Below are 136,769 nucleotides of genomic sequence, written 5' to 3'. Positions count from 1 at the left end.
TTACTTTACATCAGCACAATTTTGGAACCAAAATTTTTATTTGTTAGTAAGATATAAGGGTTAAAAGTTGACCAGCGATTTCTCATTTTTACAACATCATTTTATTTTTAGGACCACTTCACATTTGAAGCCACTTTGAGGGGTCTATATGATAGAAAATACCCAAAAGTGACACCATTCTAAAAACTGCACCCCTTTAGGTGCTTAAAACCACATTCAAGGAGTTTATTAACCCTTCAGGTGCGTCACAGGAATTTTTTGAATATTTAAAAAAAATTAACATTTAACTTTTTTTCACAAAAAAAATTACTTCAGGTTCAATTTTTTTATTTTACCAAGTGTAACAGGAGAAATTGGACAGCAAAAATTATTGTGCAATTTGTCCTGAGCACGCTGATACCTGATATGTGGGGGGGAACCACTGTTTCGGCGCATGGCAGAGCTCAGAAGGGAAGGAGCGCCGTTTGACTTTTTCAATGCAAAATTGGCTGGAATTCTGATCGGACGCCATGTTGCGTTTGGAGAGCCCCTGATGTACCTAAACAGTGGAAACCCCCACAAGTGACCCCATTTTTGAAACTAGACCCCACAAGGAACTTATTTAGATATGTGGTGAGAACTTTGAACCCACAAGGGCTTCACAGAAGTTTATAATGTACAGCGGTACAAATAAAAAATCATATTTTTTCCACAAAATGATCTTTTCACCCCCAATTTTTATTTTCCCAAGGGTAACAGGACCCTAAAAGTTATTGTGCAATTTGTCCTGAGTACGCTGATACCCCACATGTGGGGGTAAATGACTATTTGGGCGCATGGCAGAGCTCGGAAGGGAAGCAGCGTCATTTGACTTTTTTGGCTGGAATTGAGATCGGACACCATGTCGCGTTTGGAAAGCCCCTGATGTACCAAAACAGTGGAAACCCCCCACAAATGACCCCATTTTGGAAACTAGACCCACCCAAGGAACTTATCTAGATGTGTGGTGAGAACTTTGAACCCCCAAGTGCTTCACAGAAGTTTATAACGCCCAGGCGTGAAAATAACAAAAAAAATTTTTTCCACAAAAATGATATTTTTGCCCCCAAATTTTTATTTTCCTAAGGGCAACAGGAGAAATAGGACCCCAAAAGTTGTTTTGCAAATTGTCCTGAGTAGGCTGATACCCCATATGAGGGGGTAAAACACTGTTTGGGCGCATGGCAGAGCTTGGAAGGGAAGGAGCACCATTTGACTTTTTCAACGCAGAATTGGCTGGAATTGAGATCAGACGCCATGTTGCGTTTGGAGAGCACCTGATGTGCGCAAATAGTGGAAACCCCCAATTCTAACCCTAACCCTAGCCCTAACCCTAGCCCTAACCCTAGCCCTAACCCTAATCTCAGCCCTAACCCTAACCCTAGCCCTAATGGGAAAATGGAAATAAATACATTTTTTTAATTTTATTATTTTTCCCTAACTAAGGGGGTGATAATGGGGGGTTTGATTTACTATTTATGGCGGTTTTTATGTTTGGCAGCTGTCGCACGCTAAAAGACGCTTTTTATTGTAAAAATAGTTTTTGCATCACCACATATTGAGAGCTATAATTTTTCCGTATTTTGACCCACCGAGTCATGTGAGGTCTTATTTTTTGCAGGACGAGTTGACGCTTTTATTGGTATCATGTTCGGGCATGTGACATTTTTTGATCGCTTCTTATTTCGTTTTTTGGGACGCAGAATTTACAAAAACCAGCGTTTCATGAATCTCTTTTGGGTGGTGCGTTTACGCCGTTCCGAGTGCGGTAAAATTTATAAGGCGGTTTTATTCTTCGGGTCAGTACGGTTACAGCGATACCTCATTTAGGTCGTTTTTTTATGTTTTGGCGCTTTTATGCAATGAAAACAATTTTATAAAAAAAATAATTATTTTTGCATCACTTTATTCTGCGAGCTATAACTTTTTATTTTTTCGCTGATGACGCTGTGTGGCAGCTCGTTTTTTGCGGGACAAGATGACGTTTTCAGCGGTACCATGGATATTTATATGCGTCATTTTGATCGCGCGTTATTTCACTTTTTGTTCGGCGGTATGATAATAAATCATTATTGTTTGCTTCGTTTTTTATTTTTATTTTTTAAGGGGTTCGCTTAAGGGGTTAACTATTGGGACAGTTTTATAGGGCGGGTCGTTACGGACGCGGCGATACCAAATATGTGTACTTTTATTGGTTTTTTTTTTATTATTTCCAAAAAATGAATTTATTGGGGAATATTTTTTTTTTTTTTTTTTTTTTAATTTATTTGGCGATTTTTAAAAAATTATTTTTACACTTTTTTTTTTTTACTTTATTACAATGTCCCAGGGGGGACATAACTGTCCTGTGACAGATCGCTGATCTGTCACATCACAGATCACTGTGACAGATCAGCGATCTGTCACAGGCACTGCACAGGCTTCCTCATGCCTGCGCTTTGCAGGCACTGAGGAAGCCAGCTCCCTGCAGGCCCCCGGAGGTCCCCGTCGCCATATTGGATCCGGGGACCTGCAGGAAAGGAGTCCCCCGCAGCAGCGCTGCACATTGCGCTACCGTGGGGGGGCTCAGGGAAGCACGGAGGGAGCCCCCTCCCTGCCGATGCTTCCCTTTAACCCCCGGTACACCGCGATCGTGTTTGATCGCGGTGTGCAAGGGGTTAACGTGTCGGGGGCGGTCCGTGACCGCCCCTGACACATTGTGCCGGGTGTCAGCTATGATAATTAGCTGACACTCGGCCGCGATCAGCGGCGCTCACCACGTGGGCGCCGCTGATCGCGATGACGTAATATTCCGTCCATGGTAATTAGGTCCATGGTCACATGGACGGAATATTACGTCAATTGTAGGTAAGGGGTTAAACAGTTTTTTTGGTAGAGGAGTCACAAGACATGCTCAGGTGAAGGGGAGGAGTTATTATTCACACATGTGTTTTATTTGCATTACCTGTATTCTGAGCACAGGACCTGTTGAAGTGTATTGAGCGCGAAACGGCTGTTGTCCGTCTTCCAGCACATTGCTCCCGTGCCGATGCCTTGTGTATGTGAAATAAAGTGATTTGATTCACATGAACGGTGAGTGCCATCCTATTTTTTCTTTCTCTTCACAATGAATTCTTCCTGAACATGATTGCAAACACAAATTATTTGGTATTATTATCTTCATTTAATTTGTCTTAAATGAAAAAACACAAAAGAGAATGAAGCAAAAAGCAAAACATTGATCATTTCACACAAAACTCCAAAAATAGGCCGGACAAAAGTATTGGCACCCTCAGCCTAATACTTGGTTGCACAACCTTTAGCCAAAATAACTGCGACCAACCGCTTCCGGTAACCATCAATGGTTTCTTACAATGCTCTGCTGGAATTTTAGACCATTCTTCTTTGGCAAACTGCTCCAGGTCCCTGATATTTGAAGGGTGCCTTCTCCAAACTGCCATTTTTAGATCTCTCCACAGGTGTTCTATGGGATTCAGGTCTGGTCTCATTGCTGGCCACCTTAGAAGTCTCCAGTGCTTTCTCTCAAACCATTTTCTAGTGCTTTTTGAAGTGTGTTTTGGGTCATTGTCCTGCTGGAAGACCCATGACCTCTGAGGGAGACCCAGCTTTCTCACACTGGGCCCTACATTATGCTGCAAAATTTGTTGGTAGTCTTCAGACTTCATAATGCCATGCACACAGTCAAGCAGTCTAGTGCCAGAGGCAGCAAAGCAACCCCAAAACATCAGGGAACCTCTGCCATGTTTGACTGTAGGGACCGTGTTCTTTTCTTTGAATGCCTCTTTTTTTCTCCTGTAAATTCTATGTTTATGCCTTTGCCCAAAAAGCTCTACTTTTGTCTCATCTGACCAGAGAACATTCTTCCAAAAAGTTTTAGTCTTTTTCAGGTAAGTTTTGGCAAACTCCAGCCTGGCTTTTTTATGTCTCGGGGTAAGAAGTGGGGTCTTCCTGGGTCTCCTACCATACAGTCCCTTTTCATTCAGACGCCGACGGATAGTACGGGTTGACACTGTTGTACCCTCGGACTGCAGGGCAGCTTGAACTTGTTTGGATGTTAGTCGAGGTTCTTTATCCAACATCCGCACAATCTTGCGTTGAAATCTCTTGTCAATTTTTCTTTTCCGTCCACATCTAGGGAGGTTAGCCACAGTGCCGAGGGCTTTAAACTTCTTGATGACCCTGCACACGGTAGACCCAGGAACATTCAGGTCTTTGGAGATGGATTTGTAGCCTTGAGATTGCTCATGCTTCCTCACAATTTGGTTTCTCAAGTCCTCAGACAGTTCTTTGGTCTTCTTTCTTTTCTCCATGCTCAATGTGGTACACACAAGGACACAGGACAGAGGTTGAGTCAACTTTAATCCATGTCAGCTGGCTGCAAGTGTGATTTAGTTATTGCCAACACCTGTTAGGTGCCACAGGTAAGTTACAGGTGCTGTTAATTACACAAATTAGAGAAGCATCACATGATTTTTCGAACAGTGCCAATACCTTTGTCCACCCTCTTTTTTATGTTTGGTGTGGAATTATATCCAATTTGGCTTTAGGACAATTCTTTTTGTGTTTTTTCCTTTAAGACAAATTAATTGAAGATAATAATACCAAAGAATTTGTGTTTGCAATCATTTTCAGGAAGAAACTGAGTATTATCTGACAGAATTGCAGGGGTGTCAATACTTTTGGCCACAACTGTAGCTGCACCAGTAGCATAGCTGCCAGGGGGGCAGAGAGTGAGGCCGCCCCTGGCCCCACGCTCTGAGGGGGCCCACCCGGAGCTACGCTACGTCTAACTATCGGCGTGCACAGCATGCCGATACAGAAAAACTGCGGTAAAGCAGGTAGACACGATCTCCCTGCTCTTCCGCTATGGGGCCCGTGAGCTGGGGGTGCGGTGTCAGTGAGGACACAGGGCCCCTCCAGCAAGTTCAACCGTATTGGCATTTGCTGAGAGCCGATACTGATGAAAGCAAGTTGGAGGAGGGAGCACTAAGAGGCGTCCTGTATGCTGAGATGTGCGACGCTTCACATTCAAGACAAGCTGGCACTGCGGAGACCAGGACAGCGAGACGAGCAGTGGAGGAAAGGGGAGGAGAGGTGAGTATTGTATTGTATCTTGTTTTTTAGAACACCATGTGCAGATAACTGCATTGAGGGCCATGGGGGGATGTATTATACTGTATGGACCATGGGGGGGAATGCTTTATACGGAATGGACCATGGAGGGGGGATGCTTTATACTGTATGGACCATGGGGGGGTGTATTATACTGTATAGACAATGAGGGGGTGCTTTATACATGAGGGGGATGCATTATACTGAATGGACCATGGGGGGATGCATTATACTGTATGGGACATGGGAGATGCATTTTACTATATGGAACATAGGGGGATGCATTATACTATATGGGACATGGGGGGATGCATTATACTAAATGGGACATGGGGGATGCATTATACTATATGGGACATGGGGGATGCATTATACTATATGGGACATGGGGGATGCATTATACTATATGGGACATGGGGGATGCATTATACTGAATGGACCATGGGGGGATGCATTATACTGTATGGGACATGGGAGATGCATTTTACTATATGGAACATGGGGGGATGCATTATACTATATGGGACATGGGGGGATGCATTATACTATATGGGACATGGGGGATTCATTATAGTATATGGGACATGGGGGATGCATTATACTATATGGGACATGGGGGATGCATTATACTATATGGGACACGGAGGGATGCATTATACTATATGGGACACGGGGGATGCATTATACTATATGGGACATGGATGCATTATACTATATGGGACATGGGAGATGCATTATACTATATGAGACATGGGGGGATGCATTGTACTGTATGGGGCATGGCTATGCATAATGTGTATGGAAGACTGTGTGGGGCTATTAAAATATTTGGAGGCTTACGTGGGAGTCTATAAACTATGCAAGCTATTACAGTGTGAAAGTTTGTACAGAGTCCATCATACTGTGTGGGGGCAATATACAGTGTGGAGAGGTGTGAGGCCATTATACTACATAGAGTGTTGTGGGGGGTCACAGTTGGGGGATCATACGGCTTTCAGGTCACCATACGTTTCCAGGACAGTTGTGGGATGGGCTACAGTAGCGTCATCATACTGCGTGTGTGGAGCAATTCACTATGGGGTATCTTAGTGTTGTGGGGCACTTTTGTTGACATCATACTTTACAAGTGCAATTGAAAGGGAAATCTAGGTTTTCATTAGAAGGAAAATTAGCGGGTACACAGTAGGTGTAGAAATAGGGACACATTCAGCAGCAGCGGCTCAGCATTGGATGATCTGCAGGATGAGGAGGTTGGGGATAGTTGGGGTCGTGCAGGAAATGTAAGAAGACAGATGTGTCGTTGTTGTAATCGCTACAGCCGAGTCCTGGCTGGAGAAGTCGTCATGTCGGTCTGGGCCAGATGGAGAAGACGGGAAAAGTGAACAATTCCATCATAAAGAATGTCAGCGGTAAGTCACTACTATCTGTAACTGTGCAGTAGTCTTATATGTTCTGCAGGGCTGGTATTTCCTGCTGTCACTATATGGCAGTAATATCAATGGCTGTCTTTGTGAGATTATTTTCACCCGCCTCTGTTCCCTTACTAATCTCACTAACTCACCCCTTCCCCTGTCTGACCACAACCTACTTTCATTCTCTTCCCTCTTCTCTCCTAGTGTGCAACCCTCCACTCCACAAACTCGCTCACCCTCACAGAAATCTCAAACACCTCAATTTACAATCGCTCTCTGAGTCCCTCCTCCCTCTTACAGACATATCTTCACTTCATGACACAGATGCTGCTGCCACTTTTTATAACACTACAATAACAGCAGCACTTGATTCGGCCGCCCCCTCACACATAGCAAAACTCGTGCAATCAACAGGCAGACCTGGCTGACCAGCCTCACCAAAGAACTGAGACGAGCTTCCAGGGTTGCTGAGCGGAGATGGAAGAAATCCCGCTCTGCCGAGTACTTAACCGCATACAAGCAGTCCCTCACCAGCTTCAAGTCCACACTCACTGCCGCAAAGCAAACTTATTTCTCATCTCTCATATCCTCCCTGTCTCACAACCCTAAACAGCTTTTCAACACTTTCAACTCTCTACTCCATCCTACAGCACCTCCTCCTTCTCCTCTCATTACCGCTGCCTCCTTCTTTAAGCAGAAGATTGATACGATCAGAGAAAGCTTTGGCCCACATCCCCCAATGCCCCTCTTAGCTGCTCAACCCTGTTCCTCCAAAACCAACTTCTCCACCATGACAGAAGATCAGCTCTCCACTCTCCTGTCAAGATCACACCTCACCACTTGCAAGCTTGACCCACTCCCATCCCACCTCATCCCTAACCTTGCCACAGTCTTCATCCCTACTCTAACCCACCTCTTCAACCTCTCACTTACAAATGGTGTGTTCCCCTCATCCTTCAAACATGCCTCGATCACACCCATCCTCAAAAAGTCCTCCCTTGACCCTTCCTCTGTGTCTAGCTATTGCCCGATATCTCTTCTCCCTTATGCCTCAAAACTACTGGAACAGCATGTCCATCTTGAACTGTCCTCCCACTTCTCCTCCTGTTCCCTCTTTGTCTGGTTACAGTCTGGCTTCCGACTGCAGCACTCAACTGAAACTGCTACTAAAGTCACCAGTGACCTACTAACCGCCAAGAGCAAGCGACACTACTCTGTCCTCCTCCTGGACCAGTCATCTGCCTTCTATTCTATGATTCTATGATTCTATGACACTGTGGACCATTCCCTCCTGCTACAGTTTCTCTCATCTCTTGGCATCACAGGTTTGGCCCTATCCTGGATCTCATCATATCTAACAGACCGAACATTCAGTGACTCCCTCTCCCACACCACCTCCTCACCTCGCCCCCTTGTCTGTCGGTGTTCCTCAAGGCTCAGTCCTCGGACCTCTACTCTTCTCCATCTACACATTTGGCCTGGGACAGCTCATAGAATCCCACGGTTTGCAGTATCATCTCTATGCTGATGACACGCAGATAGATCTACCTATCTGGACCTGACTTCACCTCCTTACTTACTAAAATCCCACAATGTCTGTCCGCTATTTCAGCCTTCTTCTCTGCTCGCTTTCTAAAACTGAACAGGGACAAAACAGAATTCATCATCTTTCCCCCATCTCACTCTACTCCTCCACCAGACCTATCCATCAATGTGAATGGCTGCTCACTTTCCCCAGTCCTGCATGCTCGGTGCCTCGGGGTGATCCTTGACTCTGCCCTCTCTTTCAAGCCACATATCCAAACCCTTGCCTCCTCCTGCCATCTCAAACTCAAAAATATTTACCGGATCCGTGCATTCCTTGACCATGGAACCACAAAAACACTAGTGCACGCCCTTATCATCTCCCGCCTCGACTACTGTAACCTCCTACTCTCTGGTCTCCCCTCAAGCACTCTGGCACCACTCCAATCCATCCTGCACTCTGCTGCTTGACTAATCCACCTGTCTCCCCATTATTCCCCAGCCTCTCCTCTCTGCCAAGCCCTTCATTGGCTTCCTATCGTCCAGAGGCTCCAGTTCAAAACCCTAGCTATGACATATAAAGCCATCCACAACCTGTCTCCTCCATACATCTGTGACATGGTCTCCCGGTACTTACCCACACGCAACCTTCGATCCTCTCAAGATCTCCTTCTCTTCTCCCCTCTTATCTCTTCTTCCCACAACCGCATACAAGACTTCTCCCGTGCTTCCCCCATACTCTGGAAATCTCTGTCGCAACATATCAGACTCTCGTCTACCATGGAAACCTTCAAAAAGAACCTGAAGACCCACCTCTTCCGACAAGCCTACAACCTGCAGTGATGCTCAGTCTATTGATCCGCCGCACAACCAGCTCGACCCTTTCCTAGTGTATCCTCACCCATCCCCAGTAGACTGTGAGCCCTTGCGGGCAGGGCCCTCTCTCCTCCTGTACTTGTGTGTCTCTTGTATTGCTCATGTTTATTGTACTTGTATATATTTGCCCCTTTTCACATGTAAAGCACCATGGAATAAATGGCGCTATAAAAATGTATAATAACAGCAGCACAGTGATCTGCTGAGGTTCTTCTACATCCACTATTTGGGTGCGCCACCATAGTTTTAATCAGGGATACTGGTTTGGGGCCAACTCAGAAGTTTCGCCACCCCTGAGCCAAACCCTGAGCTACGCCTCGGAGCTGCACAGTTGCAATGTTTCTTCTTTCTTAGGTATGCTCAGTGTTTCCCCTGTTCACAGGTGCTGTGGCTATGGCGTTCCGGTGTGATACTCACGGTGTTTGCTCTTTACTCGCTCCTTTGTGTTCCCACGTGGAGCGCCAGATAAAAACAGGATGTGACCTCAGTGTGCGCTCCACGTGGGAACACAAAGGAGTGAATAAAGAGCAAACACCGTATCACACCGGAACGCCATAACCAACGGGGCTGGGATGTGACCTCAGTGGGATCTTTACCATGTGTTAGCAGCACAGCTGCCATTTGAGGCACTTTTGATTCAACCATTTGGATTTAAATTCCTGTGATTTACCTTCCTTTTCATTCCCTTGTAAAAGCCACTGGCAAAATGCACGTCGGATCCTGCGTCCATGGTGTAGGGGTCTGTATTCATTCCTAAAGTGCCCTGTGATCAGGATTGTGCTCGGTGACTACAGACAGTGTCAGGTCGGCGCCGTTATACTGATTGCACTGACACCTGCTGATGAAATCCGTCTTGTAGTTGTTGTGGAATCTTTATTTTCATTTTTTATGAGATTCTCGTGCTCTGGGGCGGGCTGTGAGTGGGAGATGTGGGTGTGGTTGTGGGTGGGGCTGTGCAGCCTGTGGGTGGGGCTGTGTAGCCTGTGGGTGGGACTTTATGTGGTGCTCTGCTTAGATATTCCTGTGTATGGGCTTATGACCGGTCACTGATCCCTCACTGACCCGTCCAGTATTTTACATACTGAATATGCTAATGTCTGGATTTAAAAAATGTCACTTCATCAAAATGACGCCACTGACGCCGCTTGCGCACTATCATGTATCAGTTTATGCATATAATATTGCCGTTTTAAAAAAAATCACTTCATCAAAATGGTGCCGATGGCGGCGCATGCGCAGTAGCATCTATCGAGACACTATAGGTGCTACTGTGCAGGTGCCGCCATTTTGATTAAGCGACTTTTTTTTTTTTTCAAATCCACAAATTAGTATATTCAGTATGTAAACAGGGGACGGGTCAGTGAGGGAACGGTGACCGGTCATAAGTCATTACTGATGAATATCTAAGCCAAGCACAACTTAAAGTCCCCCCACCAGGGGGTGCACAGCCCCGCCCACATGCCTCACAGCCCCGCCCACAGGCCACCCACAGATCTCATATAATGGAATGAAAAAAAATTAACATTTGGTCTTGACACAACCATAAAGGTTGATCTATCAAAATACAAAACTAATTAACCAGAATGGCAAACTCCATGAAGAGAAAATAGATCGAAAATCCGGAATTCTTTATTTTTTTTCAGTCATTATACATCTCTAAAAAAATGCACTAAATAGTAATCAACTGTCATAGTATAATAACCCTGTCAGCTGACTAAAGTTAAAAACATTACGTCTGTTTTTTTAAATTTTTAGAAACTTCTGAATTTTTGTCGTCACTAAAAAAACTAAACTAATCTCTGCATCGCTGTGATCTGGAGAATCACCGAGTTATTATTACAGCATAATGAAAGCTATAAAAATAAAAAGCAAAAAAAAAATGTTGGGATTGCTTGTTTTCACCATTTTTATCCAAACTTAGACCTTTCCCCAGTTTTTCAGTAGATTATATGAAAAAAATGGACAAAACTATATCTTCGCCCACAAAAAAAACAAAAACACCAAGCCCACATATGGCAATGTAGACAAAACAAAAAGATGGCTCTTGGAAGAAGAGGCGGGAAAAACTAAAGTACAAAAAGGATAAATTGCCTGGTCAGGAAAGGGTTAAGAACCCTTCACTATAAGGTTGTCTGATGGCGGATTTCTGATTAATCTGAATTGATGGAAGGATCCATTCAGACCATGAAGGACTCGGACAGCACCATTCAGCAGCTTGGGACTGATCCGGCTCGTATCTTATATATAAAGCCCGACAGCCCCGACCTGCGGCGGCGTTATATGTTACATATACTCGGACTTCTACAAAGTTCTGACTAAAGTCAGTAGCTCAGAGAGTAAATTGTCATCTTCATTCCCACCACCGTGGCCTCTCTTGGGAGGCTGGAATCAACCGGCTTCTGGAAGACACAGAGACAGACTGCGGTATAACGCCTGGGCCACCGCATCGCAACCCTCGTACTGGCCGTATGCCATCCTGGCCTGAGCGTCATGGCTGCATAGAAACACATCACGCTCAGGTCAGGAAAGGTGCCGGGCCAGCCCATGCACAAGTTATACGGCAGTCTGTCTCTGCCCTCACAGGAAGAAGAGGTCGATCTCACTATTACTTGGTCAGAGTTGTCGTTAAGTCTGAGGCCAACATCTACAGACTTGGTGACATGATTCTCGGCAATACCACATTTGCAAAGATTTTTTTTTAGTTAAATTATGAAGAAAAACCTCTGAAGTTTGTCTCTTTATGAAGTGGAAGGGGGTAAGGTTTCTCTTTGCGGAGAGTGACATACCAGCTCTGACATGCCAAGGTAAGGAGGCTTATTCACCGAGCAATGCTCCTCTGGGAAATGTAATATGCAAATTGCTCTTACCCAGAAGCACCGTGTCTCCAAATTAAGATTCTGCTTCCAACAGGCGGCGCTATAGAGTTCAAGTCTCCTTATGAAGTCTTGTAGCCATCCTCCGATGTGCTAAGATCTGTGTAATAAATACATATAAATATATTGGCAGCTGGAGAACAATGACCTTCCGTCATCTTTAGGACTACGAAATGATGACTGTAGCCACCCCCGTACCGGGGGCCAGTACCAGCCAGTCACATCACAGCGGAGAGACCCCTAGAGACAGCAGCCCCTGTGGGACGAGTCCGCCTCCTCTAACCAGATTGCCCACCCCAGCTGAGCTGTAGCCTTTTAACCCTTGACGATCTCTGCCACACTTTGGGGGTGGATGCATGGCACAGAGGTAGAGTCGGTCTTATTCCTGGCAGATTATGGCGGTAATACAGCTGGGATTTGCCTCTAACAGTCGGGGCTGTTAACATATTAAATTATCTGACAGAGGCATTTAAAGGGAATCGGTCACCTCATTTTAGCCCTCTGAGCTGCGGCCACCGCCACCAGGGGCTTATCGCCAGCATTCTGTAATGCATTCTGTAATGCTGTAGATAAGCCCCCGATGTAACCTGAAAGATAAGTAAAACACGTTAGATTATACTCACCGGAGGGGGCGGTCGGGTGCGGTGGGTGTCATGGTCCGGCGCCTCCCATCTTCATATGATGCTTTACAGAATGTTGTAGATAAGCCCCTGATGGCGGTGCCGGCAGCTGATAGGGCTAAAATGGGATGACAGATTCCCTTTCAGGCACATGGATCGGGGCGCACTCTGTTTCATGCAGCCGTTGCCCCCATGGCTTGCTGTTGGGTTGTTGTGGCAGCTGAGGATTGATGAATTTTACTGCAACATAGTAGTATTCTCTAAAGAATAAATAAAAAAAAGTATTTAAAAAAAAGTTTGCAGCACCCCTTTCCTCCTATTAAAAATACTGGAAAAAAAGTACAAATATTTGGTATTGCTACATCCAATCTATCAAAATGTGAAAGTAATTATCCCGATTGGTAAACCCCATAAAGACAAAAAGAAATTAGAGACAATAAAATCACGTTCTCTTGGTCCCCGAAAAAGATGAAACAAGCGATCAAAACGTTGTAACTACCCCAAAGTGGTATCACTAAAAACGTCACCCTACAAAACCACCTGAGCCCTGACACAGGTCCAGCAAGGCAAAATAACGCGGAAAACCACGACCATCAAACTAAACTACTACTAGTAAAATACAGAACCTGGGCATGTTTTGTCTTCCGCAGTAGTACTGACCTCCAATGTCAGACAATCACACGAACATACGCCGTGGAAACAACCCGCACCCTCCGAACCCAAGGTAGAAGCGCAGAATGGTTTTTCCCAATCTCACTGCACTTGATATTGAAAGCGAACGGTGGCGTAAAAAAGTTATCGCCTTTGGAAAAATAGAGGAAAAAAATGGAAATTGGCCAAGAGTGGAGGGATTAGGGACCCGGACAAATATTCGTATTTTTCTACACTTGCATGGACTTCCATCCGCATCGCTGTCTGAGGATGGATGTTCGCCGGACGAGTCGTCTGATGATTCTATCACACAATGTAGTGAAAAATGGAGACAAGTGGCTGGAAATAGTGACTGAAATGTGATGCAGTCAGCTAGATTTTACCGCATCCATTAAAAGTGACCAGACGCCAGATCGCCCAAGTCAGTCATATTACACCGGCACCAAACAGAGGCTTTAACCCCTCAGTGACCAGGCCAAATGTTACAATACTGACCATTGTCACGTTATGAGCTAAGAACACTGAAACGCTTCACCCGATCCCACCGACTCGGAGACCGTATTTTCATGATAGTTGTAACAATTTGTTCGATGTGACTTGTGTTTATTTGTGAAAATAAGACCTAAATTTGGAGAAAATGTTGAAAATGTTGCAATGTTCACATTTTTATGAGAGTGGTGTCACACAAAACACCTAATAACATTTCCCACACGTCTGCCTTACATCAAGCACAACACTGTAACCATTATTCTCTTTCGTTAGGAAGTTAGAGGGGTTAGAAGTTGACCAGCGATTTCTCCAAAAAAAGCCAAAATTTACAGAAACTTTTTTTTAGGGACCACCTCACGTTAGTGACTTTGAGGGGTCTATATGACAAAAAATACCCAAAAGTGACACCATTCTAAAAACTGCACCCCTCAAGGTGCTCAACACCAGATTAAAGAAGTTTATTAACCCTTCAGGAGGAAATAATGCAAAGTGTATAAAAATAAAATAATACGTTTTACATTTAAAATCTTGCTTTAACCCCCAAATTTCTCAGCCAATCAGCACTGGCATTACTGACTCCGCCTGCAGCGGATCCTGCACTTCCTCTTCAAGTTCAGTGTGTCCGCTGGCGGAGACAGTAATGCCAGTGCTGATTGGGCGCCGGGCATCACGTGTCATCATATCACAGCCCCGGGTCTGCGACTGCCATCACCCCTGGAAAGAAGCCGCACGGGAGGGGAGTAGAGACTTTATTATTTTATCGGGGCCGAACGTTTAGTTTAACCCCTTAATGACCACCAAATACGTCTTATTACTGACCTGAGATATAAGAGGATATCATCCCCCCCATACAGGGGACAGTCCGGCAGCTGTCGGCTGTACACTGTAGCTGACAACTTGCTGCATCAGCCATGATCAGTGTTGTCACCGTCCATATCTGTTTAACCCTTTAGATGCTGATGTCAATAATGACTACATCATATAAATGGTTAACCGAGTGTGCAGGGGGCTTCCTCTTTATCCCCATTGGTGCCCTGAGATCATGATCGTGTGGTCCTGATGTTTTCCATGGCAATTCACGAGCAAATAGCGGCCTTAGAGTCTCCCGGCTACAGCGGCCTGCTCAGATGTTAGCAGCATCTAGGGGGTAAAAATGCACATTTTCGTACTTGTCATGTCACTTTGCATTAATTCCTGAACATCACCTGAAGGGTTAATAAATAACCTGACAGCAGTTTTCAATATGTCAGGAGGTGTTGTTTTTAGCATGGTATCACTTTTGGGGGGTTTCCCAATATATAGGACCCCCAAAGTCACTTCAAACCTGGATAGGTCCCTAAAAAATAAATTTTTGTAAATTTCCATGAAAAAAACAAACAAAAAAATTGCTGCTACATTATTAAATCTCCTAAAATGCTAACAAAAGGGTTTTTCCTTTTCTGCTTTCTAATTTTTACTTATTCCTGCCTAGATACATTAATAACTATTAAAGGTCTAGGGAAATATGGCTTACCTTATAGGGTGTTTCTTGATATTAATAAGGTAGTTAATAAGTAATATTGACACAAATCATCAGTCTAAGGCTATGTGCACACGTTGCGGATTCCGCTGCGGGTTTTTCCGCGCGGAACCGCAGGTAAAACAGCGGGTAAAGTGACTTGCGGTTTTCCTGCGGTTTTGCCCTGTGGTTTCACTCCTCTACTATGTTAAAGGTATGAAACCGCTGCGGAATCCGCCCAAACAATTGACATGCTGCGGTTTGTAAACTGCAGCAAAACCGCGCGGAAAAAAACGCAGCGTCAGCACAGCGTTTTTGAAACCCCATAGGGTTTCATTGTACTGTACCATGTCAGCGGAACTGCTGCGTTTCCGCAGGGCCAAAACCGCTGCGGAAACGCAGCAGAATCCGCAGCGTGTGCACACAGCCTTAATAGGAGTCAGGAGCTTATAGCGAATATGGATTGTTGATATAGTTTTTATAATCCCTTTATTACAATTACTTTAAGACAGACTATTGTCTTAGCTCATTGAGATGTGGTGTAATATTTTATTAATGGTTAAGTAGGTAAGGTTATGAAGGTAATGGATTTACATGAATGTGTCTTTTCTTCTGCCAATACCATGAGACCAGCCTCTCATGTTCCTATTCTAATCCTTGGTTTGTGACTGGACCAGGCTTATTTTACCAGTGAATACATTATTTTTCTTTGAACACTATTTGTGTGACCTTTCTCATAGATAGATAGTGTCAGGCTGCAATTGGCGTCTCGCCATCAAAAGAGCTGGAGGGTGTGAAATGTTTCCACTTGTGGTTCTCTGATTGTCTTGTATCAGGAGACTGCCTTCTCAAGATAACATAAGGTCATGACTGGAGAGCTGCAGTCTAAGGACAGATGTTAATTACTGCTGGTCATACATCCATACATATATACATATCTCACTACACCTCCCTCCTTATGAACGTGCATGGGGGTTGACTTACAGGTCAGCTCCCGAGCACGTATCTGGTACCTTGAGGTTTAACATCTCCTCTACCTGTTCCTTCAGCTCTGCTGACACCTGGTATGCAGACTGTCTTACTGGGGGATTGGTACCAGTGTCTCTATGTAAGGAGGTGCCAGGGCCTAGCTCTTTAGATATTGTTACCACTGTTTGCTTTCATGATTGTCATGCTTGTATGTGCTATATGTACTTATCTGTGTATATGTTTCCACTGCCATATTTTGTAATATAGGTGTATTAGATGAAGATAGAGTAGTTATAAAGAATGGACACAAGATGGAGGCACTGAGCACACTCATATTGGAGCCACTAGGACACTAGAGGGTTAACTAGGAGGACACTAGAGGGTTAACTAGGGGGACATTAGAGGACTGGTTAACCGGGAACTGAGTGGAGATAGATTTCCTAGTGATCAGTTCAGTCGGGGGGAGGCCTTGGTACTAGTTAAGTGTGCATTGCTACGGAGAAGCCTAGCTGACACAGGGTGTGAAGCGGAGTCTCTCAGCCAGCCTTAGTAGAGGAGAAGAGTGAAGTACCTACAGCAGCAGCCAGTGGGAGAGCCACTGGAGAGACATCAGCCTGAGACTGGGAGCTGATGTGATATAGAAGCCAGTGAAAGAGTCACTGTGGAGAGACGTCAGCCTGAGACTGGGAGCTGATGTGATATAGAAGCCAGTGAAAGAGTCACTGTGGAGAGACGTCAGCCTGAGACTGGGAGCTGATGTGATATAGAAGACAGTGGATGAGTCACTGTGGAAGAAGTCATCCTGCACCTGGGAGTTGTTGAGACAGGGTGTACAGTAGAAGAGTCCCTGTGGAGATGACAGGCTGAGTGTGGGAGCTGATCAAGTAGTAGAGTGGGCCTTCAGCTGAGTGCACGGACAGGACTACCAAAAGGGGCTGGACGACCTAGTAGACGGGTACCTTCGTGGGCTGAAGTTGGTCGCAGGAAGAGAGGTCGAAGTGCCGTTTTCACCTGGTTACTCATTCCGTTGTCATTTTGTGGTCCACTCCTGTGTAGCTGAAGAAGCTAGGTGCTGCTGTGGAAGATGTATAGTTGGTACTGTGTCAAGAGTCCTAAAGGTGTGTTGGATGTTCTGTGTCCCGAGGAAATTAAAGTTGAACTGTTCAAAGTTATTCCGGCCTCTGCATCGAGTCTTTAGAACTCCAGGAGTGAACAACATACCCAACATACCTTCGTGGGCTGAAGTTGGTCGCAGGAAGAGAGGTCGAAGTGCCGTTTTCACCTGGTTACTCATTCCGTTGTCATTTTGTGGTCCACTCCTGTGTAGCTGAAGAAGCTAGGTGCTGCTGTGGAAGATGTATAGTTGGTACTGTGTCAAGAGTCCTAAAGGTGTGTTGGATGTGCTGTGTCCCGAGGAAAATAAAGTTGAACTGTTCAAAGTTATTCCGGCCTCTGCATCCAGTCTTTAGAACTCCAGGAGTGAACAACATACACAATGAGTGAACAACATTGGGCCTCCAGCACAATGAGTACCGGAGCGGCTGATGAGTCTACCCCTCGGCGTCCATATTATTGCATTTACATGGTAAGTTGCTAAGTGAGTCCTCCCAGGCTTCCCTGTGAAGACTTCTCTGAACTTGCTGAGCACCCCCATCAGCTCAGACCTGTGACTGTGGGATAGCTCAGGGTTAAACGCTGCTGACTCCAGGGACTCCATATACTGAGACCCAGCCCCCACATCTAGTAACGGATCAGCCTCCCCCTCTTCAGGCAGGCTACAGCCAGGTAACACACAGGCCTCCCTGTCATGATGAGCCTGTCAAGGGAGTTTCAGTCTTCCAATTAGAAATCGTCCAGACCTGAAAAAGTAAGATGCTGCTTTATTGGACATGCCGGCATGGAGAGAGAATGACAGCCACACCAGGTGTGGGCCGTCCTCTGTCTAACTCAATACATATTCTTAAGAGTTTAAATAGCAGAGCCGAAAGGGTGTAGAAACATATTGCGTTTGCAAAAAAGAGTACATGGAATATGCTTAGCTTGTTAGAAATCCTTATCTACAGTTACCAGAGAAGTCACGCAAGGCAAGGAAAGCCAGCTAACGTTCACAAAAAGTAACGCCCAAAAGTAACACCCATGTCTTTACAATACAGTCAGCTGAAAAGAGTTTCAAAGTCTTAAGCAAAAATAAATGGCATATATGCAGTCATGTGCAAAGATACATATATATATATATATATACACACACACACTCATATATACATACACGCATGGGTATATACAGTGGGGAAAAAAAGTATTTAGTCAGTCAGCAATAGTGCAAGTTCCACCACTTAAAAAGATGAGAGGCGTCTGTAATTTACATCATAGGTAGACCTCAACTATGGGAGACAAACTGAGAAAAAAAATCCAGAAAATCACATTGTCTGTTTTTTTTTCATTTTATTTGCATATTATGGTGGAAAATAAGTATTTGGTCAGAAACAAGCAATCAAGATTTCTGGCTCTCACAGACCTGTAACTTCTTCTTTAAGAGTCTCCTCTTTCCTCCACTCATTACCTGTAGTAATGGCACCTGTTTAAACTTGTTATCAGTATAAAAAGACACCTGTGCACACCCTCAAACAGTCTGACTCCAAACTCCACTATGGTGAAGACCAAAGAGCTGTCAAAGGACACCAGAAACAAAATTGTAGCCCTGCACCAGGCTGGGAAGACTGAATCTGCAATAGCCAACCAGCTTGGAATGAAGAAATCAACTGTGGGAGCAATAATTAGAAAATGGAAGACATACAAGACCACTGATAATCTCCCTCGATCTGGTGCTCCACGCAAAATCCCACCCCGTGGGGTCAGAAGGATCACAAGAACGGTGAGCAAAAATCCCAGAACCACGCGGGGGGACCTAGTGAATGAACTGCAGAGAGCTGGGACCAATGAAACAAGGCCTACCATAAGTAACACACTACGTCACCATGGACTCAGATCCTGCAGTGCCAGACGTGTCCCACTGCTTAAGCCTGTACATGTCCGGGCCCGTCTGAAGTTTGCTAGAGAGCATTTGGATGATCCAGAGGAGTTTTGGGAGAATGTCCTATGGTCTGATGAAACCAAACTGGAACTGTTTGGTAGAAACACAACTTGTCGTGTTTGGAGGAAAAAGAATACTGAGTTGCATCCATCAAACACCATACCTACCGTAAAGGATGGTGGTGGAAACATCATGCTTTGGGGCTGTTTCTCTGCAAAGGGGCCAGGACGACTGATCCGGGTACATGAAAGAATGAATGGGGCCATGTATCGTGAGATTTTGAGTGCAAACCTCCTTCCATCAGCAAGGGCATTGAAGATGAAACGTGGCTGGGTCTTTCAACATGACAATGATCCAAAGCACACCGCCAGGGCAACGAAGGAGTGGCTTCGTAAGAAGCATTTCAAGGTCCTGGAGTGGCCTAGCCAGTCTCCAGATCTCAACCCTATAGAAAACCTTTGGAGGGAGTTGAAAGTCCGTGTTGCCAAGCGAAAAGCCAAAAACATCACTGCTCTAGAGGAGATCTGCATGGAGGAATGGGCCAACATATCAACAACAGTGTGTGGCAACCTTGTGAAGACTTACAGAAAACGTTTGACCTCTGTCATTGCCAACAAAGGATATATCACAAAGTATCGAGATGAAATTTTGTTTCTGACCAAATACTTATTTTCCACCATAATATGCAAATAAAATGAAAAAAAAAAACAGACAATGTGATTTTCTGGATTTTTTTTTCTCAGTTTGTCTCCCATAGTTGAGGTCTACCTATGATGTAAATTACAGACGCCTCTTATCTTTTTAAGTGGTGGAACTTGCACTATTGCTGACTGACTAAATACTTTTTTTCCTCACTGTATATATACATACACCCATGCACACAAAAGAAAGGACTTTACTACAATTATTATAACAGAGCCTTCACCATATTTACATGGAATACTTTCTGATGGTTAGCATGCTCATCTAGGGTCACCACATAGTTAACATTTAGCCGCTTGTGTACAGTGTATGGTCTGTCCCATGCGGCCTGTAATTTATTCTGTAACATAGGGACCAACACCCAAACCTTCTGCCCCTCCTCGTAGGCCCTCAGTCTGGCATTACGGTCGTACCAGACCTTCTGGTTGATTTGGCCTGGGTCACGTTCTCATGGGCCAGGTTGCTCTCAGTTTTTGCATTCTTTCTCTGAGCCGCAGTATATATTCAACCACCGAGACACCCGTAGTTTTGGGGGTCGCCCTCCCAACAGTCCTTAATCAAATGAAGTGGCCCCCTGACCCTCCTCCCATAAACCAGTTCAAACGGGGAGAATCCTGTACACGCCTGGGGCACCTCTCTGTACACAAACAACAGATGAGGGAGGCACCGCTCCCAATCTCTTACTTCAGGTTCCACCAGCATTTTGAGCATTTGTTTTAATGTTCCGTTAAGATGCTCGCAGAGTCCGTTGGTTTGGGGATGATAGGCGCTGGCCACAAAATGCTGCCCTTGTATTTTCTCACAGAGGCTTTCCATCAGACTGGACATGAATTGGGTTCCTTGATCGGTTAACATTTCCCTGGGGAAATCCACAAGAGAGAAAACAGTATATCATCCGCCACTTTGCTCGGATGGAGGACAGTGCCACAGCTTCTGGATATCGTGTAGCATAGTCCACCACTGTGAGGATGTACTTCTTGCCAGAGCTGCTAGGGATTGCAAGTGGCCCTATGATATCCACAGCCACTCGCTGGAAAGGCTCATCGATCACTGGCAGTAGTTTCAAGGGGGCTTTCTGTATATACCCAGACTTTCCAACTCTCTGACAAACTACGCAGGATCGACAGTAGTTGGCTATATGTGTCCCCATCTTGGGCCAATAAAAGTTATGTGTCAGGCGAGCTTTAGTCTTTTGTATTCCAAAGTGTCCAGCCAGAGGAATTTCATGAGCAATTCTCAATAATTTTTCCCTAAATGGAGAAGGAACGACCAGCTGCTTTTCCAAGTCTCAAGGTTCTGTAGTATCAGTGGGGAGAGTCTCTTTATACAGTCTGCCCTGGTCCCAGTATATTCTCGCTTTGTCAGAAGCAGTGGTGGGTTGATCATCAAGGCATCTGAGCTTCTCCAGACTGACATCTGTCCACAGGGCCTCCTGGATGCTCTGACTGTCAGCCTGCAACCCCTGGCCTAGTGTGACTGCCAGTCTCTGGTCTGAAGCTGAGTCTTCAGTGTCAGTTATCAGGGACCTTTGGTGGGTCTGCCATGTAAGGAGGCTCCTGGGCCATAGTATGGTCCACCGGTTCAGGCAGTTCTATTTGAGCCTCATCCTCTTATCTCTGGGGTTGAGTCTGAGCCCCGATGGCTTCCGTACCTCAGGCATCCTGTTAGCCACATAGCAGTCAGCAAACTTTGCAGCCTGATCTAGTTCGTGGCTCCCGATCACACACAAATTGTCGTACATCCGTGGGGCACATATGAAGAAATTGATCCTTGACCATAAGATCTGTTAAGTAAAACTGTTAACAGAAAGTCCCCTGATCAATTGGTGGAACGTGGTCCTCAAGGTGCTCACAAAAACCGCATAGCTGTCAGTTGATCCACGTTGTAGGTTCCGGAACTTTCTCCGATACATTTCTGGCGTTAGGTTGTATTTCCTGATCAGGGCCTATTTTACTGCCTCATAGTTCCCATCTAGCACAGGTGGGAGGCCAGCAAAAACTTCCAGGGCTTTGCCTCTCATCCCTGGGGTTAGATACTGCGACCGCTGCTCACTGGGTAAATGGCATTGCCTGCAGGTTTTCTCAAACCCCCGAACGAAAGTATCTAAGTCCGTATCCTTCTCCATCACAGGGAAGTTTTCCAAACATGGTCTCCTTGGATTTATGTCCTGGAAGGGTGTCAGCTTCGGTGTGTTACCCTTTTCTATTTGAGCCATCTGAAGCTTGAAAGCTCTCTCCTCCAGGCGTTCTGCAGCAGCAGCCTGTCTCTCCAACCGGCGCTCTGCAGCAGCAGCCTGTCGGTGCTGTAGAATAAACTGCAGACGCAGATCGGGATCACTTGTTCCCAGCTGTTGTAAGTCCATTTGTAGAGTCCATAGGCTCCTCAGCACTGGCATTACTGGCACCTCCAGAAGGTATCTCCGGTGCAAGAGCAGGCATTGCTGGGTCTCTCTGAGGTGGACTTTTGCTCTATGTCCTGCTTGACCAAGGCGCGTATCAGCAGTTCCTTGGATTTGTCGTCCGTCTCTATTCCTCTCTGCGCACAGAGGTCGGTCAGAGCCTCCTTGCTCTGCTTCTTGTACTGGGCTGCCATATCGATGAACAGCCTTTGCCAAATAAAAGATAGAAAAGAAAAACGGAGAAGAGAAACTGCAAGTATGTCTAAGTACTCACTGAGCTGGACCTTGTAGAACTGGTGCACTCCTCGCAAGTATACCAATTCTTTAGCACAGGGAGTAATTGCTTACACCATGCACTAATGCTCTAGTAGAAATAAATTGTATCCCACTGCTCTGCCACCAATTTGTCATGAATTACCAGGGAGGATGTATTCGTATATCCCACTGCTGCCACCAATTTGTCACGTACCCGCTTCTCAGCACGTGACTTGGGGTTGCGCCTGCAAGGGTTAATCTATCGCCTTTCACTCAGTCCAGTATTCAACCTCTGTCCTATGCTGCAGTGGGAGCATAAATCACACCCCGGCACAGACCACACATCCCGTTTCATACATGCTGCCACCATTCACTGAACGCACGGACGATGAGTCCCGGAAATACTACCACTACTATGTGCCACTCACTAGGAGCGCACACTCTAAGACTATGGATTCTTTACAGCATACAAAGTTCAGACTTATTAAAGTTTTAAGCTTTAATATAAAAGGTACAGTGCTTACAATAAAAAGAATATAAAATGGAAACAAAAAGTGACATACAAATATGCAAAAACAGTGATAAAAGGGAGAAAACTTACAGAAATATCAAACTTTACAGTCTGGTATTCTGTCCCCGAGGGAGGGGGGAATATGAACTGGAGCACAACAGCTAGGCTGCCCCTCACTGTGAACAGGTTTCTAGGTGTACAGGCCTAACTTATAGATTAACTTGGAGATCAGATTTCTAGACCAGCCTCTCATGTTAATATTCTAGTCCTTGGTTTGTGACTGGACCATGTTTATTTTACCAGTGAATACATTTTTTTTCTTTGAACACTTTTTGTGTGACCTTTCTCACAGATAGTGTCAGGCTACAACTGGCATCTCTCCATCAAAAGAGCTGGGAGGTGTTAAATGTTACCACTTAGTGGTTCTCAGTAAAGCCCCCTGATGAGATTAGAGACAGGAGACTGCATTCTCAAGATAACATAAGGTCATGACGTGTGGAGAGCTGCAGTCTATGGACATACAGTGGGGCAAAAAAGTATTTAGTCAGTCAGCAATAGTGCAAGTTCCACCACTTAAAAAGATGAGAGGCGTCTGTAATTTACATCATAGGTAGACCTCAACTATGGGAGACAAACTGAGAAAAAAAAAAATCCAGAAAATCACATTGTCTGTTTTTTTATCATTTTATTTGCATATTATGATGGAAAATAAGTATTTGGTCAGAAACAAAATTTCATCTCAATACTTTGTGATATATCCTTTGTTGGCAATGACAGAGGTCAAACGTTTTCTGTAAGTCTTCACAAGGTTGCCACACACTGTTGTTGGTATGTTGGCCCATTCCTCCATGCAGATCTCCTCTAGAGCAGTGATGTTTTTGGCTTTTCGCTTGGCAACACAGACTTTCAACTCCCTCCAAAGGTTTTCTATAGGGTTGAGATCTGGAGACTGGCTAGGCCACTCCAGGACCTTGAAATGCTTCTTACAAAGCCACTCCTTCGTTGCCCTGGCGGTGTGCTTTGGATCATTGTCATGTTGAAAGACCCAGCCACGTTTTATCATCAATGCCCTTGCTGATGGAAGGAGGTTTGCACTCAAAATCTCACGATACATGGCCCCATTCATTCTTTCATGTACCCGGATCAGTCGTCCTGGCCCCTTTGCAGAGAAACAGCCCCAAAGCATGATGTTTCCACCACCATGCTTTACAGTAGGTATGGTGTTTGATGGATGCAACTCAGTATTCTTTTTCCTCCAAACACGACAAGTTGTGTTTCTACCAAACAGTTCCAGTTTGGTTTCATCAGACCATAGGACATTCTCCCAAAACTCCTCTGGATCATCCAAATGCTCTCTAGCAAACTTCAGACGGGCCCGGACATGTACAGGCTTAAGCAGTGGGACACGTCTGGCACTGCAGGATCTGAGTCCATGGTGGCGTAGTGTGTTACTTATGGTAGGCCTTGTTACATTGGTCCCAGCTCTCTGCAGTTCATTCACTAGGTCCCCCCGCGTGGTTCTGGGATTTTTGCTCACCGTTCTTGTGATCATTCTGACCCCACGGGGTGGGATTTTGCGTGGAGCACCAGATCGAGGGAGATTATCAGTGGTCTTGTATGTCTTCCATTTTCTAATTATTGCTCCCACAGTTGATTTCTTCACTCCAAGCTGGTTGGCTATTGCAGATTCAGTCTTCCCAGTCTGGTGCAGGGCTACAATTTTGTTTCTGGTGTCCTTTGACAGCTCTTTGGTCTTCACCATAGTGGAGTTTGGAGTCAGACTGTTTGAGGGTGTGCACAGGTGTCTTTTTATACTGATAACAAGTTTAAACAGGTGCCATTACTACAGGTAATGAGTGGAGGAAAGAGGAGACTCTTAAAGAAGAAGTTACAGGAATGTGAGAGCCAGAAATCTTGATTGCTTGTTTCTGACCAAATACTTAATTTTCCACCATAATATGCAAATAAAATTAAAAAAAAACAGACAATGTGATTTTCTGGATTTTTTTTCTCAGTTTGTCTCCCATAGTTGGGGTCTACCTATGATGTAAATTACAGACGCCTCTCATCTTTTTAAGTGGTGGAACTTGCACTATTGCTGACTGACTAAATACTTTTTTGCCCCACTGTATATTAATTTACTGCTGGTCATACATCCATACATATACATATTTCCCTACAGCATCTAAAATTTACTTTCTCTGACAGGAGAGCACTTGGACGCAGTATAAGAACAACTACGAGAGGAAAGCGAGGCACAGCCCAAGTGCTGCCATATTTACTAACATCAGCGCTTTTCATCAGTGTGATAGGGTCTATCACCGTAATCAAAAGTTATCAACCAATGAAAAAGATCCAGGGGAAGAGTCTTGAGGAGATCATTTGCATATTCCCAGTGCCTTCTGGGATAAGTGAAGAGTCTCCGCGAGCTCAACGATCACTGGGTTTTGGCCGTTGCAGCTGAAAAGAGGAAATCGGAAAACCAGGGGAAGAGTCTTGAGGAGATCATTTGCATATTACCAGTGCCTTCTGGGATAAGTGAAGAGTCTCCGCGAACTCAACGATCACTGGGTTTTGGCCGTTGCAGCTGAAAAGAGGAAATCGGAAAACCGCGCGCCGACAGAATTTTGGCTCATCTTTCATCGTTTTTAAGAAATCTCAATATGGAAGAGGCCAGGAGCCATTTGGTGAGCTGCATTTCTTGCTACATGTTCACAGACTTACCAGTGGAAAAGCCAAACTTCACATGCCACAAATGCAAGCTTGTGTCCCTGTTGGAGGAAAAGTTGCAAAATCTCGAAGAGAGGTTAGCTACGTTGAAGATCATTAAGGAAGGTGAAGAGTTCTTAGAGCAGAATTATCTCTTCATGTTACAGAAAGAGAAGAAATTCGAAGTGCACCTGAAGAAACAGAGGAATGGAGACATGTGACCCAGAGAAGCAGGAGGATCAGGAGGCAGTCAGCACCCATACTGCTCAGGAACCAGTACCAGGCTCTCACGCAGGAAACCAATGAAGAAATACATCAGGATCAGACTTTGCCAACAAACAGCAACCTTGTACGCCTTCAGAGTCCTCCTGGATGGAGAAAGAAAAATGTTGTGAAGAAGAAACGGAGAGTGGTGGTCATGGGGGATTCCCTGTTGAGAGGAACAGAGGCCGCTATCTGCAGACCGGATATAACTTCAAGAGAAATGTGCTGTCTTCCAGGTACAAAAATTAAAGATGTGTCTGACAGGATATCAGGACTCTTCAGACCTACAGATGACTACCCATTCCTGCTACTACATGTGGGGACAAATGACACCGCAAGAAACGACCTGGAAACCATCTGCAGAGACTTTGAAGACTTAGGCAAGAAAGTGAAAGAACTGGGAGCGCAGGTGGTCTTCTCTTCCATCCTCCCAGTGGATGGCCATGGAACAAGGAGGTGGAATAAGATTCTGCAGGTGAACAACTGGCTACGTCGATGGTGCCGTCAGCAACGATTTGGATTTCTGGATCACGGAGTGAATTACTTATACCAGGGGTCCCCAACCGCCGGTCCGCGGCCCAGCACCGGGCCGCTGCAGTGCCCTTGCCGGTCCGCGGACACAAGGGGAGCCAGGGGCGGTCAGTGGCGTAGCGGGGGCTGGGGCGGCGTGTGTAGCGGCGGCCAGGGAGCGATCCAAGCAGCTCCGCTCCCTGCAAGAGGGAATAGCAGGAGCGGAGCTGCAAGGACCCGTCCAGCTTCCTGCCCGCCGCCCGCGCTTCCTGTCTCTGACACAGAGAGGAGCGCGGCCGCTGCTGTGTCAGAGCGAGGAAGCGCGGGCGGCGGGCAGGTGAGAGGAGAGGTGGTGTCTGTGTGTGTGTGTACGTATAATATGTATGTGTGTGTATGTGTGTGTGTATGTATGTATGTATGTGTATGTATGTGTATGTGTGTGTGTGTGTTGGTCTGTGTTTGTGTAGCCTGGCCCTGGAGGAGATGGGGACATGAGGAGAAGGCCATGAGGGGAGTGATGGAGAGACAGCAGTGATGGGGTGAAGGCAATGATGGGGAGAGGGGAGTGATGGGGTGAAGGCAATGATGGGGAGAGGGGAGTGATGGGCTGAAGGCAATGATGGGGAGAAGGGGGTGAAGGCAATGATGGGGAGAAGGGAGTGATGGGGTGAAGGTAATGATGGGGAGAGGGGAGTGATGGGGAGAAGGGAGTGATGGGGTGAAGGCAATGATGGGGAGAGGGGAGTGATGGGCTGAAGGCAATGATGGGGAGAAGGGAGTGATGGGGTGAAGGCAATGATGGGGAGAGGGGAGTGATGGGGTAAAGGCAATGATGGGGAGAAGGGAGTGATGGGGTGAAGGCAATGATGGGGAGAAGGGAGTGATGGGGTGAAGGCAATGATGGGGTGAAGGCAATGATGGGGAGAGGGGAGTGATGGGGTGAAGGCAATGATGGGGAGAGGGGAGTGATGGGGTGAAGGCAATGATGGGGAGAAGGGGGTGATGGAGCACTTATTCAAAACCTATGGTGAGTTGAGTCACATTATAAATGTTATTTAATTCTAAGTATGCACTGCTACACTACAACCGTGTCCATAGCCCCGCCCCCTTATGACCAAAGCCCCGCCCCTGCCACACCTCCATCCCCGCCCTGCCGGGCCATGGAAGAATGGTCTTGCTTGAAACCGGTCCCTGGTGCAAAAAAAGGTTGGGGACCACTGACTTATACGATGGACTACTTGCTAGAGATGGGGTGCACCTTACGAAGACTGGAAAGCAGGTATTTGGAAGTCGCCTTGCTACACTTGTAAGGAGAGCTTTAAACTAGAACAACATGGGAAGGGAAACAAAAGACCAGAAAAACCATACACCTGACAAATGCTATTGAGAACTCTGCTATTAGAAGTGGAAAGGAAGAACAAAGACAAAAGAATCTAATTAATAAAAATATTGGAGAAAGAGAAACCAATCACAAACTAAAATGTTTTTATACTAATGCACAAAGCATGGGCAACAAACAAGGAGAATTGGAACTACTAACACAGGAAAAGAAATATGATGTCATTGGAATCACTGAAACTTGGTGGGACGATACACATGATTGGAATACAAGACTAGAAGGATACAACTTATTTGCAAGAAACAGACTTGATAAACGAGGAGGGGGTGTCGCATTGTATGTTAGAAACGCGTATATCTGCACAGAGATTGAAGCTTCAGAGACTGGGAGTTCTGTGGAACCTGTTTGGGTAAGAATACAAGGACAGAACAATGGAAAGGACACCATTGTAGGCATTTACTACAGGCCGCCTGTGCAAGCTGAAGATATGGATGAACTCTTTATGCATCAAATGGCCAAGTTCTCCAAAAAATATGACATAGTTGTCATGGGAGATTTCAACTATCCAGACATTTGTTGGGAATCTCTCTCAGGCAAAACTAACAGGTCAAGGAAATTCTTATCCTCTCTTGCTGACAACTTTATCTTCCAAAAGGTAGGGGAGAAAACAAGGGGAACTGCTACCTTGGATCTAATCCTTATAAACAGGGAGGAAATGGTTGAGGAGGTAAAAGTGGCTGGGACCCTAGGAGGTAGCGACCATGCTATTCTAGAATTTTGGATAACTAGAGGCGGAAGACCTGTGAAGACTCAGACGTCAAGGTTAGATTTCAGAAAGGCAGATTTTAAGGGATTCAGAAAGAGAATTGGAGGGATCCAATGGCTGGATATCCTTAAAGACAAAAATGTCCAGGAAGGATGGGAAATCTTGAAAAATGAAATTCTCAAAGCACAGTTGTTAACAATTCCGAAAAGAGGGAAGAATAGGAAGCATTTAAGGAAACCAGGATGGATGAGCACAGAACTTAAGCACATGCTAAAAAGGAAGAAAAAAATGTTTATAAAATGGAAAGAGGGAGGCATATCTAAAGAAGAATATAATGCTGTCTGCAGAACCTGCAGGGCACAAATCAGATTAACTAAAGCTGAAAATGAATTGAGGCTTGCAAGAGATGTCAATAGCAATAATAAAGGATTTTGGGGATATGTCAAAAGTAAAAGAAAAGTCAAAGATGCTATAGGATTTTTACAGGATGAAAATGATGAAATGGTAAGACAGGATGTTGAGAAGGCTGAACTTTTAAATTCCTATTTTGCATCTGTTTTCTCTCAGAAAGGAAATGTAACATCAACTGTTATTCACTGTCCTATTAAGGGAATAGAAGAATCCAGGATATCTATAAACAGAAAGATAGTGAGGAAACACTTAGCTAACCTAAATGAATTCAAGTCTCCAGGTCCAGATGAATTACACCCCAGAGTACTGAAGGAGATAGCAGAAGAAATTTTTGAACCCCTCTCCATAATCTTTGAAAATTCTTGGAGAACAGGAGAAGTGCCAGAAGACTGGAGAAGAGCAAATGTTGTTCCTATCTTCAAAAAGGGGAAGAAGGTGGACCCAGGCAACTATAGGCCGGTGAGTCTGACTTCTATACCAGGAAAGATCTTTGAACAAATTATTAAACAACATGTATGTCAATACCTGGATAAGCATGAAGTGATTAAACAGAGTCAGCATGGGTTTGTAACTAATAAGTCATGTCAGACTAACTTAATTTCCTTCTATCACGGTATCACTGATTGGGTGGATCAAGGAAATGCTGTAGATATAGTATATTTTGACTTCAGCAAAGCATTTGACAAAGTCTCTCATACAATCCTTATTGAAAAAATGACTAAGTATGGAATGGACAAGGCAACTGTTAGGTGGATTCATAACTGGCTTAGTGATCGGACCCAAAGAGTGGGCATAAATGGCTGCACATCCAGTTGGAAGAATGTCTCAAGTGGGGTACCACAGGGCTCTGTCCTGGGCCCTGTATTGTTCAACATCTTTATCAACAATTTAGATGAAGGAATTGAGGGTAAACTGATTAAATTTGCTGATGACACAAAGCTAGGAGGGATAGCTAATACTAGAGAAGAGAGAGCGAGGATTCAAAAAGATTTAAATAAACTGGAGAAGTGGGCAGCAACTAACAGAATGGTTTTTAACAGGGAGAAATGCAAAGTACTACATCTGGGCAATAAAAATGAAAAAAGCATATACAGAATGGGAGGAATAGGGCTAAGCAACAGCACATGTGAAAAAGACTTGGGTATACTAATAGATCACAGACTGAATATGAGTCAACAGTGTGATGCAGCAGCAAAAAAGGCAAATGCAATTCTAGGATGTATTAACAGAAGCATACAGTCTAGATCACGTGAAGTCATTATTTCCCTCTACTCCTCTTTGGTCAGACCTCATCTGGAATATTGTGTCCAGTTTTGGGCACCACATTTTAAAAAAGACATCAACAAACTGGAGCAAGTTCAGAAAAGAGCAATCAGAATGGTGACTGGTCTGCAAACCCTGTCTTATGAGGAAAGGTTGCAGGATTTGGGAATGTTTAGTTTGCAAAAGAGAAGACTGAGAGGAGACTTAATAGCTGTCTACAAATATCTAAAGGGCTGTCACATTGTAGAAGGATCAACTTTATTCTCATTTGCACAAGGAAAGACTAGAAGCAATGGGATGAAACTGAAGGGGAGGAGACACAGATTAGATATTAGAAAAAACTTTTTGACAGTTAGAGTGATCAATGAGTGGAATAAGCTGCCACGAGAAGTGGTGAGTTCTCCTTCAATGGAAGTCTTCAAACAGAGGCTGGACAGACATCTGACTGGGATGATTTAGCGAATCCTGCTTTGAGCAGGGGGTTGGACCAGATGGCCCAGGAGGTCCCTTCCAACTCTACGATTCTATGATTCTATCCCTGCTGTTGCCAGGTGCAGGGAGGCAGATCACAGTGGGCGCAATGCGCAGGCGCCCACCAATTTACTTTGGAAGGAGGGGGTCTGGCGACTGTGGATTCAGTACCCAAGTTACCGTGGGGGTGAGTGGATCTCATTTATCTCTTTTCTGAAATGTTTTATCATGTGAGAGGAGAAACCCATTTTTTTAAACTCTTTTTATTGGAAGATTCCACAGAATGAGAGAACAAACATATGACAATGCAGTGTAAAGGCGGAATAATCCACATAATCACCGTCTACAGTGACCTACATATGATATCACACTTCCAATAGTAAACAAACAAAACTAAAGAAACATAGCATTCCACATAATGTACTCTACACAGCATCGCACCTCCTAACCAACAGGTTCTTTATCAGAGTTTTGAGCTTGTGCCAGGTCAGGTTATAATAGACACATATTCAAGTCCACACGTATCATCACTTTCATGCTCCGGCAGGGATATACATCAGGGATAGTATCGCGAGATTGAGGAGACCACGGCATTAGGAGCCAGGTGTGTCAAGGGTGAGTTACACCACCTTTCCCAAACCCTATGGAACTTCTGGGGCCATCCTCTGTGTCTATATGTTTTCATATAGAATTATATCATTCCATTAATCTGTGGAAAAAATAAGTGAAGATTTCCCCTCCATCCACCTCAACGCTACCGCTTTTCTAGACATAAAAAGAACCCGAAGAAATATTCTATCATGATGGACCCACATCTCTTCATCCACGACACCCAGAATACACAACTCCGGACTACACTCAATTGGTATCCCAATTATCAGTTCTAATGTAGTTGTGACATCAGGCCTGTTTCACACTTGCTTTTTTTTGCAGCGCGTTTTTCCCGCAAAAAAACGCATTGAAAAACGCATACAAAAGCATACAACTGCTGCGTTTTTTTCAAGCATTTTTATGAGCATGCATGAAAAAAACGCAGCGTTTTTAAGCGTTTGTATGCGTTTTTAGTGCGTTTTTACCGCGTTTGCGTTTTTTTCCAACATTAGGTGGCCACTCACACTAACCCAAACCATGACTTTACTAACCCTAACCCTGACCCTAACCCTTAACCAAACCATACTTAACCCTAACCCTGACCCTTAACCAAACCATACTTAACCCTAACCCTGACCCTAACCCTGACCCTAACCCTTAACCAAACCATACTTAACCCTAACCCTGACCCTAACCAAACCATACTTAACCCTAACCCTGACCCTAACCCTTAACCAAACCATACTTAACCCTAACCCTGACCCTGAACCTAACCCTTAACCAAACCATACTTAACCCTAACCCTGACCCTAACCCTGACCCTTAACCAAACCATACTTAACCCTAACCCTGACCCTAACCCTGAACCTAACCCTTAACCAAACCATACTTAACCCTATCCCTGACCCTGACCCTAACCCTTAACCAAACCATACTTAACCCTAACCCTGACCCTAACCCTTAACCAAACCATACTTAACCTTAACCCTAACCCTGACCCTTAACCAAACCATACTTGACCCTAACCCTGACCCTAACCCTGACCCTAACCCTTAACCAAACCATACTTAACCCTAACCCTGACCCTAACCCTAAACCCCCTTAACTAACCCTAACTTTACCCAAACCCCTAAATTCCATTGTCTAAACTAATGGTAAAAAAAAAAAACGCATGTGCAAAAAAACGCATACATAAGCATGCCAATGCGCACATATGCTCACCATAGACTTATAATGGGTGTCTTGCTGTAAAAAAACGCATTGCGCGCGCATGCGTTTTTTTGAGGCAAATCGGACGCACAAAAAATGCAACAAGTTGCATTTTGTGCGCCCGAGCGCATACCGCAAAAAAACGCATGCGCGGTAAAACGCGTACAAACGCATGTGTATGCGCACATAAGCGCATCCCATGCAAAGTATAGGAAAAAAAAATGCATGCGCTATTTAGCGCTAAATTACCGCGAAAAAAAACGCAAATGTGAAACCAGCCTTAGTCCAATATCTTAGGATAATTCTACAGTTCCAAATAAGGTGCCAGAAATCCGCTCCCGATTCCCCACACCTATGACATTCAGCGGGGGTCAGATAGGACTGGTGAAGAATATACAATTGGATTAGCTTGTTATCTGCAGCTACACCATCGTATGTGCCTCTAGGGCGTCATTCCATCGTATGTGCCTCTAGGGCGTCATTCCATCGTATGTGCCTCTAGGGCGTCATGACCATCGTATGTGCCTCTAGGGCGTCATGCCCATCGTATGTGCCTCTAGGGCGTCATTCCATCGTATGTGCCTCTAGGGCGTCATTCCATCGTATGTGCCTCTAGGGCGTCATTCCCATCGTATGTGCCTCTAAGGCGTCATTCCATCGTATGTGCCTCTAGGGCGTCATTCCATCGTATGTGCCTCTAGGGCGTCATTCCATCGTATGTGCCTCTAGGGCGTCATTCCATCGTATGTGCCTCTAGGGCGTCATGCCCATCGTATGTGCCTCTAGGGCGTCATTCCATCGTATGTGCCTCTAGGGCGTCATTCCATCGTATGTGCCTCTAGGGCGTCATTCCCATCGTATGTGCCTCTAAGGCGTCATTCCATCGTATGTGCCTCTAGGGCGTCATTCCATCGTATGTGCCTCTAGGGCGTCATTCCATCGTATGTGCCTCTAGGGCGTCATTCCATCGTATGTGCCTCTAGGGCGTCATTCCATCGTATGTGCCTCTAGGGCGTCATTCCATCGTATGTGCCTCTAGGGCGTCATTCCATCGTATGTGCCTCTACGGCGTCATTCCATCGTATGTGCCTCTACGGCGTCATTCCATCGTATGTGCCTCTAGGGCGTCATTCCATCATATGTGCCTCTACGGCGTCATTCCATCGTATGTGCCTCTAGGGCGTCATTCCATCGTATGTGCCTCTAGGGCGTCATTCCATCGTATGTGCCTCTAGGGCGTCATTCCATCGTATGTGCCTCTAGGGCGTCATTCCACTGACCATCAGCGACAGAGGGGATTAAGTGCCGTCATTTACTTTCTACAGAGAGCTGAGTGGATGCAATTTTAGAGTTTAACAAAAAGGTATAAAGGGAGGATATCACCCCTGTGGGTCCTGGAGTTGATAATACTCCTATCAGTGTGTATCTAGATATTCTCATTCTAGGAAATGGGAACTGGTACATTATGGCATGTCTCAGTTGCAGATATCTATAAAATTCCCTATGGGGAATTCCGAACCTTACATGAATTTGCTTGAATGATAATGGAGTTTCATTTTTGAAACTCTGATTATTTAGTTTCCAGAACCTTGGGTCTTATAAATTTTGAAGTTGCGGGAACTCGGGGTTATCCCATATCTGAGTTTCCCCAACTTGATCAGTGAACTTCATAATACGCTTACTTTCTCGCCAAACCTGTATCGCTAAGCTATGCGCAAATAACAAACCCCGGGGTGGTCTGTATGAACCCTCCAGTATTGCCCACGGTGTATGTCCACCCAAAACGTTCATGAGATGAGCCTCTGCATTATTGAGTCCATCCGGAATTAACCAATGTTTTATGTAACGTAGTTGACCAGCTAGAGATTACAAAAATAAGTTGGGCACCGCGTATTCGCCCTGGTTTTTGGGTCTCTGCAGGGATCCAATACTTAATTTAGGTCTTGATGAGCCCCATATAAACGCTGCCATCATGCCATGCATTTTCCTGAAGAAACCCTTAGGGACCCTAATTCATGTATGTTCCAGCATATACAGTGGCATTTAAAAGTTTGGTCACCCCTGGTCAAAATTACTGTTATTGTGACCAGTTAAGCAAGTTGAAGATGGAATGATCTCTAAAAGGGCTAAAGTTATAGGTGACACATTTTCTCTGTATTTTAGGCCAAAAAAAAATATATTGTCATTTTTTACATTTTAAAAATTACAATAAGGAAAATAGGCCAATGCAAAAGTTTGGGCACCCTGCATAGTTAGTACCTAGTAGCACTCCCTTTTATAAATATCACAGCTTGTAAACGCTTTTAGTAGCCAGCCAAGAGTCTTTCAATTCTTGTTTGATGGATTTTCATCCATTCTTCCTTGGAAAATTCTTCCATTTCTGTGAGATTCCTGGGTCGTCTTGCATGCACTGCTATTTTGAGGACTAGCCACAGATTTTCAATGATGATCGAATCGGGGGACTGTGAGGACCATTGAAAAACCTCTAGCTATCGCCTTTTGAGGTAGTCTATTGTGGATTTTGATGTGTGTGATCATTATCCATTTGTAGAAGCCATCCTGTTTTCAAATTCAGCTTTTTTCACATGGTGTTATGTTTGCATCAAGAATTTGTTGAAATTTCATTGACTCCATTCTTCCCTCTACCTGTGAAATGTTCCCTGTGCCATTGTCTGCAACACAACTCCAAAGCATGATTGATCCATCCCCATGCTTAATGGTTGGAGAGATGTTCTTTTCCTGAAATTCTATGCAATTTTTTCTCTGCACATACCTTTGATCATTGCGACCAAAGAGTTTTATTTTAACTTCAACGATTCACAGGACTTGTTTCTAAAATGCATTGGGCTTGTTTAGATGTTATTTTGCATACGTCTGATGCTAAATTTTATGGTGAGGGTGCAGGAGAGGTTTTCTTCTGATGACTCTTCCATGAAGGCCATATTTGATAAGGTGTCTCTGAACAGTAGAACAATTACCACAACTCCAAAATCTGCTAAATCTTTCTGAAGGTCTTTTGCAGTCAAGTGGGGGTTCTGATATGCCTTTCGAGCAATCCTACAAGCAGCTCTCTCTGAAATTTTGCTTGGCCTTCCAGACCTTATCTTGACCTCCACTGTTCCTGTAAACTGCTATTTCTGAATTACATATTGAACTGAGGAAAGGACATCTTGAAAACGCTTTGCTATCTTCTTATAGTCTTCTCCTGCTGCTTTGTGGGCCTCCACCATTTTCATTTTCAGAGTGCTAGGCAGCTGGTTAAAAGAACCCATGGTGGCTGTTTTTTCGCACAAGGTTAGAGGAGGCTATGTGTTTCTAAACCTGTGGAATCTGCATCAGCTGGCCTTTCCTAACATTGAGGGTGAACAAGCCATATCCCTTACAGGCTAAGTAAGGTCTGAAACCTTGGGCAAAGTTATCTGAGCACACAAATCTCCAAAGGTACCCAAACTTTAGCATCGGACCATTTTTCTTTTTGTAATTTTTAAAATGTGAAAAAATGACAATGTGTATTACTTTTTAGCCTAAAATACAAAACAAATGTGTCATCTTTAACTTTAGGCCTTTTAGAGATCATTTTATCTTCACCTTGCTTAACTGTTCACAATAACAGTAATTTTGACCAGGGGTGCCTAAACTTTTGCATGCCACTGTATAAGCACTTGGGAAGAATAATAATTTTAATTAATCCAATTCTGCCCACCACAGACAAGGGAAGTCGGGACCATATCTCAAACTTTTTCTCCATCATACCTCCTAAGGGGTATATACTATAGTTACATCCAATTCTGGCGCTGCCCCCAGTTCTGGTCCCTCACCTGCTCCTGTACCTCTGCGAGGTCCCTGTCAGGATCCTTCCTCTCTGTCCCTCTGTGTCCTGCTGCTACTTCTCTCTCCTCTGCTTCCTGGCATGCTGCCAGCAGGCCTCCAAGAATGCTTAGGAGGCGCGCTTACCTCCAGTCTCTTAAAGAGACGGCGCGCATTTTTTTGAAAATGTCAATTAACCAATGGTAGTGCACTGATTACTATTTCTGGCCTCTCCGCCATAGGGAGGGTGCCAGAGCAACGTGTATCTACTGTTGCTAAACCCAGTTCTGTCTGCGCTGTTATAGCATTCCGTTTGGCACTCTGCTTATACTGTTTGTTTCCGCAGACTATCAGTGACCTGTTGTTCGGCTATCCTAGACGACATCTGTACCTATGCACTCAGGTGCCATAACGTTCAGCCACTCGCCATCCGAACCCCTGGATAACGCTAAAGTTGCTGGAGCCAGCTTCCTTCCATCTACCCGGAACCTGACTACCCTCGCCAGAGCCAGCTTCATCTCATATACCCGGTGTCCGCCGATCAGTTCCACCATATCTATAGTATCTGCTTACCCATTTGTCCCGCTGGGACAGCTGCTATGGGTCCGGGGTCTAACTGGAGGTAGCACCTGTGTCCCCCATGTATTCCACTCTGGTGTCAGGACTCTGAACATTTTTACCTTTTTGCATTACTGCCCTTTTCCAAGATGGTGTCCTTGGTCTCATGTGCATTGTGTCCTCCTGCTATAAAACTCCACCCCAGCCTTCAGTCTGTGCTTGAGTATTCTGCCTTGCATCCAGCTCCTGACCGCTGATTGCTCCCTGGCTATATACCGGCTCCTGTGAACCTGTGTGGTGATCCTGCTGCTCTGCTCTGAGTTCCTGCTGCATACTCCAGTTTCCAGAACTCTTCTTCCTCTGCTGCTCGTGTTTCACTTCCATCTGCATTTGCTGGACATGTAAGCTGTTCCTGCTCTGCAAGAGCCTGAGACTATTTTCCTGGTCAAGCTAAGATAAGATTTGAACTGCCTTTTAAGCTTACCTATCTGTGTCTGGACTAAGACAAGGATTTATTCATGCCAAGTATCCTCAAGAAATAACTGTGCTTCATAGACTTTTTGCTTGATTGCATCTTCCTCTAAAGTTCCTATAGACTGCTAAGCTGCTTCTTATATTTTCTCCAAGTGTTATGGACTTGAGTTTCTTTCTGCATCTGTTGTATCACCGTATGTTAATATAGACTTTATCACTTATAAAGCTGTGTGCTGTAGTCATCTTGTTCCATGCACAGAGACTCCTGAGTTATCCCCTATAATTATTACAGGATACTCAAGCCATATAAAAAGGAGACTGCTGGAACAATGACTGCAGAAAGCAGACTAGAGCAGGTGTTTTCCATAATTAGATCACTGCAGAAAGATGTGGAAGCTTTGAACAACAAGTGTTTGGACAGACTTTGCAGGACTTAAGCAACCGCATGGCAGCCCAGGAAAACAAACTTGCTGGCATAGAGTCCCAGTATGGACGGGCTTTTCAGGACATAAGCACGCAAATAGCTGCACAAGTAACTTTACCCGCTGGGCAACCGCCACCAGCTAGCCCACCCAAGTTGCCCCCATTCAGATTTAATGGTGATCGCGACAAATTTCGTGGCTTTGTGAATCAATGTATGCTATATTTTGATGTGCATGCCGACCGTTTTCCTACTGATCGATCCAAGGTATTGTGTGTAATAATGCTACTGACCTCACGAGCGCTCGCCTGGGCGAATCCAATGATTGAGTCTCGTGACCCACGGTTAAATAACTTGGATGATTTCTCGGCCGCTATGGCAATAATGTTTGATGACCCTAATCGCCGTGCAACCGCCGAATCTGCTTTGTTGTCTTTACGCCAGGCTAAACGCTCTGTTATTGAGTATGCCACTGAATTCAGGAGATTAGCGGTAGATACCAATTGGGACAGTTATGCACAATTGCCTATTTTTAAGAGGGGTCTGTCTAGTGTTGTAAAGGATGAACTAGCTCGCTCTGAGTCACCACAAGAGCTAGAGACATTTATACAGCATTGTGTGCACATAGACATTCGCCTTACTGAGCGTAGGCAGGAGAAATTTGCGGCATATAACCGTATTTCTAACTTTTCCCTTCCTTCCAAAGAGCCTGCAGGTAAAACCTCTCGGGAGGGGGAGGAGGTGCCCATGCAAATTGATTCCGTTCAGAGGCGCGAGAGTAATGAGCGCCGGGAGCATCGCCTTCGTGAGAGTCTATGTTTCTACTGCGGTCAGTCTGACCACTTTTTAATCAACTGTCCCAAGCGGCCTAATAAGGTGCTAGCAGCAGTAGGAGAATATGACAACTGTGATGATGAATCTGACATCTCTGAATGTAGCCTGCCTCTAAACGCTGTATTTCATTCACTTTCTATGACTTCACCCCCCAAGGAGCAGAACTCTCACTGTTCTCTCCCTATTAAGATCCTGTGTTCAGGAGAGTGGATTTCCAGTGCAGCTATGATTGACTCTGGTGCAGGTGGCAATTTCATGGATATCGCATTTGCCAAGGAACATGGTATTAAAATTCAGCAAAGAGCCTCTCCACTTACCATGGAAACAGTGGATGGGTCACCTTTAATCTCTGGGCCTGTGGATCAGGAGACCGTACCCCTTGAAATTTTGTTGGAGCCTAGTCATCAGGAGCAACTTTCTTTCTTGCTAATTTCTTCTCCTCATTTTCCTGTGATTTTAGGCATTCCTTGGTTGCGTTCTCAGAACCCAAGTATCAACTGGGAAACCAAGGAGATCATCTTTCCAACAAGGAGCAACGCAGCATTAACAGAAGCTGTCCCTGAGTCCATAGCCATAGAACCACATGTACAGGTATTTACTTTACCTTCAGCATATAAAGAGTTCTCTGACATCTGTGACAAGAAGAATGCAGATCAGCTTCCTCCACACAGGCATTATGACTGTCCCATTGAGCTGCTTCCTGGGGCAGCTATTCCTTTTGGTAACGTATACCCTTTGGCGGCACCTGAGCTTCAAGCCTTAAAGGAGTATATTGATGAAAATCTGGCCAAAGGCTTCATACGTCCTTCTTCCTCACCAGCAGGAGCACCTATATTTTTTGTAAAGAAGAAGGATGGGACCCTGAGACCCTGTGTTGACTATCGGGAACTTAATAAGGTAACCATACGAAATCGTTACCCTTTGCCTCTGATTCCCGAATTACTGGAAAGAGTCCGCCATGCTAAAGTGTTCTCTAAACTAGATCTTCGTGGGGCTTATAATTTGGTGCGTATTCGTCCAGGGGATGAGTGGAAGACAGCATTCAGATGCCGGTATGGACACTTTGAATATCTTGTGATGCCCTTCGGCCTTTGTAACGCCCCTGCAACGTTTCAACACCTTGCTAACGACATTTTCAGAGATTTGTTGGACCAGTTTGTGGTGATCTATTTGGACGATATACTAATCTTTTCTGACTCTCTACAGGAACATGAAATACATGTCAAGACTGTTTTAAGACGTCTGAAAGAGAACCACCTGTATATTAAGCCAGAGAAATGCGAGTTCCATCGTTCTGAGATACAGTTCTTAGGGTATATCATCTCTCCCCTGGGGCTGAACATGGAATCCGGTAAGATTCAGGCTATCCTTGACTAGCCGGTACCCAAGAACGTTAAGGAGGTCCAACGTTTTATTGGTTTTGCAAATTTCTACAGACGCTTTATTCGAAATTTTTCTGATATTGTCCGTCCCATTACTTCCTTGACAAAGAAGGAAAAGCCCTTTAAGTGGTCATCACAGGCTCAAGAAGCTTTCGATCGGCTTAAGATCTGTTTCACCTCAGCACCACTGTTGATACACCCAGATCCAACACTTTCTTTCATTGTGGAGGTGGACGCTTCCGATAATGCTTTGGGGGCGATTCTCTCCCAAAGGACTGGAGAGAAGGGTCTGCTACATCCTTGTGCTTTCTTTTCCCGTAGACTAACCTCAGCAGAGAAGAATTACGACGTGGGAGACAAGGAATTGCTGGCCATTATTGCGGCTTTCAAAGAATGGAGACATCATCTGCAAGGAGCTGCACAACAGATCATAGTGCTAACTGACCATCGCAATTTAGAGTTCCTCGTCAGGCTCGTTGGAACTTATTTTTAAACCAATTTAACTTTGTTATCTCGTACCGTCCAGGTTCTCGTAATGGGAAGGCTGCTGCTTTATCCCGAATCCATGCTGCGGATTCCGTACCTGGAGCCCCGCCCAAGACCATTCTATCGGATGCCAATTTCATCGGAGTTATCCACGACCAGGACTTGTGGAAGGAGTGCAGGGAGGCTTATGACGGTGATGTATTTCTGGCCAACCCACCAGTGGATATTAATCTTGTCTTTAAGGGTGGCATGTGGTTCAGAGATCGACGTATCTACGTCCCTGAGGTCGTCCGTCTGCAGATCCTCAAGTTGGTACGACTCCAAGTTGGCTGGTCACAGGGGGGTACAGAAGACACAAGAGTTCCTGAGCCGATTCTTCTGGTGGCCAACGTGCCTGAAGGATACCAAGGACTATGTGCTCTCTTGCGAGGTATGTGCTCGTTACAAGACTCCTCATGTGGCACCTACGGGTCTTCTACAACCATTACCTGTTCCATCTCGCCCTTGGGGGTCTATATCAATGGACTTTATCGTGGAGCTGCCCACATCGGGGGGCATGAATACAATCATGGTGGTAGTTGATCGCCTGACCAAAGCTGCCCATTTTGTTCCGTGCACCGGCCTACCCTCAGCTAAAGATACAGTGAACTTGGTTATACAGAATGTCTTTCGGTTACATGGGGTCCCGGATGAGATCATCTCTGACCGGGGAGTACAGTTCACTTCAAGATTCTGGAAGGGGTTTTGCTCTGCACTCAATATTAAGGTCTGTCTCTCTTCCGCTTACCATCCCCAGACTAATGGTCAGACTGAACGGACCAACCAGACGCTGGAACAATATCTAAGATGCTATGTCAGCTATCTCCAGGATGACTGGTTGGAGTTGCTGCCATTAACCGAATTTTCATATAACAATTCTCAGAGCACCTCCACTAAATTTACACCTTTCTTTGCCAATCTGGGTTATCATCCGTGTATCTTACCTAGGTCGCCAATTAATTCTCCGGTTCCGGCAGTGGAGGAAAGACTGACTGCGTTGAGGCAAAATCTGGAAGTTCTGAAGGAATCCCTGACCACAGCTCAAGAACGTTATAAGAAATCGGCTGATAGATTCCGTAAACCTGCACCCATGTTCAAGGTAGGAGATTCCGTGTGGTTAGCAACTAAGAATCTGAAGTTAAATGTTCCTTCACAGAAACTTGGACAGAAATTCATTGGCCCTTTCAAGATCAACGGTATTGTGAGCTCTGTGGCCTGCCGGCTGAAGCTGCCTAGGACTATGAAGGTACACCCAGTTTTTCATGTATCTTTACTAAAGCCTGTATCTCCTAATACCTTCCAGGGACGTGTTGTGCCACCTCCGCAGCCTGTGGTGATTGATGACCAAGAACAATTTGTGGTGGAGGAAATTATTGATTCCAGGATTCGCAGGAATCGGCTCCAATATCTGATAAGATGGCAGGGATATTCCCCTGAGGAAGACTCTTGGGAACCTGTGGAAAACATCAATGCCCAACAGAAGATTTCTCGTTTTCATCGGAGATTCCCTGAGAAACCAGGTCCAGGATCGTCCTGAGGCCGCTTCTAAGGAGGGAGTAATGTCAGGACTCTGAACATTTTTACCTTTTTGCATTACTGCCCTTTTCCAAGATGGTGTCCTTGGTCTCATGTGCATTGTGTCCTCCTGCTATAAAACTCCACCCCAGCCTTCAGTCTGTGCTTGAGTATTCTGCCTTGCATCCAGCTCCTGACCGCTGATTGCTCCCTGGCTATATACCGGCTCCTGTGAACCTGTGTGGTGATCCTGCTGCTCTGCTCTGAGTTCCTGCTGCATACTCCAGTTTCCAGAACTCTTCTTCCTCTGCTGCTCGTGTTTCACTTCCATCTGCATTTGCTGGACATGTAAGCTGTTCCTGCTCTGCAAGAGCCTGAGACTATTTTCCTGGTCAAGCTAAGATAAGATTTGAACTGCCTTTTAAGCTTACCTAACTGTGTCTGGACTAAGACAAGGATTTATTCATGCCAAGTATCCTCAAGAAATAACTGTGCTTCATAGACTTTTTGCTTGATTGCATCTTCCTCTAAAGTTCCTATAGACTGCTAAGCTGCTTCTTATATTTTCTCCAAGTGTTATGGACTTGAGTTTCTTTCTGCATCTGTTGTATCACCGTATGTTAATATAGACTTTATCACTTATAAAGCTGTGTGCTGTAGTCATCTTGTTCCATGCACAGAGACTCCTGCGTTATCCCCTATAATTATTACATCTGGTCCTGTTCGAGGGATCCTACTACGGACACCTGGGGCTCACCACTCACCCCCCCCCCCGGACCGAGGTCCCACTCAAAAAAAATAAAAACCGAATGTGAACTTCATCACCTGTGCCTCCGCTTCCATTCATTACAATTATCTTTAAGGTCTGCAATTGGATTTTGATTATGATGCCTAAATACTTAATTTTGTGTACTACTTGTAAACCAAATAGCACAGGTACGGTTATGTTATCTGCTAGTGGCATGACCACAGAGTTAAGCCCCCGTTACACACTGCGATATCGCTATGTCTGATACTTACCTCCGACCGGCTCCCCCGCTGGTTATCGCTGATCGCGCGAGAAGCTCCTGGACCATTCCTCGTCGGCCACTTCCTGCTGGGCTTCCTGTGGCGCCGACGAGCGACGCGTGGAGCCGGGCGGGAGGACGCAGGATCGCCGCGTCCGACAGGTAAGTAGCGATCCCCGACCACCGCTATGTCGCTGGTGAGATCTGCCTGTGTGGCAGCTCACTAGCGACCACCTAGCGATGCACCAGCGATCCTGAACGCGTCATATCGCTGGTCGGGATCGCTGGTGCATCGCTAGGTGTAACGGTACCCTTACTCCAATTAATTTTAAGGGACCTGACAATTCTCCAAAACAATTGATAAGGTCAATTGCTCTTGGAAGAGATTGCTCTATTTTATCCAGAAAGAGTACCAGACCATCAGCATATAATCCCACCTTATCCACCCTAGAATTTATATTAATTCCCTCCACCAAAAGATCTTGTCTAATCCTAAGTACAAATGGTTCAATCGCGAGGGCAAAGAACATTGGGGAGAGTGGGCAACCCTGTCTAGTTCCTCTACCCAGATAGCAAGTCATCAACAAGTATCTTAGCTCTCAGCACGTAATAAAGTAGTTCAACCCACTTGCAAAATTTGTCAGAAAAAAAACAAATTTCAGAAGCACACGTTGCAAAAACTCCCACTCCAATTAATCAAAAGCCTTTGCAGTGTCTAGAGAGGCTATCGGCCAAGGTTTCCTATATTTGTGGCCTATCTGCGTTAGAACCTGCACCCTTCTGATATTACAGGAGGTGAATCTTCCTGGCACAAAGCCGGATTCGTCTTCCTGTACAATGCCCAATATTACTGCTTTCAGTTTATTAGCTATAAGTTTAGTGAGCATTTTATAGTCTGTATTAAGCAGGGATATGGGGCGGTAGGAGCCGCACTCCTCAGCAGGTCGATCTGGCTTTGGAATTACCACTATAGCGGCATCAGAAACTAATTTTTAAATCGGACTTTACTTTTTTTTATGTGATCGCCCTTATTCAGTGAACTGTGATCTCAAGTGACAGGAAACTGGAAAAACCGACCCTGATAATCGTCTCCAGGGACTCCGCAACCCCCAGTAGATGAAACCCTGGAGATTATCTAACGCTCATTTCACACCACCCTTCAAAAGCAGCGCTGAGGAAAAAGGCCACTTAACTTCCACCATGAAAAGGTGTATCAGCAGTCGTTAAGGGGTTAAATTTATAACAATAACACAGGGGGGAGCCTCAACACAGAATATCAGTCTGTAGGAAGACCCCAATAACCTCTGGCCTCAGTACAGGTCAGGGGTGGCCCCCCTATAACCCCAGGCCTCAGTACAGGTCAGGAGCAGCCCCCTATAACCCCAGGCCTCAGCACAGGTCAGGAGCAGCCCCCTATAACCCAAGGCCTCAGTACAGGTCAGGGGCGGCCCCCCTATAACCCCAGGCCTCAGTACAGGTCAGGGGCAGCCCCCTATAACCCAAGGCCTCAGTAAAGGTCAGGGGCGGCCCCACTATAACCCCAGGCCTCAGTACAGGTCAGGGGTAGCCCCCCTATAACCCCAGGCCTCAGTACAGGTCAGGGGCACCCCCATATAACCCCAGGCCTCAGCACAGGTCAGGAGCAGCCCCCTATAACCCCAGGCCTCAGCACAGGTCAGGGGCAGCCCCCCTATAACCCCAGGCCTCAGTACAGGTCAGGGGCAGCCCCCCTATAACCCCAGGCCTCGGTACAGGTCAGGGGTAGCCCCCCTATAACCCCAGGCCTCAGTACAGGTCAGGGAAAGCCCCCCTATAACCCTAGGCCTCAGTACAGGTCAGGGGCGGCCCCCTATAACCCCAGGCCTCAGCACAGGTCAGGAGCAGCCCCCCTATAACCCTAGGCCTCAGTACAGGTCAGGGGCAGCCCCCTATAACCCCAGGCCTCAGCACAGGTCAGGAGCAGCCCCCCTATAACCCCAGGCCTCAGCACAGGTCAGGAGCAGCCCCCCTAAAACCCCAGGTCTCAGTACAGGTCAGGAGCAGCCCCCCTATATCCCCAGGCCTCACTACAGGTCAGGAGCAGCCCCCTTATAACCCCAGGCCTCACTACAGGTCAGGGGCGGCCCCCCTATAACCCCAGGCCTCAGTACAGGTCAGGGGCGGCCCCCCTATAACCCCAGGCCTCAGTACAGGTCAGGGGCGGCCCCCTATAACCCCAGGCCTCAGTACAGGTCAGGGGCAGCCCCCTATAACCCCAGGCCTCACTACAGGTCAGGAGCGGCCCCCTTATAACCCCAGGCCTCACTACAGGTCAGGGGCGGCCCCCCTATAACCCCAGGCCTCAGTACAGGTCAGGGGCGGCCCCCTATAACCCCAGGCCTCAGTACAGGTCAGGGGCAGCCCCCTATAACCCCAGGCCTCACTACAGGTCAGGAGCAGCCCCCTTATAACCCCAGGCCTCACTACAGGTCAGGGGCGGCCCCCCTATAACCCCAGGCCTCAGTACAGGTCAGGGGCAGCCCCCTTATAACCCCAGGCCTCAGTACAGGTCAGGGGCGGCCCCCTATAACCCCAGGCCTCAGTACAGGTCAGGGGCAGCCCCCTATAACCCCAGGCCTCAGTACAGGTCATGGAAAGCCCCCCTATAACCCCAGGCCTCAGTACAGGTCAGGGGCGGCCCCCCTATAACCCCAGGCCTCAGTACAGGTCAGGGAAAGCCCCCCTATAACCCCAGGCCTCAGTACAGGTCAGGGGCAGCCCCCTATAACCCCAGGCCTCAGTACAGGTCAGGGAAAGCCCCCCTATAACCCCAGGCCTCAGTACAGGTCAGGGGCGGCCCCCCTATAACCCCAGGCCTCAGTACAGGTCAGGGAAAGCCCCCCTATAACCCCAGGCCTCAGTACAGGTCAGGGGCGGCCCCCCTATAACCCCAGGCCTCAGTACAGGTCAGGGGCGGCCCCCCTATAACCCCAGGCCTCAGTACAGGTCAGGGGCAGCCCCCTATAACCCCAGGCCTCAGTACAGGTCAGGGGCAGCCCCCTATAACCCCAGGCCTCAGTACAGGTCAGGGGCAGCCCCCTATAACCCCAGGCCTCAGTACAGGTCAGGGGCAGCCCCCTATAACCCCAGGTCTCAGTACAGGTCAGGGGCGGCCCCCCTATAACCCCAGGCCTCAGTACAGGTCAGGGGCGGCCCCCCTATAACCCCAGGCCTCAGTACAGGTCAGGGGCAGCCCCCTATAACCCCAGGCCTCAGTACAGGTCAGGGGCAGCCCCCTATAACCCCAGGCCTCAGTACAGGTCAGGGGCAGCCCCCTATAACCCCAGGCCTCAGTACAGGTCAGGGGCAGCCCCCTATAACCACAGGCCTCAGTACAGGTCAGGGGCAGCCCCCTATAACCACAGGCCTCAGTACAGGTCAGGGGCAGCCCCCTATAACCACAGGCCTCAGTACAGGTCAGGGGCAGCCCCCTATAACCACAGGCCTCAGTACAGGTCAGGGGCAGCCCCCTATAACCCCAGGCCTCAGTACAGGTCAGGGGCGGCCCCCCTATAACCCCAGGCCTCAGTACAGGTCAGGGGCAGCCCCCTATAACCCCAGGCCTCAGTACAGGTCAGGGGCAGCCCCCTATAACCCCAGGCCTCAGTACAGGTCAGGGGCAGCCCCCTATAACCCCAGGCCTCAGTACAGGTCAGGGGCAGCCCCCTATAACCCCAGGCCTCAGTACAGGTCAGGGGCGGCCCCCTATAACCCCAGGCCTCAGTACAGGTCAGGGGCGGCCCCCTATAACCCCAGGCCTCAGTACAGGTCAGGGGCAGCCCCCTATAACCCCAGGCCTCAGTACAGGTCAGGGGCAGCCCCCTATAACCCCAGGCCTCAGTACAGGTCAGGGAAAGCCCCCTTATAACCCCAGGCCTCAGTACAGGTCAGGGAAAGCCCCCTTATAACCCCAGGCCTCACTACAGGTCAGGGGCGGCCCCCTTATAACCCCAGGCCTCAGTACAGGTCAGGAGCAGCCCCCTATAACCCCAGGCCTCAGTACAGGTCAGGGGCGGCCCCCTATAACCCCAGGCCTCAGTACAGGTCAGGGGCAGCCCCCTATAACCCCAGGCCTCAGTACAGGTCAGGGGCAGCCCCCTATAACCCCAGGCCTCAGTACAGGTCAGGGGCAGCCCCCTATAACCCCAGGCCTCAGTACAGGTCAGGGGCAGCCCCCTATAACCCCAGGCCTCAGTACAGGTCAGGAGCAGCCCCCTATAACCCCAGGCCTCAGTACAGGTCAGGGGCAGCCCCCCTATAACCCCAGGCCTCAGTACAGGTCAGGGGCAGCCCCCTATAACCCCAGGCCTCAGTACAGGTCAGGGGCAGCCCCCTATAACCCCAGGCCTCAGTACAGGTCAGGGGCAGCCCCCTATAACCCCAGGCCTCAGTACAGGTCAGGGGCGGCCCCCTATAACCCCAGGCCTCAGTACAGGTCAGGGGCAGCCCCCTATAACCCCAGGCCTCAGTACAGGTCAGGAGCAGCCCCCTATAACCCCAGGCCTCAGTACAGGTCAGGGGCAGCCCCCTATAACCCCAGGCCTCAGTACAGGTCAGGGGCAGCCCCCTATAACCCCAGGCCTCAGTACAGGTCAGGGGCAGCCCCCTATAACCACAGGCCTCAGTACAGGTCAGGGGCAGCCCCCTATAACCACAGGCCTCAGTACAGGTCAGGAGCAGCCCCCTATAACCCCAGGCCTCAGTACAGGTCAGGAGCAGCCCCCTATAACCCCAGGCCTCAGTACAGGTCAGGGGCAGCCCCCTATAACCCCAGGCCTCAGTACAGGTCAGGGGCAGCCCCCTATAACCCCAGGCCTCAGTACAGGTCAGGGGCAGCCCCCTATAACCCCAGGCCTCAGTACAGGTCAGGGGCAGCCCCCTATAACCCCAGGCCTCAGTACAGGTCAGGGGCAGCCCCCTATAACCCCAGGCCTCAGTACAGGTCAGGGGCAGCCCCCTATAACCACAGGCCTCAGTACAGGTCAGGGGCAGCCCCCTATAACCACAGGCCTCAGTACAGGTCAGGGGCAGCCCCCTATAACCACAGGCCTCAGTACAGGTCAGGGGCAGCCCCCTATAACCACAGGCCTCAGTACAGGTCAGGGGCAGCCCCCTATAACCCCAGGCCTCAGTACAGGTCAGGGGCGGCCCCCCTATAACCCCAGGCCTCAGTACAGGTCAGGGGCAGCCCCCTATAACCCCAGGCCTCAGTACAGGTCAGGGGCAGCCCCCTATAACCCCAGGCCTCAGTACAGGTCAGGGGCAGCCCCCTATAACCCCAGGCCTCAGTACAGGTCAGGGGCAGCCCCCTATAACCCCAGGCCTCAGTACAGGTCAGGGGCGGCCCCCTATAACCCCAGGCCTCAGTACAGGTCAGGGGCGGCCCCCTATAACCCCAGGCCTCAGTACAGGTCAGGGGCAGCCCCCTATAACCCCAGGCCTCAGTACAGGTCAGGGGCAGCCCCCTATAACCCCAGGCCTCAGTACAGGTCAGGGAAAGCCCCCTTATAACCCCAGGCCTCAGTACAGGTCAGGGAAAGCCCCCTTATAACCCCAGGCCTCACTACAGGTCAGGGGCGGCCCCCTTATAACCCCAGGCCTCAGTACAGGTCAGGAGCAGCCCCCTATAACCCCAGGCCTCAGTACAGGTCAGGGGCGGCCCCCTATAACCCCAGGCCTCAGTACAGGTCAGGGGCAGCCCCCTATAACCCCAGGCCTCAGTACAGGTCAGGGGCAGCCCCCTATAACCCCAGGCCTCAGTACAGGTCAGGGGCAGCCCCCTATAACCCCAGGCCTCAGTACAGGTCAGGGGCAGCCCCCTATAACCCCAGGCCTCAGTACAGGTCAGGAGCAGCCCCCTATAACCCCAGGCCTCAGTACAGGTCAGGGGCAGCCCCCCTATAACCCCAGGCCTCAGTACAGGTCAGGGGCAGCCCCCTATAACCCCAGGCCTCAGTACAGGTCAGGGGCAGCCCCCTATAACCCCAGGCCTCAGTACAGGTCAGGGGCAGCCCCCTATAACCCCAGGCCTCAGTACAGGTCAGGGGCGGCCCCCTATAACCCCAGGCCTCAGTACAGGTCAGGGGCAGCCCCCTATAACCCCAGGCCTCAGTACAGGTCAGGAGCAGCCCCCTATAACCCCAGGCCTCAGTACAGGTCAGGGGCAGCCCCCTATAACCCCAGGCCTCAGTACAGGTCAGGGGCAGCCCCCTATAACCCCAGGCCTCAGTACAGTTCAGGGGCGGCCCCCCTATAACCCCAGGCCTCAGTACAGGTCAGGGGCAGCCCCCTATAACCACAGGCCTCAGTACAGGTCAGGGGCAGCCCCCTATAACCCCAGGCCTCAGTACAGGTCAGGGGCGGCCCCCCTATAACCCCAGGCCTCAGTACAGGTCAGGGGCAGCCCCCCTATAACCCCAGGCCTCAGTACAGGTCAGGGGCGGCCCCCTATAACCCCAGGCCTCAGTACAGGTCAGGGGCGGCCCCCTATAACCCCAGGCCTCAGTACAGGTCAGGGGCGGCCCCCTATAACCCCAGGCCTCAGTACAGGTCAGGAGCAGCCCCCTATAACCCCAGGCCTCAGCACAGGTCAGGAGCAGCCCCCTATAACCCCAGGCCTCAGTACAGGTCAGGGGCGGCCCCCTATAACCCCAGGCCTCAGTACAGGTCAGGGGCGGCCCCCTATAACCCCAGGCCTCAGTACAGGTCAGGGGCGGCCCCCTATAACCCCAGGCCTCAGTACAGGTCAGGGGCAGCCCCCCTATAACCCCAGGCCTCAGTACAGGTCAGGGGCGGCCCCCTATAACCCCAGGCCTCAGTACAGGTCAGGGGCGGCCCCCTATAACCCCAGGCCTCAGTACAGGTCAGGGGCGGCCCCCTATAACCCCAGGCCTCAGTACAGGTCAGGAGCAGCCCCCTATAACCCCAGGCCTCAGCACAGGTCAGGAGCAGCCCCCTATAACCCCAGGCCTCAGTACAGGTCAGGGGCGGCCCCCTATAACCCCAGGCCTCAGTACAGGTCAGGGGCGGCCCCCTATAACCCCAGGCCTCAGTACAGGTCAGGGGCGGCCCCCTATAACCCCAGGCCTCAGTACAGGTCAGGGGCGGCCCCCCTATAACCCCAGGCCTCAGTACAGGTCAGCCTGTATCCGATATGGGGCACCGCAGCTTTCGGTTTCGGTTTCTCTACTTCCGGTGTCCTCCTTCCTCCGGCGGAGCCGCCGTGCTGCACCGGAGTTCGGCCGCACGATGCGGGAAATGAAGCCGGCGGCTGTGGTTCTGCTGCTGCTGAGCGTCTGCGCCTGGTGTCGGGGTGAGTGAAGGACGAGGGCCGGGGGAGGGAGCGGGGACCGAGCGGCGGAGACTGCGTGACCGGCGTTTACCTCAGGCTCACACACACCTGTCCCCCCCCCCCCAGATTCCCTACATGGTATCTCCCGCACAGGCTCACTCCCCGGAGGCCGCTCTCATTCCCACACACAGAGGGGGGTGCGCTGAGGTTCTGTCCACACCTTGCGGTTCGGCCTCATCGCGGCCTCCGCAGACGGACGGTGCCTCGTTCCCTGGCTTCGATGGATCATGATCGGACGCGGTCTATCCGTGACCTCGGACTGAGGTTACTCGGGGTCTCGGGCGGCTTGTGCCCCCACCTTACTGCACCGGTGACGGCTGTGGGCTCAGGCCGTGTTCACACGCTGCTGAAGAAGCGCAATGTGGGCGGATCTGTGAGGAGACAGGGTCCCATCCCGGCCGTCATCACTCGTCAGACGGTGTGAACCGTGACGCCGTGGACCGGCGCTCCTCACCGGCCGTACCTCAGCCCCAAGGATGTGAGGTCTGCGGACAAATCAGCGCGAGTCCATACAAGAAAACACACGAGCCGTGCACAGAAGTGACCGGGACGGACGGTGTTCACACCACCCAAAGACAAACAGAGAAAACACAGTGTGACAAACGTGCAAAAATCCTCTGCTGGAAAAAATATATAACAGTAGACAGCAAGTGCTGGTAAGAGAGGACGACAAAAACGGGGTGTTTGGTTGATACGTTTCTTACAAAAAAAATGTATACGAAGCCGCTCCACCAACGTCACGGTATACCCATCTCAGAGCAGACCTATCTAATGTATTTAAACCTGATCATGTGAACAGGATTCAGAAAGGCGCTGCCCGGTGTGGACACGCTGTGCAAGACGGCTTTTTTTATTTTTTACAACAGTGTGTTTTTGCACGTTTGTCATACTGTGTTTTCTGCCAACGACAGCGTCCAGACTCCTGCGTCTGCGGCCTCCTCCTCCTCTGATCTGGTCCTGGCTCCGGTGTGAGCGGCCTCCTCCTCCTCTGATCTGGTCCTGGCTCCGGTGTGAGCGGCCTCCTCCTCCTCTGATCTGGTCCTGGCTCCGGTGTGAGCGGCCTCCTTCCTCCTCTGATGTGGTCCTGGCTCTGGTGTGAGCAGCCTCCTTCCTCCTCTGATGTGGTCCTGGCTCTGGTGTGAGCGGCCTCCTCCTCCTCTGATCTGGTCCTGGCTCCGGTGTGAGCGGCCTCCTTCCTCCTCTGATGTGGTCCTGGCTCTGGTGTGAGTGGCCTCCTTCCTCCTCTGATCTGGTCCTGGCTCCGGTGTGAGCGGCCTCCTTCCTCCTCTGATCTGGTCCTGGCTCTGGTGTGAGCGGCCTCCTTCCTCCTCTGATGTGGTCCTGGCTCTGGTGTGAGCGGCCTCCTTCCTCCTCTGATGTGGTCCTGGCTCTGGTGTGAGCGGCCTCCTTCCTCCTCTGATCTGGTCCTGGCTCCGGTGTGAGCGGCCTCCTTCCTCCTCTGATCTGGTCCTGGCTCCGGTGTGAGCGGCCTCCTTCCTCCTCTGATGTGGTCCTGGCTCCGGTGTGAGCGGCCTCCTTCCTCCTCTGATGTGGTCCTGGCTCTGGTGTGAGCGGCCTCCTTCCTCCTCTGATGTGGTCCTGGCTCTGGTGTGAGCGGCCTCCTTCCTCCTCTGGTGTGAGCGGCCTCCTTCCTCCTCTGATCTGGTCCTGGCTCCGGTGTGAGCGGCCTCCTTCCTCCTCTGATGTGGTCCTGGCTCTGGTGTGAGCGGACTCCTTCCTCCTCTGATCTGGTCCTGGCTCCGGTGTGAGCGGCCTCCTTCCTCCTCTGATCTGGTCCTGGCTCCGGTGTGAGCGGCCTCCTTCCTCCTCTGATGTGGTCCTGGCTCCGGTGTGAGCGGCCTCCTTCCTCCTCTGATGTGGTCCTGGCTCTGGTGTGAGCGGCCTCCTTCCTCCTCTGATGTGGTCCTGGCTCTGGTGTGAGCGGCCTCCTTCCTCCTCTGGTGTGAGCGGCCTCCTTCCTCCTCTGATCTGGTCCTGGCTCCGGTGTGAGCGGCCTCCTTCCTCCTCTGATGTGGTCCTGGCTCTGGTGTGAGCGGCCTCCTTCCTCCTCTGATCTGGTCCTGGCTCCGGTGTGAGCGGCCTCCTCCTCCTCTGATCTGGTCCTGGCTCCGGTGTGAGCGGCCTCCTTCCTCCTCCGATCTGGTCCTTTCTCCGGTGTGAGCGGACTCCTTCCTCTTCTGATCTGGTCCTGGCTTCGGTGTGAGCGGCATCCTTCCTCCTCTGATTGCACCAGCAGAATAGTGAGTGCAGCTCTGGAGTATAATACAGGAGGTAACTCAGGATCAGTAATGTAATGTATGTACACAGTGACTACACCAGCAGAATAGTGAGTGCAGCTCTGGGGTATAATACAGGATGTAACTCAGGATCAGTAATGTAATGTATGTACACAGTGACTGCACAAGCAGAATAGTGAGTGCAGCTCTGGAGTATAATACAGGATGTAACTCAGGGTCAGTAATGTATGTACACAGTGACTGCACCAACAGAATAGTGAGTGCAGCTCTGGAGTATAATACAGGAGGTAGCTCTGGATCAGTAATGTATGTACACAGTGACTGCACCAGCAGAATAGTGAGTGCAGCTCTGGAGTATAATACAGGATGTAACTCGGGGTCAGTAATGTAATGTATGTACACAGTGACTGCACCAACAGAATAGTGAGTGCAGCTCTGGAGTATAATACAGGAGGTAGCTCTGGATCAGTAATGTATGTACACAGTGACTGCACCAGCAGAATAGTGAGTGCAGCTCTGGAGTATAATACAGGAGGTAGCTCTGGATCACGTACATGGTCGCGCGTTGCTTCCTCTCCGATCACTTTGAGGTGACCATATACCTGTGATCACTTGTGTGTTTTACTCTTAGGAGAGGAGCAGATTACTAAAGTCTCCGGCAGCGTTGTGACCTTCAGAGTGAATGCAGATGTTCGGCCCTCGGAGATCACCTGGCTGAAGAATGAGAATAAGATCGTGGAGCTGGAGGAGGGGAGGGAGCCGGACTTCTATCCGTTCTATGACATTAAGGACAGGGTTGGCGTAAACCTGACGGAGAAGACCTTCACCCTCCAGGCCGTGACTCCGGAGGACAGCGGGGCGTACAAGGCGGTGCTGCTGGTCGATGACAGACTTTTGAACGACTTCTTCAGCCTGCGGGTGCTCGGTGAGTGCGGGGTCGGGGCTGGTTCAGCATTTCTCCTCTTCTGTCATTGATAGATCTAACAAGTGGCCGGCGCTGTTTTTAAAAGAGAAAAGTAAGAACAGAAGAGCTGGTCGGGCCGTCACACTGGGGGGGGCTGGCTGGTTCGGGCCGTCACACTGGGGGGGGGGCTGGCTGGTTCGGGCCGTCACACTGGGGGGGGCTGGCTTGTTCGGGCCGTCACACTGGGGGGGGGGCTGGCTTGTTCGGGCCGTCACACTGGGGGGGGCTGGCTTGTTCGGGCCGTCACACTGGGGGGGGGGCTGGCTTGTTCGGGCCGTCACACTGGGGGGGGGGCTGGCTCGTTCGGGCCGTCACACTGGGGGGGGGCTGGCTCGTTCGGGCCGTCACACTGGGGGGGGGGGGCTGGCTCGTTCGGGCCGTCACACTGGGGGGGGGGGGCTGGCTGGTTCGGGCCGTCACACTGGGGGGGGGGCTGGCTGGTTCGGGCCGTCACACTGGGGGGGGGGCTGGCTGGTTCGGGCCGTCACACTGGGGGGGCTGGTTATAGTCGCAGCACTTTACCTGTTCACTTGGGAACTTGTGCTGCCGAGAACTTCTGGGTCCTCGTATTTGATGTGATTGAATGAGTTGTGGCGTGTGTGCGGGGCAGTGATCAGAGATCAGCTTTATTAGGAGCCCTCGTTTAGCTGATTTTTGGCTCGTGTGACGGTATTTAACCCCGTCCCGACTTTTGACGTACCGGTACATCCCTATGATGTTGTGGGCAGAGTGGCTGCTGAGCTCCTGCGATTCTGAAAGGGAGAGGACACTTCCCTCAGCTCGTTGGCACCCCCACAACGCGTTGGCGGGGAGCCAATGGTAGAAGTGGCGAACGGAGGTGAAGTAATGGCATCGGGGTCTGCCCAGTACGGTGGCCTGTTAGGCTCTGCCATAGGCAGTATGACACACGGACAGCTCTTTTGTGAGCAGACAAAACGCAAGTAAAGAACTAAAGAATAACATGTAAATAAATTGTTAAAGTATAGAAAACCCCCACCAGATAAAGAGCTAAAAATCCTACACCAGTGACTACATGTATTCATGTAAAAGCAGACTGAAAAGAAGTGCAGGCACTTGGCATCGCTGCATCCGGAACAACCCGACCTGTGAAACTCGCCCTGTGTATCCCCTAAAGACAACACCGCCGAAAAACTCCGACACTGGGACAAAACGATCTCTTACATAATAGGGCTCCACGAAAAGTGGGAAAAACCCAATAATAAAGTTGTATGTAAACAGAAATGGTGTCAATGAAGACGTGATCTCCTCCAGGAAGAAACAAGGCGCCATACAGCTCCGTCAGCGTGTAAGAGACCTCCATAGATCCGGTATCGCAGCAATCGCACCGACCGCTAAGGCCGTCTGATCACTTGTACCAGACGGTGAACGGTATAAACCATTCCTGAATTGCTGGGGTTTGTTCATTCTGCCTCCCAAAAATCAGAATAGAAAGGAATGAAACCTGTCATGTGCCCCAAACTGGTACCAATAGAAACGACAGTTCATCTCACAAAAAACAAGCTGTCGCGTGACTGTCAGGAGAAATATAGAGATGTGTAGTGGTGCAAAACATGAAAAAATCAGCATAAATCTGGGCTCGCTGTAATCGCACTGACCTGAGGTATAAATCCGTCTAATCACTTATACCGCCCAATGGTATTTAATTCTGTGACGCACCCGTGGTGTCAGTATTCTCCCTGCACCCCGAGATGAATTCACTGAGGGGTGTAGTTTTTAAAATGGGGTCACTTATGTGAGGGTGTCTGCTGTCCTGCCACCTCGGGGGGGGGGGGGGGGGGCCCTGCCAGTGTGACGGGCCGGCTCGGGGGGGGGGGGGGGGGAGGCCCTGCCAGTGTGACGGGCTGCCTCGGGGGGGCCCTGCCAGTGTGACGGGCTGCCTCGGGGGGGGGGGCCCTGCCAGTGTGACGGGCCGCCTCGGGGGGGGGGGGGGGGCCCTGCCAGCCAGTGTGACGGGCCGCCTCGGGGGGGCCCTGCCAGCCAGTGTGACGGGCCGCCTCGGGGGGGCCCTGCCAGCCAGTGTGACGGGCCGCCTCGGGGGGGCCCTGCCAGCCAGTGTGACGGGCCGCCTCGGGGGGGCCCTGCCAGCCAGTGTGACGGGCCGCCTCGGGGGGGCCCTGCCAGCCAGTGTGACGGGCCGCCTCGGGGGGGCCCTGCCAGCCAGTGTGACGGGCCGCCTCGGGGGGGCCCTGCCAGCCAGTGTGACGGGCCGCCTCGGGGGGGCCCTGCCAGCCAGTGTGATGGGCCGCCTCGGGGGGGCCCTGCCAGCCAGTGTGACGGGCCGCCTCGGGGGGGCCCTGCCAGCCAGTGTGACGGGCCGCCTCGGGGGGGCCCTGCCAGTGTGACGGGCCGCCTCGGGGGGGGGGGGGGTCCCTGCCAGTGTGACGGGCCGCCTCGGGGGGGGGGGGGGGGGTCCTTGCCAGTGTGACGGGCCGCCTCGGGGGGGGGGGGGGTCCTTGCCAGTGTGACGGGCCGCCTCGGGGGGTCCCTGCCAGTGTGACGGGCCGCCTCGGGCGGGGGGGTCCCTGCCAGTGTGACGGGCCGCCTCGGGCGGGGGGGTCCCTGCCAGTGTGACGGGCCGCCTCGGGGGGGCCCTGCCAGTGTGACGGGCCGCCTCGGGGGGGCCCTGCCAGTGTGACGGGCCGCCTTGGGGGGGGGGCCCTGCCAGTGTGACATGGCGTCTGCAGTCTTGTTCATTCTCTTCCGAGGCCTGCCATGTGAGAAGTTTTTTTTTTTTTTTGTGGCAAGCCTGGTATACCGGACAGTAAGGCGGAGGTATGACTCTTTCATGTTGTTTGTAAGGTCGGTAAGAGAACCTGATGTCACCCTGCGGTCCGGACCTCCCCATGTGTAATGGTTTTGGTTAAAAACAAACTGTACTTCATTGAAAACGCTAGCGCCTTCATATGGCACAAGGGCTGCTCTCGGCACCACCTTGTGTTTTTCCTCCTCATCCTGAGGTTCCAGATCTTCTTTTCTATCCCGTGTATATAAATGCAGACATGGCCATCAGAAGGATTTGATGGAGGAACAGTCCAATCATGTGTGAAGCATTGTCCCCAGCCTTGCGTTGCGGCGCCAAACAAGATGATTATTGCGATGGTACGGACGGGACGAGGGCCCAGCGAGCAGTAGACTTTTGGTGGGACAGAAGAAATATCTTTCTTTAATCCTCGTTTCAGACTGGGGAGTCCACACATGAATTCCCATTTGTTGCCATAGGTGGGGGAGTCCATGGACGCTCCAGACGTATTCCATATGAACGGGAGAGTGGGGGAAGGAGCTTGGGGCTGAAGAGGTGCAGGGCCATCCTCTGTTTTGGGTTGGATATAGCTTGCATAAGAGTAGTGTTGGGTCTACTTTTGCCGTGATGGGCACATCCCTGGGGAGGATAAATATGGTGGAACCAGTAAGCATTAGTAAGCATTTTTCACCAAATCTCACACCATCGGATCAGGCAGCTGGGTTATCAAATAGTGGGGACGTAGGGCAGATTTGGCAAGAGACACCATGTCTCACACCGCATCGCAGTGCTGGGAGGGGAAGAGAGCGAGAGCTTTTTTGTGGTAAGGGGGTGTCTATCCAGGGTAGTGAGTGCCGTGATGAGGGTATCATTAATGATTCCAATCCGCCAGTCTGGATGGCCCAGGGCTATATCTGGGAGGCCTGCCCCTCGTGTGTGTTATGTGGTGCTGAGCTGTGTGGCGTGTCTCAAGGACAGATATTGGAATTGTCTGGAACCGGTACAAGAATGGCGTTCATAAGGCCAAGCAAGATGACTGAGGACAGTTGTGTTCATATCCTCCTGACAGATTGCATCGGCGTGCCGTTCCTCGTACCCATCGTCCTTCCCCACCATTCCATCAGGAGATGCCGATGGTTTGCACTGGTCACCACTGTTATGGGCACATGCTGGCTGTGTATCATGGGTAGATGCTGGCTGTGTGTCGCGGGCGCGCGCTGGCTGTGTGTCGCGGGCGCGCGCTGGCTGTGCCTAGTATGGGGCGGGCTGAGCCGGTTATGATTTCACCAGCAATTTCTCATTTTACAAAAAGATTTGCAAAACCATTTTTTAGGGACCACGTCACATTTGAAGTCACTTTTAGGGGTCTATTTGATAGAAAATACCAAAAAGTGACACCATTCTAAAAACTGCACCCCTCAAGGTGCTCAAAACCACATTCAAGAAGTTTATTAACCCTTCAGCTGCTTCACAGGAACTGAAGCAATGTGGAAATAAAAAGTGAACATTACATTTTTTTCACAAAAAAATAATTTAGACCCAAAGTTTTTAATTTTCACAAGGGTAGCAGAAGAAAATGGACCCCAAAACTTGTGGTGCAATTTCTCTTGAGTGCGCTGATACATCATTCGTGGGGTAAATCTACTGTTCGGGTGCACGGCAGAGCTCGGAAGGGAAGGAGCGCCATTTGACTTTTTCAATGTAAAATTTGCTGGATTAATTAGTGGACGTCATGTTGCGTTTGGAGAGCCCCTGATGTGCCTAAACAGTGGAAAACCCCCACAAGTGACTCCATTTTGGAAACCACATCCCTTAAGGATTTTATCCAGGGGTATAGTGAGCATTTTGAACCCACAGGTACGACACAGAATTTTGATAACATTAGGGCGTCATATTGAATATGTTGCCATTAGTGTTGAGCGTCAGTGCTCACTACTCCAGTTTGCATCGGGTGCTCGGCTATGCACTGAATATCGTGGGTGCTCAAGTCACATGCCCGAGTCACTGCCCTGCATGTTTAACATCTGTTAGGTACCCTCCCAAAAAATAAGAGTAGAGTACACGTCACTCCGTCTTCGAGGTGCACGGAAAAGGATACCACTCCTCAAAATGTATAGTATAAGAAATTCCGGCACTCAAAAGAAGTATATGCAGAAGAAATCTATTTGTACAACAGATTCTCCCAAAATTATATGACGTTTCGGTCTACAACTCAGACCTTCATCAGACTAGAGGTATGGAGATATATGTGAGCATGGAAAATCCATGGAAGGCAGCCACGCTAAGTAGCAATATTCTCCTTTTTGGAGGGGAGGAGAGAGATATCAAGGTCTGGCTTTACCACGGGGCGACCCAGCCCCCCTGCCAGCGCTGCGTGCACGCCTGACTATGTGCCCACAGGGACTCTCTCCCTTTGTCCCAAGAGCTTGATAAAAAATGTGGGGATCCGTGATACTCAGTGCATACCTGAGCACCTGATGCAAACTCGACTAGCGAGCACTTGGACTCAACACTAGCCGTCAGATCGTCAGTTCTTATTTAGTTTTTTAAACACCCCATCCCCCCAACCCTAACCCCAACTGCAAAGAATGGAAAAAAATATTTTATACTTTTTGTCTAATTAAAGGGGTGACAGAGGGGGATTTGATTTACAGTTTTAATTTTGATCACTGTGATGGGATCAGGTTTTTTTCCTTCTTTTTTGTGATCATTGTTATTCACCGAATAACGTCAATCATGTGATCAGATACTGGAAAATCCGGCCCTGATCATGTTCTCCGGGGAACCAGCTACCCCTGGTATCCGAGACCTGTAGATTTTCCCACTCTGGAGGGCGCTACAGCCTTATTCCCAATTGCTGTTTTAAAACGTCGATGAAGGAATAAGTACCTTTAGCAGCCCACGTTTTAATGCTTATCGGCGGTCGCTGAGGGGTTAAAAATATAACAAAATTTAAAAATTCAAACAGTCTCTTCTTTTTTTCCTTTAAAGACGCCCTTTCAGCACTTTTTCCACATTACATGGCCACATGATGGAGTAGAGGCTGCAGAGCTGAGTAAAACAATTAATTTTAATTTCTCCTGCGTGTTACAGAGAGATTCACTTGTAACGTTTAGGTTATAATTAATGTAGAATGCAAGAGATCTGTCCAATGATTTGTGGGGGCGTGTTCTTCTTCCTCTGTATGAGGTTGACCAATCATAAGCAGGCAGCAATACACATGGCAAAAAGGGAAAAAAAAAAGCCGGCTCTGATCTCTGCAGCCTCTGTGTAGAGGTAAAGCAGGACTTAAAGGGAATCTGTCACCTATTTTTTTCCCCTATGAGATGTGGCCACCGCCATCAGGGGCTTATCTACAGCACTCTTACTGCAGATAAGCCCCCGATGTAACCTGAAAGTCCAGCGCCTCCCATCTTCTAGCAATGACGTTCTCCTCATTGCTTCTGGCGTGGCTCCTGCGCAGGCATACTGAACTGCCCTGGAGGACACGGACTCCATTTAAATCAATGGTACCACAAAAACAATGTTAAGATGTTCTTGCCGAACACCGTATTTGCGGATCGCCATATTTTTTTCCCTGCTATTTGTTATAACAGGGAAAAGCGGCGATCCGAGAAGGTTTTTTGCAGCCTGTTTTTGCAGGAGACAGCAAAAATCACGGCAAATGTAAAAGTAGCCTTGGCATGGACAAAGAGACACAGGTTAGCCCCAAAAACACATGGAAAAAAGGCACCAAAACCTGCTCAAAAAGGCCACCAAAACCTGCTCAAAAAGGCCACCAAAACCTGCTCAAAAAGGCCACCAAAACCTGCTCATAAAGGGCCACCAAAACCTGCTCATAAAGGGCCACCAAAACCTGCTCAAAAAGGCCACCAAAACCTGCTCAAAAAGGGCACCAAAAAACCTGCATGTTTGCCGCAGCATCTTTCCTGCCAAGAAATCGGGTTTTGCTGCAGAAAAAAAAAAACGCCCAGTGTGACCTTACCCTCAAGGTAGAAATGGCGCTGTTCCCATCGTACTTGTAAGTCTGTGTTCACACGTTGAGTTTTTGCTGTTTATTTTTTTTGCTTGCCTTGTTTTATGCAAATTAATATCTGCTTTTTACAGGACCAGCAAAAGCTCTGATATTTCAGAAATCTCACGCAAACTGCTGTCTCTTTTTAAAATTGCAGGGCAAATTCTTTCAGGTTTTTCTTTTTTTGCACAAAAAAAGCAGCAAAAACACATCAACATCCGTTGCCATCAGTTTTTGCAGCGTTTTTAGCAGGGCTGCGGAGTTGGTAAGCCAAACCAACAAATCTGCTGCCGCCTCCTCGATTTCCCCGACCTCCGACTCCATGACTCTACAGCCCTGATCACTCCTCTGCCTGGACATAAAGGGCAGCACAGACGCATCGCAACGAAAAGCCGAGACCTCCAGGTCAGGAGCAGAAGAGACATTTACAGGACAATTGACAACTACCAAGCTGTTCTGAAAACATTGACCGCGCGTCCTGCGTTGTACTACTGCACCCCATGTGTTCTGGATGGCAGGAGTCGCTCCATTTTATACCAACGCCACCAGAACGGACACCGACTCCACGACTCTGACTCCACAGTGAAAAATAGTACATGTAAAACAACGGTCAAAAGGAGCGCTAACACCACCATGAGAAGGAAGCTTTCCTTATATCACAACGCGTTTCCACAGTAACACCGTCTTCATCAGGTGGCAGTTTAAAGGGAATCTGTCACCTGTTTTCTCGAGTATCAGCTGCCGGCACCGCCATCAGGGGCTTATCTATGCCATTCTGTAATGCCCCCGATGTAACCTGAAAGATAAGAAAAATGAACTATATTATGCTCACCCAGGGACGGTCCTAGTCCGGTGAGTGTTGTGGTCCAGTCCGGCGCCTCCCTTCTTCTAACGGTGACGTCCTCTTTGCTTCCCTGTGTGGCTCCTGCGCAGGCGCACTCCTCTGTCCTGTTGAGGGCAGAGTAAAGTACTGCAGTGCGCAGGCGCCGGACCTCTCTGACCTCTCCCGGCGCCTGCGGACTGCAGTATTCTGCTCCGCCCTCAACAGGACAGAAGAGTGCGCCTGCGCAGGAGCCACACAGGGAAGCAAAGAAGAGAACGTCACCGTTAGAAGATGGGAGGCGCCGGACTGGACCACAACACCCACCAGACTAAGACCGGACCTGGGACCGTCCCTGGGTGAGTACAATATAGATCATTTTTCTTATCATTCATGTTACATTGGGGGCTTATCTACAGCGGATACTCAAAAAAATAGGTGACCGATTCCCTTTAATAGTAAATCAAAAACAGGAAAGGGAATTTAAACACCAAGCAACCAATAGGAGATTGGGTGCAATCAGCAAGGCACACGAGAAGATAAAATAGCATAAAAGGCGAAAACCAATAATAATGATAAAAACACATAAAGCGCAATAATAGATGTATATAAAATATAAGAAACAGTGAAAACACATTATCTGGTCACTCTGTCAATAGACTGACTCCCTGAGGAGCCGGTGTGCCCAGCGTCACTCTCCAAAGACTGTCTATTAGACCGCTCCATCAGTCAGACCATTATTATCCGGCATGTGATCAATAATAGTGAGGATTAATGGTTTAAGACTTTTCTGACGCGTGCGTAGGAAATGTCTGGATAAACTCTGCAGTCGGAAACCGTAGGGAATATTCTGCCGGAACGTATGTAGCCGTGCGTGGGTTGCACCGTGCGACTTTCGTAAGAGTCCGCAGCCACATTCTGTCAGATCCATATATTGACTGACCGCGAACATGGGGACGCCTGTCATTACTGATGCCCGCGGTGTGGGGTCTGAATTCTTTAACCCCTTTTGTGACAGATGTGCAGCATAAACATTCACCGCTTCTACGCGCAGAACATCCGGGGCTCGGAGCTGTTGGCGCCAAAGACCGTGGGCTCAGAGTCGGCCCCAAGTAGTTTTTGGATCATGTTGAAAAGGGTTTCACCGCTCGATGTTTCCAATCTCTATCTTGATCTGAATGACTTTATTAGGACACTGACCATACGTCACCTTCTGACTGAGGGTAAGAATAGACTTAATACTCCAGAAGTGAATCCATCTGACACTAACCCTCTAAACCTGCGGATCCAGAAACGACTGGGGGACATGGTTATCGTCTCCAGCACAAAGGTTCCCATGTAGAAACCTCAGCAGCTTATTATCTGTTCATTACCCTCTAGTGTGAGGGAGAGGGGTGGTCCGCAGGAGCTGGGGGATCCAAGAGGGATTCCGACTACTTGGGGATTGCGATCCTTGTTCTAGGCTGGATCAGGACACAGTTATATCAATATAAGATCCAAAACGAGTGTATGTGCCGATCACTGTACATCAAGCCTGTCTGTCCCACCAGAAGATCAAAAAACTGGAGGACAGAAACAGCACAAATCACAATAACTATAAAAACATCATTGTATTAATCAAAAAAATTAAAATGCCATATAATTCTACAAACTGATGAACCTCCGTGGTCGGGCATGCGGCATTTGCTCCACACACGTGAGTTACATAAGATACTTTTCTGGATATTTCATTGATTGCTTTGAATTTTTTAAAAATCTGTCTCCTTCTTCTTGTTATCAGTTTTATAGGTTACTATCTGAAGAGCCCGGCGTTACCTCGGCCTAGTAACCCGGTGTGGTTATAACAAATTATAATTATTATATTACACATAAAAACTGTGCATCTAATCCTCTCCTGTGTGATACTGGCTGGTGAGCCGTGTATCTAATCCTCTCCTGTGTGATACTGGCTGATGAGCAGTGTATCTAATCCTATCCTGTGTGATACTGACTGCTGAGCCATGTATCTAATCCTCTCCTGTGTGATACTGACTGCTGAGCCGTGTATCTAATCCTCTCCTGTGTGATACTGGCTGGTGAGCCGTGTATCTAATCCTCTCCTGTGTGATACTGTGTGCTGAGCCGTGTATCTAATCCTATCCTGTGTGATACTGACTGCTGAGCCGTGTATCTAATCCTCTCCTGTGTGATACTGACTGCTGAGCCGTGTATCTAATCCTCTCCTGTGTGATACTGACTGCTGAGCGGTGTATCTAATCCTATCCTGTGTGATACTGACTGCTGAGCCATGTATCTAATCCTCCTGTGTGATACTGACTGCTGAGCCATGTATCTAATCCTCTCCTGTGTGATACTGACTGCTGAGCCGTGTATCTAATCCTCTCCTGTGTGATACTGGCTGGTGAGCCGTGTATCTAATCCTCTCCTGTGTGATACTGTGTGCTGAGCCGTGTATCTAATCCTATCCTGTGTGATACTGACTGCTGAGCTGTGTATCTAATCCTCTCCTGTGTGATACTGGCTGGTGAGCCGTGTATCTAATCCTATCCTGTGTGATACTGGCTGGTGAGCCATGTATCTAATCCTATCCTGTGTGATACTGACTGCTGAGCCGTGTATCTAATCCTATCCTGTGTGATACTGCTGAGCTGTGTATCTAATCCTCTCCTGTGTGATACTGACTGCTGAGCCGTGTATCTAATCCTCTCCTGTGTGATACTGACTGCTGAGCCATGTATCTAATTATAGAATCGTAGAGTTGGAAGGGACCTCCTGGGCCATCTGGTCCAACCCCCTGCTCAAAGCAGGATTCGCTAAATCATCCCAGTCAGATGTCTGTCCAGCCTCTGTTTGAAGACTTCCATTGAAGGAGAACTCACCACTTCTCGTGGCAGCTTGTTCCACTCATTGATCACTCTAACTGTCAAAAAGTTTTTTCTAATATCTAATCTGTGTCTCCTCCCATTCAGTTTCATCCCATTGCTTCTAGTCTTTCCTTGTGCAAATGAGAATAAAGTTGATCCTTCTACAATGTGACAGCCCTTTAGATATTTGTAGACAGCTATTAAGTCTCCTCTCAGTCTTCTCTTTCGCAAACTAAACATTCCCAAATCCTGCAACCTTTCCTCATAAGACAGGGTTTGCAGACCGGTCACCATTCTGGTCGCTCTTTTCTGAACTTGCTCCAGTTTGTTGATGTCTTTTTTAAAATGTGGTGCCCAAAACTGGACACAATATTACAGATGAGGTCTGACCAAAGAGGAGTAGAGGGAAATAATGACTTCACGTGATCTAGACTGTATGCTTCTGTTAATACATCCTAGAATTGCATTTGCCTTTTTTGCTGCTGCATCACACTGTTGACTCATATTCAGTCTGTGATCTATTAGTATACCCAAGTCTTTTTCACATGTGCTGTTGCTTAGCCCTATTACTCCCATTCTGTATATGCTTTTTCAGTTTTATTGCCCAGATGTAGTACTTTGCATTTTTCCCTGTTAAAAACCATTCTGTTAGTTGCTGCCCACTTCTCCAGTTTATTTATATCTTTTTGAATCCTCTCTCTCTCTTCTCTAGTATTAGCTATCCCTCCTAGCTTTGTGTCATCAGCAAATTTAATCAGTTTACCCTCAATCCCTTCATCTAAATCGTTGATGAAGATGTTGAACAATACAGGGCCCAGGACAGAGCCCTGTGGTACCCCACTTGAGACATTCTTCCAACTGGATGTGCAGCCATTTACGACCACTCTTTGGGTCCGATCACTAAGCCAGTTATGAATCCACCTAACAGTTGCCTTGTCCATTCCATACTTAGTCATTTTTTCAATAAGGATTGTATGAGAGACTTTGTCAAATGCTTTGCTGAAGTCAAGATATACTATATCTACAGCATTTCCTTGATCCACCCAATCAGTGATTCCGTCATAGAAGGAAATTAAGTTAGTCTGACATGACTTATTAGTTACAAACCCATGCTGACTCTGTTTAATCACTTCATTCTTATCCAGGTACTGACATACATGTTGTTTAATAATTTGTTCAAAGATCTTTCCTGGTATAGAAGTCAGACTCACCGGCCTATAGTTGCCTGGGTCCACCTTCTTCCCCTTTTTGAAGATAGGAACAACATTTGCTCTTCTCCAGTCTTCTGGGACTTCTCCTGTTCTCCATGAATTTTCAAAGATTATGGAGAGGGGTTCAAAAATTTCTTCTGCTATCTCCTTCAGTACTCTGGGGTGTAATTCATCTGGACCTGGAGACTTGAATTCATTTAGGTTAGCTAAGTGTTTCCTCACTATCTTTCTGTTTATAGATATCCTGGATTCTTCGATTCCCATAATAGGACAGTGAATAACAGTTGATGTTACATTTCCTTTCTGAGAGAAAACAGATGCAAAATAAGAATTTAAACGTTCGGCCTTCTCAACATCCTGTCTTACCATTTCATCATTTTCATCCTGTAAGAATCCTATAGCATCTTTGACTTTTCTTTTACTTTTGACATATCCCCAGAATACTTTATTATTGCTTTTGACGTCTCTTGCAAGCCTCAATTCATTGTCAGCTTTAGATAATCTGATTTGTGCCCTGTAGGTTCTGTAGACAGCATTATATTCTTCTTTAGATATGCCTCCCTCTTTCCATTTTATAAACATTTTTTTATTCCTTTTTAGCATGTGCTTAAGTTCTGTGTTCATCCATCCTGGTTTCCTTAAATGCTTCCTATTCTTCCCTCTTTGACAGTGTGATACTGTCTGCTGAGCTGTGTATCTAATCCTCTCCTGTGTGATACTGACTGCTGAGCTGTGTATCTAATCCTCTCCTGTGTGATACTGACTGCTGAGCCGTGTATCTAATCCTATCCTGTGTGCTGAGCCGTGTATCTAATCCTATCCTGTGTGATACTGACTGCTGAGCCGCGTATCTAATCCTATCCTGTGTGATACTGATTGCTGGGCTGTGTATCTAATCTTCTCCCGTGTGATACTGACTGCTGAGCCGTGTATCTAATCCTCTCCCGTGTTATACTGACTGCTGAGCCGTGTATCTAATCCTCTCCTGTGTGATGCTGACTGCTGAGCCGTGTATCTAATCCTATCCTGTGTGATACTGGGCTCCCCCTGCTGTCTGTGTCAGAGGGTGGTCTGTGTTGGCAAGATTAACAGCAAGTGATCTTCTAGCTAGAAGACTATCTACACCAGCAAGCTAGAAAAATTTTTTCTAGCTTGCTGGTCTGTGTTGGCACGGTAATAAATTGTGTTATTTCCAGCTTTACAGAAGGACGATAACACCATAGAAATGATAAGAATACTCAGCCTCAGTTACCACAACTGTCTACAAAGAAACCTGTTGCTGATAGCGACCAATCACAGCTCATTTTTCATCAGCTCTGGGACAGCGTGGCGAGTTTTGAGTGGCGACTTTTGTGTTTGGACTTTTATGTGGCGAGGTTGGTGTATGTGTGGTGAAGTGTGTGCTGAGGGTGGTCTATGTGGTGAAGCCCGTGGTAGTGTGTGGCGCATTTTGTGTGTGTGTGTTCATATTCCCGTGTGTGGTGAGTCTCCCATGTCAGGGCCCCACCTTAGCAGCTGTGCGGTATATACTCTTTTGGCGCCATCGCTCTCATTCTTTCAGTCCCCCTTGTTCACATCGGGCAGATGTCAATTTGCCCCCAACACTTTTCCTTTCACTGTTTCCCCATTATGTAGATAGGGGCAAAATTGTTTGGTGAATTGGAACGCGCGGGGTTAAAATTTTGCCTCACAACATAGCCTAGGACGCTCTCGGGGTCCAGACGTGTGACTGTGCCAGATTTTGTGGCTGTAGCTGTGATGGTGCGGATGCCAATCCCGGACACACACATTGAGCTTTATATATTACATATTATTGTGCTTTGTGTGTTTTTATCTTGTAGTGTTATTATTATGGTGCTTTGAAGAAACCACTATATTGTAATCCGAACGCTGCTAACTTATTCTTCTTCTTGTTAGGCTGGTTATGCACGGCGCACCGTCAAAAGTGCGCAGCACGCTACTTTCACACTGGCAGCGCATGATCTGCGTACCCTATGCTAAAGATAGGGTGCGCCGATCGCATGCGTGCAGATGCGATAGTAGGCGGTGATCCCCGATGGGGCGGGCAGGGAGCCGGATCAGGGCGGGGCTTACCGACGCAGTGCGCAGCGTTGTTTCAACGCTAATGTGAAACCAGCCTTATTCAGTTGATTTCCGCAATTAATACGGCCCGAACCACTACACGCACAGACTCCGTTGAGGTGTCGTTTCGAAGCCAGCGTCCATGAGAGGTGTGCTAAGTATTTTTCGTGTCAATCGGATTTGTAGTTTTTGCGCAATTTGCGTTTGAAATTTTTTTTTCCCGTCATTGGAATGCATTGTCTCCAATGCTTTTCAATGGGAAATGTTGCCATAGACAAAACGTGCCCTGAGGCGATTGAAATGGCAGTAAAGGTCATTGATATTCGCAGGCACACCCAGTTACTATGCCAACGCCTATGAACGTCACGTGACGCCCCCAGGACACAGATTCTGCCACATAATATCAGCTCTTAAAGCGAAACCCACAGCGCAAATGCAAATCTAGCTTCATCACATGACACATGCCCCTGAGAGAGAATGTGTGCGCCAAAGTGGATTTAAAAGCCCAGTGAGCCAAACTGGCTCTTAAATGGCCGACGCGCTAAATCGTAAGCTGAATGACCCCAGGCTCAAAATCAGAGGCTGAGCCACCCTGGCCCCCAAATCGGACCCTGAGGGTCCCCGCCCCCCAAATCGGACCCTGAGGCCAAAGTGGCCCCTGAGAGGCACCCACAGTTAAAACGGACCCTGAGTTGAAAGTCTTGCAGGGGCAGCAGGCAAGTCTTTCTTAAAGGGGCAGCCCGGGCACCATTTCAAACCACTATCTGTACTTCCTTCAGGAAATACACATCTAGTTCTACTTCTTCTCCGCGTTTTCTGTAATTAATGCGGCCTGAACCGCTCGGTGCAGAGACCCCGTTCAGGCGGCGTTTCGAATCCCTCAGTGGGGACAGGTGTGCTATGTATTTTTGGAGTCAATCCGATTTATAGGTTTTTTTTTTTTTTTGTTTTTTTTTTAAATCGCATTTTAAGCAAAAATTTTCCCATAGGAATTAATGGCGACCTTTCCATGACCCCCCAACTGACATGGATTGAAGCCACAGCACAGGTGCAGTGACCTTACAAAGATGGCAACTCTGCAAATGCAGCTTCCACACATGACCCGTATTAGCCAATAGTCAAAGTGGCTACCAAGTTGTCAGAGGCTGGGGGCAGGTTGTCAGAGTCTGAAAGAGCCTCGGGCAGGTTGTCAGAGGCTGGGGAAGGTTGTCAGATCCTGTCGGAGCCTGGGGCAGGTTGGCAGAGTCTGAAAGAGCATGAGGCAGGTTGTCGGAGCCTGGGGCAGGTTGTCAGATCCTGTCGGAGCCTGGGGCAGGTTGTTAGAGGCTGTCCGAGGCTGGGGGCAGGTTGTCCGAGGCTGGGAGCAGGTTGTCCGAGGCTGGGGGCAGGTTGTCGGAGGCTGTCGGAGCCTGGGGGCAGGTTGTCGGAGGCTGTCGGAGCCTGGGGGCAGGTTGTCGGAGGCTGTCGGAGCCTGGGGGCAGGTTGTCGGAGGCTGTCGGAGGTGGTCTGTGAAGGAAAGGTCACGCTGACCCCGGTTTTCGGGGTATTTTGGCATCGCAGTGCAATTTTCATGTGTGCAGTAGCATCAGCTAAGGATTCCTCAGATTTTCCCGTAAAAAAACGCATGCGTTTTTGCGGGAAAATCTGAGGAATCCTTAGGTGATGCTACTGCACATTAACATTTGACTGCGACGAAAAAATACCCCAAAAAGCGGGGTCAGAGTGACTTTTTCGTCACAGATTTAATTTTAAGGCTGTGTGCCCACGTAGCGATTTTTAAGCGTTTTTGCCGCGATTTTCGGCACGAAAATGCTGCGAAAACGTTTAAAAATCGTGTACAGAACGCCCCCCATGCATTCCTATGGCATTCCGCACATGATGTGCTAATGCTGCGCTTTTTTCCGCGGCGGAATCGCATCGCAGCATGCTCATTCTTTTGTGCGGAATCGCAAAGAATTGCCGCGATTCCGCACCCATAGGAATGCATGAGAACCGCTTACTTCCCGCATGTGGCTATGCCCACCATGCGGGAAGTTAAGCGTCTCATGTGCGGTTGGTACCCACGGTGTGGAGGAGAGGAGACTGTCCTCCAGGCCCTGGGGACCATACCCCTGTAAAAAAAAGAATAAAAAATAAAAAATCGGGGTATATTTACCTTCCGACGTCCCGCGCTGCATTCCCGGCCTCAGCGTTCCCAGTAATGCCTTGCGGCAAGGTCCAGTGGTGACGTAGTCTCGCGAGATCGCTATAGCAACGCGAGACCAACGTCATCACAGGTCTCGCAAGGCATTACTGGGAACGCTGTGGCCCGGGATGGCAGCGCGGGACACCGGAAGGTAAATATACCCCGATTTTTTTTTTTATTTTTTTATCATTTATTTTTACATTCTTTTACTATTGATGCCACATAGGCGGCCTCAATAGTAAAAAGCTGCTCACACTTGTCATACACTATGTTTGACGAGTGTGACCAACCTGTCAATCACTTTCCAAGCGATGCTTCAAATCGCTTGGAAAGTGCTTGAATAATCGCACACGAAAATCGCGGTAAAATCACGGTGAAATCGCGCGGAAAAAAACGCGCGATTTTTGGGAAGGAGTCCGGTTTTTAGTGTCCGGAAAAAAACACTATGTGGGCACATAGCCTAAGTGTGTGGATTAGGATCAGGGCACCCCCCAAAGGCTGACTGTGTAAAAAAATTACTTAAAAATAGCCCCAAATCACTAGAACGGGGGGGGGTGTAATGCGGGGGGCGGGGTTAGCATGTTATGTCGACACCTGATACACTGCTGTAAAGCCAGCAGCGCTGTTCAAGCGCCATGTATTTCCTTCAGGAAATGCCCATCTAGTTATTATTGTTTTCCGCATTTTATGCTTTTATCTTATCATGTGACTTGCTGATAGCACTCAACCTCCTTTGGTTGCTTGATGTTTATATTCCCTTTCTTGTTGTTTTTACTGTTAAACTGCCACCTGATGAAGACGGTGTTACTGTCGAAACGCGTTGTGGATATAAGGAAAGCTTCCTTCTCATGGTGGTGTTAGCGCTCCTTTTGACCGTTGTTTTACATTTACTGTTGCACTTTTCCTCTGTCTGGCTGGAGCTGCGGTGGACCTTCCTCCTGCCATTAACCCTGTGAGGCCGCTCGTCCCGCGCTCCATAGTGACCGCAACTTCCCTGGTTCTTATCCACAGTAAAAGATAGCAGATACAGGAGGACGTGAAACACATTAGTTATTGTGATTTTTCCAGGTTTAAACAGAAATGTCTTGGTGTCCTTACCCGAGAGGGATGATGGGATTCGTGCAGTGTAATGGAATTACCTGTGTGAAAGAGAACAATGTCTGATCACCTTCAGTGTCCTGCCTACGTGTGAAAGTGACCAATGTCAGATCACCTTCAATGTCCTACCTACGTGTGAAAGTGACCAATGTCAGATCACCTTCAATGTCCTGCCTACGTGTGACAGTGAACAATGTCCCATCACCTTCAATGTCCTGCCTACGTGTGACAGTGAACAATGTCCCATCACCTTCAATGTCCTGCCTACGTGTGACAGTGAACAATGTCCCATCACCTTCAATGTCCTGCCTACGTGTGAATGTGACCAATGTCAGATCACCTTCAATGTCCTGCCTACGTGTGAAAGTGAACAATGTCCGATCACCTTCAATGTCCTGCCTACGTGTGAATGTGAACAATGTCCGATCACCTTCAATGTCCTGCCTACGTGTGACAGTGAACAATGTCCGATCACCTTCAATGTCCTGCCTACGTGTGACAGTGAACAATGTCCGATCACCTTCAATGTCCTGCCTACGTGTGACAGTGAACAATGTCCGATCACCTTCAATGTCCTGCCTACGTGTGACAGTGAACAATGTATGATCACCTTCAATGCCCTGCCTACGTGTGAAAGTGAACAATGTCCGATCACCTTCAATGTCCTGCCTACGTGTGACAGTGAACAATGTCCGATCACCTTCAATGTCCTGCCTACGTGTGAATGTGAACAATGTCCGATCACCTTCAATGTCCTGCCTACGTGTGACAGTGAACAATGTCCGATCACCTTCAATGTCCTGCCTACGTGTGACAGTGAACAATGTCCGATCACCTTCAATGTCCTGCCTACGTGTGACAGTGAACAATGTCCGATCACCTTCAATGTCCTGCCTACGTGTGACAGTGAACAATGTCCGATCACCTTCAATGTCCTGCCTACGTGTGACAGTGAACAATGTCCGATCACCTTCAATGTCCTGCCTACGTGTGACAGTGAACAATGTCCGATCACCTTCAATGTCCTGCCTACGTGTGAATATGAACAATGTCCGATCACTTTCAATGTCCTGCCTACGTGTGAAAGTGAACAATGTCCGATCACCTTCAATGTCCTGCCTACGTGTGAAAGTGGACAGTGGCAATTGAGTGAGGACCCCCTTGTGACACAATAGGGGCTGGCGGTGCCTCATAATGGACACTGGGTGAGATGACCTTATTGCACGGTGTCCTACCCTCCGCCCTGTCTCCGTTAATCCCCCCAGTAAGTTAGCGGGCGGCCTCCATTCTGTGGCCAGGAGCCGTGGCGTGTGGGCTCACCTATCAGACTGTAGAGGAGACATGGCGGCAGGAGCGTGCACGACGGCTCCTCAGTGATGTAGTCTGCATAAAGCGTAGTCATCTATACAGCAATAATGCCGCTATTCCCATACGCCTCCACATTCAATGTGCTGCTGCGCGTGCTCAGGTGTGGATATTGCGTGACATCCGACAGCCGCGGTACATGGGTTTAGCAGGAGCTGATCCATTTCTTTCTTGTCTTCTACAGATCCGGTGTGTAATGTCTCCATACAGAACACAATCGTGGGGCACAACGTTACACTGAGCTGCTCCTGCTCCTCGGGTGGCGCTCGACCCTCACAGTATAAATGGCAAAACGGCATTACAGAGTCCGACCAGCAGATCCTCACCGTATCCATGGGGAAAGAGCCGAAGACTTTATGGTGTGTCGCCAGTAATGAGGTCTCCAGTAGTAATGCCACCGTCACTGTGCCCCACCAAGTACCAGGTGAGTGTGTCTATGGGCGGCCTGTGCATATAGTAAGCCAGTGCTGCACAGGTGCCTGTCAGCTCAGGGTCACAGCAAGGTGCTGAGGGGGCTCAGGATCACAGCCAGGTGCGTAGGTGGCTGAGGGGGGCTCAGGATCACAGTAAGGTGCGTAGGTGGCTGAGGGGGCTCAGGATCACAGCAAGGTGCGGAGGGGGCTCAGAATCACAGCAAGGTGCTGAGGAGGCTCAGGATCAAAGCAAGGTGTGGTGGGGGCTCAGGATCACAGCAAGGTGCAGAGGTGGCTGAGGGGGGGCTCAGGATCACAGCAAGGTGCGGAGGTGGCTGATGGGGCTCAGGATCACAGCAAGGTGCGGAGGTGGCTGAGGGGGCTCAGGATCACAGCAAGGTGCTGAGGTGGCTCAGGATCACAGCAAGGTGCGGAGGTGGCTGAGGGGGCTCAGGATCACAGCAAGGTGCGGAGGTGGCTGAGGGGGCTCAGGATCACAGCAAGGTGCGGAGGTGGCTGAGGGGGCTCAGGATCACAGCAAGGTGCGGAGGAGGCTCAGGATCACAGCAAGGTGCGTAGGTGGCTGAGGGGGGGCTCAGGATCACAGCAAGGTGCGGAGGTGGCTGAGGGGGCTCAGGATCACAGCAAGGTGCGGAGGAGGCTCAGGATCACAGCAAGGTGCGGAGGTGGCTGAGGGGGGGCTCAAGATCACAGCAAGGTGCGGAGGTGGCTGAGGGGGCTCAGGATCACAGCAAGGTGCGGAGGTGGCTGAGGGGGCTCAGGATCACAGCAAGGTGCGGAGGTGGCTGAGGGGGGGCTCAGGATCACAGCAAGGTGCGGAGGTGGCTGAGGGGGGGCTCAGGATCACAGCAAGGTGCGGAGGTGGCTGAGGGGGGGCTCAGGATCACAGCAAGGTGCGGAGGTGGCTGATGGGGCTCAGGATCACAGCAAGGTGCGGAGGTGGCTGAGGGGGGGCTCAGGATCACAGCAAGGTGCGGAGGTGGCTGAGGGGGGGCTCAAGATCACAGCAAGGTGCGGAGGTGGCTGAGGGGGGGCTCAGGATCACCGCAAGGTGCGGAGGTGGCTGAGGGGGGGCTCAGGATCACAGCAAGGTGCGGAGGTGGCTGAGGGGGGCTCAGGATCACAGCAAGGTGCGGAGGTGGCTGAGGGGGGGCTCAGGATCACAGCAAGGTGCGGCGGTGGCTGAGGGGGGCTCAGGATCACAGCAAGGTGCGGAGGGGGCTCAGGATCACAGCAAGGTGCGGAGGGGGCTCAGGATCACAGCAAGGTGCGGAGGTGGCTGAGGGGGCTCAGGATCACAGCAAGGTGCGGAGGAGGCTCAGGATCACAGCAAGGTGCGGAGGAGGCTCAGGATCACAGCAAGGTGCGGAGGTGGCTGAGGGGGCTCAGGATCACAGCAAGGTGCAGAGGAGGCTGAGGAGGCTCAGGATCACAGCAAGGTGCAGAGGAGGCTGAGGAGGCTCAGGATCTCACAGCAAGGTGCGGAGGAGGCTGTGTGAGACGACCGATAATAAGACAGTGGTTGTTTCATATCCTGTTTGCTCTCGGACTGCACTGAGTGCACAGAACGATTCCCAGATAGACGGCCATTGTTCTCGGCAGCACATGTTCACACTGGAGGATGTGCTTCTGAGAATGGGACGATGATCTTTTGGTATAACCCAACCCAATGGTGTAGCACAAAGAGCACTAAAACATACTAACGAGCTGGAAATTATGGCGGGTGTTTTTGTGCTGGTCTTGAAGAAGAGTCCAAAAACGTAAGATCCCCATTACCAGGAGGGGACCACTGTATCCGCTCGCTCATCTTCAGGCTTCCCGTGCACCAGATTATAATTGCCGCCACTTTCTGGGGTGGATCACAGGTAATCTGTTGGGCTGTTGATGGCTACACCCTCCTGCTAAGCTCCACGCACAAATAAAAATTAAGGTTGAAATCGAAACGTTTGAAAAAAACGAAGAATTCTCTCTTGTTTCATTGGTGGATGCAGGAATCATGGGTTATACGCTGCCACCTGGAGGCTGACACTGAGCATACACCTTAGAAGGAAAAACCAGACGACTCCTGGGGGGCTGCCTGTGCCTGGGAGGGGGGGGCAGACCTGACCTGGGCCCGGGGAGCGGGGGGGCAGACCTGACCTGGGCCCGGGGAGGGGGGTAGACCTGACCTGGGCCCGGGGAGGGGGGAGTGGGGGAAGACCTGTCTTAGCTTTGATTAGACTGGTAAGGAACCTGCCTTTTTCGCTTTCTGTACAGTCATCCCTTATGTTATCTCGGTCCTTAGGGCGGTCTCTACCTTACCCTGGTCTTTTTTGCCTACCGTCCTCGATGGGTTACAGAATGCCGTCAGTGTTCCCATCTTTTCACCTAGGGGAGCGCTGGCCAGGTCTGTCTCATTCGAGTGTTAAGTCAGGTTGTTCAGACTTCTGCTGTGTGGTTGGTGGGGTTTTTACATCTCTGATGGTCTCCTCCATTACAGCTTCCCCTGATGATGGGTGAATGGTCAGGACTGCGTTCACACCGGAGGTCAGGACTATACTACTTTCCAGGGGAACCTTGGTCTTTCCATATCAGGCAGGAGTCTCCTCCATCTTAGACTGAAGATGTTGATGCCTGCTGAGCTCAGGCTTCTTCAGATTGAGTCCAGACCTCCCGTTGTTCATTGCACATACCCAGGGCACCATCATGGCATCCAGATAGACCTTTCCCAATGGTCTCCTCTTCTGACCAATTTCGTGGTCATTTAGGTTACCGGCAGCACTGCTGGGTCCGAGGCTCGGAAGGTTCTGGGCCTAATGGGTTAGGTTTGTCTGACTACAATTAAGGAACAAGACACCCCTTCTAGTCTTGGACATCCTTCTGGTCTTCTCCATTGGTCCTGATCAGAGATATCGCTCCATCCTGATTTTCTTGCAGGGTGATTCTTACCACTCTAGTGACCTCTTCTATCGTTGGAGGCTCTGAAGGGGCTGTCAAAGGTCTCTCTCCTTCTTCAGCACAAAGTGGCCTTGGGTTGAGCTCCATCCTTTCACCTTAGCGTGGTCTCTACTCTTTCACCCTAATGAGGAGATTGTGCTTCTTTCTTTAGGTACTTGGAGTTGTCTCTCGGAGAGGTTCTTAAACAACTTGTCGTAGTCGGCATGGTGCAGCTCTCACAGCTCCAGTTGGACGATCGGTTGCATTGTGGATCATCCTGTTACACTCTGGTAGAGGTGAAACCTCTTTTAGGGCTACCATTGTTATCTGCTTACGACCTGGCTAAGTTGGGTTGCCCCTGCCAGGACGCTACTCTCTCCCTGCAGGGTAGAAGCCTCCTGGGTCTTGGTCCCCCAGGCATCTGTTTTTCTATTCCAGAGGGCTGCTACTTAGTCTTCTGGCCACCTTTTTGTGGCGCTCTTTCCATCTGGGGATTCAAGTCTTAGTTGAAGGGGACCACAGGCGACAGCTGCTCGGTCAATATCCTGAAGGATGGCATGGACAGCTTAAGACGTCCCATGCTTCCTGTGTCCCCCAATGAAGTGTCCACGAAAGATAGGTTTTTGGCATTTACTGTAAAATCTTATTCACATAGCCTTTTAAGAGGGGCACTGCGCGCCCTTGTTTGGGGGGTCTTGGTTTTACGCCTCTTGCTGCTTTTGTACTAACTAAATAGCTGGGTGTCTGCTGCCCCGGGGTCTGCTGCCCCGGGGTTCTGCTGCCCCGGGTGTCTGCTGCCCCGGGTGTCGGGGTGTCTGCTGGTGGGGGGAGTCGGCTCTCTAAGGTGTATTCTCAGTGTCCGCCTCCAGGTGGCAGAATATAACCCCGTGGTTCCTACGTCCCTCAGTGTCACCTATGGGTGAGAGATTTTACTGTGATGCTTAAAAAAAAAAAAAAAAAAAATTTTAAAAAAATAAACGAATCTCCGCGCCCCATCTCTGGTGTCACTGTTATATGTGAATGTCATGAATTTCAAGGATGGAGGAGCAGCGTGACCCGCGGGATATCATTATACCCCAAATAGAGGTAATAATCCTAAAAGGGGTCTGATCACTGATCGCTAATCTGATCTATCCCACAGACCTTAAAGAGAGATCACACTCCATCATCGCTGCCGTCCTGGTGATACTGATCGTCTTCATCGGGCTAGTTCTGAATTGTGAGTATACAGCTCCCATATCTGACCTGTACTGTATATACCTCCTGTACAAGAGCCATAGTACCCCCATAATAGTGGTAGTGCCCCTATAATACACAGCCATAGTGCCCCCATAATAGTGGTAGTGCCCCTATAATACACAACCATAGTGCCCCCATAATAGTGGTAGTGCCCCTATAATACACAGCCGTAGTGCCCCCATAATAGTGGTAGTGCCCCTATAATACACAGCCGTAGTGCCCCCATAATAGTGGTAGTGCCCCTATAATACACAGCCGTAGTGCCCCCATAATAGTGGTAGTGCCCCTATAATACACAGCCGTAGTACCCCATAATAGTGGTAGTGCCCCTATAATACACAGCCGTAGTGCCCCCATAATAGTGCTAGTGCCCCTATAATACACAGCCGTAGTGCCCCCATAATAGTGGTAGTGCCCCTATAATACACAGCCGTAGTGCCCCCATAATAGTGGTAGTGCCCCTATAATACACAGCCGTAGTGCCCCCATATTAGTGGTAGTGCCCCTATAATACACAGCCGTAGTGCCCCCATAATAGTGGTAGTGCCCCCATAATAGTGATAGTGCCCCTATAATACACAGCCATAGTACCCCCATAATAGTGCTAGTGCCCCTATAATACACAGCCGTAGTGCCCCCATATTAGTGGTAGTGCCCCTATAATACACAGCCGTAGTGCCCCCATAATAGTGGTAGTGCCCCCATAATAGTGGTAGTGCCCCCATAATAGTGATAGTGCCCCTATAATACACAGCCATAGTACCCCCATAATAGTGGTAGTGCCCCTAAAATACACAGCCGTAGTGCCCCCATAATAGTGGTAGTGCCCCTATAATACACAGCCGTAGTGCCCCCATAATAATGGTAGTGCCCCTATAATACACAGCCTTAGTACCCCCATAATAGTGGTAGTGCCCCTATAATACAGAGCCGTAGTGCCCCCATAATAATGGTAGTGCCCCTATAATACACAGCCTTAGTACCCCCATAATAGTGGTAGTGCCCCTATAATACAGAGCCGTAGTACCCCCATAATAATGGTAGTGCCCCTATAATACACAGCCGTAGTACCCCCATAATAATGGTAGTGCCCCTATAGTAGAGCTGCTGTAGTTTCCCCCTTAAGGGTGTGTGCAGACGCTGCGGATTAATCCACACGGATTTTGCAAAAACCGCAGATAAACCGCAGGTCAAAAGACCTGCGGATTATCTGCGGTTTTGCCTGCGGTTTTTTCCTGCGGATTCACCATCTCCACAATGGTGGAGATAGGAACCCGCTGCGGATTCCGCAGAAAGAATTGACATGTCACTTCTTTCTGCGGTTTCAAAACCGCAGCAAATCCGCGCGGATTTTTCCGCAACGTCTACACAGCGTTTTTTTTTTTTTACCATTCATTTGAATGGTACTGTACACCGCAGCTAAAACTGCTGCGGGTCCTCAGCGGCCAAAACCGCAGCGTGTGCACATACTCCAAGAGATCGGCCCTAGGAAGAGGGAAGAGTTCTGCGTATTCCCAGTGCCTTCTGGGATAAGTGAAGAGTCTCCGCGAGCTCAGCAATCACTGGGTTTTGGCCGTTGCAGCTGAAAAGAGGAAATCGGAAAACCAGGGGAAGAGTCTTGAGGAGATCATTTGCATATTCCCAGTGCCTTCTGGGATAAGTGAAGAGTCTCCGCGAGCTCAACGATCACTGGGTTTTGGCCGTTGCAGCTGAAAAGAGGAAATCAGTAAATGAGGGGAAGAGTCCTGAGGAGATTTTTTGGCTCATTTTTCATTGCTTTGAAATTTCTTTAATAATAAGAACATGGAAGAGGCCAGGAGCCATTTGGTGAGCTGCATTTCTTGCTACATGTTCACAGACTTACCAGTGGAAAAGCCAAACTTCACATGCCACAAATGCGGCTCGTGTCCCTGCTGGAGGAAGAGAGGTTAGCTACACTGAACATCATTAAGGAAGGTGAAGAGTTCTTGGACAGAGCAGAATTATCTCTTCATGTTACAGAAAGAGAAGAAATTCGAAGTGCACCTGAAGAAACAGAGGAATGGAGACATGTGACCCAGAGAAGCAGGAGGATCAGGAGGCAGTCAGCACCCATACTGCTCAGGAACCAGTACCAGGCTCTCACGCAGGAAACCAATGAAGAAATACATCAGGATCAGACTTTGCCAACAAACAGCAACCTTGTACGCCTTCAGAGTCCTCCTGGATGGAGAAAGAAAAATGTTGTGAAGAAGAAACGGAGAGTGGTGGTCATGGGGGATTCCCTGCTGAGAGGAACAGAGGCCGCTATCTGCAGACCGGATATAACTTCAAGAGAAATGTGCTGTCTTCCAGGTGCAAAAATTAAAGATGTGTCTGACAGGAGATCAGGACTCTTCAGACCTACAGATGACTACCCATTCCTGCTACTACATGTGGGGACAAATGACACCGCAAGAAACGACCTGGAAACCATCTGCAGAGACTTTGAAGACTTAGGCAAGAAAGTGAAAGAACTGGGAGCGCAGGTGGTCTTCTCTTCCATCCTCCCAGTGGATGGCCATGGAACAAGGAGGTGGAATAAGATTCTGCAGGTGAACAACTGGCTACGTCGATGGTGCCATCAGATAGGATTTGGATTTCTGGATCACGGAGTGAACTACTTATACGATGGACTACTTGCTAGAGATGGGGTGCACCTTACGAAGACTGGAAAACATGTATTTGGAAGTCGCCTTGCTACACTTGTAAGGAGAGCTTTAAACTAGAACAACATGGGAAGGGAAGCAAAAGACCAGAAAAAGCCATACACCTGACAAATGCTATTGAGAACTCTGCTATTAGAAGTGGAAAGGAAGAACAAAGACGAAAGAATCTAATTAATAAAAATATTGGAGAAAGAGAAACCAATCACAAACTAAAATGTTTCTATACTAATGCACAAAGCATGGGCAACAAACAAGGAGAATTGGAACTACTAACACAGGAAAAGAAATATGATGTCATTGGAATCACTGAAACTTGGTGGGACAATACACATGATTGGAATACAAGACTAGAAGGATACAACTTATTTGCTAGAAACAGACTTGATAAACGAGGAAGAGGTGTCGCATTGTATGTTAGAAACGTGTATATCTGCACAGAGATCCAAGTTTCAGAGACTGGGAGTTCTGTGGAAACTGTTTGGGTAAGAATACAAGGACAGAACAATGGAAAGGACACCATTGTAGGCATTTACTACAGGCCGCCTGTGCAAGCTGAAGATATGGATGAACTCTTTATGCATCAAATGGCCAAGTTCTCCAAAAAATATGACATAGTTGTCATGGGAGATTTCAACTATCCAGACATTTGTTGGGAATCTCTCTCAGGCAAAACTAACAGGTCAAGGAAATTCTTATCCTCTCTTGCTGACAACTTTATCTTCCAAAAGGTAAGGGAGAAAACAAGGGGAACTGCTACCTTGGATCTAATCCTTATAAACAGGGAGGAAATGGTTGAGGAGGTAAAAGTGGCTGGGACCCTAGGAGGTAGCGACCATGCTATTTTAGAATTTTGGATAACTAGAGGCGGAAGACCTGTGAAGACTCAGACGTCAAGGTTAGATTTCAGAAAGGCAGATTTTAAGGGATTCAGAAAGAGAATTGGAGGGATCCAATGGCTGGATATCCTTAAAGACAAAAATGTCCAGGGAGGATGGGAAGTCTTGAAAAATGAAATTCTCAAAGCACAAATGTTAACAATTCCGAAAAGAGGGAAGAATAGGAAGCATTTAAGGAAACCAGGATGGATGAACACAGAACTTAAGCACATGCTAAAAAGGAAGAAAAAAATAAATGTTTATAAAATGGAAAGAGGGAGGCATATCTAAAGAAGAATATAATGCTGTCTGCAGAACCTGCAGGGCACAAATCAGATTAGTAAAGCTGACAATGAATTGAGGCTTGCAAGAGACGTCAAAAGCAATAATAAAGGATTTTGGGGATATGTCAAAAGTAAAAGAAAAGTCAAAGATGCTATAGGATTTTTACAGGATGAAAATGATGAAATGGTAAGCCAGGATGTTGAGAAGGCCAAACTTTTAAATTCCTATTTTGCATCGTATTTCTCACAGAAAGGAAATGTAACATCAACTGATCTTCACTGTCCTATTAAGGGAATAGAAGAATCCAGGATATCTGTAAACAGAAAGATAGTGAGGAAACACTTAGCTAACCTAAATGAATTCAAGTCTCCAGGTCCAGATGAATTGCACCCCAGAGTACTGAAGGAGATAGCAGAAGAAATTTTTGAACCACTCTCCATAATCTTTAAAATTCTTGGAGAACAGGAGAAGTCCCAGAAGACTGGAGAAGAGCAAATGTTGTTCCTATCTTTAAAAAGGGGAAAAAGGTGGACCCAGGCAACTATAGGCCGGTGAGTCTGACTTCTATACCAGGAAAGATATTTGAACAAATGACATGTATGTCAGTACCTGGATAAGAATGAAGTGATTAAACAGAGTCAGCATGGGTTTGTAACTAATAAGTCTTGTCAGACTAACTTAATTTCTTTCTATGACAGAATCACTGATTGGGTGGATCAGGGAAATGCTGTAATTATAGTATATCTTGACTTCAGCAAAGCATTTGACAAAGTCTCTCATACAATCCTTATTGAAAAAATGACTAAGTATGGAATGGACAAGGCAACTGTTAGGTGGATTCATAACTGGCTTAGTGATCGGACCCAAAGAGTGGTCGTAAATGGCTGCACATCCAGTTGGAAGAATGTCTCAAGTGGGGTACCACAGGGCTCTGTCCTGGGCCCTGTATTGTTCAACATCTTTATCAATGATTTAGATGAAGGAATTGACGGTAAACTGATTAAATTTGCTGACGGCACAAAGCTAGGAGGGATAGCTAATACTAGAGAAGAGAGAGAGGATTCAAAAAGATATAAATAAACTGGAGAAGTGGGCAGCAACAAACAGAATGGTTTTCAGCAGGAAAAATGCAAAGTACTACATCTGGGCAATAAAAATGAAAAAAAAAAAAAGCATATACAGAATGGGAGGAATAGGGCTAAGCAACAGCACATGTGAAAAAGACTTGGGTATACTAATAGATCACAGACTGAATATGAGTCAACAGTGTGATGCAGCAGCAAAAAAGGCAAATACAATTCTGGGATGTATTAACAGAAGCATACAGTCTAGATCACGTGAAGTCATTATTACCCTCTACTCCTCTTTGGTCAGACCTCATCTGGAATATTGTGTCCAGTTTTGGGCGCCACATTTTAAAAACCACATCAACAAACTTGGGCAAGTTCAGAGAAGAGCGACCAGGATGCAAACCATGTCCTATGAGGAACGGTTACAGGATTTGGGAATGTTTAGCTTGCAGAAGAGAAGACTGAGAGGAGACTTAATAGCTGTCTACAAATATCTCAAGGGCTGTCACATTGTAGAAGGATCATCTTTATTCTCGTTTGCACAAGGAAAGACGAGAAGCAATGGGATGAAACTGAATGGGAGGAGACACAGATTAGATATTAGAAAAAACTTTTTGACAGAGTGATCAATGAGTGGAACAGGCTGCCACGAGAGGTGGTGAGTTCTCCTTTAATGGAAGTCTTCAAACAGAGGCTGGACAGACATCTGTCTGGGATGATTTAGCGAATCCTGCTTTGAGCAGGGGGTTGGACCAGATGGCCCAGGAGGTCCCTTCCAACTCTACCATTCTATGATTCTGGGACCCCAATATCAGTCTGATAGTGCCCCTATAATAAAATGTCCGGCTCCATTAGTTGCAGGCATGTCCTGGTGTCGGCCGCCCTTGCCGTATTCTCTGGTTTCTGTGATTTTTCGCTGTCTGAGATCACAACGAGTTTTTCTGATATGTTTTTCTTTCATTGGATTTCTAGATGCCTGCCTTCTGGGATTTTGCCATCGGGAGAGACAGCTAGTGCCGCCCACAGGTGAGAGACAGCTAGTGCCGCCCACAGGGGAGAGACGGCTAGTGCCGCCCACAGGGGAGAGACGGCTAGTGCCGCCCACAGGGGAGAGACGGCTAGTGCCGCCCACAGGGGAGAGACGGCTAGTGCCGCCCACAGGGGAGAGACGGCTAGTGCCGCCCACAGGGGAGAGACGGCTAGTGCCGCCCACAGGGGAGAGACGGCTAGTGCCGCCCACAGGGGAGAGACGGCTAGTGCCGCCCACAGGGGAGAGACGGCTAGTGCCGCCCACAGGGGAGAGACGGCTAGTGCCGCCCACAGGGGAGAGACGGCTAGTGCCGCCCACAGGGGAGAGACGGCTAGTGCCGCCCACAGGGGAGAGACGGCTAGTGCCGCCCACAGGGGAGAGACGGCTAGTGCCGCCCACAGGGGAGAGACGGCTAGTGCCGCCCACAGGGGAGAGACGGCTAGTGCCGCCCACAGGGGAGAGACGGCTAGTGCCGCCCACAGGGGAGAGACGGCTAGTGCCGCCCACAGGGGAGAGACGGCTAGTGCCGCCCACAGGGGAGAGACGGCTAGTGCCGCCCACAGGGGAGAGACGGCTAGTGCCGCCCACAGGGGAGAGACGGCTAGTGCCGCCCACAGGGGAGAGACGGCTAGTGCCGCCCACAGGGGAGAGACGGCTAGTGCCGCCCACAGGGGAGAGACGGCTAGTGCCGCCCACAGGGGAGAGACGGCTAGTGCCGCCCACAGGGGAGAGACGGCTAGTGCCGCCCACAGGGGAGAGACGGCTAGTGCCGCCCACAGGGGAGAGACGGCTAGTGCCGCCCACAGGGGAGAGACGGCTAGTGCCGCCCACAGGGGAGAGACGGCTAGTGCCGCCCACAGGGGAGAGACGGCTAGTGCCGCCCACAGGGGAGAGACGGCTAGTGCCGCCCACAGGGGAGAGACGGCTAGTGCCGCCCACAGGGGAGAGACGGCTAGTGCCGCCCACAGGGGAGAGACGGCTAGTGCCGCCCACAGGGGAGAGACGGCTAGTGCCGCCCACAGGGGAGAGACGGCTAGTGCCGCCCACAGGGGAGAGACGGCTAGTGCCGCCCACAGGGGAGAGACGGCTAGTGCCGCCCACAGGGGAGAGACGGCTAGTGCCGCCCACAGGGGAGAGACGGCTAGTGCCGCCCACAGGGGAGAGACGGCTAGTGCCGCCCACAGGGGAGAGACGGCTAGTGCCGCCCACAGGGGAGAGACGGCTAGTGCCGCCCACAGGGGAGAGACGGCTAGTGCCGCCCACAGGGGAGAGACGGCTAGTGCCGCCCACAGGGGAGAGACGGCTAGTGCCGCCCACAGGGGAGAGACGGCTAGTGCCGCCCACAGGGGAGAGACGGCTAGTGCCGCCCACAGGGGAGAGACGGCTAGTGCCGCCCACAGGGGAGAGACGGCTAGTGCCGCCCACAGGGGAGAGACGGCTAGTGCCGCCCACAGGGGAGAGACGGCTAGTGCCGCCCACAGGGGAGAGACGGCTAGTGCCGCCCACAGGGGAGAGACGGCTAGTGCCGCCCACAGGGGAGAGACGGCTAGTGCCGCCCACAGGGGAGAGACGGCTAGTGCCGCCCACAGGGGAGAGACGGCTAGTGCCGCCCACAGGGGAGAGACGGCTAGTGCCGCCCACAGGGGAGAGACGTCTATGGGAGTTATGGAGATGAATGACACAAGTCTATTCAGGCAAGGTATCATCGGCTGCTGGAGGGGGTCATCATTCGCTCGGGGTCATCCCTTTCACCAGTCCGGCAGCACATAGTTTACACGTCCGGGTGGTCCGCACTTCTTTGTGCACTGGTGTTTTTCCGTCAGATTAAGCTGTATTCATGTGATGGTGAGAATGCGGGGGCCGGCTGTCAGACTGCACACAGGGTTTATTATCATCTCTGCGGGCTGTACACACAGTGCTAAGCAGAACTGGCAGTGCTCCTGTATACAGACAGCTGCCGCTAAGTGGTGTGGGTGGGGCTATTCGGAGAGCTGCCAGTGATGGGGTGGGGTTATACAGAGCTCAGCATTCGAGTCTTGATCTCATAAGCTCCACCTCCTTTCTGCAGAGTCTCTTGGGGGAGTTTCCTGTGTCAGTACTTGACCCCAGATGCCTGTGAAGGGGGCTGGCCGGTATTATATTAGCTAAGCCAGGCCCCTTCTGTGATGGTGGATGTGCGGTGACCTGTTTCTCCTGTCTAATCCTAATTATTTTTTCTGTTTGTCGCCTTCTAGACCCTGAAGACCCTAAATGTGAAGTTGACGTGAATAAGCCAGGAAACGGAGCAGGTGAGTGATAGACAGGACCACTCAACCTGGAGCAAGGAGTCTAGTAATGACGCCGAGGCTCCGATAATGCACCAGTGATTAGGGGGCGATTCTGTGTGGACCCCAGGGTATAAATATAGTGCAGTCACATTGGAGCCTTGATGGCGGCATTACTGCATTATTCACTGCTCGTCGTAGAAACAGCAGTATTTCTCCAGAACCGCGTGGAGCCGATTACTACTCTATAAATTGTTCTGTTTGTGTCCAGATCAGGACGATGAGGCAGAAATAATCAGACATCTATATAGAGATCTGATGGCGGATCCCATGAATCTCTGCTACATGTACATATGGCCTCCATTGTGCTGTAATATTGTGATAGGAGAGGAAGTCAGTGATCGGTGCATCACACATCCTCCATCCCATAGTCCCGTGCCCATATACCCATCACACATATTCTCCATCCCATAGTCCCGTGCCCATATACCCATCACACATATTCTCCATCCCATAGTCCCGTGCCCATATACCCATCATACATATCCTCCATCCCATAGTCCCGTGCCCATATACCCATCACACATATTCTCCATCCCATAGTCCCGTGCCCATATACCCATCATACATATTCTCCATCCCATAGTCCCGTGCCCATATACCCATCATACATATCCTCCATCCCATAGTCCCGTGTCCATATACCCATCACACATATTCTCCATCCCATAGTCCCGTGCCCATATACCCATCACACATATTCTCCATCCCATAGTCCCGTGCCCATATACCCATCATACATATTCTCCATCCCATAGTCCCGTGCCCATATACCCATCATACATATCCGCCATCCCATAGTCCCGTGCCCATATACCCGTCATACGTATTTTCCATCCCATAGTCCCGTGCCCATATACCCATCATACATATCCTCCATCCCATATTCAAGTGCCCATATACCCATCACACATCCTCCATCCCATAGTCCCATGCCCATATACCCATCATACGTATTCTCCATCCCATAGTCAAGTGCCCATATACCCATCACACATCCTCCATCCCATAGTCCCGTGCCCATATAACCATCATACATATTCTCCATCCCATAGTCCCGGGCCCATATAACAATCATACATATCCGCCATCCCATAGTCCCATCCCCATATAACCATCATACATATTCGCCATCCCATAGTCCCGTGCCCATATACCCATCATACATATCCGCCATCTCATAGTCCCGTGCCCATATACCCGCCATACATATCCGCCATCCCATAGTCCCTTGCCCATATAACCATCATACATATTCGCCATCCCATAGTCCCGTGCCCATATACCCATCATACATATCCGCCATCCCATAGTCCAGTGCCCATATACCCGTCATACATATCCTCCATCCCATAGTCCCGTGCCCATATACCCATCATACATATCCTCCATCCCATAGTCCAGTGCCCATATACCCATCACACATATCCTCCATCTCATAGTCCCGTGCCCATATACCCATCACACATCCTCCATCCCATAGTCCCGTACCCATATACCCATCATACATATCCTCCATCCCATAGTCCCGTGCCCATATACCCATCAAAAATATCCTCCATCTCATAGTCCCGTACCCATATGCCCATCACACATCCTCCATCCCATGGTCCAGTGCCCATATACCCATCATACATATCCTCCATCCCATAGTCCAGTGCCCATATACCCATCATACATATCCGCCATCCTATAGTCCCGTGCCCATATACCCATCATACATATCCTCCATCCTATAGTCCCGTGCCCATATACCCATCATACATATCCTCCATCTCATAGTCCCGTGCCCATATACCCATCACACATCCTCCATCCCATGGTCCAGTGCTCATATACCCATCATACATATCCACCATCCCATAGTCCCGTGCCCATATACCCATCATACATATCCACCATCACATAGTCCCGTGCCCATATACCCATCATACATATCCTCCATCCCATAGTCCCGTGCCCATATACCCATCATACATATCCTCCATCCCATAGTCCCGTGCCCATATACCCATCACACATCCTCCATCCCATGGTCCAGTGCCCATATACCCATCATACATATCCACCATCCCATAGTCCCGTGCCCATATACCCATCATACATATCCACCATCACATAGTCCCGTGCCCATATACCCATCATACATATCCTCCATCCCATAGTCCCGTGCCCATATACCCATCATACATATCCTCCATCCCATAGTCCCGTGCCCATATACCCATCATACATATCCACCATCCCATAGTCCCGTGCCCATATACCCATCATACATATCCTCCATCCCATAGTCCCGTGCCCATATACCCATCATACATATCCTCCATCCCATAGTCCCGTGCCCATATACCCATCATACATATCCTCCATCCCATAGTCCCGTGCCCATATACCCATCATACATATCCACCATCCCATAGTCCCGTGCCCATATACCCATCATACATATCCACCATCCCATAGTCCCGTGCCCATATACCCATCATACATATCCTCCATCCCATAGTCCTGTGCCCATATACCCATCATACATATCCACCATCCCATAGTCCCGTGCCCATATACCCATCATACATATCCTCCATCCCATAGTCCCGTGCCCATATACCCATCATACATATCCACCATCCCATAGTCCAGTGCCCATATACCCATCATACATATCCTCCATCACATAGTCCCGTGCCCATATACCCATCATACATATCCTCCATCCCATAGTCCAGTGCCCATATACCCATCATACATATCCACCATCCCATAGTCCCGTGCCCATATACCCATCATACATATCCTCCATCCCATAGTCGTGCCCATATACCCATCATACATATCCGCCATCCCATAGTCCCGTGCCCATATACCCATCACACATCCTCCATTCCATAGTCAACCATTATGACATCATAATGAAGGGCGGGGCTTGATACGCACACACTGCTTCCCCAGTATGCAAATAGGGGCATTGTGACATCACAATGAGGGGCGGGGTTGACGCGCACACACTTATTCCCCCAGTATGTAGACAGGGGCAAAATTGTTTGGTGAATTGGAACGCGCGGGGTTAAAATTTTGCCTCACAACATAGCTTAGGACCAATAAGTCTGATGTCTCATCTGCAGAACTATATCTCCTTGTCCCATTACTGCGTCTGCATCAGAGCTTGAACAACCCTTGAAACCTCAGTCTACTATGACCTGTTTGCCCGGGAGACACCTCGCTGATGCAGTATAATCACCTTGTGTCTTGTTGTGGTGCTCATTCTTGCCATGACCTGTGGCATGAATCTGTCTTCCACATCCTCACCTTGGTAGCAGAGTTTGACTGTTCCTCACCCAGTGTTAATTCTCTTACACAACTATGTCTGTTTCAGTTAATGATTGTGTTTCCACTTAACCGTTTGGAATAATTGACCTTTCATACACCCGACTATAATCCACAGAATCCCGGACTGTGCAAGTGACGAGAAGAGGTGATGAAGGTCGGTCACCAGATACTGATGATGGAGGTGACGGGCGGTCACCAGATACTGATGATGGAGGGGACAGGCGGTCACCAGATACTGATGATGGAGGTGACGGGCGGTCACCAGATACTGATGAGGGAGGTGACGGGCGGTCACCAGATACTGATGATGGAGGTGACGGGCGGTCACCAGATACTGATGATGGAGGTGACGGGCGGTCACCAGATACTGATGATGGAGGTGACGGGCGGTCACCAGATACTGATGATGGAGGTGACGGGCGGTCACCAGATACTGATGATGGAGGTGACGGGCGGTCACCAGATACTGATGAGGGAGGTGACGGGCGGTCACCAGATACTGATGATGGAGGGGACGGGCGGTCACCAGATACTGATGATGGAGGCGACGGGCGGTCACCAGATACTGATGATGGAGGCGACGGGCGGTCACCAGATACTGATGATGGAGGCGACGGGCGGTCACCAGATACTGATGATGGAGGCGACGGGCGGTCACCAGATACTGATGATGGAGGCGACGGGCGGTCACCAGATACTGATGATGGAGGCGACGGGCGGTCACCAGATACTGATGATGGAGGCGACGGGCGGTCACCAGATACTGATGATGGAGGCGACGGGCGGTCACCAGATACTGATGATGGAGGCGACGGGCGGTCACCAGATACTGATGATGGAGGCGACGGGCGGTCACCAGATACTGATGATGGAGGCGACGGGCGGTCACCAGATACTGATGATGGAGGCGACGGGCGGTCACCAGATACTGATGATGGAGGCGACGGGCGGTCACCAGATACTGATGATGGAGGGGACGGGCGGTCACCAGATACTGATGATGGAGGCGACGGGCGGTCACCAGATACTGATGATGGAGGAGACGGGCGGTCACCAGATACTGATGATGGAGGAGACGTGCGGTCACCAGATACTGATGATGGAGGAGACGGGCGGTCACCAGATACTGATGATGGAGGAGACGGGCGGTCACCAGATACTGATGATGGAGGAGACGGGCGGTCACCAGATACTGATGGGATTCACATATCTCTGTATTCAAGTGGTATTCTGTTAATTGATAACATTCTATTAACCCTTCTATATCTGAAGCTTCTGACTGCAGCATTTTGTCCACACCTCCTAAGACTAGGTTTACATTTGCGTTTTAGTCCGCAGCGTTTTATATGTGCATCATCTTGCGCATGATGGAAAAAAACGCAGGCATTTGTATGCGTTTTTGCATGCGTTTGAGTTGTTTGTGTCTCATGGGATTTCTATGTATATGTTTTGAAGAACGCATCCATGCGCACCAATGCGTTCCTATAGACAGTAATGCGTTCTTTTGATGCACTCATACGCATGCCTGCGCATATTTGACAGATTTTGACGCCTCAAAAAATGCAACATGCTGCATTCGCCACACACCGCGAAACGACGCATGCGTACACGAAAGCATGCGAACGCATATCCCTGCATACACCATGTTAAATATGTGTACGCATGACGCATGCGGATCAAACGCTGCGCGCACAAACGCTAACATGAAACCAGACGTTTGCACTGAGCTGTTACTGCCCTCCTGGCTCTTGTCTGTAGGAGGTGCTGATGGTAAGCTATTGAGGCATTATCTAAGGTAGTAAACGCTGAATTGGTGCAGACCTCACTCGAGACTCCCCGATATTATAATTTATCCTCGTCTTTCACCTTCTAGAAGCTCAAGAGTCTATAGAAACTGAAGTTGCGACCAACACAGCGAAACTGTAGAAGGTAAGAGATGACAAAACATTGTGTGGTCTCCATCTCCTTGTGGGTGGTAATCTGCACACCCTAATGCCCTCTTATATTCATGTGTCACATCATCTGGTCCCGTCCTCAGGATGGCGCCGGTGATGTGTTTGAGATGTAGCGTAAATGTCCTGGATCAGGCAGATTTGTGGCTTCTGTTCCTTTCTACCCATAATGGGTGAGTGGGCGGCCTCAATGTCACTAATATACCCTAACCCCCACCGTGATCCACTTGAGACATCACCGATCCTCCGCCGCTCTTCACTGCAGACATCACTGAACCCCCACCATGCTTCACTGTAGACATCACCGAGCCCCGCCGTGTTTCACTGTAGACATCACCGAGCCCCCGTCGTGTTTCACTGTAGACATCACCGAGCCCCCGTCGTGTTTCACTGTAGACATCACCGAGCCCCCGTCGTGTTTCACTGTAGACATCACCAAGCTCCCGCTATGCTTCACTGTAGACATCACTGAGCCCCCGCTATGCTTCACTGTAGACATCACTGAGCCCCCGCTATGCTTCACTGTAGACATCACTGAGCCCCCCGCTGTACTTCACTGTAGACATCACTGAGCCCCCGCTATGATTCACTGTAGACATCACTGAGCCCCTGCCGTACTAAAATGTAGAAATCACCGAGCCCCCGCCATGCTTCATTGTAGACATCACTGAGCCCCCGCCATGCTTCACTGTAGACATCACTGAGCCCCCGCTATGCTTCACTGTAGACATCACTGAGCCCCCGCCATGCTTCACTGTAGACATCACTGAGCCCCCGCTATGCTTCACTGTAGAAATCAATAAGCCCCTGCAGTGGGGGTGTATCTTGTGCTGGGGGAGGATGAGATCACTATATGGATCCAATGTGTGTGGGGGGTCACTGATTTTTTTTTTTTGCTGGTTATAACTTGTGACATTTCTCCCTAGGCTCCTAATTTCTCTATCCTGGAGGGCCTCGTCATGTTTATCCCCTGTAATGACATTACGGAGCAGCGATGTATGATGTATATTCTCGCCTCCAGGGACCGGGTGACATGTTGCACTGACCACGCTGCACGTTTCTCTGCTTCCATCGCTTTGCGACATTTTTTACCTGGATACTTTTATACCATTGTTCTCAAGCATTTGTTGCTTATTTTTTTTATACAAACTATGAAGGATTCCCTCAATATGTGGTAATGGTCGCACTGGAGTCGGCGATCCGGGACTCAAGCTACAGAAGATGTTAATCATGTGCTGAGAATGTGATATGGGAGATGGACTCCCCCACTCGTCCTCCTGAGAAGACCGGACCTCAACCAACCTCATTGTAAGGCCGCAGGGTCCTCGTAGCCGGAGTCTTCTGTATTCTATAGAGAGCAGAAGAAAAACCTGCCACTTTCCTCATGTGTCAAGTGAGACATTCACAGAATACTGAAATCCGACAAGCGTTAATCATTCCTGCAGAGTATTCTGACTGATCCATAGGTAATGGAAGTCTATTAACCTGGGCATCACTTCTGGACTTTGGTTGGATCTTTAGCACGAGTATCATCATCCGCGCCCAGCCTAGAAAACGATTCTCTGGTGACTGTGCCATTGCAATGGGGGAGTCCTCTGTGCCCTCGCCATCGGGTGGGAGTCGTCCTCTGTGCCCTCGCCATCGGGTGGGAGTCGTCCTCTGTGCCCTCGCCATCGGGTGGGAGTCGTCCTCTGTGCCCTCGCCATCGGGTGGGAGTCGTCCTCTGTGCCCTCGCCATCGGGTGGGAGTCGTCCTCTGTGCCCTCGCCATCTGGTGGGAGTCGTCCTCTGTGCCCTCGCCATCTGGTGGGGGGAGTCCTCTGTGCCCTCGCCATCTGGTGGGGGGAGTCCTCTGTGCCCTCGCCATCTGGTGGGAGTCGTCCTCTGCGCCCTCGCCATCTGGTGGGAGTCGTCCTCGCCATCTGGTGGGAGTCGTCCTCTGCGCCCTCGCCATCTGGTGGGAGTCGTCCTCTGCGCCCTCGCCATCTGGTGGGAGTCGTCCTCTGCGCCCTCGCCATCTGGTGGGAGTCGCCCTCGCCATCTGGTGGGAGTCGTCCTCGCCATCTGGTGGGAGTCGTCCTCGCCATCTGGTGGGAGTCGTCCTCTGCGCCCTCGCCATCTGGTGGGAGTCCGTCCTCTGCGCCCTCGCCATCTGGTGGGAGTCCGTCCTCTGCGCCCTCGCCATCTGGTGGGAGTCCGTCCTCTGCGCCCTCGCCATCTGGTGGGAGTCCGTCCTCTGCGCCCTCGCCATCTGGTGGGAGTCCGTCCTCTGCGCCCTCGCCATCTGGTGGGAGTCCGTCCTCTGCGCCCTCGCCATCTGGTGGGAGTCATACTCACTAGCCCAAAGGTGTCACCATAGCTATCCCATTGGAGTCATCCTTAGTACTCTTGCCATTGCACGGGAGGCATCTTCGCTGTCCCCGGGGTGTCGCCCTCGCTGTCCCAGGAGTGTCACCCTGGTGCTATGACTGCAGCTGTCCTGGTCGGTGCAGACGCCCCTACACCTTCTGTTATACGTTGTGTCCCCCGCGGCCCATCCTCGGGGATTCCTGGGCAGCACTCGCACTGTGTGGCTCGGGCTTTAGCTGCGGTGCAGACCCCTCGCCTCCATATATTATTATTGGTGTCTGCACACGTAACAGGTCTCGTCTGTTATCGGAAGGATGAGAGCGTCCCTGCCCGTAGCCTCCTCCATGCTGGGGCGGCATGATTTATAGGGGGGTGTGGTGCCCTCGCTATGGGCTCATGGAGGAGGAGTCTACAGGTAATGGTCCATCACGAGCTGGAGAGCAGACCTTTGGGTGACCTCTCTGCCCTCGTCCCTTGAGCAGGTGGAGAACTCGCTACTATCAGGAATCGCTCCGTGTTGGGCCCCCTCGTTATTTTTATATTGGTTTTGCACATTTTATGTAATTTGTTACTTTTTGTAAATATTAAATGCTTTACATTTATGTGTAACAGACAAAACGTCTCTGGAGTATAAGCTTGTCCTGAACGTGTCACCTTTGTATTGTTGGGTCGGGTTTGGTGTGAGGACTTCTTACCAGTATTTGGTGAGTGGTGGCAGCACGTGGGATCCCTGGATTGTGCACTTATGGTTACATGTCTAGGGGCCCCATACAAATCGGACTAAAGCCCCCGTCACACATAGCGATCTCGCCAGTGAGATCGCTGTGTGTGACACCAGCGACCGCCCCCTGCCGGGTATCGCTGATCGTCCTCGAATGGCCTGGACATGTTTTTGGTCGCTGGTCTCTCGCTGGCCAGCACGCATCGCTGCGAGTGACAGGTGGGAGACCAGAGATCAGCGCACTGGTAACTAGGGTAAACGTCGGGTTTCTAAGTGACGCACGCTGCTTAGAAACCCGATGTGTACCTTGGTTACCAGCTCCCTGCACCAGCGCGCTGGTACGTAAGGTACACAGAGGGTAACTAAGCGACGTGCATCACTTGTTATCCTCCTGTCGCTGGTGCTGATCGCTGGTGAAGCGGCCTGTCTGACAGCTCACCAGCGATCATGTAGCGATGCACCAGCGATCCTGACAAGGTCATATCGTCGGCATCGCTGGTGCATCGCTATGTGTGACGGGGCCCTAACTCTCCCCCAACAGACAGCACCTTGGATTTCCAACAGCTGATCCTTTTATTATCCAAGAGATAAGCTGTTGACAGAAGGGTCTGGAGGAGGAGGACAGAGAAGTCTGGATGAGTTCAGAGGAGTCTGGAGGGAGGAGTGGGGAACAGAGGGGTCTGAAGGAGAAGAGGGGCCAAGAGGTCAGGAGGAAGATGAGTTTTGAGAAGAAGGGGGGGCAGAGGAATTTGAAGGAGGAGAGGGGACATAGATGTCTGTAGGAAGGCAGAGCAGACCCCGCCCACATTTGCTGCAGTCTTAAGGCTAGCCAGCACTGCACTAGGTTTCCATGACTAATGTCAGCAGCTCCTCCCACTGGTGTTTACATGTAGAAAATATCAACTTTTTTGATAATTTTTCATATTTTATATCATAAAAACATTAACCCCTTCAAAACATGCACAGTTTATACCGTCATAGGCGATCATGCAATCCCTTCCGGGTGTTCAGCGAACATCACATCTGACAACTGGCTCTCGCTGCCATGAGACTAAGAGGATTGTGTGAGATACTTTGCCAAATGCTTTGCTGAAGTCGAGATATACTATATCTACAGTATTTCCCTGATCCACCCAGTCAGTGATTCTGTCATAGAAGGAAATTAAGTTAGTCTGACATGACTTATTAGTTACAAACCCATGCTGACTCTGTTTAATCACTTCATTCTTATCCAGGTACTGACATACATGTTGTTTAATAATTTGTTCAAAGATCTTTCCTGGTATAGAAGTCAGACTCACTGGCCTATAGTTGCCTGGGTCCACCTTCTTCCCCTTTTTGAAGATAGGAACATTTGCTCTTCTCCAGTCTTCTGGGACTTCTCCTGTTCTCCAAGAATTTTCAAAGATTAAGGAGAGGGGTTCAAAAATTTCTTCTGCTATCTTCTTCAGTACTCCGGGGTGTAATTCATCTGGAACTGGAGACTTGAATTCATTTAGGTTAGCTAAGTGTTTCCTCACTATCTTTCTGTTTATAGATATCCTGGATTCTTCTATTTCCTTAATAGGACAGTGAAGAACAGTTGTTGTTACATTTCCTTTCTGAGAGAAAACAGATGCAAAATTGGAATTAGTTCAGCCTTCTCAACATCCTGTCTTACCATTTCATCATTTTCATCCTGTAAAAGTCCTATCGCATCTTTGACTTTTCTTTTACTTTTGACATATCCTCAAAATCCTTTTTTATTGCTTTTGACATCTCTTGCAAGCCTCAATTCATTGTCAGCTTTAGTAATCTGATTTGTGCCCTGCAGGTTCTGCAGACAACATTATATTCTTTAGATATGCCTCCCTCTTTCCATTTGATAAACATTTCTTTCTTCCTTTTTAGCATGCGTTTAAGTTCTGATCTCTGCTGTCAGAGCAATAAGGACACTCAGTGATCTCTGCAGTCAGAGCAGTAAGGAGCACTCTGATCTCTGCAGTCAGAGCAGTAAGGAGCACTCTGATCTCTGCAGTCAGAGCAGTAAGGAGCACTCAGTGATCTCTGCAGTCAGAGCAGTAAGGACACAGTGATCTCTGCAGTCAGAGCAGTAAGGACTCTCAGTGATCTCTGCAGTCAGAGCAGTAAGGACACTCAGTGATCTCTGCAGTCAGAGCAGTAAGGAGCACTCAGTGGTCTCTGCTGTCAGCAGTAAGGACACGGTGATCTCTGCAGTCAGAGCAGTAAGGACACGGTGATCTCTGCAGTCAGAGCAGTAAGGACACGGTGATCTCTGCAGTCAGAGCAGTAAGGACACGGTGATCTCTGCAGTCAGAGCAGTAAGGACACGGTGATCTCTGCAGTCAGAGCAGTAAGGACATTCAGTGATCTCTGCCGCCAGAGCAGTAAGGAGCACTCAGTGGTCTCTGCTGTCAGCAGTAAGGACACGGTGATCTCTGCAGTCAGAGCAGTAAGGACACGGTGATCTCTGCAGTCAGAGCAGTAAGGACACGGTGATCTCTGCAGTCAGAGCAGTAAGGACACGGTGATCTCTGCAGTCAGAGCAGTAAGGACATTCAGTGATCTCTGCCGCCAGAGCAGTAAGGGGCACTCGGTGATCTCTGCTGTCAGCAGTAAGGACATTCAGTGATCTCTGCAGTCAGAGTGTCGAGGCAGCTATTTTGGGAGGGCTAAATTAATCCTTCACGGTTGAGCCAGTGATTTCCAAATTATTCCAGTGTTGCTAGCAACTCAAATGACCACACGGAGACGGGGACTCTGTACGGGAGGATCGAGGCAGATCACTAAGCCCCTTTATTTTAGTCACTTCTTTTATAATCTTTTGCTTAATTATGCAAAGTTCTCAACTACCAATAACATCATTTCACTTTATAAGCCAATAATATTGCAAGAAAACCGGAAACTACATATATGTCCGTACCTAGATAGCGTAGAAAGTAGAATAATGGCATATTCTTCAGAGTTTAACATTCCCACCTCCCTTATCTTTGCACCTGATGAGAACAATCTGGTTTCATGACAGGCCATGCCAATTACAAAAATTTATCTTACAACAACAAAACTAAGAAACGAAACCTTACATTGAAATGGAGAAGTGAAACTTAAGCTCTGATTTTAGTATTAACCCTTCACATTCCCCCTAGATAATTTTTTTTAACACATATGCAGCATCAGAGGTGCTATCCCAAGCTAACAGCTTGAGGGGTACTGGTCTTCACATGACTGATGCCGTGTTATCAGTCATGGCTGTCGTGGCGCACCTGTCCCCCCTGTATACGGCAGTTCACGAATAACAATTTTTGATGACGGTGGTGGGGATCTTTTGTAGGTAGCCATGTGCTTGGCTTCAACATCTTCATCAAGTAGCCTTTTGAGATCGGTGCTGAGAAGAGCAGGGGCAACGACACCTTTGGTATCATCATTAGCTGGCTTAATGTAGAATTTCCTAATACATACAGAAATACACCAAAGAACAAGTTTTAGTATCACATATACAACAAGGATACAGGCAGCAGTGTGCAACAAGCTTTGTAAGATCCCAGCTATCCAGCCCCCAATTCCCCTAAACCAATTCGCTGGATTGAGAAAGGAGAAGGTGTCTGACCACCAACTCTCCTTATTATGATCATTGTCTTTATCGTATTAATCTCTGAGTCTCTGAATGTCTTCTAACTTTAACTTTTATCTTCTACCAATAATAATATGAAAAATGTGGAAAACCAAAACATTATGTCCCTTCATTTGCTATTGGCTTGTTGGGTGATGAGGAGGACTTGATAGGGACCGTCATGCAAGGGGTCTAGTCCGTGCTTCCTGACATGTCTTTTCACGACAACCAAATCACCAGGCTTCAGGTTATAACAGGTGTCTGTTTCTGCTGAATCTGGAAAAGAAAAGAAAACTAGAACATAGATGTTAGTAAGATTTTTACTAAGCTGAATAACACATTGAACAGCACGGTCAGTTTCTTCTGATAACTGCTGAGGCTGGAAATTCGCAACTGGGGGCCTAGCACCAAACAATATCTCATATGGGGACAGGCCATGTTTTGCAATAGGGGTAGTACGGATGTGGTATAGTACAATGGGTAGGAGCTCTGGCCATGGAGCCGTAGTCTCCTGCATCATTTTGGTCAATTGTCCCCTCAGTGTGCCGTTCAGCCTCTCAACTTCACCACTGGATTGTGGGTGGTACGGAGTATGGAGGGCTACAGTGGATCCAAGCATTGTCAGAACTTCTTGGTACACATGAGAAGAAAAGGCCGGGCCTTGGTCACTTTCAACAACTTCTGGAACCCCATATCTGCATATGACTTCCATCACCAGTTTCTTCGCTGTGGTTTTTGCAGTCATGTTGGTAACAGGGAATGCTTCCGGCCAACTGGAGAACCGGGGCCCAGTAGAATTTTTGCACCAGTGCGAGGGCCTGATTCTTTCCTCGATGTGTAGGTCCATGTGCCCATGTGGCAATAGCAGGGTACATCCGCTTAGGGAGACACACAAGTTGGTTCTTTTTCCAGAGACCATTATCCATTCGTGCCCCATCAGTCTTCCATTGCTTCACCTCTTCCATTGGAGACATTCTCTGCATCGTCATTAAGCGGTCTCGCGGGGTCCGACAGAAAACTTCAGTCTGTTGTAGATCATCAGGTGCTTGTAGGGTCAGTGCTTCTTGTAACTGTTTACGCTGAGAGCGTGTGGTCACCATAGTTGGTATGGTTGGTTCAACGGGTAAGAGAGCGGCGGCTTTTGCTTGCACGTCCGAAAATATGTTGCCAACAGTCTGTGGACTGTTCCTAGGACCGTGCGCCTTAACTTTGATAATAGCCACCTGAGTAGGTAATTTGATCGAGTCCATGAGGGTTTTAACAGCTTCAGCATTTTTCACTGGGGTTCCAGCAGTAGTAATAAACCCTCGATTGGCCCATAGAGCCCCAAAATCATGAGCAATACCAAATGCATACGTGAGTCCGTGTATATATTAGCCCGTCTGTTCTTGGCCAAAGTACATGCAGTAGACAGAGCCTGGAGTTCTGCTTGTTGTGCTGACTGTGAGGGCGGGAGCGCAGCTGCGTGCACTACAGTGTCCTCTGTGGTAACAGCGTATCCCATGTGGAATCTACCAAACTCGTCAGCATATCTTGAACCATCCGTGTATAACCCCAGATCAGGATTTGGGAGTGGATTCTCACTGACATTTGGTGGAGTAGCTGTTTCTTCTATCAGAAGTTGGGAACAATCATGTTGGAGGTAATCCTCATCACTGCCATCTTCCCTTATAGTTCATTATACCGTCTTTCAAGGCGTTGTAAGGGGGTTACATTATGCGGGATGCATCCGGTATCCACTGACAACAATAAGTGCACGGTCCAAGAAAACGCTGGAGTTCAGTTTCATCTTTTGGGAAAGGAAGGGAGCTGACAGCTATTTTTCTTCTGCGAGGTGTCTGGCACCCTGAAGGAGACAGTGACCCAAGAATATCACTTGACCAAGGCGGAACTGAAGTCTCGAGGCCGAAACCCGACAGTTCAGTGCTGCCAGATGCTTTAAGGAGGCTAACAATGGCAGCAATGGCAAAAGACACCTGCTCATTTTTTTTTTTTTTTTTTGAAAACTGGTTGGGACTGTTTTGTGCCCGTTGTGACATAACTGTCCATGTTAACTGTCGTCCCTGATAAGTGAATGCAAATAGAAACTTGCAGTCTGGGTGTAACGGAATGCTAAAGAAGGCATTGGTAAGATCAATAACTGTAAACCAAGCAGCATCCTGGGGTATTTGGGACAAAAGAGTATGAGGATTAGGCACCAGGTTTGAGAAACACTTTTACTGGTTCTACAGGCATTTTCCCTATATCATTTGGCCCTTTTGACCAGAGTTTAGATGGTATCTCTGAGAGGTATGGGGTGAGTCATTGATCCTCAGGCAATATTGGGGGTGGATCTGAGCCTATCAGGGCCATCATAACTGTAGGAAGGGCATGCAAAATACAGATTTCCTCACTGTGTTCATCTACATAGGGATTATATAACAAAAAAAACCCATCTGACCATCATCTTGGAATTGTATTCTGGAGCGGAACTGTGATAATAAATCTGCCCCTAGTAAATTTACAGGACATATGAGAGAGATTACAAGCTGAACAGTAATGAGAATTAGCAGGGAGGGGCTGAGGAGCAAGATTCCCACTAGCTGAAGTCTGAGGAAGGGGGGCAAGAGTTTGCTGTGTGCTCCAGTGATACTCAATGATACTGATAAGAGACTGGCTGTGTGCTCGCAGCTGCTGTGGGGGGCGAAGGGGAATATGGTGTGGGCTAAGATGGGAGGGGGCACTGAAGCAGCTGCAGCTGCTAGCTTGCCTTTTTTTTTTTTTTTCTCTCTCTCTCTCCTGAACAGCAGGTTAAAGTCTTCTGAAAACTTTTTTTTTTTTTTTCTTTCCCTCTGGATCGGGTGAACAGGGATTGAGGCTGGCTGCGGATAATAGGTGCCGTTAGCAGAGGTGGGGGCTGCAACTCTCGGTCTTCTTGTGCCACAATTATAACAGACCTCTCTCCACTGAGGATCAGTAACTCCACATACAGCACAGATCCACCCGGCAGGATCATAGGGTGGGGGCATACTGAGTTTCGGTAGTCCAGGATACATCGGTGCCTTAGGGTTAAGGGGCACAGAGCTTACAGTCGGGAGGAGGCTTGATTTCCTGGGGAAGGACCTTATCATCTAGCAGGGAAACGTCTTGTTTCAAATCATCACTTTTTTTTTTTTTTTCTCCTAGCAAAACACATACAGTTTAATACAGAAGCTGAGAAAGTTGCTCATTATAAACGCCAACACTTGTTAAAAAAAACAAAAAGACAGTACACAAAGTATATAGTTTTACAATACTTGAGACTACCGATCACTGTGAGTAATCGCTTAATAAATATATATAGACCTGTCGCGTCCGGGTACACATATAAGTGACCCTAAGACCTTGGGGAGGTAAAGTCCGGTTCATTCAAAAGCCATAAACTGGAAAATACTTCTTTGCCAATCAAAATACTTATAAACCTCAAGACACTCAGTTTGGACACGGATCTCAATTGGGCGGCGAGGAGGATCCAATTGAGGCCCCAGAAGAGATTATTCCAGCAGATATTAAAAAGTCGATTCCCTCTTCTGGTGAGGAAACAGGAATTATTTTGGATGCAAACTTCACTTGCAAAGTAGAAAATTGAGTCCAGTTATAAGAGATTCCGCTACACAGGAGCTTACGGGTGGTAAATTGAAACAGCTTGCGTTTTTGTAGGGTTGATCTAGACCGGTCCTTAATGAACATCAGGTGTTTATATGGAGACTGTAGTAGTAGCGGGTCTTTTGATATCCCTAAAAGTGTATTCCTTACCCAATTGGGGTAAAATGAGACAATAACGTCTCTGCTTACACTTGAGGGCAGTGAAGGCGGTCTACGTATTCTGAAAGCTTTTTCAATCAAATTGGTTTCTTTAAGATTCGGGATCAAATGGGAGGTCATCATGGAAATGTATTCTTTCAGTTGTGAGGACTGCACTGATTCGGGGATTCCTCTAATCTTTATGTTATTTCTCCGCTTATAATCCTCAAAACTAGCCAAGGAATCCCTAAAGGTGATAATGTCTTTTCGTAATTTATCCATTGATTCCGTGAATGTAGGGAGGATCTGAGGTAGTTTTGAATCTATAGTGTCATGATTTTTAAGAGAATCCGGTATTTTTTGATTTTTTGTAAATTTATCAAAATCCTTAGTGGAATTTGTATAGGAATCATCAGTTAAACGCAGCAAGGTGTCTTTAAAGAAATTTTTTACAAAAACCTCAGATGCCTTAGATTCTGTATGTTGCTTAAGCGGGTTTCCCTGGACAACGTGATTTCCAACGGAAACATCCAAAGATTCCAAAAAAGCTCTAAACATCCTGGCTACAAAGCCTTCTGTGGGATAGTCATCTGAGGCAGGTATGTCATCTAATAATGAGGTAATTTTCTCGAGCCTGTCCTTTACCTCTAAAGATGAATGTGAGGAAGAAGTCTCATTAGACACCCTGTCCATAGAGGAATCGCTCCCATGATCATTATATGAATCAGCCTCCACCACAAACTCCTCTGAATACAGACTATCAAGATCTTCCAAAGGACTTGAGGAACTTAAAGAATTTCCGCCTTGATCCAAATGGAGATTCATGTCACAATAGTCCCCCAAGGATGACTGAGTAACATCAGAACTTTTACCATCATGTGTGTTAGCAGCTCCATTCTGCTGCACTCCCTCAGTAAATTGATCCGCTTCCCCTTTAAGCATAGGAATACTAACAAATGGGTTAGGGGATATCTCTCCATTATTAACCCCTGGAACAGATCTATATTCCTCTGACCTGTCAGCTTGTATTTTGTCATCAGGGGGAGATTTTAGCTCTGTGGGTGTATGAAAGAATCGCTGTGTGTTGCTTCCCATCTCCTGTATTAAATTAGCAGTGTCTCTAATTAAAGTAAAAAGCTCATCTTTATTTGTGGTATACACAGGGGGTTCATTGCCTAAAATCTGTCTCTTCCCAGCCTCACAGTGATCCCCCTCCCCGGAGTGGCAGTCTCGTTTCTCCCTGGGGTGCAGCAGCTGACAGGCACACTCCTCTGGTTTTACCTGCGGATCCAATGCCCGACTCTCTTCACTACGAGCTGATCTTGGCACAAACACTGGGGCATCTAAACTGAGGGTCCCTGCTGCGTCTCGCAGTGCTGTGAAGTCTCTGTAATCAGCTGTGACTGCAGAGCTGAAGTTGCTGAGTCTCTGCTCTCTCTACCCGGCCTCATCAGCTGTTCCCCTGCTTCTGCACACGCTGCGGCTCCTGGGCACTTCCTCACATTGCTGCCAGCAGAGCAGATACAGACTTCAGTTCCTCTGAGGGCAACCTGTGGGCTGGTGAGTCTCCTGGGGCATCCAGATGGTGGGTCTCTCCTGCGTCTCCCTGCGCTATGGAAGTCTCTACAATCAGCTGTGGCCCCAGGGCTGAAGCTGCTGAGTCACCATTATAATAATAATAATAATTTTTATTTATATAGCGCCAACATATTCCGCAGCACTTTACAATTAAGCGGGGACATATACAGACAATAAATTCAATACAAGTTAAGACAATTCAAACAGTGACATTAGGAGTGAGGTCCCTGCTCGCAAGCTTACAATCTACAAGGAAATGGGGGGACACAGTAGGTGAGAAATGCTTGTTAATTCAGGTCTGGCAATTATAATAGGGATTTTCATATAAAGCTGCATGATCCGGTCATCAGCCCGTGTGTTTAAGTGCAATAGACAAGTATCAAGTGCAGTTATCATGTGCATGAAGGGTGTGGAGACAGATGAATAGTAGGGTGCAGATTCAGAATAATATTTGGAAGGAGGGAACAGGGCAAAGTTAGCTTGCTGAGTAGTTGATGTGGTAGGCTTGTTTGAAGAGATGGGTTTTCAAAGCGCGCTTGAATAGGTCAGGGCTAGGTATCAGTCTGATCGTCTGGGGAAGTGCATTCCAGAGAGCTGGAGCAGCACGAGAGAAGTCTTGGAGACGGAGGTGCGAGGTTCAGATTACGGGGGATGTTAGTCTTAGGTCATTTGTAGAATGGAGGGCACGTGTAGGGCGATAGACAGAGATGAGAGAGGAGATATAAGGTGGTGCAGAACAGTGGAGAGCTTTGTGGGTGAGAGAGATAAGTTTATACCGGACCCTGTAGCGAATAGGTAGCCAGTGTAATGACTGGCACAAGAATGAGGCATCGGTGAAGCGGCTGGACAGAAATATGACCCTGGCTGCCGCATTCAAGATGGATTGGAGAGGAGAAAGTTTGGTAAGAGGGAGACCGATCAGAAGAGAGTTGCAGTAGTCCAGACGAGAATGAATAAGAGCGACAGTAAGAGTCTTAGCAGTTTCAAAGGTGAGAAAAGGTCGGATTCTGGAGATGTTTTTAAGATGCAGGTGACAAGAGCGACTGAGTGATCGGATGTACGGAGTAAAGGAAAGTTCAGTGTCGAATATGACCCCAAGACATTGTCCACACCACAGTCACTTTCTTGAACCATAAAAAATCCCGTCCCTGTCATAATAGACAATTTTTCCTTCTTCAACATAGCAGTAACAGAAACAATAAGAATTCACTTGCTCTTCAATGTCCACATAACCTTCATTATACAATTCATGTGCCAGGCCACGGAATTCCTCAGTGCCTTTAAGTAATACATCATCAGTCAATCTCCCTTTATTCTTTTTAACCCCTTCATCCCATAGCGTAGGCTGCAACCGCCCGCCCTTAGGAAATCCCAGAATCGAAAATATTTTTCCTGCATTCCTGACACATTTCTTTCCTCGTCTTTGAATCATAAGACTAACAGTATCTGATCCTTCACACAATTCCAAACTTTTCTTTTTCTTCCACAGAAACATAATTCTCTCCTTTAGAGCTAAATATCCTTGCTTCAATTGTGCACAATACTGGAGCAGCCGTCTCCGTTTGTTCCACCGGGTCAACCCCCTCTGGGAAGCCCAAAATTCGCGGTACTCAGTGAAAGGAGGAGGGCGTCTCAGACTATCCCTCCGGACACCTCTGGTTATATATATCTATCTATATATACCTGAGTTACGTATCCTACCCATCTTCGATCACATGACCATGCCTGATAACTAACAATGACCAGGAATTCTGGATATTTTGACTATAAAGAGAGTCACAATCACTGGTCAATCCGGGGTGTCCGTCCCTTATGAGGTACGGTTCGGGCACTGGGCCCCCAACGGGACTGCACCTCTATATGATTCCACCCATGAATCACCCCACCAGGGGACAAACCTCAGATCCTCTTTGCAGCAACAAGCACAGGAAAACCACACCAATGGTCAGTCTGAACAGTATAACTGCCAACTTACCGTGGTTGTGGGGGGTGATCAGTCCCAACTTTCCAGCACCTGTGTCCGCTCCGAGGGTCCTTTGTCTTGTTGTCCTCCGGGGGCTGAGGCGTCCCTGTTCAGGGGGCCCCACGTTGCGCGCCACTGTCGAGGTAGCTATTTAGGGAGGGCTAAATTAACCCTTCACGGTTGAGCCAGTGCTTTCCACATTATTCTAGTGTTGCTAGCAATATTTTTATTGCTTTACCCCTTTATTTTAGTCACATCTTTTATAATCTTTTGCTTAATTATGCAAGGTTCTCAAGTACCAATAGCATCATTTCACTTTATAAGCCAATAATATTGCAAGAAAACCAGAAACTACATATATGTCCGTACCTAAATAGTGTAGAAAGTAGTATAATGGCATATTCTTCAGAGTTTTACACCCCCCGCCTCCCTTATCTTATACAGATGGGAACAGTCTGGTTTCATGACAGCCCATGCCAATTATAAAAATGTATCTTACAGCAACAAAAACGGAGAAATGAAACCTCCAGACAATGGCTAAAACGAAACTTCAACTCTGATTTTAGTATTAACCCTTCACAAAGGAACAGAGAAAAAGAAAGAAACAAAGAGAAAGGAAGAACAGAGAGAAAAAAAAAAAAGAAAGGGGAAAGAAAGAACAGAGAGGGATAGAGAAAGAAAGGGGAAAGAAAGAAAGAGGGGAAAGAAAGAACAGTGTTATGATTGGGTCACCGAAGAGGAGAGCAAGCTCAAGCTAAGCCACAGAAAACCAAAGAGGTTGGTAACTAAGCGGATTGCAGACCCCTGATCCTGTCCACACAATTAGCAGTAGCCGTGGAGCGTACCTACGATGATCCTAGACGCCTCGGCACAGCCGGAGAGCTAACTCAGCCTAAAGCAAGAAAGGGGAAATCTAAACTGCCCCAGAGCAGACCCCAAAGGAATAGATAGCCCCCAAACATATATTGTCAGTGAGACAAGATGAAAACACAAACGCAGGTAGGAAAATAGACTGGGCAAACGATGGGGCCCACACTAACTAGACAGGACAGGAAAGGAAAGACACTGTCTGCAATCATGCAAAAAATCCTGCAAAAAAGCCCAACACGTCTGATGCAAAAAATACTGAAATTGCACAACTTCGCCCACTATATCAGCACTCTGGTATATTCTGAAAGCAGAGCAAAAAAAAAGGCCAATCTAATAAGGGACAAAAACAAACTGGCACAAGCAGTAACATATGGGCGGTGATTCAGCACAGCCCCAGCCGGAGCTGGCTGACCCACACAAAACTGAAATAGACAAAACCAGATCAAATGTAAACAATAGCAAATGAACACTTAGCTGAAAATGCAGGGACTGAGCTGGAAACGAAGACCTCAGGAGGCAGGAAGAAAATCACCAGCAGGGATAGAGGGAGTCTGCTGTCTTAAATCCCAGTGTGAAACCCCCGATATCCAATTGTCATCCTCATTATCAGGTGGCAAGCCTCTGTCAATCAGATCAGCTCCATTACGTCCAGTAACCACAAGAGGGAGCCCAGAAAGAGAACTCGCAACCCCTCTGTCAATTTGACCAGCACCACTACCTACAGTAGTAACCAGAGGTAGGCCAGAAAGCGAATCACAACAGAAAAGAGAGAAAGAAAAAAGAAAGGGGAAAGAAAGAACGAACAGAAAGAAAGGAAGAACAGAGAGAAAGAAAGATTAGACAGAGAGAGAAAGAGGAGAAAGAAAAAACAAAGAGGAAGAAAGAAAGAGAGAAAGAAAGAGGGGAAAGAACAGAGAAAGAAAGAAGAAAGAAAGAAAAAGAACAGAGAGTGGACAGAAAAAAAGAACAGAGCGAGAGAGGAAAAAAGAGGAGTAAGAAAGAACAGAGAGGGAGAGAGAAAGAAAGAGGGGAAAGAAATAAAGAACCGAGAGAGGAAAAAAAAAGGAAAGAAGGAAAGACCATAGAGAGATGGGAAAGAAAGGAAGAACAGAGAGAGAGATGGGAAAGAAAGAAGGATGGTACAGAAAGAACAGAGAGAGAAAGAAAGAGAACAGAGAGCGGAAAGAACAGAGAGAGAAAGGAAGAACAGAGAGAGAGAGAGAAAGAGAGAACGAACAGAGTGAAAGAAAGAGGGGAAGAAAGAAAGAACAGAGAGAAAGAGAGGAAAGAAAGAGATTAGAGAGAGAAAGGAAGAGGGGAAAGAAAGAACAGAAAGAAAGAGAGGAAAGAAGGAAAGATTAGAGAGAGAGAAAAAAAACAGAGAGAGAAAGATACTATAGTATCCCATTGTAATGTCCACTGTTGTGAGCTCTCTTAATCCGACTTTTGAGGCAAAGCTCCCTCTGGTGGATACTACTGGTAGTGGAGCTGGTCAACATGATGTTAACCCAACAGCTACAGAAGATAATTGGAGGAGTGGTGGTAGTGACTGGGACTACATAAGCGAGCAGACTTCTCTCAGTGGCTGCCGGTGATACTCCTTTCTTTGCTTATTGAGGATTTCTGTCTCCTGCCTGATCCTGCATTTTTCAGCTAAGTGTGATTTGCTAAACCCTTTGCATCTGATTTTGCCTTGCTGTCAGGGGTCAGCTTGCTCCCCCAGGGGCTGCTGGCTCCTACCCTGTATTTTTGTATCTTGTGTTTGTTTGCTCAGTCCCCTGCTGTATTAGCCTGTTGCTAGCCGCCAGTTCACACCTGAGTGCTGATATAGTGGGGGTGAGGTTTGTGCAAACCTCAGTATTTTTGTACATCAGTGGTGTTGGAATTGTTAGGGTTTTTGCGTGATTGCAGACAGTGCCTTTTCTGTCCTGTCCTATCTAGTCACTGTGGGCCCCATCATTTGCTCAGTCTATTTTCTGTCTGTGTCTGTGCCTCATCTTGTCTCTCTGACAATATATGTTGGGGGCTGTCTATTCCTTTGGGGATCTGCTCCGGGGCAGTTTAGATTTCACCTTTCTGTCTTTAGGCTTAGTTAGTCCTCCGGCTGTGACGAAGCGTCTAGGGCAACGTAGGAACGCTCCACGGCTACTGCTAGTTGTGTTGTTAAGATCACGGGTCTGGAATCCACTGAGCAACCAACCTCTCTGGTGTTCTGGTTGCATAGCCTTTTGCGCTCTCCTACTCAGCGACCCATTCATAACAGAAACACCGGCCAAACTGCAAACTCTAGGGTACTCAGAAGAAGGAAAGAATTGCAAAAAAAAAAAAAAAAGGGTCAGAATTTTTTATATATTTTTTTCCTTTTTTCTCTGGGGCCGTAGGAGGATTTTTTCCTTAATGGAAACTAGGCAATTGTCTGATCGTGTTGAGCAGCTCGCTGCTGAAGTGCAGGGAATTTCTGCCTATCTCACTCAATCACCTGCTGTTGAACCAAAGATCCCTACTCCTGATGTGTTTTCTGGGAATCGGTCTAAATTTCTGAACTTTAAGAATAATTGTAAACTATTTCTTGCTTTGAAGCCTAACTCCTCGGGGAGCTCAGTGCAGCAGGTTAAATTGTCATCTCCTTGCTGCGCGGCGATCCCCAGGATTGGGCTTTTTCTCTGACACCTGGAGATCCTATTCTGGCTAATGTAGATGCGTTTTTTCAAGCCTTGGGGTTGTTGTATGATGAACCTAATGCTATTGTTCAAGCTGAGAGAGCCCTATTGGCATTAAACCAGGGTCAGGATTCTGCAGAGTTATACTGTCAAAAATTCCGAAAGTGGGCGGTCCTTACTACCTGGAATGACGATGCCCTAGCAGCTCTCTTTCGGAAAGGTCTGGCAGAATCCGTAAAGGATGTTATGGTGGGATTCCCTGTCCCTTCTGGTCTTGACGACTCTGTTGTTGGCCATTCAAGTTGATCGACGTTTACGAGAACGTAAAACTACACGGGAGGCGCTGCCGCCTTTCGAACAAACCTCTGAACCCATGCAATGTGATAGGGTTTTGTCTAGGGCGCAACGTCAGGATTTTAAAAGGCGTAATAAGCTGTGTTTTTTCTGTGGAGACGCCTCTCATACTATTTCTGTCTGCCCTAAACGAGAGAAGCGTTTTGCTCACTCATTTGCGGCGGGCAGTGTGCAGCCTAAGTTCCCTTTGGCTGTTACCTTGATCTGCTCCTTATCCACATTTTCTGCCAAGGCTTTTGTGGATTCAGGAGCAGCTTTGAATCTGATGGATTTTGACTTTGCTAAGCGGTTTTCCTATGGTACCCCTGCGGACCCTATTCCTTTGAGTGGTATTGATGCTACCTCTTTGGTGGAGAATAAACCTCAGTTTTGGACCCAGGTGATTATGTAGGTCGCCCCGCACCACCAAGAGAATTGTAAATTTTTGGTGCTGCATAATTTACATGATACTATTGTTCTGGGTTTTCCTGGTTGCAAACTCATAATCCTGTTTTGGATTGGAAATCTGTGTCTGTGGTGAGTTGGGGTTGTAAGTGTGTTCTTATGGACGCTCCTGTTTTCTCCACCTCTCCCCAGTCTCAAGATGTTCCTGACTATTTGGCTGATTTTTCTGATGTATTTAGTGAGAGTAAGTCTGCGTCTTTGCCTCCTCATAGGAGTTATGACTGCCCAATTGAGTTAATGCCCGGGTGTAAATTTCCCAAGGGTCGGCTTTTCAACTTATCAGTACCCGAACATGATGCAATGCGATCTTATATCAAGGAGTCGTTGGAGAAGGGTCATATTAGACCATCCTCGTCACCGTTAGGCGCTGTTTTTTTTGTGTGGCCAAGAAAGATGGTTCATTAAGGCCTTGTATTGACTATCGCTCCCTTAATAAGATTACTGTTGAATATCAGTACCCGTTACCTCTGATTTCTGATTTATTTTCCAGGGTCAAGAGTGCTTGTTGGTTTACCAAACTTGACCTTAGGGGGGCGTATAATCTTATACGCATCAAGCACAGGGATGAATGGAAGACGGCGTTTAATTCTCCGGTGGGACATTTTGAGTACCTGGTGATGCCTTTTGGGCTCACTAATGCCCCTTCTGTCTTCCAGTCCTTTATGAATGACATTTTCCGTGACTTTGTGGATAAATTTTTGATCATCTATCTGGATGATATTTTGATTTTTTTCCAGTGATTGGGATTCTCATGTGGAACACGTCCGGACTGTGTTCCAGATCTTGAGAGAAAATATTCTGTATGTTAAGGGATCGAAATGTCTCTTTGGTGTACAGAGGATTTCGTTTTTGGGATTTATTTGGTCTCCGTCAGCTATTGAAATGGACTCGGCCAAGGTGTTGAGGTAGGGCTAAATTAACCATTCACGGTTGATCCAGTGATTTCCAAATTAGTTCACAGAATGTTGCTAGCAACTGAGAATAACCACACGGAGATGTGTCTCAGTATGGGAGGATCAAAGCAGACCACTAACCCCGTTTATTGAATCTCACATTACATAGCATTCTACTTAATTATGCAAAGTATACAGCTACCAATAGAATCGTAATACATTTAAGCCAATAGTATTGCAAGAAAATCGGAATATGTCCCCAGCTGCATGACGTAGAATATAGAACAATAGCACATTCTTTTAGGGTCTCATCCCATATCTCATATCTTGTACAAGCTAGAACAGTCTGGTTTCATAACAGCCGTGAACTTTCATCTAGTTAAGTTACAAAATTTAACTCGTAAACAACAAAATGGCGTTGCAAGCACAAAAATGGATCCCGAAGAACAAGATGACCCGTACATCTGAATACTGTACTTCACAAAGGTACAGGCCATCTATGATTGGGTTCAGCCCACTTCTCCGAAGGCTCTTCAGAAGTTTTTGGGTTTTTCAAATTTCTATCGTAAATTTATAAGTAATTTTTCTGGTATTGTTAAACAACTGACGGATTTGACCAAAAAAGGCGCTGATGTGGTGAATTGGCCTCCAGAGGCTGCCTCAGCATTTCAGGAGCTTAAGCGGAGATTCACTTCTGCTCCGGTTCTGCGGCAACCTGATGTTTCACTCTCATTTCAGGTGGAGGTAGATGCTTCTGAGATTGGTGCAGGAGCCGTTTTGTCCCAAAAAGATCCGGTGACTTCTAAAATGAATCCCTGTGCCTTCTTTTCTCGAAAATTCTCCCCATCTGAACGTAACTATGACGTGAGGAATCGAGAGTTGTTGGCCATGAAGTGGGCATTTGAAGAGTGGAGACATTGGTTGGAGGGAGCTAGACATCAAGTTGTGGTCCTCACCGAACACAAGAATTTGATTTATCTTGAATTAGCCAAGCGCTTGAATCCTAGACAAGGTAAGTGGGCCTTGTTTTTCACGTGTTTTAATTTTGTGGTCACCTTTCTTCCTGACACTAAGAATGTTAAGGCGGACGCCCTTTCTAGGAGTTTCTTTGCGCATTCTCTTGATGTGACCGAGCCTACTACCATTCTAGGTGAGGGTGTGGTTCTTTCCGCCATTTCACCTGATTTGAGACTTGCCCTGGAGGAATTTCAGGAGGACAAACCTGAATGATGCCCTGTGGTGAAATTGTATGTCCCTGACCAGTGGAGGAAAAGAGTGATGGCTGAAATTCATTGCTCCGCGCTGGCTGGTCATCCGGGTATTTTTGGTACCAGAGATTTGGTGAGTCGGTCTTTTTGGTGGTCTGCCTTATCTCGTGATGTCAGGAATTTTGTGCAGTCCTGTGGGACTTGTTCCAGGTCCAAGTCCTGTTCTGGTTCTAGTGGTTTGTTGATGCCCCTGCCGGTGCCCAAGAGGCCATGGACCCATATTTCAATGGATTTTATTTCTGATCTCCCTGTCTCTCAGAGAATGACTGTTATCTGGGTGATTTGTGATAGATTTTCCAAGATGGTCCATCTTGTACCACTCCCGAAGTTGCCATCTTCTTCTGAGTTGGTGCCTCTGTTTTTACAACAGGTGGTTCGGTTGCATGGGATTCCTGAGAACATTGTGTCAGACAGAGGAGTCCAGTTTGTTTCCAGATTTTGGAGGACTTTTGTTCTAAACTGGGAATTCAGTTATCTTTCTCCTCTGCGTTTCATCCTCAGACCAATGGATAAACTGAGAGAACAAACCAGACTTTGTAATCCTATTTGCGATGTTTCATATCTGCTGATCAGGATGCCTGGGTCTCATTTCTGCCATTGGCCGAATTCGCTCTAAACAATAGAGCTAGTTCCGCCATTTTGATGTCTCCATTTTTCTTTAATTTTGGTTTTGATCCTTGATTTTCTTCAGGGCAGGTGGAGGCTTCTGCTTGCCCAAGTGTGGATTCTGTGGTGGACAGAATGCAGCAGATTTGGGACCAAGTAGTGGACAAGTTGTCCCACTCTCAGGAAAAGGCCCAACGGTTTTCCAACCGGCATAGGACCTTTGGTCCCCGGTTCAAAGTGGATGATATGGTTTGGTTGTCCTCAAAAAATATTCCGATGAAGGTTGCGTCTCCAAAATTCAATCCAAGGTTCAATGGACCTTATAAGATTTTGGAAATCCTTAACCCCGTTTCTTTCCGTTTGGCTCTTCCAGGTACGTTCAAGATTCATAATGTTTTTCACAAATTATTGTTGAAAAGGTTTGTGGAGCCAGTAGTTCCTGTGGCGGCGCCCCCTGACCCTGTATTGGTTGAGGGTAATTTGGAGTATGAGGTAGAGAAAATATTGGACTCTCTTCTGGCTAGACGGAGACTCCAGTACTTGGTCAAGTGGAAAGGTTATGGCCAGGAGGATAATTCTTGGGTCTCTGCTTCCGATATTCGTGCCAAGAGATTGGTTTGTGCTTTTCACCGGGCCCATCCTGATCGGTGGTGTGGATGAGGGTTTGGTGACCCCTCCTCAAGGGGGCGTACTGTTGTGAACTCTCTTAGGCCTCTTTCACACATCAGGTTTTCGCCGTCAGGCGCGATCCGGCGCTTTTGACAGAAACCGGATCCGGCGAAATGCAATGCCGGATCCGGTTTCCCCCCCATTGACTTGCATTTGCGCCGGATCGCGCCGGATGGCCATGCGTTTCATCCGGTTTTCGCCGGATCCGGCAATGTGTCGCAATGTGTCGCGATCCGGCGTCTGGAAAAAACGTCTACTGTAACGTTTTTTGTCTCCGGCGAAAAAGCTGGACACGCCGGATCCGGCGCGTCCGGCTTTTTCACACAATGAAAGCCTATGAGCGCCGCAATGCGCCGGATCCGGCGAAAGCCTGATCCGGCGGCCGGATCCGGTTTTTTGGTCTGAGCATGCTCAGTAGCTCTGCCCACAAGACATATATAAAAGCAAGACAGTGGGACCCACAGCCACACCCAACATGCCACCCAAGACAGCAACCAGGCGCAGGAGAAGGCAGGAGACATCTGCAGCACCATCAGCACCACCCCAATTGGAGCAGCATGCTGAACAACGGGAGGGGAGTCCAGCAGCAGATGAGAGACGGTAATTATCAAATCACCCATTCCTCCAAACTAGGGCTATTGAATATCAAGATATTCATTGGCCCTTTGTTTCTCTTTATTCAACAGCCGCCCAATAGATGCAGCAGCAGCAGCAATGGCAGCAGCTGGAACACCACCCACAGGCATGGAGTGTGGCCACCAGGAAGACAGCACATCATCTTCTGGGAGCCCTCCCTCGCATCGTCAGCGTTTGACGGTAAGTTTTTATTTCCAAAATCCATCTTCTCTGTAATATATGTCTATTCATTGCCTTTTATTTCAAAACAGGAATCACAAGATGAAGAGGAGCTCCCAGAAGAAGAAGGAAGGGGTGGACAGACACCTGGAGTGGGCTCACAATTGGTAAGTTTTTTGCATCAAACGCAGAAACACAACATCACACTACACACAACACATAGAAAACAATGTTCTGCAGACCACACACAGCAAACAAATGCCTACATCCAAAGACATAACATTTTTTGTTTTCTTCTCTAGTCTTCCCAATCTGGTGCTCGGCCAAGAGGTCCTCGCAGTGCCTCCCAGGGTCGTCGGCGACAGCAACGCGGCGGTCACCAGCGTGTAAGTATAAATATTTTTGCTTTGTTTTTTTGCAATTTTTATTTCATTTCTTTTGTGGAGGCTAATTATGTTATTTTTGTCTTTTTCTTTAACAGCCTTCACAGCGTGCTCCCGACTCTGACGGTGAGGATGGAGGGATTGATGTGGACCGCCTCATCGATCTCGTCAGAGAAAGGGAGCCGCTCTGGAATATGGCTGACCGCCGCCACGCTGACCTGATCGTTACCCGACGACTCTGGGAGGAAATCTGTTCGCTCCTTGTGGGCCGCTGGGAGGACCTCGATGTTCGGGCCCAGATTACAGAGCGTAAGTTTATACAGTAACGGTTGCTTGATGTAAACCAGTGTTTCCCCAACTCCAGTCCTCGTGGTCCCCACGGATCATGTGTTCAGGATTTCTATTTACTATGGAAATCCTGAAAACATGACCCCTGGGGACCATGAGGACTGGAGTTTGGGAAACACTGATGTTGTATACTAACCACTCCTTTCTCGTTTCAGGGGAGAGAATTGTGAAGCGGTGGCGGTCTGTGAGGGATCGTTTCAAGAAGGAGTTCAATAAAGAGATGCGGGCCCCGAGTGGATCTGGAGGACGCAGGAGCAAGTACAAGTACGCACGAGCCCTGTCGTTCCTCCGGGATACAATGGTCACCAGAAGGTAAATATTACACACCACATGTGAAAAAAAATGTTAGATGTAAATTTTTTTTTCAGCCAGGGCCATACCATGTCAGTATTTTAATTGTTTTTTTTTCTCTTTATTCCACAGCACGGTGAGCAGCACTCGGGAGCCGGCACGATTGGACCCTTCTGAGGCGATCCATGAGGAGACCGGCACCGAGGGACACTTCGACCGCCCCGGTACATCTGCACCTTCCCAGCCTTCCCACACATTCGACCCATCTGTCCCATCCACCAGCACAGGAGCATCGTGGCCGCCTACATTACATGAAGCTGCTGGTGAGGAGATCGCTTTCCCTTTACCCCACCCTTCTGCCCCTGCCACCTCTAGTACACCTGCGGGTATTGGGCGGCAGCGGCAGAGGGGTCAGGAAAAGAGTTATGCCCCAGAGTTCTTGCATCTGAATGCATCTTTCCAGAACTGTCTAAAAGTCTTGTCAGAGCAAATCTCCGCAGGCTATCAGCAGATCAACTCCAGCATTCTGGAGGTGAAGACACTTCTGCAAACCATGCATTCAGAAGCAAGATCTTCGCCAAACCACACCTTTTTCAGGTCTGTTGTGGAGCGCATGGCAACACTATCTCCTACCCAGCAGATGCATGTAATGCATTCGTGCCACGGTGCTCTACAGCAGGTTACCTCCCAACCTCCACCTCCCACCACTGTAGTTCCTCCACCTGCACCCCCTCCAGCCACTTTCCATCCTCCCCCTCCTATTACATCTACACCCCCTCCAGCCACTTTCCATCCTCCCCCTCCTATTACATCTACACCCCCTCCAGCCACTTTCCATCCTCCCCCTCCTATTACATCTACACCCCCTCCAGCCACTTTCCATCCTCCCCCTCCTATTACATACCATCCACCTCCAGCCACTTTCCATCCTCCCCCTCCTATTACATACCATCCACCTCCCCAGCACCATCCACCTCCCCAGCACCATCCACCTCCCCAGCACCATCCACCTCCCCAGCACCATCCACCTCCCCAGCACCATCCACCTCCCCAGCACCATCCACCTCCCCAGCACCATCCACCTCCCCAGCACCATCCACCTCCCCAGCACCAGCCACCTCCCCAGCACCAGCAACCTCCCCAACACCAGCAACCTCACCAGTACCAGCAACCTCCACAGTACCTGCAAACTCCCCAGTACCAGCAACCTCCCCAGTACCAGACATCTCCCCACTTCCAGCAACCTGCCCCGTACCAGACATCTCCCCACTTCCAGCAACCTGCCCCGTACCAGACATCTCCCCACTTCCAGCAACCTGCCCCGTACCAGACATCTCCCCACTTCCAGCAACCTGCCCCGTACCAGACATCTCCCCACTTCCAGCAACCTGCCCCGTACCAAACTCCTTCCCCATACAACTTGCCATCAACATCATCTGCTCCTACAGTCCCTGCCCAACCCTCCACTCCACCACCCACCACCTCTTCTGCTTCCCACATGTCCACCCATTCTGTAGTTTTTTCCACACCTTCACCTCTAACTGTTCCTTCCCCACCACGATCCCAGTCCTCTCTCCACACTCCCAGTGTCGAAGTGTCCCGCAGCCCCTACAGCAGTATTTCCACCACACACTACACAGAATTATAATGTGTGTATTTAAATAAAAATGACCAGTTTTATGGTTTCAGTTTTATAGTTTCAAAGTTTTATTAAACAAGTTTATTAAAATGTTAAAAAAGTTTACTAAAAAAAACATTTTTCAATAAAAGTTAAATTATTTTACACTGGTTGTCTGTCATTTCTTTCTGCGGCGAAAAAGGTTAAATACAGGGTATTTAAAAGGTGAAATGGTATTCAAAACTAGGTATATAACTGTGGGTAAATTTTAGCTTTTTGCCACAGTTGTGTTCCTGGTTGTGTTTGAAGCAAAGTATTTCACCTAAAAAGTTGTGTTTATTGTTGGTGATTTCCTAACAATGTACACAACTTTTGTTAAAAGGTGAAATACTTTGCATAAAACACAACCAGGTACACACCTGTGGCCTAAAGCTAAAAATAGAGACCATGACAAGATAGCCAACTTTGGTTGGCAAAGGTATATACTGTTGGTACAGAAGGTACACAAGTTTGGTTGGGCACAAATCTTTCACACTCTGTCATCCTGCCAGTGTACTCTGCCTTGAGGTGACATAAAGTATAGTGCAAAATTGTCCCTCATTACTGAAACCGTCACAGAACTTCTAGTGGTAATGTCATGGTAATCTTGCAAGGTGGTTTCTTCAGAGGTGTCCTCAATGGAAATGGGTTCCTTGCATATAACAAAATTGTGGAGTACCACGCAAGCTTTGATCACCTCGTCCACAGTTTCTGTCTTGAGGTTGATCGCAGTCAATAGGACCCGCCATTTGGCTGTCAGAATACCAAAGGTACATTCAACCATTCTTCTTGCTCTTGTGAGGCGGTAATTAAAAATGCGTTTTGGTCTTGTCAATCCTCTGCTAGAGTACGGTTTCAAAAGGTGTTCTGACAGCTGGAAGGCTTCATCCCCTACACAGACAAATGGCATAGGTGGACCAGATGTTTGCGGCAGCGGTCTAGGTGGTGGGAACTGGAAGGTGTTTCCATACAGTTTACGCCCCATGGCAGACAGTTTGAAAACTTGAGAGTCATTGGAGCGGCCATAAGCCCCAATATCAACCGCAATAAATTTGTATTCCGCGTCAGCGATGGCCATGAGGACAATTGAAAAATATTTCTTGTAATTGAAATATTCCGATCCCGATCCAGCTGGCTTTACAATGCGGATATGTTTCCCGTCCACAGCGCCCAAGCAGTTCGGAAACTGACATATCTGTTGAAACTTGTCAGCAATTTCAATCCACCTCTCTGTTGTGGGCTCTGGTAAAAACTCTTCAGCTAAGGAGTCCCACAGTGCACGGCATGTGTGCTTCACTATTCCAGATATGGTGGAAATCCCGAGTCTGTACTGGAAATGCAGTGACGAAAGGGATTCTCCAGTTGCAAGAAATCTGTGGGGAATTAAAAAACAATAAATTAGTTTTAAATCACAGCATTACATACCAAAACTGACCTAACACTTGGAGATACAAATTACCACCAACAAGATTGCAGTGAAAGTGTGCTCTGATGCGATCATATCCAATAAATGTGGCTTACCTTAAAGTCACCATCAGACGCTCTGCGGGTGAAACGGAGAAGCGGCAATAGGTGTCCGCTTTTCTTATGAGGTGTGCAATGCGCTCCACCAAGTAATCAAAATTCTCCATTTTCATCCTAACATATCCAAAAAATTTATCCGGGTTTCGTCGAAGGTCCATGCAGAGTGTAGAATAGACCCCACGCGTCATTCTCTTGGCTGTGATGGGGTGGATCCACAAACGTCGTCTACGATGCCTGATGCGCTGCTGTCTCGCTCTCTCCTTCTCCAGAACAATCACCCTCAAACGATTCGCCTCCGCTGTAAAATCCGCCAAATTCTTCAAAATATTTCCAATCACAACATCCATCTTCGCCAGTAACTTGCTCTTCTCTCCAACCTGCACTTTCTCCTCTACAACCTGTCAAAGAAGGGCTGTAGGAACATGCTATATATAGTTTTCCAGTAGCCAATCCCGTTCGGAAGGCCACAAGGGTCAATTTTAAAAACCGGATCCGGCGTAATCCGTCGAAAAACGGATAGAAAAACGGATGAACCGGATGAGACGGATCCGGTTTTGTCTGTCAAGAAAAAGACGGATCCGGCAGAAAACCGGATCCGTCACATCCGGTTTTACTAAACATTTGCCGGATCCGGCACGACGCCGGATCGCGCCTGACGCCGAAAACCTGATGTGTGAAAGTAGCCTTAAACCGACTTTTGAGGCAAGGCTCCCTCTGGTGGATACTGCTGGTAGTGGAGGTGGTCAACATGATGTTAACCCAACAGCTACAGAAGATAATTGGAGGAGTGGGGGTAGTGACTGGGACTACATAAGCGAGCAGACTTCTCTCAGTGGCTGCCGGTGATACTCCTTTCTTTGCTTATTGAGGATTTCTGTCTCCTGCCTGATCCTGCATTTTTCAGCTAAGTGTCATTTGCTAGACCCTTTGCATCTGATTTTGCCTTGCTGTCAGGGGTCAGCTTGCTCCCCCAGGGGCTGCTGGCTCCTGCCCTGTATTTTTGTATCTTGTGTTTGTTTGCTCAGTCCCCTGCTGTATTAGCTTTTGACTAGCCACCAGTTCACACCTGAGTGCTGATATGGGGGTGGGGGCGAGATTTGTGCAAACCTCAGTATTTTTGTACATCTGTCGTGTTGGAATTGTTAGGGTTTTTGCGTGATTTCAGACAGTGCCTTTTCTGTCCTGTCCTATCTAGTCAGTGTGGGACCCATCGTTTGCTCAGTCTATTTTCTGTCTGTTTGTGCTTCATCTTGTCTCACCGACAATATATGTTTGGGCTGTTTATTCCTTTGGGGATCTGCTCCGGGGCAGTTTAGATTTCACCTTTCTGTCTTTAGGCTTAGTTAGTCCTCCGGCTGTGATGAAGCGACTAGGGCAACGTAGGAATGCTCCACGGCTACTGCTAGTTGTGTTAAGATCAGGGGTCTGCAATCCGCTGAGCTACCAACCTCTCTGGTGTTCTGGTGGCATAGCCTATTGCACTCTTCTCCTCGGTGACCCATTCATAACAGCCCACCTGAGCTTCCCGGTGCAGGACATATCATGATCCGCTCACATGGCCGGCATCCCCGAGTGCAAGGCGATCCCGCTGTCCACGCTGTCAGAGGAGGACACGGTGATGGATCTGAAGCATTCCCTGAAGTGCCTCCATGGTTCCGTCACAATCTCCTCCTGAAATTACCTCATTTCCGGTCAGCTTCTAGCTCATTGCTTTCGATGGAATGTCACGTGTGAATTTTAAAGTGCTCTTTGGGGCTCTGCCGGGTACTCCTGTGTCCGCGGGAAAAGTAAGCTCCCGGCCGTGGCAGACTCTCAAAATCGTGACTGTCCCACTGGATCCGGGACACCTCATACACACACGGTTCCGTTTTGTATGCCTCGTACATACACGGTTCCGCTGTGTACACCTCGCACACACACGGCTCCACTCCGTAAACCTTGTACACATGCGGCTCTGCTCCATACACTTCGTACATATGCGGTTCTGCTCCATACACCTCGTACACATGCGGCTCCACTCCGTACACCTCGTACACGTGTGACTCTGCTCTGTACACATTGTACATGTGCGACTCTGCTCCGCACACCTCGTACACACGCGGCTCCGCTCCGCACATCTTGTGCACGTGTGACTCTGCTCCGTACACATCGTACACGTGTGACTCTGCTCCGTACACATTGTACACGTGCGACTCTGCTCCGCACACCTCGTACACATGCGGCTCCGCTCCGTACACCTTGTACACGTGTGACTCTGCTCCGAACACATCGTACACGTGTGACTCTGCTCCGTACACATTATACACGTGCGACTCTGCTCCGCACACCTCGTACACATGCGGCTCCGCTCCGTACACCTTGTACACGTGTGACTCTGCTCCGTACACATCGTACACGTGTGACTCTGTCCGTACACATTGTACACGTGTGACTCTGCTCCACACACCTCGTACACACGTGGCTCCGCACACCTTGTACACACGCGGCTCCGCTCACCTCGTACACACGCAGCTCTGCTCCGTACACATCGTACACGTGTGACTCTGCTCCGTACACATTGTACACGTGCGACTCTGCTCCGCACACCTCGTACACATGCGGCTCCGCTCCGTACACCTTGTACACGTGTGACTGCTCCGTACACATCGTACACGTGTGACTCTGCTCCGTACACATTGTACACGTGCGACTCTGCTCCGCACACCTCGTACACACGCGGCTCCGCTCACCTCGTACACATGCGGCTCCGGTCCGCACATCTTGTGCACGTGCGGCTCTGCTCCGTACAGCTCGTACACACGGCTCCGCGCACCTTGTACACACGCAGCTCTGCTCCATACACCTTGTGCACATGCGGCTCCGCTCTGTACACCTCGTACACAAACGGCTCTGCTCCGTATACCTCGTACACACACGTCTCCGCTCCGTACACCTCACACACACACGGCTCCGCTCCGTCCACCTTGTACACACACAGCTTTGCTCCGTCCACCTCGTACACGCATGGCTCCGATCCAAACACCTCGTACATGCATGGCTCCGATCCAAACACCTCGAACACACACAGCTCTGCTACATCCACACTGTAAACTCCTGACCCCACACATAAACTTTACCTCATCAGCACCATGACAACCAGCACAGCAGAGTCCTGCACACACTGAGGGCCCTGATCATGTGACCCCTGACTCCTCCACTCCTGTGACCTCATCACAGGTCCTGTGCCACAGAAAAGAACACAACCCTAGTGACCTCACTGCAGGGCAGGCTGTATGGGGCTGCTGTGGGGTAGGGCGAGAATGGAGTCGTTGCATGGGGGGGGGTTTGCGGCTTATCTCCCTGCAGTGCGGGACAAAGAGTCCCGGGTGGGACAGTGGGTGGGCGGAGCAAAAACTGGACTGTCCCGCGGAATCCGGGACGCTTGGGAGCTATGCAGGAGCAGTGAGTGCCCTGATCACCAAATACAGGAGGAATGAGGGCCCTATTCGCAAGCTACAATCTATGAGGAAATAGGGGGACACGAGAGGTGGATGGTAACAATTTCTTTCACTGTTCTTACCAGCCATAATGTAAGGAATCGGGTGTTCCTGTAATGCTTTTATCAGCCAGAATATATAACAGTACAGAGACAGAGGGCTATTAAATGCATAAAGCGTGTGAGAACATGATGCGAGGAACCTGGTTATGGTAAAAAGTATTGAATGGGCAACACAGGGATAGTTAGATTAGTGTATTGAGGCGGTTGGCCAGTCAGAGGAAATGTGCTTTTAGTGCACGCTTAAATCTGTGGGTATTGGGCATTAATCAAATTAGTCTGGGTAGTGCATTTCAAAAAATTGGCGCAGCACGTGAAAAGTCTTGGAGACGGGAGTGGGAGTTTCTGATTATTGAGGATGTTAACCTCAGGTCATTAGCAGAACGGAGGGCACGTGTAGGGTGGTAGACTGAGACAAGGGAGGAGATATGGGGTGTGTTGAACCATGGGGACACGGGTAGGGTGGTAGATTGAGAAGAAGGAGGAGATGCAGGGTGGTGCTGAACCATGGAGGGCATGGGTAGACTTGTAGACTGCGATGAGGGAGGAGGTGTGGGGTGGTGCTGAACCATGGAGGGGATAGGTAGGGTGGTAGACTGAGACGAGGGAGGAGACATAGGGTGGTGCTGAACCATGGAGCACTTTGTGGGTGAGAGTGATAAGTTTATATTGAACTCTGGAATGGATGGGTAACCAGTGCAATGACTGGTACAGCGTAGAGGAATCCGAAATAGTTGGGTAACCAGTGCAATGACTGGCACAGCATAGAGGCATCGGTGTGTGAAGGGTTAAAACTAAAATCAAAGCTGAAGGTTTCGTTTCTCCATTTTTGTTGCTTTAAGATAAATTTTTGTAATTGGGATAAAAGTTCAGGAAACCAGACTGTTCCTCATCAGGTGCAAGATAAGGGACCCGGGGGTGTACTACTCTGAAGAATATGCCATTATACTACTTTCTATGCTATGTACGGACATATATGTAATTTCCAGTTTTCTTGCAATATTATTGGCTTATAAAGTGAAATGATGCTATTGGTAGTTGAGAACTTTGCATATTTAAGCAAAATATTATAAAAGAAGTGACTAAAATAAACGGGTTTAGCGATCTCCTTGGATCGTCCCATACAGAGACACGTCTCTGTTTGGTCATTTGAGTTGCTAGCAACACTCTGTGGAATAATTTGGAAATCACTGGATCAACCGTGAAGGGTTAATTTAATCCTCTCCCTATCAGGCGTAATGGATGGGTAACCAGTGCAAAGACTAGCACAAGGTAGAGGCATTGGTGTAACCAGTGAAATGACTGGTACAGTATAGCCATAGAGGCATCGGTGTAACGGTTGGGTGACCAATGTAATGACTGGCACAGCTTAGAGGCATCGGTGTAATGGTTGGTGAGGAATATGATCCTAGCTGCACGATTCAAGACAGATTGGAGGGGGGAGAGTTTGGTAAGAGGGAGACCGATTAGTAGAGTTACAATAGTCCAGGCAAGAATGAATAAGAGAAACAGTAAGAGTTTTTTGGAGCGTCGAAAGTAAGAAAGGGTCAAATTCTAGAAATGTTTTTGAGGTGCAGACGACAAGAGCGAGACAGTGATCAGATGTTGGGGGTGAATGAAAGTTCAGAGTCAAGTATGACCCCAAGACAGCGGGCCTGTTGCTGAGGAGTAATAGTGGAACCACACACAGAAATGGCAATGTCGGGCATAAGTAGGAATATGTAATATCCAGATGCTCCGATCTGTGAACTGTAATTTACATGGACGTTATAAAAGGGAAATGATTTCTGGACATTACATGTTCCTTCATGGTAAAGACGTCGCCGCTGACGTTTGAGCTTTTCCCATTTCTTAGTATTTGGTCGGAGTCACACTCCCGTATAACACGGCTGAGTGCTGTGTGATAAAACATGGCAGCTCTTGGCCCAGTGTTACTCTATGGGGCAGCTCACATCTGCACCATATGGACCACACACGGACCACACACATATGAGACATATGGGTTGCTGTAAACTTGGATCTCTGAGGGTATGTTTCCACGGTCAGGAAACTCAGCGGATTGGACGCTGCATACAGCCGCAGTGTCCAGATGTTACAGCATAGTGGAGGGGATTTTATTGAAATCCCGTCTCCACTATGCGTGCAGGGCCGCCTCTCGCTTCCCTGTGTACCCGGACATGCGGCGTGTCTTTATAGACCGCAGCATGTGTATTTATCTTGCGGAGACGCTCGGTCTATGTATAGGATGTGGTGATTCCACACTGTTCAATGATCACATCCGTAATCACCGCGTGTACAACAAGGGGCAGCGCTTTGAACTGAGCTGCGTACAAAGAGCTCCAAATACTGAACGTGGAAACAAACCCTGAGCATTTACGCACTGCTGAGGGCACACCAGGTCATAGAATCATAGAATTGGAAGGGACCTTCTGGGCCATCTGGTCCAACCCCCTGCTCAAAGCAGCATTCGCTAAATCATCCCAGACAGATGTCTGTCCAGCCTCTGTGTGAAGACTTCTATTGAAGGAGAACTCACCACCTCTCATGGCTGCCTGTTCCACTCGTTGATCGCCCTCACTGTCAAAAAGTTTTTTCTAATATCTAATCTGTGTCTCCTCCCATTCAGTTTCATCCCATTGCTTCTAGTCTTTCCTTGTGCAAATGAGAATAACGTTGATCCTTCTACAATGTGACAGCCCTTTAGATATTTGTAGACAGCTATTAAGTCTCCTCTCAGTCTTCTCTTTTGCAAACTAAACATTCCCAAATCCTGCAACCTTTCCTCATAAGACAGGGTTTGCAGACCGGTCACCATTCTGGTCGCTCTTTTCTGAACTTGCTCCAGTTTGTTGATGTCTTTTTTAAAATGTGGCTCCCAAAACTGGACACAATATTCCAGATGAGGTCTGACCAAAGAGGAGTAGAGGGAAATAATGACTTCACGTGATCTAGACTGTATGCTTCTGTTAATACATCCTAGAATTGCATTTGCCTTTTTTGCTGCTGCATCACACTGTTGACTCATATTCAGTCTGTGATCTATTAGTATACCCAAATCTTTTTCACATGTGCTGTTGCTTAGCCCTATTCCTCCCATTCTGTATATGCTTTTTTCATTTTTATTGCCCAGATGTAGTACTTTGCATTTTTCCCTGTTAAAAAACATTCTGTTAGTTGCTGCCCACTGCTCCAGTTTATTTATATCTTTTTGAATCCTCTCTCTCTTTCTTCTTTAGTATTAGCTATCCCTCCTAGCTTTGTGTCATCAGCAAATTTAATCAGTTTACCCTCAATTCCTTCATCTAAATCGTTGATAAAGATGTTGAACAATACAGGGCCCAGGACAGAGCCCTGTGGTACCCCACTTGAGACATTCTTCCAACTGGATGTGCAGCCATTTACGACCACTCTTTGGGTCCGATTACTAAGCCAGTTATGAATCCACCTAACAGTTGCCTTGTCCATTCCATACTTAGTCATTTTATCAATAAGGATTGTGTGAGATACTTTGTAAAATGCTTTGCTGAAGTCAAGATATACTATATCTACAGCATTTCCCTGATCAACCCAATCAGTGATTCCGTCATAGAAGGAAATTAAGTTAGTCTGACATGACTTATTAGTTACAAACCCATGCTGACTGTTTAATCACTTCATTCTTATCCAGGTACTGACATACATGTTGTTTAATAATTTGTTCAAAGATCTTTCCTGGTATAGAAGTCAGACTCACCGGCCTATAGTTGCCTGGGTCCACCTTCTTCCCCTTTTTGAAGATAGGAACAACATTTGCTCTTCTCCAGTCTTCTGGGACTTCTCCTGTTCTCCAAGAATTTTCAAAGATTATGGAGAGGGGTTCAAAAATTTCTTCTGCTATCTCCTTCAGTACTCTGGGGTGTAATTCATCTGGACCTGGAGACTTGAATTCATTTAGGTTAGCTAAGTGTTTCCTCACTATCTTTCTGTTTATAGATATCCTGGATTCTTCTATTCCCTTAATAGGACAGTGTAGAACAGTTGATGTTACATTTCCTTTCTGAGAGAAAACAGATGCAAAATAGGAATTTAAAAGTTCGGCTTTCTCAACATCCTGTCTTACCATTTCATCATTTTCATCCTGTAAAAATCCTATAGCATCTTTAACTTTTCTTTTACTTTTGACATATCCCCAAAATCCTATATTATTGCTTTTGACATCTCTTGCAAGCCTCAATTCATTGTCAGCTTTAGATAATCTGATTTGTGCCCTGCAGGTTCTGTAGACAGCATTATATTCTTCTTTAGATATGCCTCCCTCTTTCCATTTTATAAACATTTTTTTCTTCCTTTTTAGCATGTGCTTAAGTTCTGTGTTCATCCATCCTGGCTTCCTTAAATGCTTCCTATTCTTCCCTCTTTTCGGAATTGTTAACAACTGTGCTTTGAGAATTTCATTTTTCAAGATTTCCCATCCTTCCTGGACATTTTTGTCTTTAAGTATATCCAGCCATTGGATCCCTCCAATTCTCTTTCTGAATCCCTTAAAATCTGCCTTTCTGAAATCTAACCTTGACGTCTGAGTCTTCACAGGTCTTCCTCCTCTAGTTATCCAAAATTCTAAAATAGCATGGTCGCTACCTCCTAGGGTCCCAGCCACTTTTACCTCCTCAACCATTTCCTCCCTGTTTATAAGGATTAGATCCAAGGTAGCAGTTCCCCTTGTTTTCTCCCCTACCTTTTGGAAGATAAAGTTGTCAGCAAGAGAGGATAAGCATTTTCAGCTTCAGCACACCCCGGGCAGACTCCTCCTGCCGCAGTCAGCACGACCCGTTCAGGTGAGCGTGCAGCTGGTGATTATACCTGCGCTCAGATAGCGACACATTTTTCTCCTCCAACACCTTGTACGTAGTCACGGGCATGTAGTGCTCCCTGCTGACCAGCAGATGGCAGTGTGCGCCGGCCTCTTTCCTTGTCTCTGGTCATTTCTAGTAAATGGAAACTAGAAGTAAATACAATGAATCATCAGTGATGACATCCGAAACAAGGTGATGGCTCTGTGCCCAGCTCTGGATGTTGCAGAGCTCTGGATGTAGCAGAGCTCCGGATGTAGCAGAGCATTGGACGCAGGGTATGTTCTCTGCCGTCTATTGAGCGCTGCCGTCTATTGAGCGCAGGTGAATCCTCTGTGAACACTGATCGTCACCGCGTCCAATACATTTGTATGGGGGACATTTCTGTTGACTGCTGTGGGTCTGAAAGACGCGCCCCATGTCTGTGTCCATGGGTAATTCGACGGCGTCTGTTCACACACAGTAGACATAGGATCTCTAGAAATCCCCCCCGTGCTGTAACATTCGGCCGCGGCACAAGTACGGAGCGTCCGACCCGCAGCGTTTACTGCTCGTGGCCCCGCAGACTTGAGCACCGGATGGCGGCAGCGTACAGTCTGTGGCCCCACGCAGTATTATGTGAGCCCCGTGCAATCCGATAAATCCTCAGCACTCGGCCGTGTTATACGCCAGTGTGAACGAGCCCCAGAGGCAGCACAGCCGAGGAGCGACGTCCTGTGTGAACGAGCCCCAGAGGCAGCGCAGCTGAGGAGCGACGTCCTGTGTGAACGAGCCCCAGAGGCAGCGCAGCCGAGGAGTGACGTCCTGTGTGAACGAGCCCCAGAGGCAGCGCAGCCGAGGAGCGACGTCCTGTGTGAACGAGCCCCAGAGGCAGCGCGGCCGAGGAGCGACGTCCTGTGTGAAAGAGCCCCAGTGGCAGCGCAGCCGAGGAGCGAAGTCCTGTGTGAATGAGCCCCAGAGGCAGCGCAGCCGAGGAGCGACGTCCTGTGTGAACGAGCCCCAGAGGCAGCGCAGCCGAGGAGCGACGTCCTGTGTGAACGAGCCCCAGAGGCAGCGCAGCCGAGGAGCGACGTCCTGTGAGAAACTAGCCCCAGAGGCAGCGCAGCCGAGGAGCGACGTCCTGTGTGAACGAGCCCCAGTGGCAGCGCAGCCGAGGAGCGACGTCCTGTGTGAACGAGCCCCAGTGGCAGCGCAGCCGAAGAGCGACGTCCTGTGTGAACGAGCCCCAGAGGCAGCGCAGCCGAGGAGCGACGTCCTGTGTGAACGAGCCCCCAGAGGCAGCGCAGCCGAGGAGCGACGTCCTGTGTGAACGAGCCCCAGTGGCAGCGCAGCCGAGAAGCGACGTCCTGTGTGAATGAGCCCCAGTGGCAGCGCAGCTGAGGAGCGACGTCCTGTGTGAACGAGCCCCAGAGGCAGCGCAGCCGAGGAGCGACGTCCTGTGTGAATGAGCCCCAGAGACAGCGCAGCCGAGGAGCGACGTCCTGTGTGAACGAGCCCCAGTGGCAGCGCAGCCGATGAGCGACGTCCTGTGTGAACGAGCCCCAGAGGCAGCGCAGCCGAGGAGCGACGTCCTGTGTGAACGAGCCCCAGTGGCAGCGCAGCCGAGGAGCGACGTCCTGTGTGAATGAGCCCCAGTGGCAGCGCAGCCGAGGAGCGACGTCCTGTGTGAATGAGCCCCAGTGGCAGCGCAGCCGAGGAGCGACGTCCTGTGTGAATGAGCCCCAGTGGCAGCGCAGCCGAGGAGCGACGTCCTGTGTGAATGAGCCCCAGTGGCAGCGCAGCCGAGGAGCGACGTCCTGTGTGAATGAGCCCCAGTGGCAGCGCAGCCGAGGAGCGACGTCCTGTGTGAATGAGCCCCAGTGGCAGCGCAGCCGAGGAGCGACGTCCTGTGTGAATGAGCCCCAGTGGCAGCGCAGCCGAGGAGCGACGTCCTGTGTGAATGAGCCCCAGTGGCAGCGCAGCTGAGGAGCGAAGTCCTGTGTGAATGAGCCCCAGTGGCAGCGCAGCCGAGGAGCGAAGTCCTGTGTGAATGAGCCCCAGTGGCAGCGCAGCCGAGGAGCGACGTCCTGTGTGAACGAGCCCTAGTGGCAGCGCAGCCGAGGAGCGACGTCCTGTGTGAACGAGCCCCAGAGGCAGCGCAGCCGAGGAGCGACGTCCTGTGTGAACGAGCCCCAGTGGCAGCGCAGCCGAGGAGCGACGTCCTGTGTGAATGAGCCCCAGTGGCAGCGCAGCCGAGGAGCGACGTCCTGTGTGAACGAGCCCCAGAGGCAGCGCAGCCGAGGAGCCGACGTCCTGTGTGAACGAGCCCCAGAGGCAGCGCAGCCGAGGAGCGACGTCCTGTGTGAACGAGCCCCTGTGGCAGCGCAGCCGAGGAGCCGACGTCCTGTGTGAACGAGCCCCAGTGGCAGCGCAGCCGAGGAGCCGACGTCCTGTGTGAGCGAGCCCCAGAGGCAGCGCAGCCGAGGAGCGACGTCCTGTGTGAACGAGCCCCAGAGGCAGCGCAGCCGAGGAGCGACGTCCTGTGTGAACGAGCCCCAGTGGCAGCGCAGCCGAGGAGCGACGTCCTGTGTGAATGAGCCCCAGTGGCAGCGCAGCTGAGGAGCGAAGTCCTGTGTGAATGAGCCCCAGTGGCAGCGCAGCCGAGGAGCGATGTCCTGTGTGAATGAGCCCCAGTGGCAGCGCAGCCGAGGAGCGACGTCCTGTGTGAATGAGCCCCAGTGGCAGCGCAGCCGAGGAGCGACGTCCTGTGTGAACGAGCCCTAGTGGCAGCGCAGCCGAGGCGCGATGTCCTGTGTGAACGAGCCCTAGTGGCAGCGCAGCCGAGGAGCGACGTCCTGTGTGAACGAGCCCCAGTGGCAGCGCAGCCGAGGAGCGACGTCCTGTGTGAATGAGCCCCAGTGGCAGCGCAGCCGAGGAGCGACGTCCTGTGTGAACGAGCCCCAGTGGCAGCGCAGCCGAGGAGCAACGTCCTGTGTGAACGAGCCCGAGTGGCAGCGCAGCCGTGGAGCGACGTCCTGTGTGAACGAGCCCCAGAGGCAGCGCAGCCGAGGAGCGACGTCCTGTGTGAACGAGCCCCAGTGGCAGTGCAGCCGAGGAGCGACGTCCTGTGTGAATGAGCCCCAGAGGCAGTGCAGCCGAGGAGCGACGTCCTGTGTGAACGAGCCCTAGTGGCAGCGCAGCCGAGGAGCGACGTCCTGTGTGAACGAGCCTCAGAAGCAGCGCAGCCGAGGAGCGACGTCCTGTGTGAATGAGCCCCAGAGGCAGTGCAGCCGAGGAGCGACGTTCTGTGTGAATGAGCCCCAGTGGCAGCGCAGCCGAGGAGCGACGTCCTGTGTGAACGAGCCCCAGTGGCAGCGCAGCCGAGGAGCGACGTCCTGTGTGAATGAGCCCCAGTGGCAGCGCAGCCGAGGAGCGACGTCCTGTGTGAACGAGCCCCAGTGGCAGCGCAGCCGTGGAGCGACGTCCTGTGTGAATGAGCCCCAGAGGCAGCGCAGCCGAGGAGCGACGTCCTGTGTGAACGAGCCCCAGAGGCAGCGCAGCCGAGGAGCGACGTCCTGTGTGAATGAGCCCCAGTGGCAGCGCAGCCGAGGAGCGAGGTCCTGTGTGAACGAGCCCCAGAGGCAGCGCAGCCGAGGAGCGACGTCCTGTGTGAACGAGCCCTAGTGGCAGCGCAGCCGAGGAGCGACGTCCTGTGTGAACGAGCCCCAGAGGCAGCGCAGCCGAGGAGCGACATCCTGTGTGAACGAGCCCCAGAGGCAGCGCAGCCGAGGAGCGACATCCTGTGTGAACGAGCCCCAGTGGCAGCGCAGCCGAGGAGCGATGTCCTGTGTGAACGAGCCCCAGAGGCAGCGCAGCCGAGGAGCGACATCCTGTGTGAACGAGCCCCAGAGGCAGCGCAGCCGAGGAGCGATGTCCTGTGTGAATGAGCCCCAGTGGCAGCGCAGCTGAGGAGCGACGTCCTGTGTGAATGAGCCCCAGTGGCAGCGCAGCCAAGGAGCGACGTCCTGTGTGAACGAGCCCCAGAGACAGCGCAGCCGAGGAGCGATGTCCTGTGTGAACGAGCCCCAGTGGCAGCGCAGCTGAGGAGCGACGTCCTGTGTGAATGAGCCCCAGAGGCAGCGCAGCCGAGGAGCGACGTCCTGTGTGAATGAGCCCCAGTGGCAGCGCAGCCGAGGAGCGACGTCCTGTGTGAATGAGCCCCAGAGGCAGCGCAGCCGAGGAGCGACGTCCTGTGTGTATGAGCCCCAGTGGCAGCGCAGCCGAGGAGCGACGTCCTGTGTGATACAGAACAGAAACCTCCAGCTATAAACGAGCCGAGAGCTGCCCCTCCCTGAAACTGAGCAAAAGGGAAAGTAAAAGTCACCAGCGACTGAGATCCTGCACTCCAAGCAGACAGCTGGTGAGTTTCCGGGGGGGCTACTGGGGCATATCGGGGTACAGCCGGGGCAGACACATCATTAGCACCGGGGCCGGAGCGGTCAGGGGCCACATCCACCCCACAGCAGGTGGGATTGTGCATTGTGAGGGCTCTTATCCTGTTCTCACACAGGGGCCCATCTGTGTCCGACCTGGGCGCTGGAGGTTATATGGATTGTGGCTTCTCCACTCTTCCTCCAGACTCTGGGACCGTGATTTCCAAGGTCTAGTGTGAAGTTTCCACAATCAGTGATGGTTTGGGGAGCCATGTCATCTGCTGGTGTAGGCAGGCCTGCCACTAGGTATCTCGGGGCCCCTTGAAACTCCGCCCAGTCTCCACCCTAGCTCCGCCTCTACCCCTCGAACCCTCCACAGTCCCACCGCTTTCTCTTGGAACAACTCCACCTCTGCACCACGTCCTCACCAATCACACATTAACAGTTCCCATCACTAGATCACACATATAGCCGGCAGATTTTATTTTGGCTAAAAGATTTTTTAATCTGCCACCACGCCAAGGTAGACTCTTTTGGTCAGGCCCTACTCTACTGTAACTTACTAAACATTTGCTAAAATATCCAATACAATTTTAGTATATTTTTATTTTTCAATTTTTAAAATGACCAATAATATCACATACAAGGAACAAATACCGCCACACCATGACCAGACACCATATTACCACCACATAGTGACCGGGGCCCCACTGCGCGCCGCCTCTGCTCATCGGGCCCCATCCAGTAAGGGCAGTAATGCCCTGGTAGCGGCCCTGCTTAGGTCAGTGGGTTTTGGAAGAAGGATACTTATAAAGTCTTTGGGAATATTAGGAATAATTAAGGTATATAAAAGAATTGTCCAGCTGAAAAAAGTGTATGGCCGGGGTCACACGAGTGATGATTCTCTCACGGGAGAGAATCGGCTCAATTATGCTACTGACACTCGGCCCAAACTCTCATCCGAGTGTCATCTGATTCTCTTGCATGAGATAATCGGAGCACATTGAGAAGACAGGGAACTTAATTTCTCCATCTTCTCCATTGTCTGAGGTCGTGGATTCGGACTGAACTCAGATGACAGCTGAATGCAGCCTGATGTTTCACACGCATCCAAAGATTTCAATGGGTCCGTGTGATCCGAATTCCAGAGCCACTCGCGGCGTGCTGCAGATTATTTTTCCACAGATGAATTCGGTCTGTAGAAAAAAATCACAGATCTGCGATGCCCCATAGTATGACACTGTGCCGAGTGTTATGCAGTAAAACATCACATAGCGCTCAGCCGTGTTATACGCTCGTGTATACGCCCTAAGACTATGTGCACACGTTGCGGATTTGTCTGTGGATCCGCAGCAGTTTTCAATGCGGTGTACAGTACCATGTAACCCGATGGAAAGCCAAATCTGCTGTGCACATGCTGCGGATTTTTCCACGCAGATTTGCTGCAGTTTTGAATCCGCAGCATGTCACTTCTTTGTGCGGATTCCGCAGCGTTTTTACACCTCTTCCATTATAGGAATCCGCAAATGTAAAAACGCCGGGGAAATCTGCAGAAAATCTGCAGGTAAAACTCAGGGCACTTTACCTGCAGATTCAGCCAAATCTGCGCGGAAAAATCCGCAGCTGAATCCACAATGTGTGCACATACCCTAACATATACTGTGATTATATATATATATATAGATGTAGTGTGTGGTTGTGTTATATGACATCTCTGGAGCCTATTCATCAGCTATAACTCCTGATGAGCAGTGTCCTGGCCTCCTCCAGAGAAGGATGAGGCTGCTGTGCCCCCTCTGCCCCCTGACAGGACACCACTGCTCCATTCTGAAGACTGAAGGTTTTTAGACAAGTTTGGAGAGTAAATGCAGGGAATCCTGAGAGGTGACGGCTGTGTCCTGTCGGGGGGCGGCTGTGTCCTGTCGGGGGGCGGCTGTGTCCTGTCACGGGGGGGCGGCTGTGTCCTGTCACGGGGGGGCGGCTGTGTCCTGTCACGGGGGGGCGGCCGTGTCCTGTCACGGGGGGGCGGCCGTGTCCTGTCACGGGGGGGCGGCCGTGTCCTGTCGGGGGGCGGCTGTGTCCTGTCACGGGGGGGCGGCTGTGTCCTGTCACGGGGGGGCGGCTGTGTCCTGTCACGGGGGGGCGGCTGTGTCCTGTCACGGGGGGGCGGCTGTGTCCTGTCACGGGGGGGCGGCAGTGTCCTGTCACGGGGGGGCGGCAGTGTCCTGTCACGGGGGGGCGGCTGTGTCCTGTCACGGGGGGGCGGCTGTGTCCTGTCACGGGGGGGCGGCTGTGTCCTGTCACGGGGGGGGGCGGCTGTGTCCTGTCACGGGGGGGGGCGGCTGTGTCCTGTCACGGGGGGGCGGCTGTGTCCTGTCACGGGGGGGCGGCTGTGTCCTGTCACGGGGGGGCGGCTGTGTCCTGTCACGGGGGGGCGGCTGTGTCCTGTCACGGGGGGGCGGCTGTGTCCTGTCACGGGGGGGGCGGCTGTGTCCTGTCACGGGGGGGCGGCTGTGTCCTGTCACGGGGGGGCGGCTGTGTCCTGTCACGGGGGGGCGGCTGTGTCCTGTCACGGGGGGGCGGCTGTGTCCTGTCAGGGGGGCGTCTGTGTCCTGTCACGGGGGGGGCGGTTGTGTCCTCTCAGGGGATGGCTGTGTCCTCTCAGGGGATGGCTGTGTCCTCTCAGGGGATGGCTGTGTCCTCTCAGGGGACGGCTGTGTCCTCTCAGGGGGCGGCTGTGTCCTGTCGTGGGGCGGCTGTGTCCTGTCACGGGGGGGGGGGGGGCGGCTGTGTCCTCTCAGGGGGCGGCTGTGTCCTCTCAGGGGGCGGCTGTGTCCTGTCAGGGGGCGGCTGTGTCCTGTCGGGGGGCGGCTGTGTCCTGTCACGGGGGGGGGGGGGATGGCTGTGTCCTCTCAGGGGGCGGCTGTGTCCTCTCAGGGGGCGGCTGTGTCCTGTCGGGGGGCGGCTGTGTCCTGTCACGGGGGGGGGGGGGGGGGGCGGCTGTGTCCTCTCAGGGGGCGGCTGTGTCCTCTCAGGGGGCGGCTGTGTCCTGTCAGGGGGCGGCTGTGTCCTGTCAGGGGGCGGCTGTGTCCTGTCAGGGGGCGGCCGTGTCCTGTCAGGGGGCGGCCGTGTCCTGTCAGGGGGCGGCCGTGTCCTGTCAGGGGGCGGCCGTGTCCTGTCAGGGGGCGGCCGTGTCCTGTCAGGGGGCGGCTGTGTCCTCTCAGGGGGCGGCTGTGTCCTGTCAGGGGGCGGCTGTGTCCTCTCAGGGGGCGGCCGTGTCCTGTCGGGGGGCGGCTGTGTCCTGTCACGGGGGGGGGGGGGCGTCTGTGTCCTGTCACGGGGGGGGCGGTTGTGTCCTCTCAGGGGATGGCTGTGTCCTCTCAGGGGGCGGCTGTGTCCTCTCAGGGGGCGGCTGTGTCCTCTCAGGGGGCGGCTGTGTCCTGTCAGGGGATGGCTGTGTCCTCTCAGGGGGCGGCTGTGTCCTCTCAGGGGGCGGCTGTGTCCTCTCAGGGGGCGGCTGTGTCCTGTCAGGGGGCGGCTGTGTCCTGTCAGGGGGCGGCTGTGTCCTCTCAGGGGGCGGCTGTGTCCTGTCAGGGGGCGGCTGTGTCCTCTCGGGGGGCGGCCGTGTCCTGTCGGGGGGCGGCTGTGTCCTGTCACGGGGGGGGGGGGGCGTCTGTGTCCTGTCAGGGGGCGGTTGTGTCCTCTCAGGGGATGGCTGTGTCCTCTCAGGGGGCGGCTGTGTCCTCTCAGGGGGCGGCCGTGTCCTGTCGGGGGGCGGCTGTGTCCTGTCACGGGGGGGGGGGGCGGCTGTGTCCTCTCAGGGGGCGGCTGTGTCCTGTCGGGGGGGGGAGGCTGTGTCCTGTCGGGGGGCGGCTGTGTCCTGTCACGGGGGGGGGGGGCGGCTGTGTCCTCTCAGGGGGCGGCTGTGTCCTGTCGGGGGGGGGAGGCTGTGTCCTGTCGGGGGGCGGCTGTGTCCTGTCGGGGGGGGGAGGCTGTGTCCTCTCAGGGGGCGGCTGTGTCCTGTCACGGGGGGGGGGGGGATGGCTGTGTCCTCTCAGGGGGCGGCTGTGTCCTGTCAGGGGGCGGCTGTGTCCTGTCAGGGGGCGGCTGTGTCCTGTCAGGGGGCGGCTGTGTCCTGTCAGGGGGCGGCCGTGTCCTGTCAGGGGGCGGCCGTGTCCTGTCAGGGGGCGGCCGTGTCCTCTCAGGGGGCGGCTGTGTCCTCTCAGGGGGCGGCTGTGTCCTCTCAGGGGGCGGCTGTGTCCTCTCAGGGGGCGGCTGCGTCCTGTCGGGGGGCGGCTGTGTCCTGTCACGGGGGGGGGGGGGGCGGCTGTGTCCTCTCAGGGGGCGGCTGTGTCCTCTCAGGGGGCGGCCGTGTCCTCTCAGGGGGCGGCCGTGTCCTGTCAGGGGGCGGCCGTGTCCTGTCAGGGGGCGGCCGTGTCCTGTCAGGGGGCGGCCGTGTCCTGTCAGGGGGCGGCCGTGTCCTGTCAGGGGGCGGCCGTGTCCTGTCAGGGGGCGGCCGTGTCCTGTCAGGGGGCGGCCGTGTCCTGTCAGGGGGCGGCCGTGTCCTGTCAGGGGGCGGCCGTGTCCTGTCAGGGGGCGGCCGTGTCCTCTCAGGGGGCGGCTGTGTCCTGTCAGGGGGCGGCTGTGTCCTCTCAGGGGGCGGCCGTGTCCTGTCGGGGGGCGGCTGTGTCCTGTCACGGGGGGGGGGGGGGGCGTCTGTGTCCTGTCAGGGGGCGTCTGTGTCCTGTCAGGGGGCGGCTGTGTCCTGTCAGGGGGCGGCTGTGTCCTCTCAGGGGGCGGCTGTGTCCTGTCAGGGGGCGGCCGTGTCCTGTCGGGGGGCGGCTGTGTCCTGTCACGGGGGGGGGGGGCGTCTGTGTCCTGTCAGGGGGCGGTTGTGTCCTCTCAGGGGGCGGCTGTGTCCTCTCAGGGGGCGGCCGTGTCCTGTCGGGGGGCGGCTGTGTCCTGTCACGGGGGGGGGGGGCGTCTGTGTCCTGTCGGGGGGCGGCTGTGTCCTGTCACGGGGGGGGGGGCGGCTGTGTCCTCTCAGGGGGCGGCTGTGTCCTGTCGGGGGGGGGAGGCTGTGTCCTCTCAGGGGGCGGCTGTGTCCTGTCGGGGGGGGGGGAGGCTGTGTCCTCTCAGGGGGCGGCCGTGTCCTGTCGGGGGGCGGCTGTGTCCTGTCGGGGGGGGGAGGCTGTGTCCTGTCGGGGGGGGGAGGCTGTGTCCTGTCGGGGGGCGGCTGTGTCCTGTCGGGGGGGGGGAGGCTGTGTCCTCTCAGGGGGCGGCCGTGTCCTGTCGGGGGGCGGCTGTGTCCTGTCACGGGGGGGGGGCGGCTGTGTCCTGTCACGGGGGGGGGCGGCTGTGTCCTCTCAGGGGGCGGCTGTGTCCTGTCGGGGGGGGGGGCGGCTGTGTCCTCTCAGGGGGCGGCTGTGTCCTCTCAGGGGGCGGCTGTGTCCTGTCACGGGGGGGGCGGTTGTGTCCTCTCAGGGGGCGGCTGTGTCCTGTCACGGGGGGGGGGGGGAGGCTGTGTCCTCTCAGGGGGCGGCTGTGTCCTGTCAGGGGGGGGCGGCCGTGTCCTGTCACGGGGGGGGGGGGGGGCGGCTGTGTCCTCTCAGGGGGCGGCTGTGTCCTGTCGGGGGGCGGCTGTGTCCTGTCACGGGGGGGGGGGCGGCTGTGTCCTCTCAGGGGGCGGCTGTGTCCTCTCAGGGGGCGGCTGTGTCCTCTCAGGGGGCGTCTGTGTCCTGTCACGGGGGGGGCGGTTGTGTCCTCTCAGGGGGCGGCTGTGTCCTGTCGGGGGGCGGCTGTGTCCTGTCAGGGGGGGGGGGGCGGCTGTGTCCTCTCAGGGGGCGTCTGTGTCCTCTCAGGGGGCGTCTGTGTCCTCTCAGGGGGCGTCTGTGTCCTGTCAGGGGGGGGGGGCGGTTGTGTCCTCTCAGGGGGCGTCTGTGTCCTGTCACGGGGGGGGCGGCTGTGTCCTCTCAGGGGGCGTCTGTGTCCTGTCACGGGGGGGCGGTTGTGTCCTCTCAGGGGGCGGCCGTGTCCTGTCAGGGGGGGGGGGGGGGGCTGTGTCCTCTCAGGGGGCGGCTGTGTCCTCTCAGGGGGCGGCTGTGTCCTCTCAGGGGGGGGGGGGGCGGTTGTGTCCTCTCAGGGGGCGTCTGTGTCCTGTCACGGGGGGGCGGTTGTGTCCTCTCAGGGGGCGGCCGTGTCCTGTCAGGGGGGGGGGGCGGCTGTGTCCTCTCAGGGGGCGTCTGTGTCCTGTCAGGGGGGGGGGGGCGGCTGTGTCCTCTCAGGGGGCGTCTGTGTCCTGTCACGGGGGGGCGGTTGTGTCCTCTCAGGGGGCGGCCGTGTCCTGTCAGGGGGGGGGGGCGGCTGTGTCCTCTCAGGGGGCGGCTGTGTCCTCTCAGGGGGCGTCTGTGTCCTGTCACGGGGGGGGCGGTTGTGTCCTCTCAGGGGGCGGCTGTGTCCTGTCACGGGGGGGGGGGGGAGGCTGTGTCCTGTCAGGGGGGGGCGGCCGTGTCCTGTCACGGGGGGGGGGGAGGCTGTGTCCTGTCGGGGGGCGGCTGTGTCCTCTCAGGGGACGGCTGTGTCCTCTCAGGGGGCGGCTGTGTCCTCTCAGGGGGCGGCTGTGTCCTGTCACGGGGGGGGGGGCGGCTGTGTCCTGTCGGGGGGCGGCTGTGTCCTCTCAGGGGGCGGCTGTGTCCTGTCACGGGGGGGCGGCTGTGTCCTGTCACGGGGGGGGGGGGCGGCTGTGTCCTGTCACGGGGGGGGGGGGCGGCTGTGTCCTCTCAGGGGGCGGCTGTGTCCTCTCAGGGGGGGGGGGGGCGGTTGTGTCCTCTCAGGGGGCGTCTGTGTCCTGTCACGGGGGGGCGGTTGTGTCCTCTCAGGGGGCGGCCGTGTCCTGTCAGGGGGGGGGGGGGGGCTGTGTCCTCTCAGGGGGCGTCTGTGTCCTGTCAGGGGGGGGGGGGCGGCTGTGTCCTCTCAGGGGGCGTCTGTGTCCTGTCACGGGGGGGCGGTTGTGTCCTCTCAGGGGGCGGCCGTGTCCTGTCAGGGGGGGGGGGCGGCTGTGTCCTCTCAGGGGGCGTCTGTGTCCTGTCACGGGGGGGGC

At 49.7% G+C, this 136,769-nt stretch overlaps 1 protein-coding gene and 1 long non-coding RNA gene across 6 annotated transcripts; one reads left to right on the top strand and one right to left on the bottom strand.

Moving 5' to 3' along the window:
* The first annotated feature begins 50,080 nt into the window (after nucleotides 1–50,080).
* On the top strand, nucleotides 50,081–93,116 carry LOC141053885 (uncharacterized). Of its 5 annotated transcripts, none has more exons than XM_073551032.1 (9): nucleotides 50,091–50,346; nucleotides 53,275–53,568; nucleotides 72,193–72,432; nucleotides 76,500–76,577; nucleotides 82,487–82,540; nucleotides 84,779–84,832; nucleotides 88,314–89,412; nucleotides 90,072–90,127; nucleotides 91,077–93,116. In XM_073551032.1, the coding sequence occupies exons 1-8, from the start codon at nucleotides 50,283–50,285 to the stop codon at nucleotides 90,094–90,096; spliced, it is 1,908 nt and encodes a 635-aa protein (XP_073407133.1). In that variant the 5' UTR covers nucleotides 50,091–50,282; the 3' UTR covers nucleotides 90,097–90,127; nucleotides 91,077–93,116. The 5 variants fall into 5 exon arrangements, with proteins under 5 accessions (XP_073407134.1, XP_073407133.1, XP_073407132.1 ...); XM_073551031.1 differs by having other exon boundaries at nucleotides 50,092–50,346; nucleotides 88,314–89,423; XM_073551035.1 differs by having other exon boundaries at nucleotides 50,116–50,346; nucleotides 88,314–88,343.
* Nucleotides 93,117–95,977: 2,861 nt separating this feature from the next.
* LOC141053881 (uncharacterized) lies at nucleotides 95,978–126,529 on the bottom strand. Its single transcript, XR_012221280.1, has 2 exons — nucleotides 124,163–126,529; nucleotides 95,978–96,667 (listed from the first exon to the last, which is right to left on the bottom strand). It is a non-coding gene; the product is annotated as an uncharacterized lncRNA (long non-coding RNA).
* Between the last annotated feature and the right edge of the window lie 10,240 nt (nucleotides 126,530–136,769).

Source organism: Dendrobates tinctorius, unplaced genomic scaffold (genome assembly GCF_039654945.1).
Source record: "Dendrobates tinctorius isolate UK_male_01 unplaced genomic scaffold, ASM3965494v1 ptg000172l, whole genome shotgun sequence".
NCBI classification, from domain to species: domain Eukaryota; kingdom Metazoa; phylum Chordata; class Amphibia; order Anura; family Dendrobatidae; genus Dendrobates; species Dendrobates tinctorius.
This window is presented reverse-complemented; position numbering and strand designations above follow the sequence as displayed.

Excerpts from the sequence above, each read along its gene's own strand:
- LOC141053885 (XM_073551031.1), top strand. The coding sequence starts at position 50,283 with ATGCGGGAAATGAAGCCGGCGGCTGTGGTTCTGCTGCTGCTGAGCGTC. Across the intron at positions 50,347-53,274 it reads CGTCTGCGCCTGGTGTCGGG|GAGAGGAGCAGATTACTAAA; the intron begins GTGAGTGAAGGA and ends TTTTACTCTTAG. Across the intron at positions 82,541-84,778 it reads ACAGCTAGTGCCGCCCACAG|ACCCTGAAGACCCTAAATGT; the intron begins GTGAGAGACAGC and ends GTCGCCTTCTAG.